Source organism: Schistocerca cancellata, chromosome 6, assembly GCF_023864275.1.
Source record: "Schistocerca cancellata isolate TAMUIC-IGC-003103 chromosome 6, iqSchCanc2.1, whole genome shotgun sequence".
In the NCBI taxonomy this organism is placed as follows: Eukaryota; Metazoa; Arthropoda; class Insecta; order Orthoptera; family Acrididae; genus Schistocerca; species Schistocerca cancellata.
This window is the reverse complement of record NC_064631.1, coordinates 212728630-212872808: the sequence shown is the minus strand read 5'-3', so window position 1 is coordinate 212872808 and position 144179 is coordinate 212728630.

Here is a 144179-nt window from a genome sequence, read left to right as displayed (position 1 = left end):
GTCGTTTGCTCTACCCGGTTCTATTTACGTCTGCCATTGGTTCCTCGCACTTAAGTAACAATCGACACCGTCTGTGCGAATACGTTGCTACCGATGTCTGTCACAGCTTACGAGTCTAAGCCTTCCATTTGCAGCGTGTACAACTCACCATGTAATTGTACAACTTCATATTTGAGCACATTGTTTTCTGAGGTATTTGTGCGACACGGCTGACTGCAGCTGACTAATTAATGAGAGTGGCCCTCGAAACACTTCCTATTCTGTCTTACCATATTCTCATGAACTTTACACAAGATGTACGCTGGAAACAGCAAAAATGTTTACACTGTTTTTTTTTCGAATATTGGTTCCCTCATTTTCGCGAAAACTATGTCCTCTCTCCCAGGGATTTCCCTTTACACTACATGACAAGGAAGGTGAAGCACGTAGAAGGGGTGAGCGGTATGAGACGATACTTCAGTAGTTACAAAATCGAGTCAAATTTACAAGGAACCTGGCAGTAAGAGCCCACCTATCAGTATGACGTTGCACCCTTTCTTGCCTGGATACATGAACTGATTCGGTTGAGAATGGTGTCACAAACCCGTTGTATCCTGTCCTGAGGCGAGCTGACCCAATTTGGTCCTTCATATCCTGAATTCTGGGACCGGGTCGAAGTTGGCGACCGATCTGGTCTATCAGGGACAGTTCTGGGAATTTTGTGGCCACAGGAGTACCTCAGTATCATGGAGACTTTTAATAGAGACACGTGCCGTGTGTGGACGAGCATTTTGCTGTCGCGTGCGAGGTAAATGTGACGTTACTGGTTCCGGGAGCCATAGCAGTTACGGCTGTGGCGATATATCGATACATCGATGTTTGTTTTCAAAAATATTGGTGTATCTCAGCGATGTTTCTTTCCCCGGTATATAGATATCGAAATGGCAATATCGAGTCCCGATATTTGAAATTGTTCTTTCGAAATTGCAGTAGAACTTAATGTTCTTACTACTTTTTAGGGTTTCATCAAGTCTCATCTTTCACTTTGACTGTGTGAAGCAAGTACGTGACACGAAAGAAGAAGAAGTCCGATGCACTGGGGGGTGGTGGTGGAGGGGGGGAGAGGGGAGAGTGTGAACGGAATAGCAAAAATTCCGATGTGAAGAAATAGCACACCAGTTGCGTTAAAAAACAAATTTTAACGCAACTAGTGCTACATCGGCATTCTTCAAAATCAGTTGCTGAAAATGATAAACAAAAATCTAAATGACAAGACTGTTCTTTGCGGTGGACAGAGACGTGTGTGGGAAACTGCTGACGCAATCGGCGCTTGGCAGTACTAACAGTATTTGCGACGTTTAACTTCACTATGCAATTTTGACACTGCAATCCTAGTTCGCTAGCGTTTGCAGAAATGAAAAAACTGGGAAGTCGACATGAAGTATCCCGGACAAGTACGATATGTGATGAAAACTGACGACGGGACAATCGGACACCTTTTATTGTAACAATTACATGCTGTTACCATTTTTAACAAAGTGGTTTTCGCCAAGCATAAACATGCATCGATCTCCTTTCAGTTGTTGCTTTCTTATGTTACATCAATATTTCTTCCTGTGATATATCAACATATTTTCGGTTTAGTTAATTAAACTTCACTGGTATAACTGAAGCTCAATTCGAATTTTCAGTTAGTAGCGTTTAGTGAGCGTTAGTCCAGTCAGGGCCGGCTTTAGGGTGGGGGTGAACAGTGCCACCGCACAGGGCTGCCAATTTTAAGGGGCGGCAAAATCTTAAACTTTAATATGGTTCCAAAATGACAAATGGAAGAAGACAGTGAAAGTTTTGTGTAAGTGGAGAAGTGTAAGAATAAATTGGAAACAGAAATTATTCGTGAAATCTAATGCCTCACTTGAAACAGTCTACGGTACTGTGGTAACAGAGGGAGCTGTAGAGGGCAAAAATTGTAGAGGAAGACAAGGGATTGGAATACATTCAGCAAATGACTGAGGACGTAGGGCGCAAGTGCTACTGTGAGATGAAGAGGTTGGCATAGTTGAGGAATTCGTGGCGGGCCGCATCAAACCAGTCAGAAGACTGGTGACATCCTTCCTTCACCACTCCCTCTCCCTTGGATCTGCCATTAATACTACTCACTTTGCTCTCCTTCTTGTCACTTCTCTTTTTTTTCACAGTGTTGAAGACGCAGTCAATAGATATTATTATTTAATATATTACGGAAAGACCTCTCAAACTTTATTTTACAGCCGAAGCAACTAAAAAGCATTGCACGAACTGTTTATCGAGTTCCGTGGTATTTCACATTGTATGCGTTCCAACAAGTTTATTTAGCATGTAGCTTTTACTTATTTTACAAAAAATGAACATCTTTGAGAACTGCTCGTTTTGAGCCATAAATCATGGTCATGGGCTGACAGGATGCACGCCTGCTCTACATTCGACCTTAACCGGACAGACTAAATAGGCACTGGTGATTTATGCACCACTCTTCAACAAATAAAGCTTTTAAATTTAAGTCACTCGCTGTCCACTGACCTTTCACTTTGCACTGCAGAAGCGACATCGGTACCGTCGACAAGTTAGTAGGTCGTGCGGTAGCGTTCTCGCTTCCCGCGCTTGGGTTGCCGGGTTCGATTCTCGGCGGGGTCAGGGATTTTCTCTGCCTCGTGATGACTGGGTGTTGTGTGATGTCCTTAGGTTAGTTAGGTTTAAATAGTTCTAAGTTCTAGGGGACTGATGACCATAGGTGTTAAGTCCCATAGTGCTCAGGGCCATTTGAACCATTTTTGAACAAGTTAGTACTCAGCCCTGCTGGTTGCTGCAAGTCTCGCACCGCAGGCTCCCCTCTACTCAGAGAACGAGAAAAACTGAACATACCTTTGTTATTTAGGGTGGTCAGTAACAGACTGAAAAGCTTGTAAGGGTGTTGCAGAAAAATATTTCGGAAGTGTTAAATTTTAGGCAAGCAAAAGCTATGTGTGTTAGGTTTGAGGGAACCTAACAAAGAGCACGGTTGGCGACACTGTCGCTGGCAGGCTGCTTGAATTTGCGCGCTCGACGATGTGATTGGCCATCTTCAATGTTAAATAATTAGGAAGTGGCACAACGTACTGATTTTTTTTTCTTAACAATTATGTCCTAGCACAAGCACCCCTGCAGCACGTTTACAAGATTTTCAGACTATTTCTGACCACCCTGTACACTCTGCGAGTGATCTAACTTAATTTTGTTCGCATAATTAATTTTGGAGTTGTAGCTCAAAATGTATTACGAGGTTAACGTTTGACTTCAGTTTCACTGTGCTGGTGCCGTACACCGTATTCAGATAAAAAAAAGTATGAGTAAGTGTTATGATGACGACGAACGAATCGTCGCCAATGTGAATGACTGGTGGCCAATGCTAACTAGATACATACAAATCTCTTCTTTGTATATACAGCAGGTTTGTAAGTGAAGTCGATAAGGAGTTGGCTGCATGGTCTGGGTCTACAAGACTAAAATAATTAGAAGTCGTTGGTAAAAAATAATATTTTGTACTTAACTAGTAGTACAGGAGTCTTTATAGTCAGGTGGACTATAATTACAAACAGAGAGCTACAGAGGCATCACATTGGCCATACTTTAACTAAGCGCCTTGTTAGTGGTTGCTTTCTACCAGCTGAAGGCTATACTACTTTCCTACTTGACGTCCCGAGCAAGAGTGGCCGAGGCACTCTAGAGACTTGTTGCAGCCGGCCGGTGTGGCCGTGTGGTTCTAGGCGCTTCAGTCTCGAACCGCGAGACTGCTACGGTCGCAGGTTCGAATCCTGCGTCGGGCATGGATGTGTGTAATGTCCTTAGGTTAGTTAGGTTTAAGTAGTTCTAAGTTCTAGGGGACTGATGACCTCAGATGTTAAGTCCCATAGTGCTCAGAGCCATTTTGAAGACTTGTTGCAAGCCGCGGAGAGGCGCTAGTCTCGACTCGCGGATCCAGCGATACTAGTACGGACCGCGGTCGATAACTGCAACCCCTAACAACTGCGGTGTCGAACGTTGATACCACAGTAAGCATGAAGTAGGATGCGTGAAAATATGACGTCATGGATGAATGACATTGTGAAAAAGGCAGACTATGTATGAAAATGCACGGAGTGTTGCTCGAGATGGGCGGCGGGGAGGGAGGGAGAATGCTTGAAAATTCCACTCGGTGTGGCAAAATCCGTGGAGCAACACTGAGCCCACGTGCTATAATTTTCATAACAGCCTCACATCAAGAGAGCCGGGCGCTACGACCTACGTGCTACTTCTGCGCTGGGGCACCAGTAGAAGATACCAGGTTGGTGGACAATTAGAACTTTCGCGTTGTATAGTGATGTGACAGAGCACAGCTACGCCCCCTCTCCCCCCTCCACCCCCACCCACATGCTTTGCATTCGCAGTACAACCGTGAACAGGAGTATAGAGTCTGTAGTTATACTGAGGGGGTAATATACAGGACGCTAGGACGTTAGCTGCATAGAACAATGATTGCTTAGAACAATGATTCATCTTTCCATCCTGTTGGAAAGGTTAATTAGTTCTCAAACAATTAGCACTTCCAATAGAATCCCGTCCCCCTTACCCCGCATCCCCCTGCCGTATTGTTTCCGCCGTACATAGCATCCCTTGTGTGGGAATATATAATTTGTGGTGTCACCGCCAGACACCACACTTGCTAGGTGGTAGCTTAAATCGGCCGCGGTCCATTAGTACATGTCGGACCCGCGTGTCGCCGCCATCAGTACTTGCAGACCTAGCGCCACCACATGGCAGGTCTAGAAAGACGGACTAGCACTCGCCCCAGTTGTACGGACGACATTGCTAGCGTCTAGACGTACGAGGCCTTCCTCTCATTTGCCGAGAGACAGTTAGAATAGCCTTCAGCTAAGCACATGACTACGACCTAGCAAGGCGCCATTAGCCTTACCTACTTTGAGAGTTATAGTATAAATGTCTCAAGAAGAACGCTGTATTCATCAGAGAATAAAAGTTAAGTATAAAGCAACTACGTACTTTTCTTGCTACCATTCAATAGTTATCCTGTTTCAGACTTCACGCCCGTCTGCATTAGTTAGCGTGCCTTTCGGCTACCTCCGAGTGGTGTGGCTGTCTTGCTACGCCACAACATAATTAACACTTCTATCAATAGGCGAGTCTCAAGTAAGTAGTGAGGACAATGCACTGCATGAAATTTTAACTGTGTACGACTGCTTTTAAATGGCATTTCAATTGCGCAACAAGCGATTGTTTATTTCGTCATCACGAGTGTTAGCTGTGAGGCAAACGGCTCACGTAAGAATAGACCAGGGTTTCCCAAACTTTACCTCTGACGGGACACTCTGAGAATCCTGGTACCTTGTCGGACTTCTTGTTTACTTTGAAGATTGATAAATGTTTTAAAAACGAGAAAAACTTATTTACTCTATGATTACTTCGATTTTAAATCATAAGTACACAGGAATCATAACAAAATTTAAAAAATAATTAGTATCGTCGAAATTTCGAGAGAAAAAACGCCTTCTTAGTAACAGTTTCTTGCGGAGCACTTTTTCACTTCCCCCGGAAGACCAGTGTTCGGTGGAAAACAGTTTGCGTAACCATGGATTAGACGCTACAACCGTTATAAATTAACATACATGTGCGCGGTCGCTGGATTGCATAATTGGTACAATTATGAAGATTTCGTAGCGTAACGCATCTACTCATCCGCAGAATGCAACAAGGGCGACCAAGCTGCAGCGAACAAGGCGCATTGTCGGGCCTACAAGGTGCGTATGCAATCACAGCAACGCTACCTGACGTGACACCAGCCCAGATGCCACGAGACCTTCACGACAGCAGCACGCAGAAAACTTCAAATTAAGGTGATTGTTATGCTTTTGCGAGCTAACATCCCAAAGATATTCGGGCTCACATGCGGTTCCTCTTACGTCGAAATGTCTTGGTTCAAACTCGTCTAGGTGCTGAATTGCACATATTGCATTGCACGCCCTAAATTAGACACTTGTAACCCTTTGGTTAAATTGCCTGGCTGATGGCAGGTTTACGAAATTGTATGAAACATATAAAGTTAATATAACATATAATAACAGTAATAATAATATCGGGAGCTAAATTAACGACTCATAAATGTTGTAGGCCACACAGTTGCGATTTTGTTAGAATAATGTTTATTCAGAAATCAAACTAATAGCGAAAGTGGTCGTATTTAGAGTAACTGTTACACTGGAGCGCATGTCCATTTGACATAGTTTGATCATTCACAATCTCAGTGCGAAATCAGTACTCCACCTCCATATATACGCGAAAAGTTAGCGTTCACACCAGTCGTGTGGCTGCTCACCGCTCAGATGCTAAGTCCTGCGATAGCACACAACCCGAAATTTTCTGAGTCGTTTCACTTCCTAGCTACCTAAGACTGACTGCCCGCTTTCGCGTCTCAATCCCAACAGTGCCCTTAGGTGTCTAGACCAGTACTGTCCACTTTGGTGTCTCCAGCCGAACTGTCCCTCTGCTTGCCCCCGGCCGCGTCCGCCACGGGCAAAACATCCTCGCTCAATTGACTAGTGCAGTTCCCTTCCCTGAAGCCATCCATCTGATTGTCTACAGCTTATTCTACATTATTTTACATTTTAACATATTTAAATAATCAAAGCTTGACCACTTTCATGTTCTAAATAAAGTAACAATAATATCTATTACATAATAAACGCTAAATTCTTTGACATAAAACCAATACAATTTCCTTCTTAACTTTGAATGTCACGGCCAGTAGCCTTGGACCAATGTGCTTTCTGATAAATAAATAAAGAATAAAAGTAACTATTATGTACTAAACTTTGCAACAAATATTCTATTACCTAATGTTTCAATAAGGTATCATGCTGTCATCGTTCAACGAGTTTTGTGTGGAGGAAATGATGATCTAATGCTTAACTGAAAATACTGATATTTAAATTTACTATATCTTTTAAACTAATGAAGTTACAGAGTTGATATTTACAACGTTTGTCATTTTAATGATGCGCTTTAACATGAAATGTTGGTCGTTAAGATCGACCAGAGCGTTCAGATTTTAGCATTCAGGTCTTTGTTACAAAACTTTTTTATTTCACTTTAACAGTAAATCCTAAACTATTATAGATATGGCCAATATTCGAGTTTTATTGGGATCACCATGAAAAATTTAAGAAAGATGGCAGATTAAAATTACTGTAGCTTCATTTCCAGAATTACTACAGAATTAAATAGTTTTCATAAACGTTTCTCTTTAGGGCCGATTTTAGGTCCGCCATATTTCACACTGATACGCCTCCCTGGGCACAAACAGCTCCTACGCGGTTTCCCTATGACGTAGGTTCTCGCCTGTGCCACTCGTACACTACAGCCCTTACGCCTGATCAGCCTGGCCTCATTCAGCACAATATACGCCTGTGAATTTCCCCATTTCATAGCGAATGTGCGCTCTTTGTGGCACACGGTCCTGGACGACAGGATTCGTTTCACAATTCGTGGAAGGCTGTCTCTTTCGGCCTTATACTTAAATAACAGCGAAATTCTCATTAAGCCAAACTTTGAGTGGTGTAGCTTGATGCAAGCAGCAGCTAGAGAAAGAAACTAAGTGCACTGAGAGTTGCAATAGCGTATGGTGCAGCACCATCTGTGATTAGAAGCCGTTGTATAAATTTTATAAATAATTTTCAGAGGGCTAAAAATGGCTGTCGAAGGGGAAAGAAGGTATATTCTTAAAAGAGGGAAACAGTACAGGCTAACTGTGGTATCAACGATCCTTCATATCAGCTGCAACCTACAAACAATTAAATTATATAGAATGAGAATGAAAATGTAACTTCGGTTATAAATTAATGCACTGACAACGAAGAGGATCTCGTGCCTTGTCACAGAATCCAAATGAGCCAACAGAAGAATTACGGAGGTTAAGCCATGGCACTGAATCAGTGGGCGTTTTGCCAAATGAGAATACTGTGAGAAAAATCATATTGTAGTAAAACAAAACCGAAATTTGGCAGTGAATGAAATGTTTAATATAGTGATGCTAAAAATACATGCAACTACCAAAAAACTAGAAGTCGGTCAAAGTAGATTAGAAACAGAACAAAAAGACACTTATCAAAGGCTAAAAGAAAAGGAATATGAATAAAAAAAATGATTTCAGGGCATATGAGACTGAAGCTGATTGAATTGTCAAGGGGTTACATGAACAAATGAAAAAATTTATTAAAATATAAGTGAACACAAAGATAAAATAAAGGAAGAAAACTGCGGCATATGATGAAATCAGCAATTATCAGGAGAGAGAAAACTGGCGTTCTCCGGATCGGAGCGTGGAACATCAGATCCCTTAATCGGGCAGGTAGGTTAGAAAATTTAAAAAGGGAAATGGATAAATTAAAGTTAGATATAGTGGGAATTAGTGAAGTTCGGTGGCAGGAGGAACAAGACTTTTGGTCAGGTGAATACAGGGTTATAAATACAAAGTCAAATAGGTGTAGGCAGGAGTTGGTTTAATAATGAATAAAAAAATAGGAGTGCAGGTAAGCTACTACATACAGCATAGTGAACGCATTGTTGTGGCTAAGGTAGACACGAAGCCCACGCCTACGACAGTAGTACAAGTTTATATGCCAACTAGCTCTGCAGACGATGAAGAAATTGATGAAATGTATGATGAGATAAAAGAAATTATTCAGGAAGTGAAGGGAGACGACAATTTAATAGTCATGGGTGACTGGAATTCGAAAGTAGGAAAAGGAAGAGAGGGAAGCATAGTAGGTGAATATGGATTGGGGCTACGAAATGCAAGAGGAAGCCGCCTGGTAGAATTTTGCACAGAGCATAACTTAATCATAGCTAACACTTGGTTCAAGAATCATGAACGAAGGTTGTACACATGGAAGAAGCCTGGAGATAGTAGAGGGTTTCAGATAGATTATATAATGGTAAGACAGAGATTTAGGAACCAGATTTTAAATTGTAACACATTTCCAGGGGCAGATGTGGACTCTGACCACAATCTATTGGTTATGAACTGTAGATTAAAACTGAAGAAACTGCAAAAAGGCAGGAACTTCAGGAGATGGGATCTGGATAAACTGACTAAACCAGAGGTTGTACAGAGTTTCAGGGAGAGCATAAGGGAACAATTGACAGGAATGGGGGAAAGAAATACAGTAGAAGAAGAATGGGTAGCTTTGAGGGACGAAGTAGTGAAGGCAGCAGAGGATCAAGTAGGTAAAAAGAAGAGGGCTAGTAGAAATCCTTGGGTAACAGAGGAGATACTGAATTTAATTGATGAAAGGAGAAAGTACAAAAATGCAGTAAGTGAAGCAGGCAAAAAGGAATACAAACGTCTCAAAAATGAGATCGACAGGAAGTGCAAAATGGCTAAGCAGGGATGGCTAGCGGACAAATGTAAGGATGTAGAGGCTTATCTCACGAGGGGTAAGATAGATACTACCTACAGGAAAATTAAAGAGACCTTTGGGGAAAAGAGAACCAATTGCATGAATATCAAGAGATCAGATGGAAACCCAGTTCTAAGCAAAGAAGGGAAAGCAGAGAGGTGGAAGGAGTATATAGAGGGTCTATAAGGGGGCGATGTTCTTGAGGACAATATTATGGAAATGGAAGAGGATGTAGATGAAGATGAAATGGGAGATACGATAGTGCGTGAAGAGTTTGACAGAGCACTTAAAGACCTGAGTCGAAACAAGGCCCCGGGAGTAGACAACATTCCATTAGAACTACTGACGGCCTTGGGAGAGCCAGTCCTGACAAAACTCTACCATCTGGTGAGGAAGATGTATGAGACAGGCCAAACTCCCTCAGACTTCAAGAAGAATATAATAATTCCAATCCCAAAGAAAGCAGGTGTTGACAGATGTGAAAATTACCGAACTATCAGTTTAATAAGTCACAGCTGCAAAATACTAACACGAATTCCTTACAGACGAATGGAAAAACTGGTAGAAGCCGTCCTCGGGGAAGCTCAGTTTGGATTCCGTAGAAATGTTGGAACACGTGAGGCAATACTGACGATACGACTTATCTTAGAAGATACACTCCTGGAAATGGAAAAAAGAACACATTGACACCGGTGTGTCAGACCCACCATACTTGCTCCGGACTCTGCGAGAGGGCTGTACAAGCAATGATCACACGCACGGCACAGCGGACACACCAGGAACCGCGGTGTTGGCCGTCGAATGGCGCTAGCTGCGCAGCATTTGTGCACCGCCGCCGTCAGTGTCAGCCAGTTTGCCGTGGCATACGGAGCTCCATCACAGTCTTTAACACTGGTAGCATGCCGCGACAGCGTGGACGTGAACCGTATGTGCAGTTGATGGACTTTGAGCGAGGGCGTATAGTGGGCATGCGGGAGGCCGGGTGGACGTACCGCCGAATTGCTCAACACGTGGGGCATGAGGTCTCCACAGTACATCGATGTTGTCGCCAGTGGTCGGCGGAAGGTGCACGTGCCCGCCGACCTGGGACCGGACCGCAGCGACACACGGATGCACGCCAAGACTGTAGGATCCTACGCAGTGCCGTAGGGGACCGCACCGCCACTTCCCAGCAAATTAGGGACACTGTTGCTCCTGGGGTATCGGCGAGGACCATTCGCAACCGTCTCCATGAAGCTGGGCTACGGTCCCGCACACCGTTAGGCCGTCTTCTGCTCACGCCCCAACATCGTGCAGCCCGCCTCCAGTGGTGTCGCGACAGGCGTGAATGGAGGGACGAATGGAGACGTGTCGTCTTCAGCGATGAGAGTCGCTTCTGCCTTGGTGCCAATCATGGTCGTATGCGTGTTTGGCGCCGTGCAGGTGAGCGCCACAATCAGGACTGCATACGACCGAGGCACACAGGGCCAACACCCGGCATCATGGTGTGGGGAGCGATCTCCTACACTGGCCGTACACCACTGGTGATCGTCGAGGGGACACTGAATAGTGCACGGTACATCCAAACCGTCATCGAACCCATCGTTCTACCATTCCTAGACCGGCAAGGGAACTTGCTGTTCCAACAGGACAATGCACGTCCGCATGTATCCCGTGCCACCCAACGCGCTCTAGAAGGTGTAAGTCAACTACCCTGGCCAGCAAGATCTCCGGATCTGTCCCCCATTGAGCATGTTTGGGACTGGATGAAGCGTCGTCTCACGCGGTCTGCACGTCCAGCACGAACGCTGGTCCAACTGAGGCGCCAGGTGGAAATGGCATGGCAAGCCGTTCCACAGGACTACATCCAGCATCTCTACGATCGTCTCCATGGGAGAATAGCAGCCTGCATTGCTGCGAAAGGTGGATATACACTGTACTAGTGCCGACATTGTGCATGCTCTGTTGCCTGTGTCTATGTGCCTGTGGTTCTGTCAGTGTGATCATGTGATGTATCTGACCCCTGGAATGTGTCAATGAAGTTTCCCCTTCCTGGGACAATGAATTCACGGTGTTCTTATTTCAATTTCCAGGAGTGTAGATTAAGGAAAGGCAAACCTACCTTTCTAGCATTCGTAGACTTAGAGAAAGCTTTTGACATTGTTGACTGGAATATTCTCTTTCAAATTCTGAAGGTGGAAGGGCTAAAGTGCAGGGAGCGAAAGGCTATTTTCAATTTGTACAGAAAGCAGATGGCAGTTATAAGAGTCGAGGGACATGAAAGGGAAGCAGTGGTTGGGAAGGTAGTGAGACAGGGTTGTAGCCTCTCCCCGATGCTATTCAATCTGTATATTGAGCAAGCAGTAAAGGAAACAAAAGAAAAATTCATATTAGGAATTAAAATCCATGGAGAATAAATAAAAACTTTGAGGTTCGCCGATGACATTGTAATTCTGTCAGAGACAGCAAAGGACCTGCAAGAGCAGTTGAACAGAATGGACAGTGTCTTGCAAGGAGGATATAAGATGAACGTCAACAAATGCAAATCGAGGATAATGGAATATAGTCGAATTAAACTGGGTGATGCTGAGGGAATTAAATTAGGAAATGAGACCCTTAAAGTAGTAAAGGAGTTTTGCAATTTGGGGAGCAACATAACTGATGACGGTCGAAGTAGAGAGGATATAAAATGTAGACTGGCAATTTCAAGGAAAGTTTTTCTGAAGAAAAGAGATTTGTTAGCATCTAGTATAGATTTAAGTGTCAGGAAGTCGTTTCTGAAAGTATTTGTATGGAGTGTAGCATTGTATGGAAGTGAAACATGGACGATAAATAGTTTGAACAAGAAAAGAATAGAAGCTTTCGAAATGTGGTGCTACAGAAGAAAGCTGAAGATTAGATGGCTAGATCACATAACTAATGAGGAAGTATTGAATAGAATTGGGCAGGAGTTTGTGGCACAATTTGACTAGAAGAAGTGATCGGTTGGTAGGACATGTTCTGACGCATCAAGGGATCACCAATTTAGCACTGGAGGGCAGCGTGGAGGGTAAAAATTGTAGAGGGAGACCAAGAGATGAATACACTAAGCAGATTCAGAGGGATGTAGGCTGCAGTAGGCACTGGGAGATGAAGGAGCTTGCATAGGATAGAGTAGCATGGAGAGCTTGTAATGTTGTTGCTTTAATTTGCTATGTAAGCGGTGCTGATATTCAAGACAATAAAAATGGGTTAAAAGCTGTGAGCTGTCTGGGGCAGTTAACCTTGCATTACTGCACAACTGTTTCACCAGGTATCCAGTCTAGCTTACCAAATTCCCAACCAGACTAACATTAATTATAATCTTTTAATAGTCATACAACAACTGCTGATATATATATATATATATATATATATATATATATATATATGATAATTTAAATAAAAAGAAATAAATCAGTTTATACAGAATGAGATTTTCACTCTGCAGCGGAGTGTGCACTGATATGAAACTTCCTGGCAGATTAAAACTGTGTGCCTGACCGAGACTCGAACTCGGGACCTTTGCCTTTCGTGGGCAAGTGCTCTAGCATCTGAGCTACCGAAGCACGACTCACGACCGGTACTCACAGCCTTACTTCTGCCAGTACCTCGTCTCCTACCTTCCAAACTTTACAGAAGCTCTCCTGCGAACCTTGCAGAACTAGCACTCCTGAAAGATAGGATATTGCGGAGACATGGCTTAGCCACAGCCTGGGGGATGTTTCCAGAATGAGATTTTCACTCTGCAGCGGAGTGCGCTGATATGAAACTTCCTGGCAGAGTAAAACTGTGTGCCCGACCGAGACTCGAACTCGGGACCTTTGCCATTCGCAGGGAAGTGCTCTAACATCTGAGCTAACGAGTGCTTCTTTCAGGAGTGCTAGTTCTACAAGGTTCCCAAGAGAGCTTCTGTAAAGTTTGGAAGGTAGGAGACGAGGTACTGGCAGAAGTAAAGTTGTGAGTACCGGTCGTGAGTCGTGCTTCGGTAGCTCAGACCTGCAAAATACAAGAGTCAGTCTAATAAACACCAATAAATCGAACCCCTGCAAAACACACGAGTCAAAGTTTCTGTGACAGAAACACACATATATGCATTGAACTAAGAACCGTATAATCACTGTTCACTGACACACTCAGTAGTTCCACTGTTGCGAGGCACAATATAAGGGGAGGGGGGGGGTTCGTCGCCGCAGCTGTCAGTAGGGATTTTTGTCCATCTGTTGCGTGCAGTCCCGTTGTCTCTGCCCTCTCATGAAGTTTCACTTGGTGGCCCGTGTCACGTTCATCTCGATTTGGTTCCATGTTTGTGTTGTCAAATTCGTGCGGTATCCTCATTTGACACGCCAGGTTGATATTCCTGGGCAAGGATGACACTTAATGGCTCTTCTTTGTGCCACCCTTAGCTACCAGAGAACATCGAACTATGATTTACTGTCGCTTTACAGTGGGCATCCGTCAGGAAATGTTGATAGGCGTCGTTGAAGTCTGCCAGTTTCTCTGGACAGTATGTGTCAAAAGGCTCCAAGCCCCTTGTGTTGTTACATTCTTGAGTTATCCTCAATTGGCTCGCCGGTTTGATATTCCTGGGTAAGGATGACACTTAATGGCTCATCTTTGTGCCACCCTTAGCGACCAGATAACATCGAACCATGATTTACTGTCGCTTCACAGTGGGCATCCGTCAGGAAATGTTGATAGGCGTCGTTGAAGTCTGCCAATTTCTCTGGACAGTACGTGTCAAAAGGCTCCACGCCCCTTCATCCCCTGTCTTTGGTCGTTTCACCGCAGTCGTCTCGTCACGGTCCCGTGCGTGTGGTGCGTTGCCAGCAGATGGATTTCCGCGCGGTGGACCGCTCGGCCTTCTCAGGTCATCGCCTCCACGAAGGGTAGCACTGGTGCGGCCGGCCATTAGCTCCAGGTGCAAGGGAAAGTGTTTGTCCCGTACCCGTCTTTTGTTGTCGACCGCGCTCCCGAAGTGGCCCGGTTAACAGTGTGTCCTGCTGGGAAACCCGCCTGTTTACAACTTGACCTCCTCCTCGCTGCTCCCACTGTAAGAGTTTAGCCGGTTCGCTTTCACGTTCTCAAACTGCATTCACAGAAATTGTTCATCATAGTTATGTGATTACAAAATGTCATACATAATCCCGCTTAGTGTTGTCTTTCATAATTTTTTAAGAACAAAAGTGAGACTTATTCTTTTTTTTAAATAAATAAGTTACATGATTCGACAATATAAAAAATAAAAGTTAAATGACTTGACAATATAAAAAAAATAAAAGTGAAATGGCTTGACAGTATAAAAATTAAATTTAAATGAACTGACAATATAATATCTAAATCCACATCAATAATGTGGTTCACTTGCATTTTAAAAAATCAGATGCTACGTATTAATTCACTAAAATGAATAGGATTATGCCTTGTGGAAGTATAGGTCAGGACAGCATAGGGTTTACATGATATTTACACACACACACATGCACACCTGTTGTCTATACTACAAACTAACTACCCATAAACATGTATTACTCAAAATTCTACTTCTATCCACTACTAGTTAATCCAACAAGCTACTTCAATGCTATTTCAACAAAGTGTTTACACCACTACAACCTTGTTCTAATTCGTGCTCTTCCTGACGCTCGCCGCATATGTCTTGTCGCATGATAAATATGGAGAAACTTTCTTTAAACATAAACAGTAAAAAGAACAATCGTTATTTACACGCCAAAACATTTATACCAGTTGACACACCTGATAAGAGACTCGCAATTATACATTTATCGTACTCATATGTTTATACATAAAACAGTAAGACAATTTCATCTAAAATTACGTTACCACAAGAATAAATCACACAGATGACTCTGAGAAGGGTAAATTTTTTTTCCTACAGGTTATTTTACATTTTCTTACCCATTTTGCTCCAATTTCGTTCCTTCTTTAAGTTACCTTTTGCTTCTAAATCAGTTATTTCGCCTGTGGTGGTTATTCTGGATTCATTTCTCATGAATGGCAAAATTGTGGTCTCCTCTATTCTGTAAAACAGTTTCATCTTAACATATTGAACTTACAACAGACACAAAAGATCCGAATCCTCCTGTAGTTTAAATGACAAATGTTTAGCTTCATCCTTATTACCTTAAACCAAGCTTTCCTTCGGTCCCATAATCAAAATTATTTAATCTTCCTCTACCTTCAAGAGGGAAATTTCCTCAGTACAAATCATATAGGCTGCAGTGCATCCCACCGAAAACAGTAAGTTGTAATGCTCACAGCATCAGCAAAACACATAAACGTCGCTTTTCTAGGACAAGTATTAGCGTAGAATAATTTTTCAGGCTTTGGCTCAACATCAATCAAGACTACAGAAAGGATCCATATTTCTGTTCCATTCTCCATTTGCTGTAAAACTGCTCGTCATTTGACTACCACAATAATATTTCAGGGCGACGTTAATTACACAAACCACAATTCTTCTTTCACCTTGAAGGGAATCAATATACATACGAAATCCACAGACAGCACTTTACGTACTCAGCTATAAAGAACAAAAAAGACATATATAATCAATATTAACATATCATTGCATATTGGGAAGCCAATGGTTAAACAATCGTATTATCGCAACCTGTTTTCAAGATTCTAAACTTACTCATTCCTTTCTCAGAGTTCCCCTGTCTTAAAATATTCATGCAGCACGCATACTATAGTAAGAGATACTCATTTATACTGACAGATATAGAATAGTAATAGATAGATAGTAGCACTGAAAGCAGAAAATCGGAAACATGGCTACTAACTGCTGGGGACCTGGGTTTGCCAGTCCCATAATACCCACAGATCGGATATTCCTCTGAGTTTTGCATTAATTCAACACAGATCTTGCTTCCCTCTGGAGCGACTCGTTTCAACTTACACAAAAAAAAAACATAAACAGCATTTCACTCATCACAAAGAAACCTTTTATGTTCACATTTGAACCAACCTAAATCCTAATTGCATAAGGAAAGAAAAAAAAACTGCAAACATCACTTCAATCAATCACACAGAAACATCTTTATCATTATTTTTACCGACATATTATTCAAAACGCATATGTCACAAATTTAAACTAATCAATTCTTTCTCCTCACCGTCCTCTCTACTCCTCACTGTCCTCTCTATATACGCTATGTACTCATTTGCCATGTCGCTCAATTGTTCCGATTGGGCGCCTTCTGCGCCGATCGTTTGTCATTGCCGGTTTTGTTCATTTCCATTTGCTGGATTATGTCTAGGGTTAGCCGGCCGGATTTCAACATCATGAGGTGCTCCGCCTACAGTCCTATTCCCACCGTATTCATCGTAGTATCGATTCTGGTTGCCGTACCTGTAGCGTTCACGATCTTGTCCACGTCCTCGATAATTTCCGTTGTTCCACCTGTGTTCGCGACTGTTACCCCAGTTTCTATACGACCGGTCCCGATTATTGTTCCGTTCGCGTCGCGACGACCAGTCACGCCGTTGATTAGTACTACGGCCACGACTGCGATCGCACTACTGTGCCCCGTAATAACTTTGTGCCTGATTAGGCGGGCATTCTGCTGTATTATATTCCAACTCTTGGAGAAGTGTCTTAAACGTTTCCACGTCCTCTTTGCATCGTCCCGCAAGAATGACGTGGCGCAAGTGCATCGGCAATTTGGTGATGGATATCCTAATTAGTTCCGCAGGCCCGTATGGATCGTATAAAAATTGATTTGCCTTCAGCATGTGGTCGAATAGGCACGCTGGGCTGCCGAAATCAGATTGGTTCAAATTTGGCAGCATAATTATGCCATGCTTGACCCTATCTTGTGCCGCTTCCGACCAGTAGGCGGACAGAAAGGCTTGTCGAAACTCCCGAGTGGAGTTGCAGTGACGCGCTGCTGACCTCATGCGAATCGCCGGTTCGCCTTCCAAATAGCCACACATATATTCTATCTTATGTGAACTTGCCCAGTCGGGGGAAGACAGAACTCAAATTGCTCGAGCCATGCTCGTGGATGTATTCCTTTTTGCGAATTTCGAAATATCTAAAACTTTCTCACCGTAAGGAAATGTTTGAAATCAAATCCCCGCATTTCCTCCTGGCGAGGCCCTTGAATGTTTCTATTTTTCTCATGTCTGCCCCTCAAAATACATTCTTCCCTGTCGTCAAAACCTCCCTCGTGGCCGGAATCCCTCTCTGCACTGTTTGTACGGCTATTTTTAGTGCTATTGGCGAGTTCGGAATCACACGCCATGTGGTTTTCCCGATGCGCCATGCATTCTTGTAACTCGCCTGTTACAGCTTTGTGCCGCCTGTGCACTTCGAACTGTCCCTTCTGAAATCTAAGAAGCGAACGCACTTCTTCGGTCTCTGCGACCGCTACCGGTGTAGTATTGTTCTCGCTTTCCGTCACCTTCATCGTGCCTACGATGTCCGCTAATGCCGCAATCTTATCATGTATTTGTCTGTTGTCCTCCGCCCCAGTCTGCTTCAATTGTTCTACTTGCTGTTCGAGTGCATGAATCGCTTGACTGTTGTCCGCTACTGTGTTGCTAACGGACGTGGGACAATGCGTCTCCGCCTCCTGGACCCTTAAGAGTACCTGCTGGTGTTCCCTTTGGCATTCTTCTCTCAGCGCTTGGAAATTACTAAGTAGCTGTTCTTCGCGCTCTTTCGATTCCTCATCGCGACTCCGTTTGCCCTGTTCTAAGGCTTGCAGACGATCATCGATTTGTTCAAATCTACGGCCTAATTCTTTCATAATATCACTTTTTATTTCACTTGCCAGATTGTTTATTCTTTGTGAGATATCATCAGACACTCTCTGCATCAACTTGTCGACTTTATTTGTCTGCTGGATTAGTTTTTCGTCTATTTGTTCGCCTAGCTCGCGGATCGATTTTTCAGATTTCTCTGCGTTTTCTTTATTTTGTTGCAATAAGGCTTTCATGAGTTCTGCCAAATCAATTTGGTTAGTTGGAGGCAAATTAATTTCTGGCTCTGATGTGAGCCCGTTCGTCCTGTTTTGCATTTCCTCTGAAGTATTCCCCAATGCATTTTCGGAACCGTCTGACGCATTAATATTCGAAATGAAATTACCCCCTTGGTCCATCTTGCTTAAGTTGTTGGACCGCCTACTTTTAGCTTGGTTACGTATTTGCGTTAGTTCAATTTATACCCGGTACACAACACACTAATCAGAATAAACGCATCCCCCCAAAAATTACGACAGTCACACGAAAGGTACCCAACCTAGTACGCACTTTTTCACACTCAAAACAAATTTATATCTTTGATCGAAGTAAGTGCAATTTACAAGCGAGATAAAAAACACATACATATAAAACAAACAAATATAGAAAACAAAACAAGAGAAACAACACAACGCCGCTCAACAACGCCGTGAATCTTTTGAAAGTCTGCTCAGAAACAACGCAGAAGTTGTTTGAGTGCTGTAGGGAAAAAAATTAAGATTATACAACGCTCGCAACCTAACGTGTCAGAGATTCCAGAGTCTAGCGGAATCACAGAACAGGGTCGCCATGTGTAATGTTGTTGCTTTAATTTGTTCTGTTAGCGGTGCTGATATTCAAGACCATAAAAGTGGGTTAAAAGCTGTGAGCTGTCTGGGGAAGTTAACCTTGCATTACTGCGCAACTGTTTCACCAGGTATCCAGTCTAGCTTACCAAATTTCCAACCAGACTAACATTAATTATAATCTTTTAATAGTCATACGACAACCGGTGATATATATATATATATATATATATATATAAATAAAAGAGAATTTAAATAAAAAGAAATAAATCCGTTTATATTTGGAAATTTATTTTAACATTGATCATTGAAATTTCAGCATAATAAACGTGAGTCATAACTAAGCTGGTGCCTTATTTGGGACTGCGAAAATGTGAGTTTGTAATCTTATGGAACACATCAAATATGGAGCCAAGATTGGGAGACTGCATACAACACTGCATTCATAAAATAACACACGAAGAACGTTGAAACATATGCAAGAGGAAATTAACCACAACCAACCGATTCAATTTTCACCCAAAGAAGTTACGTTCTTAGCGCAATCCTATCCGTCATGTAATTACCACACATTGGTATACAAAATTCATACTAACTCTCTGTAAAATCTTCCCGAAAAGAATAGCTGAGGGCTACTTTGATGATTACACCACATGCTTCACGTGGTCAACTTGGTTGACACAAAGAGTGTAACTCCACAATAATTTCGATAATTAAAATAAATTAGATCGAAAAGCAATTTACAAAAGAAAAACCTCGAACTGGTTACTAACGTCTTACTATTAACCTGATGGCTCAAACAATTGTATAAGCACGTGGTACTGGTCTCACAAAGTACACCCCACGTGGGTTGAACATAAAGAAAAGTTGCTATATTGAAAAATATTGTCAAGACGAGACGTAATAATCTCACGCACATTCACACTGAAGATTTATGATGCTAGTTAGAGTTACTGATCAACACGTGGTTCCACTTTACTCACAAAGTAGTGACAAAGCAACTACCGGAATATATTCTGAACTTCACACTCGAATTACACTGTGTTGCAATTTAAGATAACATTAGATATTTTAGAGCTAAACCTGAAATAAAGGTGATTAAATTTTCAGTTAGGCTGAACTTAAGAAATCCATTGTCCTATGGACTTAGCAGACACGCACTTAGCTGGAGATCTTACCACTTCAGACGCTCGCCATGGACAGACTGACCTGGTCCCTTCCTGAGGGTGGCTCACAAATACAAACGGAAGTGGCCAGAGGGGCAGCTTCCTATACCAACATGACAAGGGATGGACAGGACCATACTAAGGATAGAAACCGCTCTGCTTTTAGAAAGCGTAGCTACCTGTTCCGACGTTGGTCCTACTGTTCTCTAGCAGACAGGCTTGTCTGCTGCCCTCAAGCATGCAACTAGAAATACATTTGCTCATTCATCCTCTCACACAGAAGGGAAGGGGGATAACAGCATCTTATCATATACAGTATATAAAAGAAAGCAGATGTAGGTTCCGTATGAGACTGTGTGATATGAATTACATATAAACTGTGTTTTAAAGTGAAGTAGTGTGACAGATCGTTCTTGTTTATGTGTAAAAGTAACTCGTTTCACTGCTCAGTCTCCTCTCAGATAGTCAGAAACACCACAGTAAATTTAGAAGAGGAATTTATGCCGTAAATGACAACAGATTTAAGAAATTAACATGAAAGGAATCCAACAGAGACCTTTCAAGCTGCATCAAACCAGTCTCAGAACTGAAGACCACAACAACAACAATGAACAACTAGAAGCTTATGCAGGCTGCAGTAATCAGTTAAATCCTGAAGTCATTGAAGCTGCTGAATACAAAGTGATTTTAGTGACACTAATAGTATAGATTTCCAACCAGTTGTCTTCGAACCCTTATAATCGGACGTTAGTGATGCTGTTAATTAATAATGTCATGTCAGTGAATCTGGCAACACAGATTATGCACTGCAGGACAAGCAAATTGATTTAATGTCTGATTGACAATGTGAATTTAATACTAGCACTGTAAACGTACAATAAATTAGCTTCGGTGAAAAAATGAAGTGCAAACTGTCATTAAGCCATTAGACTATAAGGGGCAGCAGATTATGCAAATTTATTCAGTGTATGTTGAACAACACACATTTACACTCAGCAGTGAGATCGTTGATGTAGAATCATTTGGTAACCACAAAACGGATGTAATTGAAATTGTGATTGAAATCTTTGACACGAAAGTCATTTAAGTTAACACTCAATGTGATCTTACAGTAATATTGTAAAACCAATTCTAATATGATTCAAGTTAGTTTGAGATAAGTTGTGGAAGAAGTGGAGAAATCTGTCGAAGTACTGATGGAAACTGTGAACATTACTGTCATAAAACTTACAGAGAAAGTTAGACATAAAATGCAAACTTTTGTGATCGGGAAGAAAGACAAAATAGAACTACCGTAAATGCTGCAGCACATAGCGTTGCTGCACCAGAATTTCGTTCTGTGACAACAGAGAGCAACTTGCTGTCTCTGACCTTCCTGTGTCAGCTAGAGATCAACATTCCAGTTACGTGGACACCACAAAAACCATTCGAGTGGGCTGGGTGCATGTTCAATGCAGCTCAAATGAGAATGATGGTTAGCAAAAGCATACACAATGTCACAATATTATTTCTTTACATATGAGAGGGAAAGATAACTAGAGTGTTTATGAAGTAATTGTATTGTTGCAGATAATTATAGAGTGATAACTTCAGCGGACGCATTCTTTGTTATGCCAAGTACCAGGTACCCCAGCTACCTCATGATACTGCTTCGTTTTCTTTTGGTGTTGTGCAATTCTTCCCTACTGCTTCATTCAGAACTTCTACTCCCTTATTTACATTAGTGTGCAAAGTGATTAGGACAAGATAGTTAAATTTTAAACTGTGCACATTTATTACTACATGTACAATGAAGTTAGTAGCTTACCGAATGTTAGTATGTAATGTGTGCTCCTTTTTCTTTAATGAGCTTCTGAACAAATTGTGGTATAGATTCGACCAGGTTTAACCCAATGTTTCGCATTTCGTTGTCATGAAACCACAGTTCTACTACATTTACTAAGAAGCATGCTTTTCTTAAACAGTCCATTTTACAAAGACGCCTTTTCACGATAGTCCACAAATTCTTGATGGGATTTAAGATTGGAGAACTACCATGCCTCTGAAAAACATTAGTGTTCTTTTCTTCCAAGAACGACTTGACTACTTTAGAAGTGTGACAGAGCAGATCATGCTGAAATGTTCCTTCACCATCAGCAAAGGTCTGTAGGAATGGGACAATCCTGCAGCTAAGAATTTCCATGTATTAGGTTGAATTCATAATGCCACCAACTTGAAGTAGTTCCCAGGTCACTTCCAATGAAAATCTCAAATCCTTTTTGGGGAGGGTATTTTACCGACACTCAGCTCTCACTGTCTCTTGGATGCTTCACCTGGCAACAGTTGCTCTGTAACCGTGAACAATAAAGTGTGACTCATAAATGAAAATTATATGTTTCTAGTTACTGGAGATCCCAGATTTATATACATACATCAAAAAAAGTTTTGCATCACATCGGTTCCGAGCGTTACGGAACCTGTACAGGAAATTGGAATAGAGATCAACATTCACATCATTTCCTCAATTTTTATTTCTCATGAAAACCACAAATTGCATGTTGTACCACAACACAGCCAGACCTTCAGAGGTAGTGGTCCAGATTGCTGTACACACCGGTACCTCTATTACCTAGTAGCATGTCCTCTTGCGTTGGTGCCTCCCTGTAGTAGTCATGGCATACTATCCACAAGTTCATCAAGGCACTGTTGGTCCAGACTGTCCCACTCCTCAACGGCGGTTCGGCGTAGATCCCTCAGAGTGGTTGGTGGGTCAAGTCGTCCATAAACAGCCCTTTTCAATCTATCCCAGGCATCTTCGACAGGGTTCATATCTGGAGAACATGCTGGCCACTCTAGTCGAGCGGTTATCCTGGAGAAACTCATTCACAAGATGTGCGCGATGGGGGCGCGAATTGTCGTCCATGAAGACGAATGCCTCGACAATATGCTGCGATATGGTTGCACTATCGGTCGGAGGATGGCATTCACGTATCGTACAGCTGTTATGGCGCCTTCCATGGCCACCAGCAACGTACGTGGGCCCCACATAATTGTACCCCAAAGCAGCAGGGAACCTCCACCTTGCTGCACTTATTGGACATTGTGTCTAAGGCGTTCAGTCTGACCGGGCTGCCCCCAAACACGTCTCTGACGATTGTCTGGTTGAAGGCACATGCGACACTCATCGGTGAAAAGAACGTGATGCCAATCCTGAGCGGTCCATTCGGCATGTTGTTGAGCCCATCTGTACGGGCTGTATGGTGTCGTGGTTGCAAAGGTGGACGTCGCCATGGACGTCGGGAGTGAAGTTGCAGCCTATTGCGCACAATTTTAGTCGTAACACGACGTCCTGTGGCTGCACGAAAAGCATTATTCAACATTGTGGTGTTGCTGTCAGGGTTCCTCCGAGCCACATAATCCGCAGGTAGCGACCATCCACTACAGTAGTAGCCCTTGGGCGACCTGAGCGAGGCATGTCATCAGCAGTTCCTATCTATCTCCTCCTTGCTCATCGCTTTGGTTCACTCCGAGACACCTGGACACTTCCCTTGTTGATAGCCCTTCCTGGCACAAAGTAACAATGCCGACATGATGAAACTGCGATATTGACCGTCTAGGCATGGTTGAACTACAGACAACTCGTGCCGTGTACCTTCTTCCTGGTGGAATGACTAGAACTGATCGGCTGTCAGACCCCTCTCCGTCTAATAGGCGCTGCTCATGCATGATTGTTTACGTCTTTGGGCGGGTTTAGTGACATATCTGAACAGTCAAAGGGACTATGTTTGTGGTACAATATCCACAGTCAACGTCTAACCTCAGGAGTTCTGCGAACTGGTGTGATGCAAAACTTTTTTTGATGTGTATATTTTGGTCCGTGCCAATCCTTTCTTCTGTTCATGGCAGGTGTTAATAAATTATTCTTTATTCGCTTTCGTTCCTTTCGGTCACAATCAAGAAGCTACGTCGTTCCGCTGAAAATGCAGTTTCAACCCCAATAGCCAATAAATTTATCTTGAGGTCCTTGTATTTTGAAGATGAATTCTGCTACTTGTAAGTAGAGTTTTGTCAGGTCAAGGGATGGGTTTACTTTTTCGTCCAGTTTCTCTTCGGAGACAATGCGGCAATATCACTATACGCCGTGATAAGTCTTGAAACACTAAATTTTTTGCACACCAACCACCAGAACAATGTCTCGTAGAGTGATAGATGTATGTTCATGAAGACCAACTATTTTTGACTGCTTCTTAGGTGAAACGTCAATTTAACATAAAGGTTTTTCTGTCGAGAACACAGAAATAACACACGCTGTTGCCGCACATTCAAGCACTCAGCTGAGCTGGAGGTGACCTGCAATCGTTGTTCATTGTCAAAAGAAAAATAGTCCGCAAAAGCCCAACAGTCGGCCGGATATAATTGGTTACAACTAACCAACTTCAATTCCCTGTAAAATATAACCTTGTGCCAATTAATTTTCTCACCAGTGTGAGCAAGCGATACATGGATGTGTTTTACAGAAAGTTCCATTATATATTATTGTTGCCCATTTGAGTTAAGACTTGTTACATTTCCATCGGGGCGAAACATTGTTCACTTCTGGCACCAGCGACTTTCTGAATTCATTATTTGGATTAATGAGGGCCAATGTTTTAATTTGCTCTCGCGCTCGCATGTTGTAATTTAGTGATTAACAAAGAAAGAATTCACTGTAAACCCACGTTGGCATCACAATCACCAAATCACACTCCACCCAAAACCTGCACCACAGCATAATTAACAATGGACAGACCATCACAGCCGTGAGTGACTCACCGACAACGTCACGAGCCAACTTAACGCTGTCCTCTCACGGGACAGGAAAACGCTTGTGGGCGAGGAGCTGGCGACGTCGCAGCGTGGAATTCGGAGCCAATGAGATCTACGGGCCCTGCAACGAATTGGGACATCACACTAGGACGCTTATCCGTCACACATCGGAAACTCTCGGCTCCGTCAGCGACACACGGCAAATCAATATTAAATTGAAAAGGTACTGACTAATGGTCTTACCTTTGTCGCGCGCTATCGAGAACTTCCATGCATTTAAACGCGCGGTCAGGAATTATTAAACTCGTCTGAAACAGTTACTCGCTCCGCGACGGAGGCGGCTGCTGGCACTCGTGTAAGGCCTGCAGTGTCACTTGCTGTGACGTACGCACTACGGCCTGTTTTTCTCGAGGGTCTCGGTGGAATTCCATTTTCCTCTACACCAGTTGCTTCCAACCGTTCTTAGACCATTGCCACTGCGTGCAATCAGACATAAGCTAATACTTTTGACCTCCCCTCCTCGTTCCGTCTGTTGCCCCCTCCCCTATCCCACATTAACAATTTTAGCATTTAACTAAACTGTAGAATGAAAGACTTTCCTTGGAACACTTTTATTTTTAAAATGATGAGAGATTTGAAAGATAAATGACATTTAGTGTGTGTGTGCGTGTGTGCGCGCGCTCGAGCGCGCGTTTCTGTGTGTGTGTGTGTGTGTGTGTGTGTGTGTGTGTGTTAGAATGAATGATGAAGCTATTTGCGGTGCATAGCAAGTGCTACCCACAACAGCTTCTCAGATAAGAAAGCTAATTATCCACTGCGAGGGTAGACGTGAAGAAAGACACACGCTACAAAACAAACTTTCTCTGCGTTACTCATCTCCATTGCAGCTTTTATTCACCTACGGACAGAAATACCATTGAAAATTAGACAAGTTCAGACGTGTTAACTATATTTACTGTTTGTGAATCACTTGGTCGGCCAGGATGGTTCAAATGGCTCTGAGCACTATGGGACTTAACTTCTAAGGTCATCAGTCCCGTAGAACTTAGAACTACTTAAACCTAACTAACCTAAGGACATCACACACATCCATGCCCGAGGCAGGATTCGAACCTGCGACCGTAGCGGCCGCGCGGTTCCAGACTGTAGCGCCTTTAACCGCTTGGCCACCACGGCCGGCTCCAGGCCAGGGTGGGCGAGCGGTTCTAGGCGCTACAGTCTGGAACCGCGCGACCGTTACGGTAGCAGGTTCTAATCCTGCCTCGGACATGGATGTGTGTGATGTCCTTAGGTTAGTTAGGTTTAAGTAGTTCTAAGTTTTAGGGGACTGATGACCTCAGAAGTTAAGTCCCATAGTGCTCAGAGCCATTTGAACCATCTGAATCACGTGATTGCTGGACTCTTACTTTTGAAGTGGCAAAAATTGGACGACTTCAGGCTGTTAATGTTTTGTGTCTAACCAGTCTAATAATAATAATAATGCGTACAGCATTATGTAGTTATTGATGGGTCGTGCTGTCAATTGGTTCATTTATCCGTTTCGAAAAGAGTAATGAAGCAATCGCTGTAAGACTGCAGATACTATCTACAACTTGAAGAACACATTTTCTTGAGATATTTAGCATTTTTTACATACACGAGAGTGTCTTACTTTTGTCATCAGCAATAGCATAACATATGTGTGCAGCAGGTGGACTATGTGAGGAACCTGTAACCTCCAGTGCATTAATGCTACTAATGGAGAAAAAGTAATTATTGATAACGTATATAATCTTACAAAACTGTGATAACAGTAATGATCTTTTGAGAATAATTTCTTTTCGTGACTGAAACACAATCTCATCGTTTGGTTTTTACCCCTCATAAAATTTCGTTTTATGCCTTAGGGGTAACTACCCCCAGGTTGGGAACCGCTGCTCTACACTGCACAGCGTCAAATAACGAATCTGGCATCTTAGATCCTTGCGAAGAACGACGTTATGAGCAGAATGTATCATTCCCACATGGCAGGCTGTTAAACGTCATGTTTGGTGGGTTTTGTTTCTCCTAGAGCACGTGGTACGAACATAAGCTGTTTCAGATCATCAGCGAATTGAGGATATCTCGAAAACACATCATTTTAGACACGATTTTTTATAATAAGATGACAGGAAACTGCATATATCATTCGCCGATCGAGATGTCATCGCCTACAAGACATGGCATTGTGGTATCGACCCGAAGACGCAAAGTAGATCTAGTTACGTTTATAGTAATATGCCATTTACATTGTATACACGCTCTTGTAGGAAAGTTATTAATGATGAAAAAATGCATGTATGGATGAAAGGACTTGGTGTACTGGCATAAAATGTAACTGTAACTGTAGATATTACTTTGCATTATAATTATTAATAAAGTGTGTTGCCGCGCGGGCTTAGTCGAGCGGTCTGGGGCGCTGCAGTCACGGAGCTTGCGGCTGGTCCCGGCGGAGGTTCGAATCCTCCCTCGGGCATGGGTGTGTGTGTTTGTCCTTAGGATAATTTAGGTTAAGTAGTGTGTAAGCTTAGGGACTGATGACCTTAGCAGTTAAGTCCCATACGACTTCACACACATTTGAACATTTGAATAAAGTGTGTTCCTTGACTTCTGTAACCGCTTCCAGAAGTTAACGTTTTTAGTGTTGTAACTTCTGTGCTACGGAAGTATACCGTTTCAGTGCTACGGCACAAGGATGATCTATCAAAACCGCGTGTTTCTGGTACAGACTGCATATTAAATTTCGCATATTGACCTTAGTATTACAGTCTTGAGGCAGATTATATCATATTCTGCGGCCCTATAGCCGTGTCGAAATTGTACCGCAGTTGATATGTCGTGAATTGTGAACTAAGACGAAAAAGGTAGCAGGTTTGCGTTCCTTCTGTCTCCATTTTTTTCACCATTTGCTTTCTAAAATATTCAGGGTCTTTCTTATTCATTTAATAGCAGTATTATATTAAACGTTGATGCTTTTTATTATAAATAATGTATTTGTTGCAGTTTGTGTGGCAAAGAGCAACGACTGGAATGTATTCTCAGTGACTAGAAATCTCAACGTGACTGCCAGTCTATATCAGAAAATAAACACAACTTACGGGGTGGAAGATTTTGCCATTGTGAAACCTTCTGAAAATATATATATACATCTGGGTTAATGGACTGGCTTATGTCTGTATCTTCCCCGTAAATATATTTTTCATTGAGGGCGAGCAGCTTCCATAAAAGTCTCTTCTTCCATTCGAATGAAATTACGAAACGAATCTCAATCTTGAAATACATGTGACGAAGTACGCTATTTCGGAGTGTTGGTAACGATCGCAACGTCGAGAATAAGGATATTAAGCACTAGCAAACTGACATTGGACACTACACCGTGACAACAGTCAATTTAAAACCGAAAATGGGATGAGAACTCAAATGAGTTATCGAATAACTTCTGTTAGTATGTATCACAGATCGTTGTACAGCGTTATGTAGCGTTCCTCTACCAGCAATTCGCTGTTCAAGCCCTCGACGAGTCCAGAATCTTCTTCGTGATTTTCTCCGCACTTCTTCGACGAACGCTAACAGGATTAACGCAGCCATTTTACGCGCGTCAATTTCCGTAAAGAAAAAAAAAGTTGTCAGCCAAATGAAGCCTAGAACAGCCACTGGAGAGCGTTAAGAGCGCAAATAGCGTTAAGCAGTTCATACCGTGTGCCGACGGCGCTGGCTGTAGTGAGGTCAGATGTTCCGTCCGCGTGTACGTCAACGTTAGCTGCCTCGTCCCGTGTGAGGATGGCTTAACGCAGGGCCAGGGAACGAAGTGCCTGACGACGCTACGCCAGGCAGCGTGATCAGCGGGCTCGCACCGCACCACACGTCAGCGCCTCCTGCTTGCCGCCTCCTGCCTCCCGCCCCCCGGCCCCCTCTCCTAGGCCGTGCCACCGACGCCCACCGCCCCCCGACGGCAGCCAATAAAGGGCAGGAGGTGGCCGCGGGCGCCACAATATTATTCAATTTGGCGGCTGTTAGCGGCAGCCACGGCCACGGCGCCCTGGGGGCCGATTATCGCGTTTTATTGGACGCTGCCGGGTCGGGCTTTTAATTAGTTTGCGGGGACAGCGGCGACGTCCGGCGTCGCCCGAGGAAGTCGCAACCGCGGCTCGGCCACGGCCGGCTCTTATTGGGTCCCTCCTCCCTAACCAGAAATAACACGGCGCTGCCGCCGCTGAGCTCCTTAATAGACTCTCCAAACAGAAAACTGTAGGCCTCTAGAGGCACTGATCTCTCCTCTACAAGTGACTGCTGCAGACTCCAGTCGTTGACACGATCCTAAACAGGTTTCAGTGCCTCGCGTTTCCTTGGCTGTGCCAATAAATCGAGGACTGTTAAAAATGAATTAGTCCAAGGCACTCGGAAGCTGTTACTTCCATCTCCGTATCCGCATGCGTGTGCGGTGAAACTGATCTTAGAGGTAACATTAACTTAAAGGGTGTCTCAAATGTTTTGGACCAAGCTGAATTAGGTGATAGTGGGTCAAAAAAAAAAAAACGGTTCAAATGGCTCTGAGCACTATGGGACTTAACTTCTGAGGTCATTAGTCCCCTAGAACTTAGAACTACTTAAACCTAACTAAGCTAAGGACATCGCACGCATTCATGCCCGAGGCAGGGTTCGAACCTGCGACCGTAGCGGTCGCGATAGTGGGTCCACAACCGGTTATATTGACATAGGGAACCAGTTTCGGAAATGCGTACTGATTGCGTTATGGACACGCGCGGCATAGACCGCACACCAACAACGTAGCTCTTAGTAATTGTTCAAAGTGACGACCGCCAGACTCAATACATGCGTGGCAGCGAAGCACGAAGTTCTGCCACATTATCTCAAATATCCCTGATGTCTGTTGCACCAGGAAGCAGGTATCTTGGATCCCAGCAACCAGGTCTTCATCCGTTTCTATGGAATTTCATACACCAACGTCTTGGTGTAACCCCAGAGGAAAAAGTCTGGCGGTGTGAGATCTGGCGACTGCGCTGGCCAAGGAACAGAACATTCCATTCCAATCCAACGCTGTTTAGGTGCTTCCGAACATTACCACTGAAGTGGGCTGGTGCACTGTCGTACTGAAACCACGAGCCTTTCGCAGAGAGCAGGGGGTAAAGTGTCTAAGAACTGTAGCAGCGCACTTAGCAGGAACACTGGATAACGTGAAGGCAGCAAATAGCACCCTGTTAGGTGATCTTGGGTAATGTCTGTCCATATGTTAATAAAGAATCGTTGCTGCTGGCCACCGATGTGGGTGTCACGTGGTGATCGTTGCGGCTGTTGAACAATACAAACTGTATGAATTTTGGAACTGCAGCACTTCAGTGGATAAAACATTGGCAGTAATGAACGCGGGGCTCAAGATCCGTTGGTCACAGTGCTTGCAAGCGTTCTTTTTGATAGGGCTGTAATATGTATTCCAGCAGTACTCTCCACATTGTGTCCTTCTATGTGTGCACTTCACGGACAAGTTGATGGATCCTTATTGCTGGGTGGTCAGCCACACGACCTCCTCAAAGGCTGTTTTTCAAAGTTGTCTGGTGGGTTCGTTGGCTGGCTTTCTGTGGCCTGGGTGACTCGTGTTTCATAAGTTGGAATCCGCAGATATAAAAGTCTTCCATTAGGATGACGCCTGTTGGGAAATAATTCTCTGTACCTCCTGCCACAACATACATTTAACGTGTGTCTCGCAAATCTCGCGGGGAGGAACGTTCCATCTTTGACTACATGTCATGCATTGTACACAGTAACGCACCTCACTAGGAACACATCACAAGCTGTACGTTTCGGTGGACAGCTGACGTCAGGGACAGTGGTGCGATGCGATTCAGGCAGCTGTGAACAGCAGGCCCTATGTCTGGTCGGTGATCAGGGTTGTATTCTGTTTACTACATGATACTTGTTTCAGTGTACAACAAACAGCTGGGATCTTTGTGTGAGTGCGGCAGAACGGCATGCAGCGTTGCAGGCTTCGTGACGACAACGAGTATCATCCTTCTCTCTTCACTAAGCAACACTGACGTCTCACCGAACTCGGGGAAGGCCAGATAGTATCCAACAGCGGACTGTATCGTGCTGTTTATCACAACGCTAACGGCAGGACCTATTGCGCCACTGCATTGTGAACTCTGGAGGAAAATGACTACTCATGCGATTTTGAATCAAAACAACACTAGGTTTCGGAGTGCCACGGGTTATCTGTTTCTAGCGAGTTTTTCGTTCCACGAACTTAATTTTGAAGCATTGTGTATTGCCTGTAGTTAAGTAATATTGACTTTTTATTATACAAAAATAAATGAAACTGATATTGTCTATATTGTACGCTGTAGCAACGTCTAGCCCAAGTAATAACATTGGGAATATTAATTTAGTTTTATCCATATTTCGCAGCTTCAAACGTGATTGTATTCAATAAACAGGAAGTATAAATTAAGAAACGCCTTCAGTCACAACTTTTCGTGTTTTACTAAGTACACGTTGCATTTCGGACCCTTTGGGTCCATCATCAGGTGTAATTTGTCTTAATAGATGCTTTACTTTTTTGTATTAAGACAAATTACACCTGATGATGCAATTTGCATCGTGTACTCAATAAAAAACGATAAGTGTGACTGAAGGCGTTTTTTAGTTCATACTTCCAATGTTTGGAATATTAAACCATCATAGCTGTACCTTCGAGTTTTATCGGCCACAGCAATTTTGGGTTGTACAGGTTAAAACAAGTAGCACAACAACATAACTCTTTACGATTTTACCGAGCGGGGTGGCGCAGTGGTTAGACACTGGACTCGCATTCGGGAGGACGACGGTTCAATCCCGCGTCCGCTCATCCTGATTTAGGTTTTCCGTGATTTCCCTAAATCACTCCAGGCAAATGCCGGAATGGTTCCTCCGAAAGGGCACGGCCGACTTCCTTCCCAATCCTTCCCTGATCCGATGAGACCGATGACCGCGCTGTCTGGTCTCCTTCACCAAACCAACCAACCAATCTTTACGATTTTATTTCTTTAACGGGCAGAGTTTTTGAAATAACAGATAATCGAGTGAGAAATGTTCAGTTCCAAGAAATACGTTAGTTGATAAAGCTTTACGGGATACAAAGAGGGCGGCCAACCTGTTCGTCGGAGAACAGTTGGTAATGAGCAGGAAACAGTATTTCACGATCATGTTAACAGCGTAAATAGCTAGGAAAACAAAGCATTAGTTCATTCAGACGAAAATGAAAGCAGATAAAGCTTTTACGAATGACTTGAATCAGAGGACAGCCAAACCCACGAGTTTGCAGCGAGGAGCAGGTTTCAGCGAGCAACAAGTTGACAGATTCTTTGACAAATTAAGTGAACTAATGGACAAGTTCAAGTTTATAATCTTTTACGATCCAGTTAAAACATTTTGTAAAAAAAAAAAGTCATTTCCACACATTACAATTCCATGACCGATACAACCCTCAAAAACAAATGCAAAGGATAGAAAAATATTTCAAAAATCAAAGAACTTATGTCTTGTGCGACAGAGTTTTGTCTTTATATTAAGTAACTTATCAAGGCATTGTTTAGTGTGTAGAATGTTACAATGCGATTTTCAGAAGATACTGTAATTTTGAAAAAACTTACGCGTCTGATACTAACCAATTTTCCACCTGTACACACATCTATATCAGTCACGTAAACTCAAAAGGAACACAAACCTCCCATACACATCCAGGAAAGCGGACATTGTGAGTGTATAAGCAACACCAGTCCAATTAGCTGGCTAAGTCTGTTCCCAAGAATCTTCTAGAAACAACTCTTTTTTTCCTTCTATTTGACTCTCTCTCTCTCTCTCTCTCTCTCTCTCTCTCTCACTCTATCTCTATCTATTTCTCTCTCTCTCTGGTAAATGTACCATGGCGTATAAAATACCCACATCAAAAAAAGTTTTGCATCACCTCGGTTCCGAGAGTTCCGGAACCTGTACAGAGAAATGGAATAGAGATCAATATAAACACCATTTCCGCCATTTTTATTGTTCATGAAAACCACACATTGCATGCTGTACCACCATACAGCGAGACCTTCATAGTTGGTGGTCCAGACTGCTGTACACACCGGTACCTCTAATACCCAGTAGCCTCTAATACCCAGTAGCACGTCATCTTGCATTGATGTATGCCTGTATTCGTCGTGGAATACTATCCACAAGTTCATCATGGCACTGTTGGTCCAGATTGTCCCACTCCTCAACGGCGATTCGGCGTAATTCCCATGAGTGGTTGGTGGGTCACGACTTCCATAAACATCCCTATTCTACCCATCCCAGGCATGTTCGATAGGGTTATGTCTGGAGAACATGCTGGCCACTCTAGTCGAGCGATTTCGCTATCGTGACGGAAGTCATTCACAAGATGTGCACGATGGGGAGCAAATTTTCGTCCATGAAGTCGAATGCCTCGCCAGTATACTGCCGATAGGGCTGCACTGTTGGTCAGAGGGTGGAATCCACGTAACGTACAGCCATTACGGCGCCTTCCATGACCACCAGCGGCGTACGTCGGCCCCACAAAATGCCACCCCAAAACAACAGGGAACCTAAACCTTGCTGCTCTCGCTGCCCAGTGTGTCTAAGGCGTTCAGCCTGACCGGGTGCCTCCAAACACGTCTCCGACGATTGTCTGGTTGAAAGCATATGCGACACTCATCGGTGAAGAGAACATGACGCCAATCCTGAGCGGTCCATTCGGCATGTTGGTGGACCCATCTGTACCACGCTGCATGGTGTCGTGGTTGCAAAGATGGACCTCGCCATTGACGTCGTGAGTGAAGTTGAGCGTAGTTTAAGTCGTAACACGACGTCCTGCGGCTGCACGAAAAGGTGGCGTGGCTGTCAGGGTTCCTCCGAGCCATAACCCGTAGGTAGCGGTCATCCACTGTAGTAGTAGCCCTTGGGCGGCCTGAGCGAGGCATGTAATCGACAGTTCCTGTCTCTCTCTGTATCTCCTTCATGTCCGAACAATTCGCTTTGGTTCACTCCGAGACGCCTGGACACTTCCCTTGTTTAGAGCCCTTCCTGGTACAAAGAAACAATGCGGACGCTATCGAACCTCGGTATTGAACGTCCAGGCATGGTTGAACTACAGACAACACGAGCCTTACACCTCCTTCCTGATAGAATGACTGGAACTGATCGGCTGTCGTACACCCTCCGTCTAATAGACGCTGCTCATGCATGGTTATTAACATCTTTGGGCGGGTTTAGTGACATCTCTGAATAGCCAAAGGGAATGTGTTCAAAAATGGTTCAAATGGATATGAACACTATGGGACTTAACATCTGACGTCATCAGTCCCCTAGAACTTAGAACTACTTAAACCTAACTAATCTAAGGACATCACACACATCCTTGCCCGTGGCAGGATTCAAACCTGCGACCGTAGCGGCCGCGAGGTTCCAGACTGAAGCGCCTAGAACCGCTCGGCTGGCAAAATGAATGTGTCTCTCATACAATATCCACAGTCAACGTCTATCTTCAGGAGTACTGTGAACCGGGATGATCCAAACTTTTTTGTCGTGTGTAGTAGCGCACAGACCGCTTTAGCTCGATAGTTGGTTAGTACTGGGAAAGCTAGTGGAACCATCGGTTCTTTAACACTGGACCCATACATAATTTTTGGTGTCTTCTTGTGTCTGGTAAGCCTGTACGAATTCGTAATAATTACTGCGACTTCCCGCTACTCGAACGGGAAGTGATCAGATTTATAATGTTCTTCATTAGTTTCAGTGTTGACACAACTGATGAATCTCACAGGTTCAAGAATTGCATCTACTCGTTAATGGTAAACAATTAACTGTCTTCGTAATCGTTTTCGTAGTAGAGTATTGTACGTCCGCAGGTCGAATATTTGTAAATTTACTGGTTGTTTTTGAAGACAACTCACCAATTCCAAGGAACACATGAATGCTTTTGAGCATCTGTCTTCCCTATTACAGCCGCCTTTTCTTTCTCCTAATTCCCTGTACCAAAAGATGATTCTTTTTCTTGGGGTATATGTCTGAACATAGACTGCCAGAGTTCCCTTGACACCACGGAGTCTTCCAGGATATTTATTCATTTATTTATGCATTTGTTTCAACTGCTAACGTTACGACCTTCAGGCAGTCTCTTACATCTAACCAGATATTGATAGACGGGCAAGAATGGCAAAGGACACTTTACATGTGCTGCACTCAATAATAACGGCGAATAATTGGTGTTACAGGAATTTCAGTCTTATTAAAAGTATGGTAAGGACTCGTAATTTTGTCACAACGTTATGATTTTATGGTATGAGTGTAATGGACTCTTGGGAGAGATGATTGGTGGCAGTGAGAAGGAATAGAACCATATCTAGAGAAAAAATTGGTAGTTCTAAGGAAGAGCGTGAAATAATAGGTTAAAGATAGCAGATAAGTTAGACAAAAAGAGAAACAGAGATAAGGGGAGTTAGGAGAATGTTGAAAATGAGATGTAAACGCTGGTGCACTGTTGGTCAGAAGGAAGACAACTTGTATATGTCGAGAGTGAAGATATGCCAATTTTAGCCGTTATAGGCAATACCTAGTGTTGAATACAGCGTGGTTTTGGAGTTTAGGTCTGTTAGTCAGAGCATGGGGTGATTTAATGGCCCAATGGAAAAGTTCCCAGACAGGCAAACATGCCAGTTCTCGGCTCTAAATGGGAGTCTCCCAGTCGGACAAAAGGAAACCTTAATCTAGTAGAACGCAACTAGTTCATGGTTCTGGGATAATACGCTGATAATGGCCCTGCTAATGGAGGCGGACGGAACTATCTACGTGGTTTATGCGAGAAGTAAGTTGTTATGTTTTTCTATGCAACAGTTTAAGCCTGAAGATAATTCGCAGGAAAGGTTGTCGGTCTAATGCAAGACGGGGGTCGGACCCTGGATCTGGAGGTGATCTGGCAACCTTGAGCAGGGAGGCGCTCAACCACAATGACAAAACAAGAGGAACAAATACTTGTATGTGTAGCGAAGTCCGATTGGACATGATGCAGGAAAACAAGACAGTGCCCAGGAGCGATTTGTGGTTTTTAGTGTTACACGTTTCAAACGAAAGTTGAATAGCAGTTGTGTAGCCACGACCGAACGAGCCCTACCTGCAATACAAGATACACCATCGTCTCTTGTCGCCTCTTGGTCGGCAGAACGTAAAATTATAATCTTCGTTTCCTTGGTTCCCCTCGGTCCAGTGTCTTCTCTCAGATGGGCTAAGACTCTGCTCTGGTCTACATTTATAAAGGGCAGTCAAACGAAAACGCCAAAAATGGAACAAAGGTAAGTAAACTGTTTATTGTTGTTGTTGAGGTCTTCAGTCCAGGGACTGGTTTGATGTAGTTGTCCATGCTACCCTAGAATGTACAAGATTCCTCGTCTCAAAGTACCTACTGCAACCTACAGCCTTCTGAATTTCCTTAGTGTATTCATTTCTTGGTCTCCCTCTATGATTTTTACCCTCCACGTTACCCTCCAATGCTAAAGTGGTGACCCCTTGATGTCTCAGAACAAGTCCTATCAACCGATCCCTTCTTCTAATCAAGTTGTGCCAAAAATTCCTCTTCTCCCCAATTCTATTCAGGACCTCCTCATTAGTTACGTTATCTACCAATCTAATCTTCAGTCTTCTTCTGTAGCACCACATTTCGAAAGCTTCTATCCTCTTCTTGTCTAAACTATTCATCGTCCATATTTCACTTCCATACAGGGCTACACTCCTTACAAATACTTTCAGAAAAGACTTCCTAACACTTAAATCTATACTCAGTGTTAACAAATTGCTCTTCTTCAGAAACGTTTTTCTTGCCATTGCCAGTCTACATTTTATATTCTCTCTACTTCGACCATCATCAGTTATTTCGCTCCCCAGATAGCAAGACTCATTTGCTACTTTAAGTGTCCCATTTCCTAATCTAATTCCCACACCATCACCTGATTTAATTAGACTACATTCCATTATCCTCGTTCTGCTTTTTTTGATGTTCATCTTATATCCTTCTTTCGAGACACTGTCCATTCCGTTCAATTGCTCTTCCAGGTCCTTTGCTGTCTCTGACAGACTTAACAGTGTCATCGGCAAGCCTCAAACTTTTTTTTATATCTTCTCCATGGATTTTAATTCGTACTCCAAATTTTTCTTTTGTTTCCTTTACTGCTTGCTCAGCATACAGATTGAATAACATTGGGGATAGTCTACAACCCTGTCTCACTCCCTTCCCAACCACTGCTTCTTTTTCGTGCCCCACGACTCGTATAAATTCCATCTGGTTTCTGTACAAATTGTACATAGCCTTTTGCTTCCTGTATTTGACCCCTGCCACCTTCAGAATATGAAAGAGAGTTTTCCAATCAACATTGCCAAAAGATTTCTCTAAGTCTACAAATGCTAGAAAATTAGGTTTGCCTTTCCTTAATCTATCTTCTAAGATAAGTCGTATCGTTAGTATTGCCTCACGTGTTCCAACATTTCTACGGAATCCAAACTGATCTTCCCCGAGGTCGGCATCTACCAGTTTTTCCATTCGTCTGTAAAGAATTTGTGTTAGTATTTTGCAGCCGTGACTTATTAAACTGATAGTTCGGTAATTTTCATACCTTTCAACACCCGCTTTCCCTCGGATTGGAATTATTGTATTCTTGATGACATCTGAAGATAATTCGCCTGTCTGATACATCTTGCTCAGCAGATGGATGAGTTTTGTCATGGGTGGCTCTCCCAATGCTACCAGTAGCGTTAACGGAATGTTGTCTACTCCAGGGCCTTGATTCGACTTGGGCCTTTCAGCGCTTTGTCAAACTCTTCACGCAGTATCATGTCTAAGATTTCATCTTCATCTACGTTCTCTTCCATTTCCATAAAATTGCTCACTAGTACATCGCCCATGTATAAACCCTCTGTATACTCCTTCCACCTTTCTGCTTTCCCTTCTTTGCTTAGAACTGGGTTTTCATCTGAGCTCCTGATATTGACACAGATAGTTCTCTTTTCTCCAAAGGTCCCTTTAATTTTCCTGTAGGCAGTATCTATATTACCGCAAGTGATATATGCCTCTACATCCTTACATTTGTTCTCTGCGACCGCTACGGTCGCAGGTTCGAATCCTGCCTCGGGCATGGATGTGTGTGATGTCCTTAGGTTAGTTAGGTTTAAGTAGTTCTAAGTTCTAGGGGACTGATGACCTCAGCAGTTAAGTCCCATAGTGCTCAGAGCCATTTGAACCAGCCATTTGTCCTCTAGCCATCCCTGCTTAGCCATTTTGCACTTACGTGTTGATCTCAATTTTGAGACGTTTGTACTCCTTTTTTCCTGTTTCATTTACTGCACTTTTATATTTTCTCCTTTCATCAATTAAATTCAATATCTCTTCTGTTACTGATGGATTTCTACTAGGCCTCGTTTTTTTACCTACTTGATCCTCTGCTGCCTTCACTATTCCATGTCTTTTTAGCAATTCTACATCTGCTGTATTTCTTTCCCCCATTCTTGTCAATCGTTCCCTAATGCTCTCCCTAAAACTCTCCACAACCTCTGGTTCTGTCACTTTATACGGGTCCCACCTCCTTAAATTCCCACTTTATTGCAGTTTCTTCAGTTTTAATCTACATTTCGTAACCAATAGATAGTGGTCAGAGTCCACATCTGGCCCTGGAAATGTCATACAAAAACCTGGTTCCTAAATCTCTGTCTGACCATTACGTATCTATCTGAAACCTTCCAGTGCCTCCAGGCCTCCTACACATACATAACCTTCTTTCATGATTTTTAAAACAAGTTGTACTCTGTGCAAAATTCTACTAGGCGTCGTCGTCTTTTATTCCTTATCCCCATTCCATATTCATCCACTACTTTTCCTTCTCTTCCTTTTCCTACTATCGAATTCCAGTTCCCCCCCCCCCCCATGACTATTAAATTTTCGTGTCCCTTCAGTATCTGAATAATTTCTGATCGTACATTACTTCATCTGCAGAGCTAGTTGGCATATAAACTTGTAGTACTGTGGTAGGCGTGGGCTTCGTTTCTATCTTGGCTGCAGTAATGCGTTCACTATGCTGTTCGTAGTAGCTTACCCATCTTCCTATTTTTCTTATTCGTTACTAAACCTACTCCTACATTACTCCTATGTGACTTTTTATTGATAACCCTGTATTCACCTAACCAGAAGTCTTGTTCCTCCTGCCACCGAACTTCACTAATTCCCACTATCTCTAACTTTAACCTATCAATTTCTCATTTTTAAATTTTCTAATTTACCTGCCCGATTAAGGTATCTAAAATTCCACGCTCCGATCCACTCTCCTGATAACGATGTCCTTCTGAGTAGTCCCCGCCAGGAGATCCTAATGGGGAACTATCTTTCCTCCGGAATATTTTTCCCAAGAGAACATCATCATCATTTAACCATACAGTAAAGTTGCATGCGCTTGGGAAAAATTACAGGTGTAGTTTCCCCTTGCTTTCAGCCGTTCGCAGTACCATCAAAGCAAGGCCGCTTTGGTTAGTGTTACAAGGCCAGATCAGTCAATCACCCAGATTGTAGCCCTGCAACTACTGAAAAGGCTGCTGCCCCTCTTCAGGAACCACACGTTTGTCTGACCTCTCAACAGATACCACTCCGTTGTGGTTGCACCTGCGGTACGGCTATCTGTATCGCTGAGGCACGCAAGCCTCCCCACCAACGGTATGGTCCATTGTTCATTATTATTTCAAAAGTAATCGGTGTAAGCGTTGATACGTTTACCCCATAGTGAGACAAGAAGATCAGTGCTTTCATGGAAAAGTGTTTGCAATTGCCTACGGAAGTACGGTTGTGTCCAGTCGTGCAGCTCTTCGCCTGCAGCAAATTGACGGCCACGAATGTCTGTCTTCAGGGCTCCAAAAATATGGAAATAGCATGGGGAGGGATAGGGACTGTATGGAGGATGTGTAAGGGCTTCCAAGCGGAGGTAGTGATTCGTAGGCAAAACAGGCTTGGCAACAGGTAGGTGGAATTTCTTTGGATTTTATGAGTGATCTTTCGAGAAGACCGTGCTACTCTAGTCTTTGAAGACGACACACACTGTCCTGCTAACAGTCAAATGAGATGATTCAGCATCTCTCAGTGGCCCTGTGCTTCGTTTTGCACTTCATTATGCAGAACTCACCGTTTCTTTAGAAGTTTCTTTAACGTCGCTGCATAGCATGGAGAGTTCCTCCCATTAAGTACTACCCTACTAGGTAAATATTTGCCCAGTGCATAGTAAACTACAGTTTTAAGCTTGAGTCTCAATCCTTCTACACGGTCCTACCTAGTGGTGAATGTTGTGAGGTCCTTGGTATGAGATGTATCACAACAGCCCCTTGAGGTGTTGTGACAGTAAGGTCTGTCTGAGTATCAAGAAGAGGTTATAAAACTTAGTGGTTTCATGAAGGTTAATGAGGTATGGCAAGGAACGAGTGCGAGAGATATGTCATTTGACTATCGGCGGACGTTTAGGAAGTATTGGCACGATTGGAAATTATTGTTGGCTACAAGGATTTGAGATGTTTTGCTTATCGACGTGACATGAACTTCGACAGCATTTTACACACGATATGAGATATTGTCGTTCAGTTAATTACAGAACAGTAGCAGTCACATGGTCAAGTGTGCATTCGAGACCATTTTCTGAGGAAAGAGTATATTATGTGTTAATGGTTATCGTGTATCATTGTTGGCATGTGCGATAAAAGAGAAGCCCAAAGCTGTATGTGCATCACATTACCTACCCCATTAAGAAATGTTTACTTTGCAGGGGAATAGAATCTGTACTGTGCCGATACTCTTCATCTCATTTGTAGCACATTTCTCGCCTAGCGAGATGTTTCTCTGATAACTGAAACATGCGATGAAGCAAAGTACTCCACGTTGTTTTAAAGGGCTCAGAATGCGTTCGGAAACAGTATCCCTTTTCATTCTACGTTTATAAAAAGTTTTCAATAGTGATATCAGAGACTACCAGCTGGCAGTGAAAATGAACGCTTGCAATTGATGCAATGTAGTTAGGTTTTATGTTTGTACATATTTTTACATTTGACATGCCGATGTATAGTTACCATCATGGTAGTGGACTGCACATCTGCAAAGTAAAGCGACTTGTAACACTGATGGATAAAATGTTGTAAAAATTCAAAAGCATAAGATCCAGTAGATGACTGTATAGTTCGGTTGAAACCGATCATCTAATAACATACTTATGCTTTTTTAGCGATCTTGACTTGTGAAGTTTTCTTTAGTACCATGCTAAAATTATTTGCCTGGTCATTTGTACACTTCACGAACAGCAACAGTCATGTCACACTACCTTGTGGTGCACCAGACGCTGCTTCGAGTGCTGACAATGCGTCTCCATTAAGAACGATGCACTACTTTCAGGAAGATAGGACGTGCTTCATTTAATCGCATACCTACACAGATACTTCTTCAGCAAGTCGAACGGTATGGGATGCCTTCAGGAGCCAATGAACATATTATTAACATGAAATCTTCTGTCTATATTCTTTATCTCATAAACGAACAGAGCAAAATAAAGTATGCACGATTGTTGTTTGTAGGAACCATGTTTATTACTACAAAAGGGCAGTTCGTAAATGAAAAAATATAGTCTAGTGCAAAATGAGTTTCATAGTTGTGCATCATTGAAGTAAGTCCTGTAACCCTTTTTAAAGACTAGAAGGATTGCGTCCCTCCCAGTGATGTAAGATGTACCCTTTCTTCAACAACCTACAATGGCCTATCGCTACAACATGGGACAGCCTTTTCACTTATTGTAATTAGAATCTAATGAGTACTGCATTAAGTCTAATTCCTTACCTCGACAGAGTGTATTCTCATTTCTGTATCGGTAAACTTCGTATCCATTCAGCAGTCGAAAGTCGGTACTACATTGCAATCTTATTCGATAAAACAAATTCAGAAAACAGAATTTGCGTTTCAATATCATCATAATCAACAACTAAACGCTTTGATACATTGACTGCTTTCATAGTCGGTAGATAAGCCTCTACACTGGAATTCAGTGAACGCTCCCATATTAACTACATTTGTTTTAAATTTGTGGAACTTGAAGGTGGTATGGTAGTTTTTACCATCTAACATAATTCTTATGCCAAGAAATCGATTCCACTCATCAATCCCATGAATTTGATACCCCGGAAACAATACTTTGGTTAGAATCACATTATTTGCTCAGTACAGAGGGTAATTAACTCATTGTACAGCTCACATGAACTTAGTACTAGTAAAATCCACCTAATATGCATGTTAATAGACAAGTAGCATTTTGTAGCAGTAAAATGAAGTGTAAGCGAGGCTTCCCAGCTGACCCGGGCGCAGCGACACAGCACTCAACTTAGGAAAGTCATAAACCAGTGAACACTTAGTACGGGAGATCAGTCAGGGATGCGGGGCATGAACCGCACATAGAATTTTCGGTGGAGATAACCGCACAACAATGAGTCACAATTGGGCGAGTCTTCTGACTCACACCTGTGCTGAAGCAAACGTCCTAATACAGTAGGGGATTAATTTTTGGGCGCTTTCAAGGAAGAACACAGTCCTCCTGCTTACGCAGCAAGTGTAGAAGGCGTGAGAACCGCATACGCTCTGCGAAAGCCTTTTAACTTAAGAAAACGCTCAGTAATACGACGGGAAGTCGTTTTTGGGATGCAGAAAGGAGCACAATAGTGTGAGTCACTGGAATTTTGGTAAACATTCAAATATCACGTGTTAGGGACGTGAACAACGCATGAAGTCCACGTGGACAGCTCCTGTATAGGCAGAGCTTATCAATAAATGAAAGAATGGTGGATGTTCATTGAACCGGGTGAACTAGCGTACATCCAAGTTCGTTTCTGAAACTTCACATGGTAAAGATATGACGAAAGTTGCAGCAAAAGCTCTCATTGGCCGACGCTAATTGTGTCAGGAGGCGAACCCACAATACAGTGGGGGAAGGCTGAAGCAATATATGCAATTACGAGTGAGTAGTTCGGAACACTCTATTCCTAGAAGGATCGTAGGTTGGACGAAGCGCATCCCACCCTGTCATGGTTCTTGAAGAGACATTGTGTTGTGAACATCTGTGTATGTCCACGAGGCTTTGGTATCTCATAATATCCGGTCTGGAGATTACGCGCTACGAGATGTGATAGTACCGCAGAACATTTGAAGGCAATAGTGTACACATCGCTCAGCCTTAGCGAGTGGACACAGCCAGTTGATGGTTTTTTCATCTCACGGAAACTTATAGAAGTTTCAGACTTTTTATCCAGTCAAGACCAGAGTAGAACTGTCAGGCCTACAGGTCTGCAAGGCATCGATGCATCTACCGCTGACACACGGCACAGCCAACCACGGCTGCCCTTATCGCCGCAGTCTGTACAAGGTAAATACCACGTTGCTCAGGTGCTAAGTGCGGGAGTCACTGGAGTGTTTCAAGTTCACATCTGCTTTAGATTGGAGTTGATTTGCGTTTTTCTTTTTAGATTATGCTAGTGTAAGAATTATTTTGGTAAATTTTCATGTATTTATCTTGCTCGAAGTTAGGTTCACCTTAAGGTTTCCTCGTCTTACTTTTATGAAATCTTATTAAGTACACAGGATTTACTTCATTGCCAAATACGCAACTTGAACCCACTATGTATGGTGATTATTATAATAAAAATATTTAGAACAGGAAATAGTTCGTTTATTTGATCTAAGGGTTTGGTCACTCTGTCTCATCTGAACCCACTATGATGCTGTCTTAGTGTTTGCAGAAATAACCTAATATTGTCATTGAACCATGTTGCCTGCTTCCCATTCCTGTCTTCCACAGTATACGTTATATTGTTCCACTAGTACGTAACGTATGACACGCTAAATCTATCGTCAACATTTTCTTCTCCAGAGTTGAATTCTTTTCGTTAGCTAGTAAGGTAGAACTATTCATTCGACGTTAGTTGTCAACGATGCTATAACAGTATTCCTACTCCTAATTCACTGAAACGAAATGTTTCAATACGTATCTTGCTACACACGTAATGTAACATATTCCTTTATGAATGAAGTATGTAATCAACTATTCATTACAGTTTTCGGAAAATAATGTTACAAAAAACTTTGTCCTAACTTCTATTCTTAACGCATGCGTCCCTCAATCTATAGTTGGCAGATTGAACTCTAATCACTATGGCGTTATCTGGGGCTTGCACATGATGTATTCTAAAGTTACTCTGAACCATTCCACGGCTTCGACACTTGATGCAGGTGAGCGACTGAAGCAACCGTTTACTACTTTTGATCCACGTTTGATGCCTGCCTTCACTCGGATGATATCTCTTTCTGACTCCGAAACAATCCCATTATACTTCACTGATTTCTTCGCTATAATAGATACGCCTCGGGCATTAGCATTGCTTGAATTTCTGATACGTATTCCATTCAGAATTTAAGACTTTATTGCGATTTGTATCTGCTTTCAGACAGCTCTTTGTTTCAGATTTTATTTGCACATTGCTATCATGACTAAACGAGATCCGATCCAGTACTTTGTGTTGAACGTTTCTTAAACTCATTAAGATTAGGCTTACGTTTTCTTTTCACCAGAAAGATTATGTATTACTCTCTATAACAAATGCGGTGATATAGTCAGCTACGTTGGTAGCTGCTCGCGTCAGTTCGTCGAATAATCTAAAATAACTAGTTACTGTTCGTTGAATTCAACAGGTCATTGACGTTAATTTACATTTCTTCGAGTATATCCAAATTATTACCCTTACTTTCAGTGTGCAATATCGAACAACAGTTTTCAGTGGAAACTAAAAGATGATTATATTCCCTTAAGTGGTATCCCAGGGCATTACAATTACTAGTGTATCCATGATCCCTGAAACGTATTTTGAATTCCCTTCCCGGTTGGCCGATGTAGTAACACTCACAGGACCCACATTTGATTTACCTTAATAGCGTTAAAAAATATATATATATATATATATATATATATATATATATATATATATATATATATATATATATATATATCAGTTTATGGCTGTATACATGGAAGAAGCCTGGAGATACTGACAGGTTTCAGATAGATTATATAATGGTAAGACAGAGATTTAGGAACCAGGTTTTAAATTGTAAGACATTTCCTGGGGCAGATGTAGATTCTGACCACAATCTATTGGTTATGAACTGCAGATTGAAACTGAAGAAACTGCAAAAAGGTGGGAATTTAAGGAGATGGGACCTGGATAAACTGAAAGAACCAGAGGTTGTACAGAGTTTCAGGGAGAGCATTAGGGAACAATTGACAGGAATGGGGGAAAGAAATACAGTAGAAGAAGAATGGGTAGCTCTGAGGGATGAAGTGGTGAAGGCAGCAGACGATCAAGTAGGTAAAAAGACGCGGGCTAATAGAAATCCTTGGGTAACAGAAGAAATATTGAATTTAATTGATGAAAGGAGAAAATATAAAAATGCAGTAAATGAAGCAGGCAAAAAGGAATACAAACGTCTCAAAAATGAAATCGACAGGAAGTGCAAAATGGCTAAGCAGGGATGGCTAGAGGACAAATGTAAGGATGTAGAGGCTTGTCTCACTAGGGGTAAGATAGATACTGCCTACAGGAAAATCAAAGAGAACTTTGAAGAAAAGAGAACCACTTGTATGAATATCAAGAGCTCAGATGGCAACCCAGTTCTAAGCAAAGAAGGGAAAGCAGAAAGGTGGAAGGAGTATATAGAGGGTTTATACAAGGGCGATGTACTTGAGGACAATATTATGGAAATGGAAGAGGATGTAGATGAAGATGAAATGGGAGATAAGATACTGCGTGAAGAGTTTGACAGAGCACTGAAAGACCTGAGTCAAAACAAGACCCCGGGAGTAGACAACATTCCATTAGAACTACTGATGGCCTCAGGAGAGCCAGTCATGACAAAACTCTACCATCTGGTGAGCACGATGTATGAGACAGGCGAAATACCCTCAGACTTTAAGAAGAATATAATAATTCCAATCCCAAAGAAAGCAGGTGTTGACAGATGTGAAAGTTACCGAACAATCAGTTTAATAAGTCACAGTTGCAAAATACTAACGCGAATTCTTTACAGACGAATGGAAAAACTGATAGAAGCCGACCTCGGGGAAGATCAGTTTGGATTCCGTAGAAATGTTGGAACACGTGAGGCAATACTGACCTTACGACTTATCTTGGAAGAAAGATTAAGAAAAGGCAAACTTACGTTTCTAGCATTTGTAGACTTAGAGAAAGCTTTTGACAATGTTGACTGGAATACTCTCTTTCAAATTCTGAAGGTGGCAGGGGTAAAATACAGGGAGCGGAAGGCTATTTACAATTTGTACAGAAACCAGATGGCAGTTATAAGAGTCGAGGGGCATGAAAGGGAAGCAGTGGTTGGGAAAGGAGTGAGACAGGGTTGTAGCCTCTCCCCGATATTCAATCTGTATATTGAGCAAGCAGTAAAGGAAACAAAAGAAAAATTCGGAGTAGGTATTAAAATTCATGGAGAAGAAGTAAAAACTTTGAGGTTCGCCGATGACATTGTAATTCTGTCAGAGACAGCAAAGGACTTAGAAGAGCAGTTGAACGGAATGGACAGTGTCTTGAAAGGAGGATATAAGATGAACATCAACAAAAGCAAAACGAGGATAATGGAATGTAGTCAAATTAAGTCGGGTGATGCTGAGGGAATTAGATTAGGAAATGAGACACTTAAAGTAGTAAAGGAGTTTTGCTATTTAGGGAGTAAAATAACCGATGATGGTCGAAGTAGAGAGGATATAAAATGTAGACTGGCAATGGCAAGGAAAGCGTTTCTCAAGAAGAGAAATTTGTTAACATCGAGTATAGATTTAGGTGTCAGGAAGTCGTTTCTGAAAGTATTTGTATGGAGTGTAGCCATGTATGGAAGTGAGACATGGACGATAACTAGTTTGGACAAGAAGAGAATAGAAGCTTTCGAAATGTGGTGCTACAGAAGAATGCTGAAGATAAGGTGGGTAGACCACGTAACTAATGAGGAGGTATTGAATAGGATTGGGGAGAAGAGAAGTTTATGGCACAACTTGACTAGAAGAAGGGATCGGTTGGTAGGACATGTTCTGAGGCATCGAGGGATCACAAATTTAGCATTGGAGGGCAGCGTGGAGGGTAAAAATCGTAGAGGGAGACCAAGAGATCAATACACTAAGCAGATTCAGAAGGATGTAGGTTGCAGTAGGTACTGGGAGATGAAGAAGCTTGCACAGGATAGAGTAGCAAGGAGAGCTGCATCAAACCAGTCTCAGGACTGAAGACCACAACAACAACATCAGTTTATGACATACAGTATTATAAATTTACACTTTCTGATGGACACACGTCCAGATCATCCGCTCTCAAAATTCTGCCATCTCTCTCCCCACGTCCACCACTGCTGGCGGCTCACCTCCAACTCCGCAACGCTACGCGCTGTTCACATCCAACTGCCCAACACTACAATGGCGAATATTCCAACAGTGCCAACCAGCCACAGCCTGCACACAGCACAGCCAGTGATTTTCATACAGATCGCTTACAGTATCACCAAATATTAGCGATTCAGTTCTTAAAAAGATTATTGTTGAAGTTAAAAATTGATGCGGATCTTCTAAAGTACCCAAATTTGTACAGGCCAATGTAGCCACAGCAACGTGTAACTCTTTAAGGGAAGAATGTAAAAAGCAAACCACAAATGCTACGTTAATAATGTTTCGATACTTAACTCAAAATTATCAGAATAATATCCCTACATTCAGAATGATATCACTGCAACGACAGTGAGTAAAAGCAATTTTCTTGTTTTCTTTACAGATAATGAAACCGTTGAAGTTAACAAACACACCATTTTGACATTTTCAAATGAAATTAAAGTCACTGTCAATGATAATAGATTCCAATGCTAAGAAAAAACGTTTACAAATGATGAACCACAAAATGCGCATTTCAAAATCACGAAGATTCTCAAAGAAAGTATGCCTGTCTGCCCAGTGATTAGCGCACGTCGAAACCCAAATTGTTTTGTAAATAGCTAAAGTCACTTGAAGATTAAACAATTACTAACCTTCTGAAATTCTTACAGTCCTAAGAAAAGCTACAAAATGACACAAATTATAAAATATCTTTCTCTGCTCGAAAATACTATGTTGGTTTCATTTTACATTAAAAGTTTATGCACTATTGTACCTATTGAAGAGATGCTAGATACGGTCTTGAAAAAACTAACCAATTTCTGTAAAGCTGATTTACCTTTTGTTAGTGAGCTATTGGAACTTACCAAGCTTTTATTATCGTCTAACTATTTATGCTTCAACCGAAATACGTTTTGTCAAAAGAATAGTTCAGCAGTGACATCTAGTTGATCAGGTGTCCTTTCAGAGATATGTATGAGCATTAAGAAAACAAATTTTTTCACACCGACGTTGATTTATGTAAGAAAATCCTAATGTACCGAAGGTGTACCGATGACATCTTCGTTATTTTTTTAGGCAGTGACGATGAGATAAAGGAACTTGAGGCAGCTGTAAATTATATACACGAAAAAAAAGCTTTGGTTATGGAACCTGAGGAAAATCGTACACTCAGTTTCATAGATTTGCATATCACGAGAGAAGGTTCATGTCTTAGATACAATACTTTTTGTAAACCAAGAGCTATGGACTTGATTATACTCATCGACTCATGCCACCCTGACTCTCATAAAAAAATCTTTCTTTAAATCTATGTTCCACAGGCTAGCTAGGTTTGAGATGGACACTGAACCAACAAGCAAGAAAACAGAAGTAATTGTTCAAGTAGGTTTACCAAATGGTTTCGATAAAAGACGTCTAATGAATATAGATAAAAAATTATTTATGAAAATAGAAGACAACAAACAACAAATGGGTAATACATTAGATGTACTCCCTTGTCTTTTCAGATAAAATTGCGAATACGTTTAAAAAATTCTATATACGTTTCAGTTTCTGAACCAATAACAAACTAGGGTGGATTCTACGACATAGTTTGGTAGCCTCACAAAATTAGCCGGCCGCTGTGGCCAAGCGGTTCTAGGCGCTTCAGTCTGGAACAGCGCGACCGCTACGGTCGCTGGTTCGAATCCTGCCTCGGGCATGGATTTGTATGATGTCCTTAGGTTAGTTAGGTTTAAATAGTTCTAAGTTCTAGGGACTGATGACCTCAGATGTTAAGTCCCATAGTGCTCAGAGCCATTTGAACCATTTTGAACCTGAAAAAATTAGTTTCGCAATGCCAGTGTCTACAAGATCAAATGTGGGTCCTGTGAATGTTACTACATCGGCCAAAGGCAAAGGAAATTTAACATACGTTTCAGGGAGCATGAATACAGTAGTAATGGTAGTGCCCTGGGGTACCACTTAAGGGAACAGAATCATCATTTAGTTTCCACTGAAATATATTTATCAATACTGCGCACTGAAAATAAGGGCAATAGTTTGAATGCATTCTAAGAAATGGAAATTAACATATTTAATAACCGGTCGAACATAACCCTTTTGATTTACGAGCAGACAACGAGGAACCTAGCTATTTTTTTAGCTTTTTCGACGAACTGTTCGTCCATGAATATAAAATAAAATAATATAGTATCCCGTTACTGCTCATCCCATTATCTGAGCTACTGCTTTACTTTTATTTTTAAAATTTGAAGTTCATCTACTATTACACCTATTTTGTACTAGGTCAGATGAGTGACGGCCTATGAGTCTTTCTCCAGTTGTGAAACTGAAATTGTAAATTCATTAGTGAAGTTTTAACTTTATCTAATATTGTAAGTATTTGCACTTGGTCGGACGAGCAACGACCCAAGAAGTTTTACTTTGTAGTCAAAATGAAAATGTATTTTTATACTAAGCTGCACAACCATTATGCACTGCAGCAGATCTCAGTTTATCGTATCTTGATGATTTTACAAATGTATACAAACAAAAAGCCTTGTAAAAAATTTATGCGCTGGCTTTAAATAACATGTCACTCGAAGTCTTGTAAGATAATGATTTTTTTGCCTGTGTGTGGGCTAGCAATTTTTTAAATGTTTTATATATTGACACGCACTTTCGCGAGTGTACCTTAAAAATTTAAATGTAACTCTTACATTGGCCAAGACGCTGGTTGGCGCTTTTTAAACGTGCATCGACACGGTTACGCCACGTAACGTTACCGGGTCTTCCTTCCAGCACGTAAGATGGCGTTGGCCAGGGCTTGTATGTTATTTCAACAGCGCAACTAATGCTGCTACCTGTTATTCTACATATTAGTAATGTCAGTAGTTAACGTCTACCTAAAAGTTTCACGTGTTTACATGTAAAATCATAAGTATTTCTGTATCGAAAAGGGTTTTTTTCTGGAATAGTGTTCGTTTAGAGTTGAGTTTTGTAGGAGATCTGCGATTGTTTAAAATTTATAATACAACATTGTTACTTTTGTCTGTTTAGAAATGCGTTATGACAGTTAATAAACAAATTAAGGAAAAATCAGCGATTTTTAAATTCAATAGTTATATTCATATTGGTTGCATCAGCACACATGAGCCATCGACCTTGCCGTTCTTGGGGAGGTTTGCTTGCCTCAGCGATGCAGATAGACCTACCGTAGTTGCAACCACAACGGAGGGCTGTATGTTGAGAGGCCTAACAAACGTGTCGTTCCTGAAGATGTTCAGCAGCCTTTACAGTAACTGCGAGGTTACAGTCTGATTGATTGACTCATCTGGCTTAGTAATATCAACCAAAACGGCCTTGCGCTGGCACTGTGAGCGGCTGAAAGCTAGGGAAAACTATAGCCGCAATTTTACCCGAGGGCATACAGCTCTACTGTTTGGTTAAATGATGATGGATCCTCATGGATAAAATAATCTGGAAGTAAAATAGTCCCCTATTCAGATCTCGGGACAGGGATTACCCAGGAAGATACAGCCATCAGGAGAAACAAAACTGGCGTTCTATGGATTGGAGCGTGGAATGTTAGATCCCCTAATCGGGCAGGTAGGCTTGAAAATTTAAAAAGGGAAATGGGTAATTTGAAGTTAGATACAATGGGATTGAATGAAGTTCGGTGCCCTGAGGAATGGCAGTTCTGGTCAGGTGACTACACGGTTATAAATAAAAGGTCAAATAGGGGTAGGTAGGAGTGGGTTTAAAACTGATTGAGAAAATAGGAATGCGGGTAATATAATATGAACAGCACAGTGAAAGCATTTTTGTAGCCGAGATAGACACGAATCTCACACCTATCACAGTAGTACAAATTTATATGCCAACTAGCTCCGCAAGTGATGAAGTTGAAGAAATGTATGATGAGATAAAAGAAATTATTCAAACAATTGAGGGAGACGAAAATTCAACTATGGCGAGGGGCTAGAATTCGATGGTAGGAAAAGGTAGAGAAGGAACAACAGCACGTGCACATGAACTAGGGAAAAAGAACGAAAGAGGAAGCCGCCTGGTAGAATTTTGCTTAATTAAATCTTCGCTGACACTTGGTTTAAGAACCATGAAAGAAGGTTATATACTTGGAAGAGACATGGAGACACCGGAAGGTTTCAGATTGACAATAAAAGATAAGACCGAGATTTAGGAAACAGATTTTAAATAGTAAGAGATTTCCAGGGGTATATGTGGACCCTGGAAACAATTTATTGGTTATGAACTGCTATTAAAACTGAAGAAAATACAAAAAGGTCGGAAATTAAGAACATGGGATCTCGATAAGACGAACGAACCAGAGGTTGTTGAGTTTCAGAGGGACCATTAGGCAACGGATGATTAGAGCAGGGGACAGGAACAGAGTAGAAGACGAATAGAAGAGATAAATAGTGAAGGCAGCAGAGTATCACATTACATAAGAAGACAAAGCCTAGTAGAAATCCTTCTATAACACAGGAGATATTTAATTTAATAGAAGGAGAAAAAGAAGCAGGCGATAGGAAATAAAAACATGTAAAAAAGAAGTTCACAGAAAGTGCAAAATGGCCAAGTGGTAGTGGCTCGAGGACAAATGTACGAATTTAGAGGCTTATTTCACTAGGGAAAAGAGAGGTAACCCCTACGGGAAAATTAAAGAGGCTCTTGGAGGAAAGAGAATCGTCAGTATGAATATCAAACTCTGAGAGGGGAAACCAGTCCTGAGCAAAGAAGACAAAGCCGAAAGGTGGAAGGAGTATACAGAGGATCTTTACAAGGGAGATGAATTTGAAGGAAATATTATAGAAATGCAAGAGGACATAGATGAATATGAGATGGAAGGTATGATTCTGTGTGAAGAATTTGACTGAGCACTGAAAGACCTAAGTCGAAACAAGAATCTGGAAGTAGACGAGATTCCGTCAGAGCTGCTGATAGCCTTGATAAAAGTAGCCACGACAAAACACTTCCATCTTATGTGCAAGATGTATGAGACAGTTGAAATACCTCATAGTTCAAGAACAATATTATAATTCCATTTCCAAAGAAAGCAGCTACAGGTGTGAAAATTACCGTACTGCCTGTTTAACGAGACGCAGTTGCAAAATCTAACACGAATTATCTACGGAAGAAATAAAAAACTGATAGAACCTGACGTGGGGGTAGAGCAGTTTGGACTCCGGAGAAATGTAGAAACACGCTAGGTAACACTGATCCTACGACATACCTTAGAAGAGAGGTAAAGAAAAGGCAAACCTCTGTTCATAGCATTTGTGGACTTTTACAGTGTTGACTGGAATACTCTTTTGGAAATTCTGAATATAGCGGGAGTAAATAAAGGGAGCAAAAGGCTATTCACAACTTGTACAGACTCGAGACAGCAGTCGAGGGGCATGAAAGTGAAGCAGCGATGAGGAGCGGCAGGGAGACAGAACTGTAGCCTGTCCCCGATGTTATCCAATCTGGGCATTCAGCACGCATTACAGGAAACCAAAGAAATGTTTGGAGTAGTAATCAAAGTTCAGAAAGAAGAAATAAAAACTTTGAGATTTGTCGATGACATTGTAATTGTGCCAGAGACGGAAAAGGACTTGGGTGAATAGTTGAACGGAATGGACTGCATCTTTAAAGGAGGATACAAAGTGAACATCAATTAAAGTAAAACAAAGGTAATGGAATGCAGTCGAATAAAATCAGGTGATAATGAGGGAATTAAATTATGAAACGAGGCACTTAAGGTAGTAGAAGAGCTTTGCTATTTGGGCAGTAAAATAAGTGATGATGGTCGCAGAGTGTACTTATGAAATGTAGACTGGCAATGGCAAGGAAAGCATTTCTGAAGAAGAGAACTTTGTTGACATCGAATATTGACTGAAGCGTTAGGAAGTCTTTTCTGAAGATATCTGTCTGCTGAGTAACCATGTATGAAATTGAAACAAGGACGACAACTAGTTTAGACAAGAAGAGTATAGAATAATTTGATATGTGGTGCTACATCAGATTTCTGAAGAAAGGATTTGTAGATCATGTAACTAATGAGGAGGCACTGAATATAGCTGGGTTCAAATGGCACTGAGCACTATGGGACTTAACATTTGAGGTCATCAGTCCCCTAAAACTTAGAACTACTTAAACCTAACTAACCTAAGGACATCACACACATCCATGCCCGACGCAGGATTCGAACCTGCGATCGTAGCGGTCGCGCGGTTCCAGACTGAAGCGCCTAGAACCGCTCGTCCACACCGGCCGGCATATAGCTGGGGAGGCAAGTTATTTCTGGTGAAGGGATTGGTTGACAGGACACGTTCTGAGACATCAACGGATCGCCAACTTAGTACTGGAGGGAAGTGTGTGGGGAGGGGGGGGGGGGAGGGTGGTACAAATCGGAAAGGAAGACCAAGAGATGACTACAGTAAGCAGATTCAAGAGAATGTAGGTTGCAGTAACTATTCGGAAATGAAGAGGCTTGCACCGGGTAGAATAGCATGGGAATGTGCATCAAACCAGTCTTCGGACTGAAGACAACAACAACAACAACAACAATGGTTGCATACCTCTACAAGGACTTTCAGTTTGATTTAGGCTAAGTAACTGTTGTTCACTGCTGCACCATACTTCAAAGGGATACAGATACGTATTTCAGCATAGTCATAAATTCTCTGTAGACAAGGTCGGAAATTCATCAGCGATATAAATCCGCCCCTTGGTCACTGAGCTATTCTAGACAGCTGCATGAACGTCGTCATCGTTGCAAAATCTTTCGCCTCCGGTGTTCTTCCTCGATTGCCTACAAATTGCCGTCTGTGATCGATGTAGAAGCCCTTCCTTCCCGATCAGCATCACCTACGTTTGTGAGGCCTTGCACAAATTGTTCGCACCATTTCCCTACGGCAGGAGGTGACATTATATTTGGTCCACATACAATTAGAATTTTTCGGTGAATATGTGTGCAGTTCAGATGGTTTGCTCGCAAGAATCGTTCTGTCCTGCGTATTTCAACTCTGAAGTACATTTCCAGCAGCCACGCCATTTCACTCGGAAACTGCGATGAAGTTGTTAACCGTACAGAAGGAGAACCGTGTCTGCAGGGAACCCGGAATGTGTACTAACTTCTAAAAACGTGCCACTCCTGTTGTGCAATGGTCTTAGCGAGGGATGACATGTGTATTTTACTTTCTGAAGTCCCTACGTATTTATTCCGACCTTGTTCTCTCTCCGAGGATGGGCGGTAGATATTTGGCCGCATTACCAATAGAAGGGTTAGAATCTGCACCGCTGAATCCCGGAAACTTAAAGTATAATTGATCCCTCAGTGCTTCGAGGACCGCGGCTTTCATTCTGATAGGCACTGTAGCCTACGCCACTGTTTATTGCATCAGTATGACAGTATTCTGTGGAAAATATGTTACTATAGAATCTGTCTTATCTCACCTTCGCTCACAGAGCTATCTAAACCGTGGAAAGTTCTACATGCCTCGTCCTACAAAATTTAATAAAAATCCTAGTTTTTGAGTTGTTAATGCAGTCAAGCGCCGGAAAAAAAGGTGGGCACGTGGTTGCCCTCTCTTCACTCGGAACTCTCTCTAACACAAAAGCTGCAACGCTGAATTGCAGAGGAAAGTTTTGCCGCGCACCACTGTCTGCTCGGCTGCCGGTTGGCTGTCCTTAGAGGTGGCTCTGTTCACGAAAGTTGGTTAATTACCGGCATTCCATCGACACTGTCGTATGTGTGTTCGCCTATGAAGCACGTTGGATGTTCAGAGATGTATTGTGCCACTAAATATGTAGCGTCCGGTACGTTTAGGAAATAACCTGAGTTCGGAATAAGCCCTGCACATATAATTATTATCCAGTTTGTGATGCAACACGTTTGACAACGAGTCGATGGTACTTGCGGTAGTTTACCTTGTTCCTATAGCAGATATTTTTATATAAAAATATGCTTCAAATCTCTCCCATTCATTCTGAATCAAAATGTTTCCATTTTGCAACAAAACTGTTTCCGATGATTTGTAATGAGTTTTATGGGAACATTGTGTAAGATGACTATTTTGTGATGATGTAAATGGAAATGCCTTGCAGTGTTTCGAGTTGACGCCACTTCGGCGACTTGCGTGTCGATGGGGATGAAATGATGATGGTAAGGACAACACAACACCCAGTCCCTGAGCGGAGAAAATCTCCGACCCAGCCGGGAATTTAACCCGGACCGTTAGCTGACTACTCAGCTACCAGGGGCGGACTTTGTGATGATGTTATTGGATGTGTTAATATTTGTAAAGGGAAACGATATAATTGAAGAATTTTGTCCAGAAAACAGTTGTTAGGCAACAGTATCTGTCGGCGATGACAGCATAGTGGACTCGTAGAATCTTTCACAGTCAGTAGTGGAAAGCTGCGGTGTGCAGCAGGCGGGTTTCGTTGAGTGTACACTGTAATGCGTGGACGCGCTTTTGGAACTATGAGTTGCAGATTTATTACGGGGAGGAATGATGACTTAGAACAATGGTTGGATAGCATACGGACATAAAGAAGGTTTCGAAATGAAGAACAAGGTATTATTTGATGAGGCAAAAATTTCTTTTTGTTTTTGTAGAATTGTATTTTTGGTCCACTCCAACTTCGTCACAGTCGAGTTTTTGATAATTATTCTGTTGATTGAGCTTCTGAGGTAATTTACTGTACCATGAAAGTTATTGAATTAAATGAATTTTCATATTACATTATATAGTTGTTTTCTTTGATAAGTTCCTTCCTACTGGAATTTCAGCACTTAAAGGTTGAGTCATGTATTTCATGGGCATTCTCTGTCAAGATTATGAATCCAATTTCCCTGGACCAATTGTAGTTAGTTTTAAACAGTATTTTTTTTAGCTGTGGCGGAGTGTTGCTGTGTTGATGTTCCTGCCAATACTTCATTTTTCAGGTGAGTGTTATAACATATGATTGTTTCGTTTCCTTTGCGCAATGTATGTTGTGTTTCTTTGTATGTTGTGTTTCTTTATTTTACCAGGAAGATATGTCAGTGCAGAAATTTTCGTATGTTTCAGGTTACATTCTTTTATCCGTCGACATTACAGTTTGGTTTGGTTTTTTTGTGCAGTTACGTTTTTTTCAAACAGTTCGCAATGACCAAGTTTACTGAACGTGAAATTATTGGTTTGCTTATTTCTTTGCTTATGAATGAGACCTGTTTTCACACACACATTATTCTTTTCAGTTTCATCTAAGTGAAGTGGTCTTGAGCTCAGTAGCACACTTAGGTTATCAGTTCACGTTCCCAGTATTTACGATCACACACACACACACACACACACACACACACATACACATACACATACAAGTATACGGTACTCACTTACAATTGTCAGTCCGTTGGAAGGAACAGCTGTTTGACGATATTCTATTTGTATCATCGAAATATTTCTGCCACTGCACTTCATGCATATGGTATTATTCACTTTCAAAAGTTTTCTTACGTCAAAAATGTTAAATTATTTTTAATTTGCAAATTTAAAAATTTTCTTCTGGAGGAAATAACTAATGAGTTTCTTTCGATATTTATTTCCAGACTGTACAATGGATGGATCGATATATAGAAGAAACAACTCTAAAGAAATACGAAATTGCATCACCAGAATAAATCATATGTTAGCACTCGTACGACGATAATACTTTCAAATTCATCTACGTTGATACTTCAGTACGAAGAGTGATCATTACGTATAACAATAGGGGACGGTGTTGTACCAGAAAGAAAGTGAACCTAAGAGTTCATCATGTTTCCTGGTTCCTGTTCCAATCTAATATTTGATTTCAGAAACGCGTGAAGGAATGCGCACTGGAAACTGCCATAAGTAATCTCCAACGTTTTCAGCTGTTTTGATGTTGTGAGACATGAGGCTGTGTTTTGTGCAGCCTTCGTAAGCATTACGAGTTCTCCATATTTACATACTGTATGACATATTAAAGTTATTTGGAGAATATTGTTAATTCTTGAGTTACAGAGTTTAACTGTCAGTAAAATTCTGTATATTTCTAAATCAAGCAACGGGAAATCCAGGATGGAATGTAACAATATTACGAGATGAAAGTTGCTACTCACCATATAGCGGAGATGCCGAGTCTCAGGTAGGCACAACAGAAAGACTTTCACAATCTCCGCTATATGGAGAGTAGCAACTTTCCTTCTCATGATATTGTATATTTTTAAAACTACTTACATAACACACCCACACTCACCCACACAAACGCACACACATATATATAGGTTGTAAATTTTAAGTTGACAAATCAGAATAACTCGAAAAATAAGCTTCACACGAAGAAATGCGTAGAATCCAAAGTTGATTATTTTCGAGGGAGACATCTGATCGTGCTAAAATTAGCCCGCCACCCCAGCTCCCTAGGGATGGGGAGGGAGGCAACTTTAAAATCTCAAATGGGAACCCTCATTTTTTATTGCAGAATCAGATTCTACATAAACAAACTACGTACATTTTGTCTTAAACATTTGTTTTGATTCTTGGTAGTAGGCGCTGTAATTGAAGAAAATCCATGTTCTCATTTTTGCATGGAAAATGGTTACCGATAAATAAAAAATACTTATTTTCTTCGTAAATTTTGATTAGCTAGTTAGCTAGTCAGATGATTTGTTAGATAATTAAGAGTTGTGTGGCCTCATGGCCACGAAACAAACAAAACTTATCCGAATCTGCGGAAAGAAAATCAATATTTGGGTCAACATTTGTAAACTCTACTTCCATTCTCTCAAACCCTACCCTATGGGGAGAGAGGGAGAGTTTTAGTTTTAGCGAAACAAAATTTAGGAAGTAAATAAGTATTTTTTATTTATCCGTAACCATTTCACGCGAAAAATGAGAACATTGATTTTCTTCAATTACAGCGCCAACTATCAAGAATCAAAACAAATGTTTACGACAAAATGTACGTGTTTTTTATGTAGAATCTGATCATTCAATAAAAAATGGGGGCTCCCATTTGAAATTTTAAAGTTGCCTCCGGCCCCACCCCCTTGGGCTGGGGTGGCGGGCTAAATTTCAGCACCAAAAGATATCCCCCTCGAAAATAATCAGCTTTGGATTCTACACATTTTTTCGTGTGAACTTTTCGAGTTATTCTGGTTCGTCAACTTAAAATTTGCACCCTGTATATGCGTGTGTATATATAGGGTGAAGAAAAATTCGTGAACTCGGACTTTCCTCACACATTGCCAATGCAAAAATGTCTGTCACAAAACTTCGTTTTTACGCCTATTTTGGGCAATAAATTGACGTTAAAGATTGGCACTCTGGCAACACTGTAATGACGTGTATGGTAACTACCTCTGTTAGTATGGAGCAGTTGCGAGGTGCCGGGGCTAGCAGTGAATTTAACACTAAATTCTTCTAGAATCTACATATGTAAATGATGCTCTAAGCCCCCCCTATTCTAACTCCGACTTTTGCTGTTGCACATGGATTAAAAAGATACACGAACTGACTGTAATCAACCCTGCAAGTGGAGTAGAAAAGAGTTTGGCACCTGCAATAATTTAATTTGATAAATAAGTTAAATAAAGGAAGGTTTCATTAACGTAGTGAGAAATGATAGGGTTGCTCTACCGATTAACAGAATGAAAGTTCTGTCCAAAATAACAATATGATTTATTAAGACTAAACACAAAATAATAAACAAAAACACATGAAACATTTACAATACATCAAATTGGCTCAAATTGGATACTCAAATAAACGCTGTGAAGGTGAAATTGTCCCTAAACTAGATTGTGACGTTTATGACGAAGTGGTATGTGGAGCCAATTCCTTGCAACTCAAATCTTAAGAGAGACACACAGCTAACCCAACATTAATTGCTGCTACGTTAGTGAGAACTCAGGCAATGAACACCCAAGATAGAACAAAGTTAGAAAAGACGAACAGGCGCGCTCTGCTGATTATCGCCTAGCAAAAATGCCTGCTTTGTCGGTGCTGTGGACGTACATTACCAAGCTGTCTTCTTAGCTGCAAGGACACGATCTGGCGTACTGGAAGCGATGGCTGGTTGCTTCGACGTCCCGTCGTGGTGATGATAATGTCGCGAGTATAGCCCGAAACAAATTGTCCTGGTCTGGTTGTTCCAGACTAAAGACTTCCTATCAATACAAATGCGCCTCTGAGGGAGACGAAGAAGGCTCGCCACACAATCACTGATGGTACAGTGATTGATTTTCACAAGCGAAGTCACACAGTAACTCCGATACAGTCAACTTTAGCCAAAACTGCCCAAGACAGACAACATAGGCCGCTTGTACGCAGAACGCTCAATTTCCAACTGTACTCAGAAAGTTAACGTTGAAGTCGAAACTTCAGCAACTTCGTTAAACAGTTACAATCAAATAAAAGTATATTAGGCAGCCAACGGAAGGCAGGCTGTCCAGAGCAGCGAGAGCTCAGTGTTGTAACCTACCCTGACTGAAAGGCGAGAGCCGACTACTCCACAAGAGCACCCGTACAAACCGAACACAGAAGATTCCCGCCCCCACGACAGTGGCCGTGGTTAACCATTCCAATCAGCAACTCGAAAGCCGGCGGAGAAATTCCACTCTATTGCCAGAGCACTACCATTCCACCAATGGAAATTCTTGGTGCCAGGTTCTGCACTGATTTTGCTACGTCATGGAGCTATGCCCTGAGCAAGCCAATCACAGTTACGATTTTGCAGAAAACGCGGGAATTTTCCCGCCACAACTGCCTGGGTACACAAGTCATTCCCACACCTCGCTGGTAGCCCGCCAGAAAGTGTTTTCGCTAAGTTTCTGCAAAGTAACAGAATCTCTAGCCCAGCCGCTCCTTCAGGCCCCTGTGGGCGTGTCTTTTGACAATGTCGGCGTCTGGAAAGCATTCACTCGACTCCCTCACACCTGTCGGCTTAACCTTTCAAGATCAGCAGAGCCCGCTGGTCACCGGACCACCCGGGAGACGAGAGACGCTGCGTGGGAAGTCCGCGTGTGAAGGAATAGCAACTTTTCACCGCATGCAATTAGAGAGGAAAATCGTAAGATAGAAATATGAGAGTGGGCTCATGCCACCTCTCACAGTAGTGCTTTGTAGTTGGTACAGAGGATAGTGTTTTGGGTCAGGATGCAGGAGGTCGAGGGTTTGATTCTGGGTGGAGGCTTATTTTTTTATTTGCTGAAAGTAGTCTACGTGGTACGGTATCTGGCTTCCTAATCGTCATAGAGCAATTACAGTGAGTCTTCAACAAAATATATGAGCGACGACGGCTCCGTACTTTCCCTGTGGTTGCAGCATTTCTTACGAGCTCCTGCGGTGCTTCGCTAATGCTCCGATCAGTGAGGCTAATAGATGGGGCACTACTCGCTTCGGGCTTGTGGGAGGGCAGGGGAGGGCTGTGTCTGGATAGCCGAGCCAGCAATTAAGGACACCCTTCTATAAAAGCAGAACATCCAGCTTCGAGTCCCGGTTCGACAAAATTTTTAACCTTCACCATTAATTTATTTGAATGTCGGTAGGCGGTTTAAATCCTGATTCCTCTTAAAATCATATTCAGTTACATTTATACATGTGGATGGATGAGCCACACCTCGTCGGTTATGCAACATGCTATACCTTGAAATGGTACATGAAAACGTAACAATAGCAAATGAATTGAGCTTTTTTCATGTCTTAACTATTTTCCCTGTCTCCAAACTCGAAATTAGTGTTTTTTGCCAATAGTTTCGGTTTTAAATTTTTTAACTTCTAACTGGTTTTTGATAACACTTCTTCATAGTTTGACTTAACTTACTGGTTAGTGGAGCATGTAGAGTAATAACGTAACACAAAGATTATTAGATATAAGATTGACGAGGTTTTCTCGATTGCGACACTTATCGGTATGAATGTAATACTTGTTCCTTGGTAAATGACAATGCTGTACTTACGAATAGTTTTTCATATTTGAAAAGAAACCTTGCTTTTCCGGAGTAATTTTTGTTCAAAAGTTCAAACGCGTGTGAAATCTTATGGGACTTAACTGCTAACGTTTTCAGTCCCCAAGCTTACACACTACTTAATTTAAATTATCCCAAGGACAAACACACACACACCCATGCCCGAGGGAGGACTCGAACCTCCGCCAGGACCAGCCGCACAGTCCATGACTGCAGCGCCCTAGACCACTTGGCTAATCCCGCGCGGCTAGTAATTTTTGTAATTTCAGAAAAAGACTGCAGTACACAAAGCGACCGATATCATTTTAAAGTAGAATAAGAAAAAATATTAAATTTCTATTACGGGGCTGGCAAGAAGCGAAAGATTGAAAATTTTTCCAACTTCCAGCACTCTACCGTACATTATTGAACTCTGCGAGACTTTCAGTGGTCAAGGTGAGCTTCCTTTCTACGGAACTGAGATCTGCTCATCCCACACCTTGTGCTACAGTCCTTCCAGAAGAACATCTTTAACCAGCTATAACCCACAGATGCGAATTGATACGTCGATAATGATTTGATATATGATAGCTCAGCAACGATGTTATTAGCGTAAGTTTAAAAGCGTTATGATATTAATAAGGTATAAAGATTCAAAAAATTTCCTTATAACGTTAGATATTTGTTGGAGTCACTTTATATCAGGTCAGCTGCATTTATTCATACGTTCGAATGCAACAGCATAAAATTGAAGAAACATGTATACTTCATAATAGTAAAACGTGAATACGGAGATTGAAGTATCGATTTTTAATATTGATTATACAACGATACCAATGAAAGTTATATAATTCGAGAGGTACTTTGCCATAGATGTGCACAAAGAAAAAAACATGTATGTGCGTAGTCTCTAAGAGTGGTAATAGGTATTCGGAACTCTAATGATACCTTTTCTGTCACTCATTAATATCTCCAATATGTAAACATCGAAAATTGAAGTGGTATCAATTTCTGTCCCGCATATCGATCAGGTACTGCGGTAGAAATAACACACGTAAGTAACAACGTTTCATGAAATCGCATTCTTCGGTCGTTCTTGTCTACGTGGTTCATTTGCAGTGACCAACACATACCAGGCAGCTACAACGTGAAAACTGCTAGGTCAATGATATTGTCAGCAGTGGAAATCAAAATACTGTAGTAACGACGTCTGGAAATAAAATTGCGTATTGGCGTCGTTATCTTGATTACTTTCTGTAACAGTAGCTTTGTGGTCACTTACCGTTACCAGAAAATTTTACGTGAGTTTTTAATTCTTAACTTCTCAAATCATACGTAAACTATATGTATTTTAGACTATGCCATGAAGAAGAACATTAACGGGTCAGACAGAAAGACTAAGAGCTAGAGAGACACCGAGAAAATCATTGGATGGGGCAACCACTCGAAGCACAAACTATAGACTCCTTCCAAATACACTCCTGGAAATGGAAAAAAGAACACATTGACACCGGTGTGTCAGACCCACCATACTTGCTCCGGACACTGCGAGAGGGCTGTACAAGCAATGATCACACGCACGGCACAGCGGACACACCAGGAACCGCGGTGTTGGCCGTCGAATGGCGCTAGCTGCGCAGCATTTGTGCACCGCCGCCGTCAGTGTCAGCCAGTTTGCCGTGGCATACGGAGCTCCATCGCAGTCTTTAACACTGGTAGCATGCCGCGACAGCGTGGACGTGAACCGTATGTGCAGTTGACGGACTTTGAGCGAGGGCGTATAGTGGGCATGCGGGAGGCCGGGTGGACGTACCGCCGAATTGCTCAACACGTGGGGCGTGAGGTCTCCACAGTACATCGATGTTGTCGCCAGTGGTCGGCGGAAGGTGCACGTGCCCGTCGACCTGGGACCGGACCGCAGCGACGCACGGATGCACGCCAAGACCGTAGGATCCTACGCAGTGCCGTAGGGGACCGCACCGCCGCTTCCCAGCAAATTAGGGACACTGTTGCTCCTGGGGTATCGGCGAGGACCATTCGCAACCGTCTCCATGAAGCTGATCTACGGTCCCGCACACCGTTAGGCCGTCTTCCGCTCACGCCCCAACATCGTGCAGCCCGCCTCCAGTGGTGTCGCGACAGGCGTGAATGGAGGGACGAATGGAGACGTATCGTCTTCTGCCTTGGTGCCAATGATGGTCGTATGCGTGTTTGGCGCCGTGCAGGTGAGCGCCACAATCAGGACTGCATACGACCGAGGCACACAGGGCCAACACCAGGCATCATGGTGTGGGGAGCGATCTCCTACAGTGGCCGTACACCACTGGTGATCGTCGAGGGGACACTGAATAGTGCACGGTACATCCAAACCGTCATCGAACCCATCGTTCTACCATTCCTAGACCGGCAAGGGAACTTGCTGTTCCAACAGGACAATGCACGTCCGCATGTATCCCGTGCCACCCAACGTGCTCTAGAAGGTGTAAGTCAACTACCCTGGCCAGCAAGATCTCCGGATCTGTCCCCCATTGAGCATGTTTGGGACTGGATGAAGCGTCGTCTCACGCGGTCAGCACGTCCAGCACGAACGCTGGTCCAACTGAGGCGCCAGGTGGAAATGGCATGGCAAGCCGTTCCACAGGACTACATCCAGCATCTCTACGATCGTCTCCATGGGAGAATAGCAGCCTGCATTGCTGCGAAAGGTGGATATACACTGTACTAGTGCCGACATTGTGCATGCTCTGTTGCCTGTGTCTATGCGCCTGTGGTTCTGTCAGTGTGATCATGTGATGTATCTGACCCCAGGAATGTGTCAATAAAGTTTCCCCTTCCTGGGACAATGAATTCACGGTGTTCTTATTTCAATCTCCAGGAGTGTATTTGGAGGATATTGTCGTATCAAATCGTACAGCTGAAGAACACATTGCAAATTTGAGTGCTTTGTTTCGTGTGTTATCTGACGCAATACTAAATTGTAGACTGGACAAGTGTGATTTTTTAAAACCTAAGTTGCAGTATCTTGGTCATGTCATAAATAGGCAAGGTGTACATCCTCTTCAGTCACATATGTTAGCTCTCCATGACCTGCCAGTTCCTCCCTTAGTCTTAGGGAAAATGAACTATTATATTCGGTTCATAGCTAATGCTGCACAAATCGCAGCTCCATTGCATCGCTCGCGTCGCAAGAATGGCCACTTTGTTTGGACAGATGAGTGCCAAGAAGCTTTTCAAAAACTTAAAGATGCATTGCTTAGTAATCGATGCTTGGTTCACTTTGATACTGACAAACTGGTTGTGTTGCAAGTTCACGCTTCCTCTTACGGAAGCACTGCAGTTCTTTCACACAGATCTGTTGATAAAGACAGACCTATTGCATTCGCATCAAAAGCGTTGTCCAAAGCTCAGTGTTCCTATTCAAAAATAGAGAAAGAGGCATCGGCTATTGTGTATGGTGTCACGAAATTCCACCACTATTTGCATCGCAAAAAATTCTGCTTGGTAACGGATCACAAGCCATTGCAACCCTTGTTTCATCCGATGAAGTCGGTTCCTGTACGGACTGCCCAAAAGTTGCAGCGATGAGCTTTGTTGTTGACTCAACACCGTAACGAGATTGTGTACCGTCCGACAGCTCAACATGGTAATGCGGACGCACTTTCACGTCTTCCGATTGGCCCTGACTCAAACTTTGACGCTTCTACTGCATTTTGTTGTCACATTGATGCTCAGGATTCCGAATTGCTTCAATCTTTTCCTCTTAATTATAGGAAAATTGCTAAAACACATTCGCACATCTTGGCCTCGCTCATTGCATAGCATAAAGAACTCTGTGGTGTTCCGATACTTTACACGTCGGCATATCCTCGCTATACAGCAGGGTGTGATTCTTGTCCAAAATGGCGGTGGACAGTCACGTTTGTTGGTCCCTAAAACTTTGCATAAAGAAGTGTTGCAGTTACTTCACCGAGGACACTGGGGGATTGTTGATACGAAACAGTTGGCGCGTTGAGTCTGTACTTGGCAAGGTATGGACACCGAAATAGAACATATGACGTCAAAGTGTCACGCATGTGCGGAAAATCAGTCCGTTTCGCTGCAAAAATTCTCTCCTTGGCCTAAGCCGCGATCACCATGGAAAAATGTGCACATAGGGGAAATAAAGTTAATTGCGTAGTGTTATTACCGGCCACCAGGTTCCACCGTGACAGTTCTAGAATCATTCAAAGGGAGTCTACATTCTGTATCGCAGAAATACCCGGATCATGCTATTTTAGTCGGAGGCGACTTCAACCTACCTAGTATAGACTGGGACGTCTATGGATTTATTACAGGTGGTACAGACAAGCCGTCGTGTGAATTACTTTTGAACACATTATCCGAAAACTGTCTTGAGCAGCCAACGCGTAATGGAAATATTTTAGATCTGGTAGCCACGAACAGACCAGACCTCATCGACGGTGTCAGTGTTGAGACAGGCGTTAGTGATCATGATGATGTCATTACGACTATGATTACGAAAGTTAAAAAGTCGGTCAAGATGGCTAGGAGGGTATTCTTACTAGAAAGAGCAGATAAGCAGTTGTTAGCATCCCACTTAGTAAATGAATCGACTTCATTTACTTCCGGTACGATGGACGTGAAAGAATTATGGGGAAATTTTAAACACATTCTAAATCACGCATTGGACAAGTATGTGCAGAAAAAGTGGGTTACGGACGGAAAAGACCCACCGTGGTTTAACAGCGCAATTCGGAGAATGCTCAGGAAGCAAAGGCAGTTGCACTCTCGGTACAAGAAAGATCGGGAGAATGAGGACAGGCAAAAGTTAGTAGAGATTCGTGCTGCTGTAAAAAGAGCGATGCGAGAAGCATTCAACCACTACCACCGTCATACCTTAGCAAAAGATCTTGCTGAAAACCCAAGGAAATTCTGGTCTTAAGTAAAATCGGTAAGCGGGTCGAAGGCTTCCATCCAGTCACTCACTGATCAGTCTGGCCTGGCAACGGAAGACAGCAAAACGAAAGCTGAAATTTTAAATTTAGCATTTGAGAAATCCTTCACGCAGGAGGATCGTACAAACATACCGCCGTTTAGTCTCTTACAGATTCCCGTATAGAGGACATTCTGATAGACATCCCTGAGATTGTGAAGCAGCTGAATGGTTTGAAAATAAATAAATCGCCAGGTCCTCATGGGATTCCAATTCGGTTTTACAGAGAGTACTCTACTGCATTGGCTCCTTACTTAGCTTGCATTTATCGCGAATCTCATGCCCAACGTAAAGTACCGAGCGACTGGAAAAAAGCGCGGGTGACGCCTGTATATAAGAAGGGTAGAAGGACGGATCCTCAAAATTACAGACCAATATCCTTAACATCGGTTTGTTGCAGGATTCTCGAACATATTCTCAGTTCGAATATAATGAATTTCCTTGAGACAGAGAAGTTACTGTCCATGCATCAGCACGGCTTTAGAAAGCATCGCTCCTGCGAGACGCAACACTCCCTTTTTTCAAATGATATCTTGCGAACCATGGATGAAAGGTATCAGACGGATGCCATATTCCTTGACTTCCGGAACGCGTTTGACTCGGTGCCCCACTGCAGACTCCTAACTAAGGTACGAGCATGTGGTATTGGTTCCCAAGTATGGCTCGAAGACTTCTTAAGTAATAGAACCCAGTACGTTGTCCTCGATGGTGAGTGTTCATCGGAGGTGAGGGTATCATCTGGAGTGCCCCAGGGAAGTGTGGTAGGTCCGCTGTTGTTTTCTATCTACATAAATGATCTTTTGGATAGGGTGGATAGCAATGTGCGACTGTTTGCTGATAATGCTCTGGTGTACGGGAAGGTGTCGTCGTTGAGTGGCTGTAGGAGGATACAAGATGACTTGGACAGGATTTGTGATTGGTGTAAAGAATGGCAGCTAACTCTAAATATAGATAAATGTAAATTAATGCAGATGAATATGAATAAGAATCCTGTAATGTTTGAATACTCTATTAGTAGCGTAGCGCTTGACATAGTCACGTCGATTAAATACATGGGCGTAACATTGCAGAGCGATGTGAAGTGGGACAAGCATATAATGGCAGTTGTGGGGAAGACGGATAGTCGTCTTCGGCTCATTTTGGGAAGACGTGGTTCATCTGTAAAGGAGACCGCTTACAAAACACTAATACGACGTATTCTTGAGTACTGCTCGAGCGTTTGGGATCCCTATCAGGTCAGATTGAGGGAGGACATAGAAGCAATTCAGAGGCGGGCTGCTATATTTGTTACTGGTAAGTTTGATCATCACGCGAGTGTTACGGAAATGCTTCAGGAACTCGGGTGGGAGTCTCTAGAGGAAAGGAGGCGTTCTTTTTGTGAATCGCTACTGAGGAAATTTAGAGAACCAGCATTTGAGGCTGACTGCAGTACAATTTTACTGCCGCCAACTTACATTTCGCAGAAAGACCACAAAGATAAGATAAGAGAGATTAGGGCTCGTACAGAGGCATATAGGCCGTACTTTTTCCCTCGTTCTATTTGGGAGTGGAACAGGGAGAAAAGATGCTAGTTGTGGTACGAGGTACCCTCCGCCACGCACCGTATGGTGGATTGCGGAGTATGTATGTAGATGTAGATGTAGACATTGCTGGACCTTTATGGAACAGTCGTTGGTTGAGTGTTGTAGACTCTTACAGCAAGTGTCCTTTTGCTGTGCCAATGAACTCGACAACGTCACGTCGCACAATTCAGGCGTTGTCCTCTATTTTTTGCTCGAAGGTTTGCCTGCAGCCAGAGTGTCGGACAATTGCTCTCAGTTCACGTCACATGAATTTGAAGCATTTTGTGTACGAAATGGCGTACAGCTTCTAATTTGTGCACAGTTTCACCCACAGTCAAACGGCGAAGCCGAACGTATAGTCAGGACCTTTCGAGCAGCAGATGGCCAAACATCGCATCGCACACAGCAGGGATCAAGCACTGCAACTGTTTCTCGCCTCCTATCGTTCGCATCCACGAGATGGACCTTCACTGGCCGAATTGCTTCACGGCCGCCGCCATCGGAGACTGCTCCACCTGCTCCACCTTCCTCAGCATCCTGCGCCGAAGGAAGGCCGCAAGTATCGCTTCGCGCCGCATGATATTGTGTTTTTCAGGGTTTTTAGCGGGAGCAGACTGTGGACGCGAGGCGAGATTCTTGTCGACTTGGCGCATGCATGTGTCTCATTTCAGGCACAGACACAGTGTAGCACCGACGTCACAATCAATTTCGCCACTGTCACGTGCACGTTGATCGTTCTGTAACTCTTCCTCCAGATTCACGGATCCCGAGGGCAGCGCAGTGACAGCGGACACCAGAGGGTGTCAGCATGACACCGCGAGACGACCCCATGGAATCGGAGCCTTCGCCTTCTGCGCCTCCTCTCCCCCTTCCGATGGAGGTGGACCCGCCAAGGCCGCAGCAGCCGACGCCTTCTACATCTTTTTATAGGTCTCAGGAGGTAGTCGCGTACCCTTCTGGGAGTGTTCCAGCAAAGGCCGGATGGCGAGATACCACAGGAAGTCTGACTCACAACTTCGAGTCCCTCAGAGCGTCCACGCTCCTACCTGCCCCACCGTTGTCGTGCTTCCTATACGACGACGGTCCGTCGCTTTGGGGTGGAGGGTGGGGGGGGGGCGGGGGGAAGGACTGTTACGGCGTAAAGTCAAGCGCCAGCACGCCAGCTGGGAACGATAGAGAAGAGGTGGCTGTGAGAAGACGTCAGCCAATCGCACGCCGACCGACCCATCTCCACGACAACAACATGACAGCAGAGGCCCCTATGCGAACATGAGCGCCACACTCGACTTGTTGTGGCCCAATTGTAGCTTCAAGATTGGCGAGTTGTACAGCAGCCTCAAGACTAGAAACTTGGATAGAAGCGTCAATTCTAATCACTTGCTTGCACTGTCTATGTAACACGAATTTGGGAATTGTTATACCGAAGAGATTTCTTATTTTGTCTGTCGCCCTTTGCTTGCAACTCGTCTGTGTAACAAAGTTATATATTGTAATTTTTCCTTTTGTAATAAAACTTTTTAATACGATTTGTTTATATGTTTCCTAGACACCCTGTATTTGACGACTAGGCTGGCATTAACAAAAATATTGTCGAACAGATATCAAATTAGTCTAACTGGGAATATTGGAGAAACATAAAGTTAGTCAGCTCGAATGAAAGCAGGTGTGTTTGGCCGACGGGAGAACGTCACTGAAATACTGAGAAACCTTAAGTCAGAGCTGCTTGACGGTAGAGCGACATCCTACTCTCCCACAAAAGTCAATATAAAAATTTCAGTGATCAGTATTAAGTGAGAAAGCTAGGAATGTGCTACTTCCTCATACGCAAAAATGGAAAGCGAAAACATTATTAGTACTTGCTTAGTAACTTGCCGATCCTCATTGGGAACCCAATACAGCAGCTGTTCTGTGTGGCATGGATTCAACATATGTGGCAGCAAATGCATACCCGCCCTGAATCCAACTCCACTCCCAATGTCATCCTCTCCTCACCTAACCTCCTCGGCCGCTTAGCGGTGATGTCCTGGACCCCATTGGTAGTGACCATCTCCCTGTCCTCCTCACTGTTTCAGACAGTCGTCGCCCCTGTCACAATCCTCATAACGACCCTCCCCCGAAATACGTCCATGATTATTCCCGTGCCATCTGGAATGCCTGCCAGGATACCTTCTCTACCCAGGTCGATAGCCACCCCTTCACCTACCACCACCCTGATGATGTTACCCATGCTGCCTCCTTTCTCCAGCAGACCTTGTCTGAGGCCGTGGAGGCCCACGTCCCTTCTGTAGCCATCCACCCCCACCGTCCTACTTTACCCCCACAGGCCGTCCTCCTTCTCTGTGAATCCCGCCATCTCTACTGTGTCTTCCTTCACATGCATGACCCGGACACACTACAACGCCACCGGCAACTACAAAGACACATCAGAAACCTGCTCGCGGCTAAGAAGTTCCGGGACTGACGACAGACATGCACCCGTCTTAATGCTACGGTTCCTATCAACTCATCCAAGTACTGGTCAGCCTTCCGCCACCTCACCGGATCTAAACCTCCCCCTACTACCCTCTCCTTCATGATAACCAACCCTTCCCTGACAACCTTAGAAAGGCCAATCACTTTGCCTCCTACCTATCCGATGTCTTTACCATCCCAAACGATCCCCAGTTCGATTACTCCCTCTTCCCGGATATCTGCGATCGAACTGACACCTCTGTCCCTCCCCTCACTCCTGGTTTCCAGTACTTTGACAACACTACTCAGGATATCATCGCTACACTCCGCGCGAAACGCAACTCCACTCCCGGTCACAATCGTGTCACCTATCACCACCTTCGTGAAGCTCCTGCCTCCTTCTCCACCGTGGCCTGGCTCTATAATGCGGTCCTGTCCACTGGCTACGACCCTAAGCTGTGGAAAACCTCCCGTATCCTGCTGTTCCTTAAACCCGACAAACCGCCGTCCACTACCTCCTCCTACCGTCCCATCAGCCTTACCTTGGTCTTCAGCAATGTCCTGCAATCCATCCTTACCCGACGCATCCACCAGCATCTCCGCAGCTTCGCCTCCTTCCCGTTACCCACCTACCTACGTCACCATCCATAACACGGATTCCTACACCTTTTCCCCCCTCTGCTGGTGTGCCCCAAGATTCCGTCCTCTCCCCTCTTCTGTACCTTTTGTATACGGCGGACATGCTGCCGCCTTCGCTCCCCATCCACCTTCTCCAGTACGCCGATGACACCACCTTCCTTGCCCTCGCCCCCAGCCTGCAGCGCTCCCAACACCTTCTCCAATCCCATCTTGAACGGTTCACTGCTTGGTGCAACCAGTGGTTGCTCAAGGTCAATCCTTCCAAGACCCAAGCGGTCATTGTAGGCAAAACCACTCCTTCCTTACATCTCCTCGACTTCTATGTCACCATCCATGGCTGTTGTTGTGTACATAGTTCCGCATAGTCAGTGCGTACACAACTTTCCCAATAGAGCACGCCCCGCTAAGCACAACAGCGCAGGCGCTCTTCCGTCTCCGCACTACGAGATGGCGTTGTCTTAGAGACGGACCAAATTCTGCTTCCACCGATCCGCGTATTAATATGTAACACAGGCAATGAAATTGCTGCTAACATAGAACCTTTTCTCCTCGCCGATCACACTCGTGCAGTGATACCTGAATGCGCGAGGTATTATCACGAGTGTACAGACCTCCGATTAGTCAGTCTGCATTAGTCTGCATTAGTCTATAGTCAAGTTTCAGTCTGCGCCTAATAAGATAATCGTATTCCTGTACATAGCCATGAAGATAAATGAATAGACACTTTGTCAAGTATCAGAGATATCTGAGAATTAGATTAACGTACAAAGAAGTAACAAATGAAGGTATGCTATGATGTGTGCTCCAAGAGAAGAACTATTAAGTAGCGTAATAATGAATTGCCAAATGGCTAGTAGGTTAAATGTGGTCTCTGAATCTTGTAGGTAAGCCAACAGCTACTCTGTAATGGAAACTTGTTCTGTAAAGGACTCAGTAATCTATATTGTAGATCAGCCTTAAAGGGCCCAGGTGTCCAGGTCCTCACGTATAAGAGGGTGCTGTAGCCCAACTACTGTTTTGTGGGCAAAAATGTGGGAGTATAGTGGTAAAGCACTGCAGCAGACGCTGGCAGGTTGTAAGTGTTTGGCTGTGCAAAACCAGCCAGTAGAGTGGTATAACACAGTTTTTGCAGTACAGACAAGGGGATTTCTTCACTAACAGCTGCAGTGGTGTTATCAAGAATGTGATGTTTTGGCGTAACAGCTGCTCTGCTATCCTGTATAAATAGCTGACGTTTTGGTTTTAGATTAATTTGTTTCCCAGCAGTACCACCAGGACATTTGAGTTACTCCTGACAAGTGGTCTGCATTGAGCCACCAACAGCAGTCACAGGTTGTGGTCTGCAACACCATTCCTGCCTCCTGTGCTAAGTTCACTATCCAGCCTTGATGTGGCAGCACAGTAAGGCTATCCCAGTGCATCACATACTGTCCATAGGGACAGCAGATCGAATCCCAGGCACTGCAGCCGCCTTCCACCATCGCCAGTGTAGGTGCCAACACAACTCTCGCCTTCGCTCACACGGACATAGCCATTCACCGTGGAGTTGGCTACTCCTGTAAGAATATGGATCATTTTCAAGCGCCACTGACGCAGTGTGCTTGCGATGCCACTCATGTGATGGGGTCATGTGCCACACACTCTGTACTGACGTCAGCAATCCTGTGTTCATACGTCTTACCCAGCTACCTATTCACTAGCTGTCACCTAACTGGCCAAACAGCCCTCACGACATGCCAAGAGGGGGTGACACTATACCACATCAGAAGACTGTAAATATGTAAGTAAAACAAAGTGTTTATTTAGATATTCAAATTTCCCTGGGCGGCACTGGGCTGCAATACCACCACAAAATCGCAATCATCAGCCATCTGCATCGAAGCCACCCCACCACTCCCATGGCTGGCTTCAAATTCTTCGATGGCAAAAAGCAACTCCTTGGTCAAGGAGCCATTCGACAACTGCTTTGTGAATGTCCTCGTTATTGGAAATAATCTGTGATACTGCATGTCAGCTTCTCAGTTGCCTGGTCATTGTCATCTGTGTTAGATGTTTATGGCCTTCCTTCTAGATTAGTATCACCCACATCTGAGTTACTTTGGTCGAAGTGTTGGCACCGTTTTACTGTGGTTGAACGAGATGTTGCATTTGGTCCATATAGTGCTAAGGAATTTGGACGTTTTGCCCAAAGGAATTGCACTGTTCCAAGTACCTCTGTTGTGTATATAGTTCCGCGTAGTCAGCACGTACACAACTTTCCCGCTAGAGCGCGCCCCACCAAGCATAACAGAGCAGGTGCAGCACTTGTCTGTCTCCCCACTACGAGATGGCGCTGCCTTAGAGACGGACCAAATTCTGCTTCCGCCGATGCCCGTATTAATATGTAACGCAGCCAATGAGATTGCTGCTAACGTAGAAACTTTTCTCCTTGCGGATCACACACGCGCAATGATACCTGAACATGCGAGATATTATAACGCATGCACAGACCTCCGATTAGTCAGTCTGCACCAGTCTGTACCAGTCTGCATTTGTCTGCACCAGTCTGCATTAGTCTGTACCAGTCTGCATTAGTCTGTACCAGTCTATATTCATGTTTCAGTCTGCGCCTAATAAGATTACCATATTCCTGTACATAGCCATGAAGATAAATGAATAGGCACTTTGTCAAGTATCAGAGATATGTGAGAATAAGATTAACGTACTAAGACCAAAGGAACTTCAGATTGTCAATTGTAAACAGCATCCAGAACCAAGTTACGTAATGTCTATGCTTTTTATTATTTTAATAAATGTGTGAGAAAATTAATCAAGTTCTGTTTAAAGTTGGTCACCGTCAATCTGCTACTCTAAGCGTGCAAGTGGCATTTCTATCGTCTGACCTAACGGCAGAAGATAAACACGCCACAATAAGACCACGAGACATATTGCAGACATTCGCCTACTTTGTTAGAGCGACAAGTCAAATAATCTGATGGTGTGTGTACCGAAGGTCTTACAGTACGCACACCACAGCCGTCCTATCGCCCTCACCCCCACCCTTAAGTACCTTGGCGTCACGCTTAACCGTCGCCTCTCCTGGACCCCCCATCTCCGGACAATCCAAGCCAAGTCACGCTGCCAACTCCGTCTCCTCAAGCTCCTTTCAGGCCGCACATTGGGTCTGGACCCCTCCACCATCCTCCACACCTATAAATCCCTCATCTGCCCTATCCTCTGCTACGCCCACCCTGCCTGGATCTCCGCCCTTCTACCTTTTACAAATCCCTTCAAATCCTCGAACGCCATGCTCTCTGCCTCGCCTATCGCATCCATCTCCCTTCCCCCACGCAGATCCTGTACTACTTTATTCCATTCCCACACCTCCTCCTTCTCCTCAAATGGATACGGATCCTCTACACCTCCCTTAAACTAGATCCCCCGCACCCACTTGTCTCTCCCATCCTCTCCCACCCCGTCCGCTGCCGTGCCTGTATTCGCACATCCCACCTGCTCTCCATCTCTCCACTCTCCTTACCCTCTTCCAAGGTGGCTTCCACCAGCTCCCCCTGCCTGATGATGCCCTCATCCCCTCCATCTACTCCTCCTGTGAACTTTGAGTCTCCTCTTCCACTTCCTGTGTTTTTTTCCTCAGGGCACCCTCTCTCCCTTCTCTCCCTCCTCCCTTCCTCCCCCCTCCTCACCGGGCTTCCCCTACCCCCATGCCTTCTTTCCTCCCCCATCTCCTCTGCCACTGGCATCTCCGTTCTCCTCTCTCCCTCCTCCCCCACCTGTTACCCCTTTTGGCAGGTTCCCGGACTCGCACACGTTAAGTGTACATTAGCGCGCCAGAGATCATCGCCATCGGTTTTGTGTGCGTGCCGTCGATTTTGTGCTTCAGTGTTTTCGCCGCCCACGCTCGATCGTTCACGTGTGTTATCTCCATCATCAGTGTTCGTGTACAGTGCTTACAGTATATTGTTTTTCTTCGCGTGTGAACGGCTTCGTGTTTTTTAATTACTGTTCAAATGGTTCAAATGGCTCTCAGCACTATGGGACTTAACATCTGTGGTCATCAGTCCCCTAGAACTTAGAACTACTTAAACCTAACTAACCTAAGGACATCACACACATCCATGCCTGAGGCAGGATTCGAACCTGCGACCGTAGCAGTCGCGCGGTTCCGGACTGAGCGCCTATAACCGCTAGACCACCGCGGCCGGCTTTTTTAATTACTGTGTCTACTGTTTTTGTCCACCGATATGTTCTGTTAATTCTGTCTCTTAATTGTTTTCTCCTTGTACTACCTGTGGCTGAAGAGCGGCGTAATGTTGCCACTGCCAGCCCACCTTGTGTAAGGTGTAAAATTACAATAAAGAAAAAAAAAGCAGCCTCGGCAGTGAGTGAACTCCTGACGACGATGGCGGAGATGGTCATCGAAAGCTCGAGGAATGTATTCGAATTGACGCGGCTTGAAAACCGAGAACGTTTTATTCAGATATACACTCCTGGAAATGGAAAAAAGAACACATTGACACCGGTGTGTCAGACCCACCATACTTGCTCCGGACACTGCGAGAGGGCTGTACAAGCAATGATCACACGCACGGCACAGCGGACACACCAGGAACCGCGGTGTTGGCCGTCGAATGGCGCTAGCTGCGCAGCATTTGTGCACCGCCGCCGTCAGTGTCAGCCAGTTTGCCGTGGCATACAGAGCTCCATCGCAGTCTTTAACACTGGTAGCATGCCGCGACAGCGTGGACGTGAACCGTATGTGCAGTTGACGGACTTTGAGCGAGGGCGTATAGTGGGCATGCGGGAGGCCGGGTGGACGTACCGCCGAACTGCTCAACACGTGGGGCGTGAGGTCTCCACAGTACATCGATGTTGTCGCCAGTGGTCGGCGGAAGGTGCACGTGCCCGTCGACCTGGGACCGGACCGCAGCGACGCACGGATGCACGCCAAGACTGTAGAATCCTACGCAGTGCCGTAGGGGACCGCACCGCCACTTCCCAGCAAAATAGGGACACTGTTGCTCCTGGGGTATCGGCGAGGACCATTCGCAACCGTCTCCATGAAGCTGGGCTACGGTCCCGCACACCGTTAGGCCGTCTTCCGCTCACGCCCCAACATCGTGCAGCCCGCCTCCAGTGGTGTCGCGACAGGCGTGAATGGAGGGACGAATGGAGACGTGTCGTCTTCAGCGATGAGAGTCGCTTCTGCCTTGGTGCCAATGATGGTCGTATGCGTGTTTGGCGCCGTGCAGGTGAGCGCCACAATCAGGACTGCATACGACCGAGGCACACAGGGCCAACACCCGGCATCATGGTGTGGGGAGCGATCTCCTACACTGGCCGTACACCACTGGTGATCGTCGAGGGGACACTGAATAGTGCACGGTACATCCAAACCGTCATCGAACCCATCGTTCTACCATTCCTAGACCGGCAAGGGAACTTGCTGTTCCAACAGGACAATGCACGTCCGCATGTATCCCGTGCCACCCAACGTGCTCTAGAAGGTGTAAGTCAACTACCCTGGCCAGCAAGATCTCCGGATCTGTCCCCCATTGAGCATGTTTGGGACTGGATGAAGCGTCGTCTCACGCGGTCTGCACGTCCAGCACGAACGCTGGTCCAACTGAGGCGCCAGGTGGAAATGGAATGGCAAGCCGTTCCACAGGACTACATCCAGCATCTCTACGATCGTCTCCATGGGAGAATAGCAGCCTGCATTGCTGCGAAAGGTGGATATACACTGTACTAGTGCCGACATTGTGCATGCTCTGTTGCCTGTGTCTATGTGCCTGTGGTTCTGTCCGTATGATCATGTGATGTATCTGACCCCAGGAATGCGTCAATAAAGTTTCCCCTTCCTGGGACAATGAATTCACGGTGTTCTTATTTCAATTTCCAGGAGTGTACTATCATCCTGTCTCTTCTCCTCATCAGTGTTTTCTACATTTTCCCTCTCCGATTTTGCACAGAACATCCTCATTCCCTACCTTATCAGTCCAAATAATTTTCAACATTCGTCTGTTGCACCAGATCTCAAATGCATCGCTTCTCTTCTGCTCCGGTTTACCCCATGTCCATGTTTCACTACCATGCAATGCTGTACTCCAAGCGTACATTCTCACAAATTGCTTCCTCAAATTAAATCCTATGTTGGATAGTAGTAGACTTCTCTTGGCCAGGAATGCCCTTTTTGCCATTGTTAGACTGCTTTTGATGTCCTCCTTGCTCCGTCCGCCATTAGTTATTTTACTGCCCAGAGAGCAGGATTCCTTAACTTCATCTACTTTGCGACCATCAATCCTCGTGTTAACTTTCTCGCTGTTCTTATTTCTGCTACTTCTCGTCTTTGTTAGATTTACTTCCAATCCATGTTGTGTGCTCGTTGGACTATTCGTTCCGTTCAGCATTACATGTAATTCTTCTTCGCTTTCGCTCAGGATAGCAATCAGCGAATCGTATCATTGATATCCTTTCACCCTGAGTTATAATCCCACTCCTGAAGCTTTCTTTTATTTCCATCATTGTTTCTTCGATGCTCAGATCGAACAGTAGGGGTGAAAGACTACATCCCAGTCTTACACCCTTTTCAATCTGAGCACTTCCATCTTGGTAGTCCACTCTTATTAATCCCACTTGGCTCTTGTAGATTTTGTATATTACCCGCCTCTCCTCAGAATTTCGAACATCTTGCACCATTTTTCATTGTCGAACGCTTTTTACAGGTCAACAAATCCTATGAACATGTCTGGATTTTTCTTTAGTCTTTCTTCGGTTATCAACCGCAACGTCAGAATTGCCTCTCTCGTGCCTTCACCTTTTCTAAAGCCAAAGTGATCGTCATTTAGCACATCCTAAATTTTCTTTTCCAGTCTTCTGTATAATAATCTCGTCAGCAACTTGGATGCATTAGCTGTTAAGCTGACCGTGCGGTAATTCTCACTCTTGTCAGCTCTTGCAGTCTTCGGAATTGTGTGGATGATATTTTTCGGAACGTCAGTTGGTATGTCGCCAGACACGTACATTCTGCCCACCGACGTGAATAGTCGTTTTGTTGCCACTTCCCCCAACGATTTTAGAAATTCTGCTGGATTGTTAGCTATCCCTTCTGCCTTACTTGATCTTAAGTCCTCCGAAGCTCTTTTAAATATTGATTCTAATATTGGATCTCCTATCTCTTCTAAATCGACTCCTGTTTCTTCTTCTATCACATCTGACAGATCTTCCCCTCACAGAGGCTTTAAGGGAGTCTTTCCACCTACCCGCTCTCTCCTTCACATTTAACAGTGGAATTCCCGCTGCAGTTTTAATGTTGCCACTCTTGCTTTTGAGGTCACCGAAGGTTGCTTAGACTTTCCAGTATGCTGAGACTGTCCTTTCTTCACATTTTTCATGCAGCCACTTCGTCTTGGCTTGCCTACACTTCCTGTTTATTTTATTCCTCAGCGCCTTGTATTTCTGTATTCCTGAGTTTTCCGGAATATTTTGTACTTCCTCCTTTCATCGATAACTGACGTATTTCTTATGCTACCCATGGTTTCTTCGCAGCTACCTTTTTTGTATCTACTTTTTTCTTTCCAACATCTGTCATAGCCCATTTTAAAGATGCGCATTCCTCTTCAACTGTACTGCCTTACTGGGCTGTTCCATATTGCTGTATCTGTATCCTTAGAGAACTTCACGAGTATCTCGTCATTCCTTAGTACTTCCGTATGCCATTTCTTTCCATATTGATTCTTCCTGACTAATGTCTTGGATTTGAGCATTCTATAACTTCCCTGAACGTTTTTATACTTCCTTTTTTTATCTGTCAACTGAAGTATTTCTTCTGTTACCACGGTTTCTTCGTGATTACCTTCTTTGTACCTATATTTTTCTTTTCAACTTCTGTTATTGCCCTTTTTAGATATGTCCATTCCTCTGGACCTGAGTTGCTTGCTGAGCTATTCTTTATCGAAGTATTTAATAGCATTAGAGAACTTTAAGCGTATCTCTTCGTTCCTTAGTAGTTCCGTGTCCCACTTAATTCCGTATCTCGTAAATTCAACCCATTCTTCATCACAACTATATTGTGGTCTGAGTCTGTATACGGTCCTGGGTACGCCTTACAATCCAGTATGTGATTTTGGAATCTGTCTGGCCACGATGTAATCTAACTGAAGTCTTCCAATATCATCCGGCCTTTTCCAAGTATACTTCCTCCTCTCGTTTTTCTTGAACAGAATATTTGCTATTACTAGCTGAAACTTGTTACAGAACTCAATTAGTCTTTCTCCTCTCTCATCCTTTATCCCAATCCCACTGTCTACTGTAACCTTTACTCCTACTCCTTCTCCTACAACTATATTCCAGTGACCCATGACTAATAGTCACCTCCCTTTATGTACTGTATTATCCTTTCAGTATCCTCATATGCTTTCTCAATCTCTTCATCTTCAGCTTGCGACGGCGGCATGTGTACCTGAACTATCGTTGTCGGTGATGGTTTGCTGTCGATTGTGATAAGAATAACTCTATCACTGAACTGTTCACAGTATCACACTCCATGACCTACCTTCCTATTCAATACGACTCCTATTCCCCTGATACAAGTTTTTGCTGCTGTTGATATTACCCTGTACTCATCTGACCAGAAATCCTTGTCTTCTTTTCATTTCACTTCGCTGATCCCTACTATATCTATATTGAACTTTGCATTTCCATTTTCAGATTTCTTAGTTTCCCTATCACGTTCAAGCTTTTGACGTTCCACGCTCCGACTCATAGAATGTTATCGTTTCGTTGATTATTGAATCTTTTGCTCATGGTCACCTCCTTCTGGGCAGTCCCCTCCCGGAGATCCGAATGGTGGACAATTCCTGAATCTTTTGTCAATGGAGAGATCATCATGACACTTTTTCAATTACAGGTCACATTCCCTGCGCATACACGTTACGTATCTTTAATGTAGTGGTTTCCATCGCCTTCTGCATCCTCATACAGTTGATGATTGCTGATTCTTCCGCCTTTATGGGCAATTTCTCACCCCAAGGGCAAGAGAGTGCCCTGACTCTCTCTCCACTCCTCCACCCCCTTTGACAAGGCCTTTGGCAGAATGAGGGTGACTTCTTATGCCGGAAGACTTCGGCCGCCAATGCTGATTATTAATCTAATTAATATTAGAAAAGTTCTAACAAATTCCGTGCGAAAATTTCCTAAGAGCATGTCCCGAAAGAACGACCATGAGACATCAAGTCAGCGCGCTCCAAGATACGAAAACTAAGAGCAGCGCCATAGTACCCGCATATGGCTCGAATCCAGCCATCGCTTTGCCAACGAACAAATTTATCATTTGATTGTACTTCTATCCGACTTTTCAAAATTAGTGTCATTTATTGTAGTATGTACCGTCCCCAGTGAAATATTACAAATAACTTGCAAATGTCACTGAAAATAAAACAACATTTTAATATTAGATTATAAGTGAACACTAACCGCTCAGGCGAGATACAATCTTATCTCATGCGTATTATTATTATTATTACATAAAGTTCTGTGAGTTAGTTTTGAGTGCAGAAAACACAAAGATGCACTATAAACAGTAAAGGACCAGATAGCTGAAAAAGGAGAAAGTATTTGTTTTATTTTAGCCGTTATCACTTCTTCTCTGGCCTCCGTTGCGAGTAGACGAATATCTTGCCGAGTGCAGTTTAATGTAAGCAATTCTGTATCTTTAATCAGATAATATATTAATTTTATGTTATTATTCACTTTTAATTTGTAAGAGGTGAGCCCTATCTCGTTTCCTTGAAATAACCTGCATTTTAAGAAATTTACACCGTAACAGTTGCGGCGGCCGTTGCAGCCAACGACGCCATTACGTACCAATCTAAACATATAAAATTAGCGGAAGTGAAAAACTCCGTTAGACGTTGCAGCAGAGTTTCTATTTTCAGCTCAATAGCCGAAATCCAGAGCCACGACTAGACTACAAGGCAACTCTAAAAATGGTAAGAAATAATTCCCTAGCGCGCGTGTGGGCAAAAATGCAAATAATAATTAAAGATCTCATGCTTGATTAAAAAATCTAATTAGCCGAGGCAATAATCAGAAAAAGGTTATTTCATTTTTCGACGTATATGTCCATGTTCTAAGATCAGTGTGTCTCACTAAAGTAGCAAATAATTTTGCTGAAGATTAACTCTGATGAAATGGACCATTTCCACAAAAGGAATTTAAGTTAACTCAAAATCAAAATCAAATTATCAATTATTCTGAGTAAAGCCCACCACGAATGACAATACTCCAGCATTATCAATGCATAATTTGTGTAAAAAGAAATATTAAATCTCGTTGTCACGCGAAAAGTAAGAAACTACTGTTGTCCCCAACAAGTTTCTGAGTGCTGTTATACTAAGGGCTTTAGCCGGCCGGTGTGGCCGAGCGGTTGTAGGCGCTACAGTCTGGAGCTGTGTGACCGCTACTGTCGCAGGTTCGAATCCTGTCTCGGGCTTGGATGTGTGTGATGTCCTTAGGTTAGTTAGGTTTAAGTAGTTCTAAGTTCTAGGGGACTGATGACCTCAGAAGTTAAGTCCCATAGTGCTCAGACCATTTGAACCATTTTGAACGTAGGGCTTTATGTTTGGCTTGCATTTCATTCTTGTTATTGATATACAGGGAGAACCAAAAGACCGTTACATTTGAAAATTCAATACTTCACGTAATAATCTAGTTGGAGATGTAACGCATTGTTACACATGCTTCAAATGACATGGGGTTGCACTGACACAATAAAGGTGTACGTAATGACCAACAGATTGTGCTTCATATGATACAAAAGCAATAATTAGCATCACAATCGATTTTTAGGAAGACGATGTTGTTTATAACAAATGCTGAACATGTCGTCCATCATTCATCAACAGTACGTCTAGTAGAGGGACAATGCTGCCAACGGCATTGCACTGCATATCAATAGATATGATAAAAAGGTAAAAAATGTTGTCTTTAGCATCGCGGTAGACTTGTGACTGCAGGTAACGCTACAACCAACAATAACATGGACTGGGAACTAAGTCCGTCTCTCCCTACAGCTCATTTTTACAGACAGTTCTTATGCGGCGTCGCTATCGTGTTGCTGCCCACCGTTGTCTGTTGGCCGGTATTTGCACTGGTTTTGGTTTCAGTAAAATTCCATGTCATTTCAGGAATGTGTGTGAAGTTTTACCTCTCTGCCTACATTATTCCGTGAACTAATGCCTTTGCAAATGTTAACGACTTTTGGGGTAATATGTAGTTGGTGGAGCTCAAAGCCCTCTGACTAACGCCTGCCGCTCTGGCAACCAACACTACAGAACTGTCCAGAAGGAGTCGCACTTTGGGGGCAGCCTGCATGCTAACGCTGTTTGGGGATATCCTTACGTACAGTAGCATGCAGTGGGAGCTAAAAATAGGCTACAAGGACGGATATCAAATATAACAGTATTACCGTGGGACATTTTTCAATGAAAATAAACAAAGATACCTAGTTAATTTCCGGATAAATTACAGTGCGTGAGTCCGTACTTGGAACAAAGTAGAGGGGTTGTGTTTTAACATCTGCATCTAGACTGTGGATCGGCAGTGAAAGCCGTGGAAGATAATACTTCGTTTGTGTTCTATGTATTAGGGTCTCGCTTCGTTCCTTTCATTGTTGGAGCGAGGGATGAATGGTTGCTCAAACGTCTCTGTTCGCACTGCTCGTCTAATTTGTCATTGTGTTTTCTACACGGGCGTTACACAGGAGGTTGTTGTATATTCCTAGGGTCCTCACTCAACACTGGTAGGCATTCACTGGATATCTGGCGAATATCTTCAAGCGTTTGCCACTTCAGGTTTTTCTGCATCTCCGTGGCGTTCTCTCAGTTGACAAACGAATCTGTGACCATTCGTGCAGCTGTTCTTTGTAACGTTCAATAACTCTCGTTAGTCGTATTTGGTATGTGTCTCACACACTTGAATAATATTATAAGAAGGGCCACAGAAATGTTTTCTAATTAGTCTCCTTTATAGACGGCATTTTCTTGACATCCTACCAATGATCGTGGTCTATCTGCTTTACCTACGACTGAGCCAGTTTGGTCATTCTGGGCCATATCCCTACATATTGTTTCAACCAGATCTTTGTATGAGGTTACTGATTCCAGTTGCTAGTCATTGACATTGTAGACATAGGATATTACTTTTTTTGTGAAGCACACTATTTCACGTTTCTGGGCATTTCCAGCAAGTTTCCAAACTTTGCACCACTTTGAAACCTTATCACGAACTGTATAGATGTACAGCTCCTTTCAGCCTGCACTTCACCATAAATAACAATATCATCCTCCGATGTCTGACGCGATTGATAATATTTCCTGGCAGGTCTTTAATATCAAATAACAACAACAGAAAATGTCCCAACACACTTTCCTGGTACTATCTCCAAGGTAGCGTGTTATTTCATCCCTGCCAATAAACACTCAATCCAGTCATAAATTTCGTCTTATATTCCATATGACTGTACTTTTTCTTAGCAAGCTTTGGTGCGATACTGGATTATATGCTTTTCGGAAGTGAAAACATATTGCTATTACCTGATTGTCTAGATCCATGGCTTTCAGGCTGTCATGTGAGAAAAATAGTATTAGGGTTTCGCGTGACCGAATTTTCCGGAATCCATGTTGGCTGACATGGTGCACCATTATGTTCTAGGTATCTCATTACATTTTAACTCAAAACAGATGGATGTCAGTTATACTGGTCGTTAGTTTCTTTCTGTCGCCTCTGCTACCCTTATTGTAGACACCTGTGACTTGTACTTCCTTCCTTCTACTGGACGAACTTTCTTGTTTTCAGGATCTAAGGTATAGTATAGTAAAAGAGGGGCTAGCTGAGACCCACATTCTACGTTTGGTCTGTTAGGAATTTTATCTCGTCATGGAATTCGTTCATTTCTGTCAGTTTCAGATGTTTCTCAATGCTACTAACATTAATATCTGCATCATTCGTCTTAGCAAAGGTACGAAAATTATGACTGGGGTGCTGCTCCTGGATTTTATTTGTAAGGAAAAATGGAAAACGTGGTTCAGCATATCTGTTTTTAGTTTGCTATCGTTAATTTCAGTTTCTGTGTCATCCATCAGTGTTTGGTAACTAACATCTCTAACATCTCTTAATAAGATTCTGCTACGGTAGTTACTGACATATTCACGCATCACCGTTATGACATTCAAACTCGTTTCCTTTAGCATCCCTATTTTCATACCCTTTATTTTATATCTGTTATGTAGCAATTGCTGTTTCTTTAGAAACTACTTGACAGAGATTGTGTTCCATGGATGATTCGTCACATCACGAACTGTTCTACGAGGTATATCGAGTATCTATCTGTTCAGTGATTAGTCATTCTACTGAATTTGAACAACAGTTATTATATCTGTTCCTGCTCAAAGTTAAACGATTCATGTTCCACCTTGAGCTGGAACACTACTGCCGTTTTATCTAACTTACTGAACATTTAAATCCTTCTACTTTTTTGTACGATTACAATAAGAAAGACCAGGTAATGTAGTACATTTTATACGAAATATCTAATCGCAAAAACAGTAAGTAGTATAGTTACGCAATAACACAATATCGGAGACTGAGACTGGAAGCAAACCCACTGTTAGGAAAGTTAGTGCTAAAGCTGTTATCCACAGAGAAGTGAGAATGTGCCTGAACTATGCCTAATTGTCTGTTTTAGCAGACGACAAGACGGATGGAAATGCTCTCTATGACAGTGATATATGTTCTTCTTTCACGTGACAATATTGAGGGAAAAAAAGACATTTCAGCTTAGAACAGGGTATGCTAAAGGTTGTAGAATGACAGTACTGAACGAATAAGAAGAAAGACTCTTTCAGTTCTGAAAATCAATTCCTTATCGGAAGACATGTTTAAAAAACTTCGTCCTGGTGCTGTTGTTCCGTCCGGTGAGTGCGCCTACCTAGAATTTGGAGAAGTGTTTGCCGTCTGTTCTTAGCCCTCACATCACAGGACATGAACACCATATTTCCAGTTTCATGGTATTATTCGAAGTTTAAAGTCATTAGTTCTTTGTCCTTCGGATTTCCTTGTGAACTTTAATGTGGTGACTCTTTTTCGTCTTGAAGAGTCCTTGAGATTAATTTCTGGAAACGACGAAACTCTCCGTCATGTGCTGCCATCGGCGTATCTTCTGTTCACTGACAGATGTTTTGACAAACTGATAGAGTGAATAAGAAGAGGCCACTATTGCACAAAGTCGCCAATTTATTGAAAGTTCTTGCCTCTTTGTTATTGAAACCAATTTGTTGTAACACAAGCTAATGCAGTGATCATTATTGTCACAAAATAACAATTACAACAAAGTCGTGCTGATGCAAGACGAGCGAGTGTAGTGCTCATTGCTTACGCAAAATAATGAGGTTTTTAGTTGGCTACTGTGCACAAGGGCAACGCCGACGTACTTAATTGAACCAGTTGGGTATACAACAAGTTATACTTACTTTAATGGGTCGCCTAACCAGAGCAAATTAGAGGACAAGTTGAAATATCTTGAAAACTAAACCAAGACTGAGATTGCACTTATCTATTTTCTCGAATTGTTGACATAATTCATAATGAGAAAACCTCTGTACAGTCTTACTGAATGACACTTACACTATGGGGGAATATCAAAAGGTGGGAAGACTACATGGAGTAAGCGCAACGAGATCTGCTTATGTGGGCAGCTCGCGAAATCAGAGTTAACTTTACAACAAGAAGCCATAAATTATAACCAAATCAAGCAATACAAGTTGCATGGAAAAGTAAGGAAGTAACGAGCTGTGCAGAGTATGGATTGCGCTAATGCAGTTGCCACTCTTACATTGCACTAAACAGATAGTGTGTGCTGATGAGGACTAGATGACAGTTAGAGGTGACTACCTCTCTCTCTCACAGCCCGGAGCAGAAACTCCAAATCTGACACCCCTTAACTCTACTTTCAGAAAACTGTACGTGGAGAGGATGACTTCATGCTGTTGCCAATCTGAGGACGAGAATTGTCGACAAATTCATGAAAAAGCAGTGGAAAGTACTCATACGTTCACTTATTTTGCGTACAAGACACACATTTTTAACCGGGAATCTGGTACTGCATTGAATGAGTGCCTTCATAATTGGTTAACACTGTCCAGAGCTAAGCAATGTCATTGGCCGAACCAAGTCTTTAGAGCGAACGCAACTGACCCTCTCATGCTGGCTGGGTGGTGGCGCGGCATCCGCCTCTTTGAAGTACGCGCATAAAGGCAAAAAGTCACGCTCAATTATTCTCTAGCGGCAGTGCTGCAGCCACGGCCGTCACTGACCACAGGGGTTCCAATCACCAGCACGGCATTGCTTCCCAACGTCCGCGATACTGCCCGTGTCTCCAGAAAAGACCTTATTGACCTAATGAGGTTCACATATTGCCTTCTACCGGCAGAGGAAATCGTGCGGGCAGCATCAGACCTGTCAGAAGAAAGATGACTCAAAAAATAAAATCTGGCAAAAGGCCATTGAGACGTTCCCGGCGTCACCCAGAGTGGCGTGCACACACTGATCCAGCATACTCACTACAATAACTACCAAGTAATCGTGTGGAAGTAGCGTGTTTGATTAGTAACCAACACGTCCTTTGTCCCGGATGCGAACCATCCACCTTTTGAATACGGATCATCAACTCTGGCGGCCGGAGGCTTCCGGCATGAGAAGTTACCCTCATTCTGGGAACGGCCTTGTCAAAGAGGGCGGAGGAGCGGAGAGTGATTCAGGCAACTATCTTGACCTTGGGGTGGGAAACTGGCCCTAAAGGAGGAAGAATTAACAATGATCAACGAAGTGAGGTTGAAGAAGGCAACTGAAACCACTGCAATCCACAGAACAGGAAGCCTGTAATTGAAAGAGTGTCATGGTGAACCCTCCATACGCAGAAGATTCCGGCATAGTCCCCATTCGGATCCCCGAGACAGGACTGCAAGGGGGAGTTGACCAACAGAAAAGGATTGAATAGCCAACGAACGGGTAATATTCTACGAGTCGGGAAGTGGAATGTCAGAAGTTTGAATGTGGTAGGGAAGCTAGAGAATCTGAAAAGAGAAATGATAAGTTACGGATTAGACATTGTGGGAGTCAGTGAAGTGAAATGGAAAGAAGACAAGGGGTTCTGGTCAGATGAGTGTAGGGTAATATTAACAGACGCAGAAACCTGGTGTATCGGGAGTAGGATTCGTTGTGAATAGGAAGCTAGGGAAGTGAGTGAGTTACTGTGAAAAGTTCAGTGATAGGGTTGTTCTCATCAGAATCGACAGCAAACCAACACCGACAACGATAGTTCATGTATAACTGCCGACGTCGCAAGCTGAAGATGAAGCGATAAAGAAAGTATATAAGGATACGAAACGGATAATTCATTACGCAAGGGAGATGAAAATCTAATGGCCAAGGACGACTGGAATGCGGTTGTAGGGGAAGGATCAGAGGAAGGGGTTACGGGAGAATATAGATTTGGTACTAGGAATGAGACAGAAGATAGAATAATTGAGTTCTGTAATAAATTTGAGCTATTAATTGCGAATACTCTGTCCAAGAATCACAAGAGGAGCAGGTATACTTGGAAAAGGCGGGGAGATACCGGAAAATTTCAGTTAGCTTACATGATGGTCAGGCAGAGATTCCGAAATCAGATACGCGTTTGTAAACCGAACTCAGGAGGATATGTAGACTTAGATCACAATTTTGTAGTGATGAAGAGCAGGGTGAAGTTTAAGAGACCAATCAGGAAGAATCAATATGAAAACGAGTTGAACAGGGAACTGCTAAGGAACAAAGGGATACGCTTAAAATTCACTAAGGCTATTAAATTCTTTGATAAAGAATAGCTCAGCAAGCAGCTTAGTTGCAGAGAAATTGACATCTCTAAAAAGGGTAACACAGAAGTTGGAAAGAAAAGTATGGGTACAAAGAGGGTAGTTGCGAATAAACCATGGGTAGCAGAGGAAACACTTCAGTTGATTGATATAGAAAGGAAATACAAAAATGTTCAGGGAAATTACAGAATGAAGAAATACAAGTCGCTTAGGAATGAAATTAAAAGGAAGTGCAGGGAAACTAAGGCGAAATGGCTGCATGAAAAATGTGAAGAACTCGAGAAAAGAAATATTGTCGAAAGGTCTGGTAGTATAAAAAAGGATATAAGACAGGTATGTAGTCTTTCACCCCTACTCTTCACTGTATACATCGAAGAAGCAATGATGGAAATAAAAGAAAGGTTCACGAGTGGAATTAAAATTCAAGGCGAAAGGATATCGACGACAAGCTCTGCTGTTGACATTCGGTGAAAATAAAAGCGAGGGTGGTAACAGGAAGAGCATAATTTGAATTTCACTGTTGAATGCAGAGTAGAGAGCGGGTAGGTGTGAAGAGTGTATTTAAGGCTACTATGAAGCGGAACACTTCTCTGATGGCGTGACAGAAGAAGAAACAGAAGTCAATACAGAACAGATAGGGGATACAGTAATAGAACATGAATTTAAAAGAGTTATGGAAGACAGAAGACCAAATAAGGCAGAAGGGATAACCACCATTCCACCAGAATTTATAAAATCATGGGGGTAAGTGGCAATAAAACAACTATTGACTTTGGTGTATAGAATGCATGAGTCTGGCGCTATATCAACGGAAAAAATGTCCGCCACACAATTCCAAAGATTGCAAGAGCTAAGAAGCGTGAGAATTATCGCAGAATCAGCTTAACAGCTCATGTAACCAAGTTGTTGACAAAAATAATGAACAGAAGAAAACTTAGAATGGGGTAGATGACGATCAGTTGGGCTTTATGAAAGATAAATTCCCCAGAGAGGCAGTTATTATGTTGCAGTTGATAAAGGAAGCAATACTAAGGAAAAATCAAGATTAAGACTTGTCGACCTGGAAGAAACATTCAACATTGTATAATGGTGCAATACAGGAACCTCTTGTGAAAACAGGGGTAAGTTATAGGGAGAGAGGGATAATATATGACATGTGCAAGAGACAAGAGGAAATAAGAATGGTCGACTAAGAACGAAGTGCTTGGATAAAAAAGGATATAAGACAGGAATGTAGTCTTTCACCCGTACTCTTCACTGTATACATCGAAGAAGCAATGATGGAAATAAAAGAAAACTTCAAGAGTGGAATGGTGAAAGGTATCGACGACATTGCTATCCTGAGTAAAAGTGAAGAATTACAGGATCTGCTGAGTGGAATGAACAGACCGATCAGTACAGAATATGGACAGAGATTGAATCGAAAGAAAACGAAAGTAGTGAGATGTAGCAGAAATGAGAACAGCGAGAAACTTAACATCAGGATTGATTAATGCACGAAGTAGATGAAGGAATTCTGCTACCTAGGTAGTAAAGTAATCAATGGCGGACGGAGCAAGGAGGACATCAAAAGTAGACTAGCACTGGCAGAAGGGCATTCCTGGCCAAGAGAGGTGTGTTAGTATGAAACATTTGCCGTAATTTGAGGAAGATATTTCTGAGACCATATGTTTGGAGCACAGAATTGTGTGGCAGTGAAACATGGACTGTGGGAAAACCGGAACAGAAGAGAATCGAAGCATTTAAGGTGTGATGCTAGAGACGAATATTAAAAATTAGGTGAACTGATAAGGTAAGGAAAGAAGAGGTTCTGCGCAGAATCGGAGAGGAAATAAATATGTGGAAAACACTGACAATAAGAAGGGACAGCCTGACAGGATGTCTGTTATCACGGAATAACTTCTATAGTACTAGGCGGAGCTGCAGAGGGCAAAACTGCAGAGGAAGAAAGAAATTTGAATACTTCCAGCTAATAATAGAGGACGTAGGTTGCAAGTGCTACTCCGAGATGAAGAGTTTGCCACAGGAGAGAAATTCGTGGTGGGCCGCATCAAACCTGTCAGAAGACTGATGACTCAAAAATGAAAAAAAAAGCCACTGAGCTTTATGCATCAGTAACGTCACATCAAGTCAGTGACATCACATCAGCCCTTCATCCCTCTCAATAAATGTGCAAAAAGAATCCCAAGTACGCAAAGCGTCTAGAAACGTAATCGACTCAAATGTCCAACAAATCAGATAAGACGCCTCACAATCTTCAATGAAAAGAATGGCAAAGTGTAATATTGCCTGACTGATTCTTAATTAAAAACATAACGTAAGCATGAATATGTTACTGAAAATTCATGTACACTGATCAATCGGAACGTTATGACCACCGATCTGTTACCCATATAAACCCCTCCAGGCGTTAGCAGCGTCATCTGGCGAGGAATGACTGTTAGACACAATCACGCCGCATGTAGTATCAGTGAGCGTGCTTCCGGGTGTAGACTGGGAAAGGCGTGCGATCTATCGGAGTTTGACTGAAGGCTGATTGTGATGGCCCAGAGGCTCGGCACGAGCAGTTTGGAAACTATCCGACTTGTCGGTATTCGAGGAATGCTGTGGTGAGTGCACTGAACACATGGTGAAATCAATGTTAAACCACGCCTCGACGTATTGGGGTTGGGCGGCCACCCCTCATTACAAATGTCAGACGTTGTAATCACTGGTAAAACAGGACAGACAGCGAACTGTGGCGGAATTAACATCAGACTTTAATAATGGGAAGAGTACAAGAGCGTCTGAACACACAGTGCACCGAACACTCCCAACGATCGGTCTCCGCAGCCGTCGACTCGTGCATGTGCCAGTGTTAACACCACGACATCGCCGACAACGACTGAAATTGGCATGTGACGGTCGGTAATGGACGATGGCGCATTGGCAGTGGGTTGCATGGTCTGATGAAATCCTTATACCTTCTTTACCATGCCGATGGAAGAACGCAAATTCGTCGTCTTGCAAAACAAGAGCTCCTTGACAACTGCACCGCGGGATGGAGACAAGCTGGCGGAGGGGAACACTCACATGGGCATCCGTGGGTCGAGTGGAGCCCGTCCAAGACACCATGATGGCCAAGGCGTATCGTACACTGGTTGCAGACCACGTAAACCCCTCCATGACGATCAAGTTCCCTGACGGCAGCGGCATTTTTCCACAACATAATGCGCCTTGTCACAAGACCAGAAGCTTAATTGAGTGGTTTGAGGAACACAGTGCCGAGTTTCAATTGACGTTATGGCCTCCCAACTCGCCAGATCTGAACCTGATCGAACGCATCTGGGATGTTATTGAAAAGCGTCAGAGCTCATCACCCCCCGGAATTTACGGGAATCAGGTGACCTATGTGTACAGCTGCGGTGCCGACTCCGTCCAGCGACCTGCTGAGGCCTCATTGCTGCCACCCCACGACGCGTCGCCGCTGTTATCCCTGCCAAGGTGGACATATCGGCTATTGGGTAGACGGTCATAATGTTGTGGCTGATCGGTATATACATTTCCTTGGCAAAAGACGAATAAAAGAAACAGTGGTAGATGCTTTTGTTCCATATGAATGTTAACAAAATGCAGGCTTACTGCCGGCCGGTGGGGCTGTGCGGTTCTAAGCGCGTCAGTTTGGAACCGTATGCCCGCTACGGTCGCAGGTTCGAATCCTGCCTCGGGCATGGATGTGTGTGATGTCCTTAGGTTAGTTAGGTTTAAGTAGTTCTAAGTTCTAGGGGACTGATGACCTCAGTCATTAAGTCCCATAGTGCTCAGAGCCATTTGAACCATTTTTTGCAGGCTTACTATAATCAAAATCGCCGAGACAGGCATAAAATTTAAAAAAAATCTTGTGTAAAACAAAATTTGTCTTTACAACATGAAAAACATTCGGAGGCTTTGACTTAATATCTGCTTCTCTTTATCAGAAAGAAACAATGCTTTCCCGTAGTAGGATAATCCGACCATAACAGCAATTGTTTCAAAAGCTAGCAAATGTCTGGCATATTTATTTGATTGAGAAAAGACATAAAGTATATGAGTTGTCAATGGAGAATAGAACAGGAATCGATGGCGAAATCCGTCGTTTTATTACAGCTGATTCAGATTTCAACTATTATTATTAACATGTTAGACTCCTGTATACTCTACATCAGCCAATATTGTTTACTACGTGACACTTTGAACTGATGTCACCTGATGTTATACGCACTGACAATGACTATTTTATAGTTGAAATCTAGATCTGCTGTATAAAACGACGGATTTCTTGATTGATTGCTGTTCTTTTCTCCACTGTCTGTATTCAGCGATCGCTGCCCACATTGGGATCATACGGATTCCAGTCTGATTAAATGAATTGCTCTAAATGAATCTGGCGACTATGAATTGGTGAGTGAAAGATTACAGTATTAAACAGTGGCGATTGCCATATTTTTGTATTTAAAAGTCTGTGTAAAATATTATTTGCATTCCTTGTTATATAATATACTTCTACTATACATATAGAATTAAGCACAAACCACTTGTCTCTGGATACGAACAAAAATGGTTCAAATGGCTCTGATCACTATGGGACTTAACATCTGAGGGCATCAGTCCCCTAGAACTTAGAACTACTTAAACCTAACTAACCTAAGGACATCACTCACATCCATGCCCGAAGCAGGATTCGAACCTGCGACCGTAGCAGCAGCGTGGTTCCGAACTGAAGCGCCTAGAACCGCTCGGCCACCGCGCCCGGCTCTGGATACGAAGGTCGCCTCTGCAGTGGCTACGGATTCACTGACCTTGATGCTGCCGATATGTCCAGCAAGCCGAGCTGCACGCCAAGCAAGAAGGTGTGATTCGGTCCCCTTTGCGCCCCAGCGTGTGCTGTCCCCTGGGTCGGGCAGTCCCTTGCAAGGACGATGGACCCCGGCTGTTCCTGCCAGCTGATCCACTTGTTGTGCCTCCTCATGGCTCATCTGCTTCTTGAAACAGTCGTAACTGCAGTGACACAAAGGGCATTGTGCTGCGCTCCTTCCGCACATCAGCCTAATCAATGCCTAATGAATGTGCGGAAGACCCGTACTAGGAATTACACAGACCCGTAAATATATCCAGTCCCACTAAAAAATAATAATGGAGGATTTTAATGCAAACTTCGGATAGAAACTAGTGAACAATTTTCCACTGGGACACTTTACGTATGATATCAGAGACAAAGGAGGCACTGCAGCAACGGTTGCCAAGTCGGGTAATCAGCCACTGTTATTTAATTGCTTTCTTTGCTTTTGATTAATTATTATAGGATTTGTCGTCAACTTTTATGTATGTAATTCTTGTATCTATTTCTCTATCTATTTTTCTTGTTGCCTACGCCGTTCGCTGTAGCATACTCACGTAAGTACATGATTAGTTATGAATGACTGTAGTGCTGTATGCGATGGGTAGAGCTTACATTACATATTCTCGAGTAATGCCGCCTCTTTCAGCAGCTGACGTTTGTCCTGTTACTGCTCCGTCCACCGCCACCATCATGGGTGTAACGTCGTACATCTTTATTACTGTAGCTTTTATTTTAGATGTTTTTTCAGCCATATTACCATCTCTCTGTACAGAAATCCCTCTGAATATCTGTAGCGATCGAGACTCTTTTACTTAATTTTAACATTTTAGACTTTAAGTTGATAACACTCCATTAAGAGAATGTTTTTTGATATTTTAAAAACAAAAGGATTTCATTGTGTTTCGGACACGAAACTAAAAATCTTTTTTAAAAGATCACTATTTTATAAGACTACACTACTGATTACGTAAGTTACCAATAAATACATTTTTTTCTTATTTCAAATACTAGTTTAAAACGCGAGACAATATAGCATAGATTACAGCTTGTGGAACAAATCTATGAGCATCTCTCTCATATAGTGCACCCACTAAAAACATGTTTCGCAGTTTGTACCTTGCATCTAATTAAGAAGCAAACATCACATACGCTTAAATAGCTCATAAAAGTGCGTTCTCCGAGTTGCAGATAATTTGAACAATAGACCACACATTGCTACGTTCTTCACTTCGCAACGACAAACGAATTAACCCCCAACACGACAGTAACTATGTTAAGGCTGCTCGCTGCTTTAGTGGTTGGTACACAGGAGAGGAAATCGTGGCGGGCCGCATCAAACCAGTGAGAAGACTGACGACAAAAAGTTATGTACAATTTTTGAGTCATCAGCCTTCTGAGTGGTTTGATGCGGCCACCACAAACCTCTCCTGTGCTAACCTCTTCTTCTCAGAGTAGCTCTTGCATACTACATCTTCAATTATTTGCTGGATGTATTCCAATCTCTGTCTTCCTCTATATTGTTTGCCCTCTAAAGCTGCCTCTAGTACCTCGGAAGTCATTCCCTGGTGTCTTAATAGATGTCCTATCATCCTGTCCCTTCTCCTTGTCACTGTTTTCCACATTCTTCTCTCCGATTCTGCGCACAACCTCCTCATTCCTTACCTTATCAGTCCATCTAATTTTCAACATTCGTCTGTAACATCACATCTCAAATGCTTCGATTCTCTTCTGTTCCGTTTTTCCCACAGTCCATGTTCCACTGCCACACAATGCTGTGCTCCAAACGTACATTCTCAGAAATATGTTTCTCAAATTAAGGCCTATGCTTGAAACTAGTAAACTTCTCTTCTAGTAGTAGACTTCTCTCGGCCAGGCATGCCCTTCTGCCAGTGCTAGTCTGCTTGTGATGTCCTCCTTGCCGTCCATCATTGATTATTTTGCTGCTTAGGTAGCTGAATTCCTTAAAGCCATCTACTTCGTGAACATCAATGTTGATGTTAAGTTTCTCGCTGTGCTCATTTCTGTTACTTCTCATTACTTTCGTCTTTCTTCGATTTACAAAACTGTTAAGGCTTTCGTGGCCACTTGTTGACAAACTGCCTATTGGCTTTTGTCTCGGGCTCTTCGGCCGACGTTCGTCTGATGATTTTACTGACGTTTCGCCAGCACGAGCGGCTGGCATTGTCAAAACTTCAGTCTCCATTGCCGGTGGTGAACTGGAGCCGAGCTCGCGGCCGCAGACTATACCTGGCGCGCCAACGTCCGAGGGCTTCTCCGCTGTCATTTCCAGAATGGTTCTCCTCTTGGTACCTGCGACGGTCGTTCGCTGCAGTACGGGAAGCCAGGATCAGTTTACCTTAAGGCTTTCCTCTTTCTTGCTGCAGCTATTCGCATGTTTTTGTATTTCTACAGCATCTCTGAACAAGCGCGTGTGATAGTGCTTCTCTACAGCCAGAACTTCCGTGTCGGCGAATTTTATTACGTGGTCGGTCTCACCCACTGCGTGCTCTGCCACGGCCGAATTCTCCACCTGCCCAAACTTGCAATGTCGCTTATTTTCTTTGATCCTTGTGTTGATTGATCGTCCAGTCATTCCGACATAAACTTTTCCGCATGTGCATGGTATGCGGTATATTCCCGACATTGCAATTGGGTCCCTTTTCTCCTTTGCCGATCTAAGACACTCTTTGATCTTCCTTGTCGGTTTGAAAATCGTCTTTACGCCGTGTTTGCGCAATATACTGCCGATTCTGTCCGTCACTCTGGGAATGAATGGCAGAAAGGCCGTACCCGACGTTTCTTTTTCTGATTTCTTACTTCGCCGAGTGTTTGGCTCTATTACACTTCTTCCGATTTACTTTCATATACTGTACTCATTGGATTGTTCATTCCATTCAGCAGAACATGTAATTCTTCTTGGCTTCCACTCAGAATAGCAATGTCGTCAGCGAAACGTATCATTGATATCATTTAAACCTTGATTTTAAATTCCCCTCCTGGATCTTTGTTTTTTTTCTGTTGCTTCTTAGATGTACAGAACAGTAGGGGAAAAGAGATACGTACCTGCCTTACAACTTTTTTAATGCGATTTTCTGCAAATGGGATTGCTCTAAACTTTGAAAAAACACAGTTCATCCAATTTTATGCTGCAACAAGTACAGTTCCTTCAATAAATATAACACATCAACAGAAGTCAGTAGATAGGGTAGAGCATACTAAGTTTTTGGGTGTACACATAGATGAGAATCTTAATTGGAAAATTCATATTTTGGATCTTCTAAAGTTACTAGGTTCAGCAATTTTTGCAGTCAGAATAATTGCCCATTTTGAGGATATAGAAATTAGTAAGCGATCATACTTTGCATGCTTTCACTCTCTGATACTACACGAAATAATATTTTGGGGAAACTCAACATTTAGACAAAAAGTATTCACTGCTCAAAAGGAAGTGGTTAGAATAATGTGTGGGGTTCGTAGTCGCACATCTTGTAGGCATCTTTTTAAAAGATTGGGAATTCTTACAACAGCCTCACAGTACATTTACTCACTAATGAAATTTGTTCTCAACAACATGGACCAGTTTAAAAACAACAGTGACATTCATGATTATAATACCAGAAAAAGAAAGACTTACACTATCCTTTACTCAACCTATCTTTGGCACAGAAAGGAGTAAAATATGCTACTATAAAAATTTTTGACAAATTACCAGATGAAATAAAATGTCTGACAGACAGCAGTAATAGCTTCAAAAATAAAGTGAAATCATATCTCGATGACAATTCCTTCTATACCATAGATGAATTCTTGAATAGGAATAAATAAATCTATAAGTATAGTATACGCATTTTGTGTCATTTAAGGGGATGGGGTAAATAATAAAAATATTAATCCTTAACTCTGTATATATTAAAAAATCTTGTTTAATATGTGCATTTCTTATGAGCACTTGACACGTTCCATATCATAACGGCTTCTGTACCGTGCGATTGATCAATGGAACACGCACCCTACTAACTAACTAACTATCGATTCCTGTTTCTTCTTCTATCACCTCAGACAAATCTGTCGCTCGTACGGGTCTTCAGTGTACTCTCTCCACCTGTCTGCTCTCTCCTCTGCATTTAACAATGGAATGCCCGTTGCACTCTTAATGTTATCAGCGTTGCTTTTTATTTCACCATAGGTTGTTTCCACTTTCCTACATGCTGAGTCTGTGATTGCGACTATCATTTCTTTTTCGATTTCTTCACATTTTTCACGCAGCCATTTCGTCTTAGCGTCCTGCACTTCCTAGTCATTTTATTCCTCAGCGACTTGTATATCTGTATTGATGAGTTTTCGAGAACATTTTTGTCTTCCTCCTTTCATCGATTTCTTCTTTTACCCATAGTTTCTTCACAGTTACTTTCTTTGTACCTAGATTTTTGTTTCCAACTTCTGTGATTGCTCTTTTCAGAGATGTCCATTCCTCCTCAACTGTACTGCCTAATGAGCTATTCTTTATTGCTGTATTTATAGCCTTAGAGAACTTCAAGCGTATGTCTTCATTCCTTAGTATTTCCGTATCCCACCTCTTTGCGTATTGATTCTTTCCAACTAACCTCTTACACTTCTGTCTACTCTTCATCACTACTACATTCTAATCTGAATTTATATCTGCTCCTGGACACGCCGCAGAATGCAGTATCTGACTTCTGAATCTGTGCATGACGGTGATGTAATCTAACTGAAAATTTCCCGTATCATCCGGCCTTTTCCACGTATACCTTTTCTTCTTGAGAATCTTGAACAGTGTGTTCTCTGTTACTAGCTAAAATTTATTACAGAACTCAGTTAATCTTTCTCCTTTCATTCCTAGTCCCAAGACCATATTCTCCTGTTACCTTTTCTTGTACTCCTTCCCCTACAACTGCATTCCAGTCTCCCAGGACTATGAGATTTTTATCTCCCTTTACGTACCGTATTACCAATTCAGTATCCTCACATATATTTTCTGTCTCTTCGTCTTCACCTTTTGACGACGGCATGTATATCAGAACTATCGTTGTCGGTGTTGGTTTCCTGTCGATTCTGATAAGAACAATCGTATCACTGAACTGTTCACAGTAACACACACTCTTCCCTACCTTTCTATTCATAACGAATCCTACGCACGTTGTACCAGTTTCTGCTGCTCATCTGACCAGAAATCCTTGTCTTCTTTCCATTACTTTAATGACCCCTAGTATATCAAGGTTTTTGTTTCCAACTTCTGTGATTGCTCTTTTTAGAGATGTCCATTGCTCCTCAACTATTTACCCCTTTCTGTGCCAAAGATAGGTTGAGTAAAGGATAGTGTAAGTCTTTCTTTTTCTGGTATTATAATCATGAATGTCATTGTTGTTTTTAAACTGGTCCATGTTGTTGAGAACAAATTTCATTAGTGAGTAGCAAGTTATTCTCTGTTGTCGTAACACACGTTCTAACAACTTGTCCTTTATTTCGCTTGGTGTTCTCCACATATTCTTTTCCTTTTCTATTCTGAGGAGAACCTCAGGCTTCATTTATAAATACACTTCATATTCACGATCCTTCTATAACAACACGTCTCAGATTCTTTTGTTCTTTACGGTTGTATCAGAATCTGTGATTACTTTCCACAAAGTACTTTGCTCCTACGTACATCCTCAGAAATTTCTTTCTCAAGTTAATGACGAGGAACGGTCGCTTTAATTGTGCTAGCCTACTCCTTACGTCATCCTTTCTTACTCCGTCATTCAATATTTTAAATAAGTCTGCATAGGTTCTTGATTGTTGTCACTGAAGTTTCTTATTTTTCCATCCACGTCATGCTCCGCTTCAAAATTCTTTTTCACAAAGCGACTATTTTCGACGTCTTTCCTTGGATCTTATTGAGGCTCTTGTCGTGTTCCTGATAAGCTGAACACTGAATGAACAGTGCAACCCACATTTGCGTATGTTGTTTAAGTTTCAGTGGACGCGTTATATTACCAGAGCCTCGTGTGAGTTATTTCATAGTGTGTTCTTTCACCAGCCCTGCTGACTCTAATTTATCCATGTTAATGGTTGTTGAGCTGTATGACTGTCGGCTGGCTTACTGGAAGAAAGACAATTTTTACACAGCTACATTTATGCCAAGAAACGTTTCCATCTTTCACCTATCTTCAAGTAGCGTAATATGTTCGAATCTTCATTAGTACAACGTTTTATATTGGCTGCTTTATTTTAGTTAAAAGTTACAGAAGTAAGTACATATTAAATGCATCTTGAATGTATATCTACAACTCGAGAAACGTTGTAGGTGAACGAATTGTCATTTTGCATAGTATAACTGTAGCGTTCAAAGTCCAGTCGATAATAAAGCTGCACTGACAAAGACATAAATGTAATATGATAACTTGTGATAGGTAAACCACCAAAATTCGTCTTGGCACAAATGTAGCCATATGAAAAGTAGCTCTTTGCTGTATTTCTTCAACTACCCCTGTAGACGACAATTAACTACCGGAACGCATAGTGTTGGTGGAACAGGCCACGTAGCTGTGGCCGAGCGCGATTTGGCAGATCTCAGGACCAGTCAACAGCAATCTGCACGCTGTGTGAGACCTGAGGTTCTCTCGACAATGTTCAGATAACTAACGGTACGGCAGGAGGATGGCGTCGTCAACAACCACCGATATTTCGACAGGAGATCAATGTGTTATTTTCGGAGCAAAACTGCAGCAAGTAAGCGCAATGCAGGGCCTGGACGACGGCTGACAGTACGTTAGGACATGCTGGTTATAGAAAGCCTACCCACACTACTTGGATCTATAGGCTACCAATTGACCGGCCGCCGTGGCCGAGCGGTTCTAGGCGCTTCAGTCAGGAACCGCGCTGCTGCTACGATGGCAGGTTCGAATCCTGCCTCGGGCATGGATGTGTGTGATGTCCTTAGGTTAGTTAGGTTTAAGTGGTTTTAAGTCTATGGGACTGATGACCTCAGATGTTAAGTCCCATAGTGCTTAGAGCCGTTTGAACCATTTGATTTGCTACCAGTTGTCATCATACAATTCCGCGCGACCTTTCAGAGGGTCTAATTCATTTCAGACCTTGAGAGTTTGTCAGCTGTCTTAAGTCATCTTGAGGTCAGCTTTCGTCAGAATGGATACAATGAAAGGCAGATCAGACTTGTTTTGTGCTATCGACCAACTGTGCACCTGTGGAGTGATGATAATATTGAGTTGGCACCAAGGCCTACGGCCATTCTGCATTACGTCGGACCGAGCGAGATGGCGTAGTGGTTAGCACACTGGACTCGCATTCGGGAGAACGACGGTTCAAGCACGCGTTATCCTGATTTAGGTTTTCCGTGATTTCCCTAAATCGCTTCAGGCAATGCCGAGATGGTTCCTTCGTAAGGGCACGGCAGATTTTCCTCCCTGTCTTTCCCTAATCCGAGCCTGTGTACCGTCCCTAATGACATCGTTGTCGACGGGACGTTAAACACTAATCTCTCCTCCTTTCCTTACGCAGGGAGCATTTTCAGCAATGCTGGTCGTATTTTGCGTAAATATGATGTGAAATCCGTTTTCCGCCGTTAATCTGGGATTAGGGTCCGTCAAGATTCCGTTAAGGATGATGTTTGCTATTCCTTGCAGCTGTGACCTGTCATATATTCGTCATACTATTAGGACCTTGGTGGACCCGTGAAATGAGCATCACACACAGTTACAACATCCGAGCAAATCGGCTATTACAGAACAATGTCTTGGCACCAGTCGTCCTGCGGAATACAGTAACACAGTGATTCTGGGTTGTGGTTCTAGCTATAAGGTCGGTGTTATTAAAGAAACAGTTGAAGTTAAATCATCAAATAACCTTGTAACAGATAGGGATGGAGGTTTTTGCTTAAATTCTGCCTGGAGTCCTTCTCTCTCCCTTGCAAAAAAAAAAAAAAAAAAAAAAAAAGACCAAGGGATAGAGGTTAATGCAACCTCACCCGCAATTTAGTAATCATCACTATCGATAACTCCTGGCGCGGGTCGTCTCCGATTGTGTGGTTTCAGTAGTGTGTACAGAGTGTGAGTGTGCTTGTGTAATCTTTCTGCAACTGCTTTGCAATCCAGGGTTTTGAATTTACTTGCATAGTGCTTACTTGCTGCAGTTTTGCCTTCAAAATGACAGGGTGTTCAGCTGTCGGAACATCGGCGGTAGTCGACGACGTCACCTGCCTCCATTGTCTTAAGTTATTTCAAAAGCACACTGTGCTTATATGTATAGCCATCAGATTTTTACCCAGTCGCTTACAAAGTGGAAACCGGTCATCCCGAGAGAGCGTAATACGATAAAAGAATTCCGTTACACGGCGGTCACTATGTACCCATTATGATAAGTTTACACGGCTGCAGAAATTCCATATTGCCGAAAACACTGCCCGGTAATGATAATTGCCAACACTGCCGAATATACGAACTGCAGACAATATTGCTAGCCAGCGTTTACCGGTAAGGTTTTCTACAGTACGTTCCGAGCCAGAAGTGTTTACACGGCCACACTACGGCCGCAAGATTGACGGAAGTTAAAGCGAGCTAGTAAAAGCGTAGTCGGCCGCTGTGGCCAAGCGGTTTTAGGCGCTTCAGTCCGGAACCGCGTGACTGCTACGATCGCAGGTCTGAATCCTGCCTCGGGGATGAATGCTTGTGATGTCCTTAGGTTAGTAGGTTTAGGTTCTAGGGGACTGATGTTAAGGGCTCAGAGCCTTTTGAACCGTTTGAGTAAAAGCGTGTGTGACTCCCCTGCTTACAACTTCCACAAGAAAAATAGTGTTCAAAGAAAGAGACATGGGAGGGTTAGTGAGTGCGTTCTTTTTTTAAGTAAGCGATCTGCTTCCGAAACTACTGGAAACACGCATTTTCCAGAATACTGAAACACAATTGCGAATAAGTCGTAGAAGAAATTATTTTTAAGACCAATACCAATATGAAATACCTAGTGTATACTGGTTACCAGCAGAATGGTGACCACCCTTCAGTATTTGGCTACTGGTGATTTATAAAGAGTGAAGAAAAATTGCCGTATCTGGCGGTCGGCATGCGATTCCTCATCCCAGTTCAAGACAAAAGTGTCTGTAGCAGTCCCATCAATAGGTTTCACAAAAATATGATTTAAAAAAACGATGCTCGGACAACGCTTTAACCGCGTGCAGCGTGGCCAAGAGCTGGTAGCATGACCGTGGCTCCGTGCCACAGCTGTCCCATTAGCTCAGCGAAAGCCGGCTCGTAGTCATGACACGAGCAGCAGCCCGCGGGCGTGTTGTGCCCACGTTAGCTAGAAGTGCCACGACGCTATCTTCATTCACGTTCTGACCTACAACGGCGTTATCTTACCGCCGTGCGACCATAAAGATGAGCTTTGAAGTGGAACATGCACGACCTCGAGTGCACGAAGTAGAACAGCTTGTACGTGACGAACCCCAACTTTCACCTCAAGATGTTGTAGGAATTCACTCCATCTCGTGCAGCGTTGTGTGCATCAAACTGCGGACCGAAGAAATTTGCTCTCATGTTGTACGACGTATCACCCAGGGACGTAATTTAAACACCCTGATGGCCACGTCGGAGATATTTCGGTTGGAAGGGTTCGGCATCCACATCCTGCGTGTTTTCGAAATTCCTTCTGACAAGGGAACCTCCCTTTCGCACCCCCCTCAGATTTAGTTATAAGTTGGCACAGTGGATAGGCCTTGAAAAACTGAACACAGATCAATCGAGAAAACAGGAAGAAGTTGTGTGGAACTATGAAAAAATAAGCAAAATATACAAACTGAGTAGTCTATGTACAACATATGCAACATCAAGTAATGTATAAGCTTGCGAGCGCCCGTGGTCCCATGGTTAGCGTGGGCAACTGCAATACGAGAGGTCCTTGGTTCAAGTCTTCCCTCGAGTGAAGAATTTAATTTTTTATTTTCAGACAGTTATTATCTGTCCGTCCGTCCTTCCGATGCGATCACTTTTTTGGGAGTGATTATCACATCCACAAGAAAACCTAAATCGGGCAAGGTAGAAGAATCTTTTTACCTATTCGCCAAGTGTACAAGTTAGGCGGGTCGACAACATATGCTGTCACCAGTGTCGTATAGAATATAGCAGACGTGTTTTCCTGTGGAGGAATCGGTTGACCTATGACCTTGCGATCAAACTTTTTCGGTTCCCATTGGATAGGCATGTCCTTTCGTCTACTAATCGCACTGTTTAGCGGTACGGTCGCAAAACACAGACACTAAACTTATTACATTGAACAGAGACGTCAATGAACAAACGGACAGATAATAATTGTCTGAAAATAAAAAATTAAACTTTTTACTGGAGGGAAGACTTGAACCAAGGACCTTCTGTTCAGCAGCTGCTCACGCTAACCACGGGACCACGGCGCTCTTGCTCACATATTGTCCTTGATGTTTCTTATCTTGCGCATAAACTACTCAGTTTGCATATTTTGTTTTTTTTTTTTTCATTCTTCCACACAACTTCTTCCTGTTTTCTCGACTGATCTGTGGTCAGTTTTTCAAGGCCTATCCACTGTGCCAACTTATAACTAAATCTGAGGGGGGTGCGATGGGGAGGTTCCCTTCTGAGGTACCGCTAGACGTGGTCGTATATACCTATTGACCTTACGGAAATGTCGCCAGCCAAATCGCAGAAAAGTGACAGATCTTCGAGACCTACCACTTCTAAAAATGGTGTATGTCAGATCAAACTTGAACTGACAAAGCACGTGCCATCCTGTTTAGTGACCGGCGGCGTGTGGGCGATCGTCGTGTACGACGGTCAGCCGCGAACTTGTGTGGGCTTGGCCAGGAGGGCCGTGTCCCGTCGGATTGCCTCAACAGATGAATAATTCAGTCGCCGGTAGGAGATGTCTCGCCAGCCGTGACACCTGCATTGCTCCCTGTCACCTACGCCGCTTTTGCGAAGATGTCGGATGCACCGGCGCAGATTCCATCTGCCATCGTTGCCGGACACTGATGGAGTGACGAGTGTTAAGATTCCCTCTCCATCACCTCCAGCAGAAACGACGCCCTTCGACGCCCATTAGAACCGATGAAGCGATGTTACAGTAGCGATGGGCATGGAGTCGGGTACTGTACCGACCTTTGTTTTTCTCGTTTAGGGCGGTGTTACATGACGGCCGATCCCACTCCGATTGAGAACAACGTGATGGAAAGCAGAAGTCACCGAGAAAGTGCAAGAAACATAATCGTACGATTGTCTGCTCAAGATGGTCGCACTCGATGCCGAACCGGAATCAGACGACACAGCGATCTCGGAAAGCGTGCTGCTTAAAGTGCCTCCTTCCCGATCTACCTCAGTGGTTTGTCCGCCGCAGCCTCCGACACCTACCCCTCCGTCGCCTGCGCTTTCTATTAACATGCCTTCTCTGGAAGACGACGGCTTACAGTGGCGACCCGATGGTTCTTCCTCTGGGCAACATGTGGTGTCACCGCCAGACACCACACTTGCTAGGTGGTAGCTTAAATCGGCCGCGGTCCATTAGTACATGTTGGACCCGCGTGTCGCCACTGTCAGTACTTGCAGACCTAGCGCCACCACATGGCAGGTCTAGAAAGACGGACTAGCACTCGCCCCAGTTGTACGACGACTTTGCTAGCGACTAGACCTACGAAGCCTTCCTCTCATTTCCCGAGAGACAGTTAGAATAGCCTTCAGCTAAGTCCATGACTACGACCTAGCAAGGCGCCATTAGCCTTACAGTGATTGTAATTAACCGTATCTGGAGATAGTCTCATTTGTATCGTCAAGAGCGATGTACCACAAGGATGAATTAAAGTTAAGTATTCAAGGAGCTGCATACTTTTCTTATAGCATTAATTAAGTATTCTGTTCCAGAACTCACGCCAGCCGGCGTGTGTGTACGCGTGCCTTTCGGCTACCTCATAGTGGCGTGGCTGTTTTGCTACGCCACAACACAACACACTGGTGCTGATCCTGTTTCTTGGGTGGACGATGTAGAGGAGGGATCGGAACAATCTATAAATACATTGGGCGGGCGCGTATAGTACGCGCAAAATGCCATAGTCACTGGATGCGCAGTCAGCTGCAGAAGTGTGGGGAGAGCGGCAGGCGTGGGGGGTCGCTAAGAGGGCTGTAAGGGAAACTCCAAGCTCTGGAGGGAAAGTGGCGTTCTAAACCGAAACCTACACTCACTTTTTTTGTAAATAGTAAGTGGGGCCCCTCTACGCCCACACTTGCATGGTGACGAGTGTAAAAGATCTATTTTTACCTCCGTTTAGTTAGTATCTAACAAGAATTCCGCCGAAAATGCAGTGATTTATTTTCGCCTGGCTTGTTAACTATTTGTAGCTTTCAGAGAAGCGTCATAAGTGGCGAATTTTGAGTAAAACCTACACATTCTCTAGTTGACATGCTAAAATTTTCGTCTTTTGTCAAAACAGAGTGGAGTTTACACTGTCTCACCTTACTAACATGTGCAGTCAAAATTGCGAGAGAATTCTGAAACAGTGATTTATTAAGTGACGAACTGAAGAAAAGTAAAGTCAGTAGCCTATGGAAAAGCACATCCTTAGTACAAAAGAACGTATAATGTCTTTATGCTCATTGTTCCAAAATCCACAGCATTTTTCGTATCACCAGCTACCGATGGCCCTTAAAAATTGCATTCCTTCACTGAGAAAGCCTGTAGTTATTGAAATAGCACGGTAGATAATGAATTTTTACATAATAACGATGTGGTAAAATACTCCCCTCTTTGTGTGCTGTCATTTGCTAAAATCTCATTTCGATATCCGAAATTGTTTGTGAAATATGAGGAATGTTGTGAATATTTCACTTTGGCTTTATCGCTGGAGCGGCGGGATTGCAAATGAGTGTGCTACATCAGATCAGATTCTCGAGATTGGTGATAGATAGGTATCTCTACCCAAGTCCAAACAAAAACTCAATATGTTAGCTAAGTTCCATACGCAACAACATGTTATGCAATGTGCGTTAAACGCGAAATGGTAGCGACCTCTATTTTTCACTGCAAACTTTTCCGAATTTTGCGCAGTGTCATACACTCACGTAAATACCACAACAACTACGACCATTTACGAAATGATGGGCACATCATGAACTTGACAAATAAAGCTGTAAGTTTTTTTACCGAATAGTTTCTGTAAAATCGTTTGAGAAAGTCTGTGGTGCGCGCGCTTCGATTTGGTCATCGTTGACCGACAGAAAGGTGGAAAACATTTACCAGACTCCCGAACAAACGAATGAACTCGCCCAGCGCTTTGCACGAAAACTGGTCACTGCCGTTGGCCACCGTATTGTGCGTGAGCTATACCACCGGTTGTGCCCCCCGCTACTTCATCAACTGAACGCCGGGGCTTCGATGGTCTTTTCCGATCTGTCCTGGCCTGATGCCAGTAGTGGACCGTTGTCTCGACAGTAGGAGTATCAGAACAGATGTATCTCCTAGCTACGATTAACGTCGACATTATCCGTGTGTAATGATCAGTGGTACGTTTTACACGGAGGGCTTAGACGTGGCCCTCCTACAAGAAGTCCATGTTGATTGTTTTCTTAATCCATTTGGGTACATACCTTTCGTCCCCCACGTATCAGATACCAGTGGCAGTGTGTCGATCCTCATCCGTAAAGGGTTACCTGACGATGACGTCAGATGTCTTTTGGATGCAAGGGGTATTCACAGTCTTCGACGTCCGAATTATTAACCTCTCTTCAGGATCAAAGTAGACTTTGCGGAGGCTATCTTAGTTCTTTTCGTGTTGTGGAAGATGCGTTTCGTGGGGCGGTAATATGCGTTACTGCTGGATGATGATTTTAATTCCACCCTCCACCCCAAAGATAAGCTGCTACATCATTTGCCTTGCGCAGAGCTTGCCATGATTGTCAACTGCCTCCAACTTGTGGACACAGGGAACACATTCTTCCAGTCTCTTACGGGAATCGCCAAAGTGTGCGCGAGTAATGGGCAAATGTCTATAAGGTACATTACATATGTAGAATTGTGGGCAGTCGGGTATGTGAGTCTCACGGGAAGCGTGCAAGGGATATGTCCCTGCAGTCGCGCTATTCATCTGTGTCCTCGGTGGCTCAGATGGATAGAGCGTCTGCCATGTAAGCAGGAGATCCCGGGTTCGAGTCCCAGTCGGGGCACACATTTTCAGCTGTCCACATCGAGGTATATCAACACCTGTCGGCAGCTGAGGGCTTCAGTTAGTCATCATTTATTACAAAAAAATATACTCAACTCTTGCTTTGTTGAGGTGGCGTGGCTCTGATCTAAAAGTGCTGAACTTGATTTAATTTAAAGCAGTACATGATGAGTAACCAATGTATTTGAAGTTCAGTTCGGAGTGCAGTTACAGATATTATAAATTCAGTCTCTCAATAGGTAAATACTTTGACTAACTTCAATACTCACAACGAATCCCTTGAGTGCGATGTTGCAAGTATATTTTTAGAAGCCTCGTTTGAAAGTGTTGTGTTAACAGTGACGACAGGAAAAATATTAGCTACTGATGACTCACCATGTGCATCAGGAAACCGACAGAAAATGAATGTCTGAGAGGTGCAGAGATTAACTTTCTATGGCACGTCTGTATTACACTTCACAAAATGGACATCGTCGACATTCAATAAATTTTCAAAACAAACTATTCACTTGCACAATGAACACCGAATGAAAAATGGCGCGTCACAATGATCACAAAGGTTCACACCATCAAGATGAAGGTGAACTCCTTGGGAGTTACAGACTGTGCAGGATGTTCAGCCAGGTATCTACTCTTAAGGAATGCATACTGAATCACATTGACGTAACAGTGTTGTGAGAAGTGATGGAATGTGATGGTACGAAACAGTCTGTCGTGGAGCTTATCGCGAAACTGGCTGTCTCTTAAGCCTTAGCTGCAGATAGTGTGATACTCTTTTTTATAGACAAGAAAAAAAAGCAGACATCCAAAGGCTGAATTAGTCCAGTGGTTCTAGGTACTATGAATTGCAATATCGCACACTTTTCAGGCAGAATAATTTGCTCGAAAGGAGTACAATTTTTACAAGCAGACGTGGAATCAAGCAAAAGCGAGTTATTTTGACCAGCTATTGGCATAGTCGTAGTTCTTTTAGGTCCATTTTCCCACTCTTGCTTACCGTGACGTACACGACTGGCCATTAAAATTGCTACACCACGAAGATGACGTGCTACAGACGCGAAATTTAGCCGACGGGAAGAAGATGCTGTGATATGCAAATGATTAGCTTTTCAGAGCATTCACAAAAGGTTGGTGCCGGTGGCGACGCCCACAACGTGCTGACATGAGGAAAGCTTCCAACGGATTTCTCATACACAAACAGCAGTTGACCGGCGTTGCCTGGTGAAACGTTGTTGTGATGCCTCGTGTAAGGAGGAGAAATGCGTACCATCACGTTTCCGACTTTAATAAAGGTCGGATTGTAGCCTATCGCGATTGCGGTTCATCGTATCGCGACATTGCTGCTTGCGTTGGTCGAGATCCAATGACTGTTAGCAGCATATCGAATCGGTGGGTTCAGGAGGGTAATACGGAAAGCCGTGCTGGGTCCCAACGGCCTCGTGTCACTAGCAGTCAAGATGACAGGCATCTTATCCGCATGGCTGTAACGGATCGTGCAGCCACGTCTCGATGCCTGAGTCAACAGATGGGGACGTTTGCAAGACAACAACCGTCTGCAGCAACAGTTAGATGACGTTTGCAGCAGCATGGACTATCAGCTCGGAGACCATGGCTGTGGTTACCCTTGACGCTGCCATCACAGACAGGAGCACCTACGATTGTGTCCTCAACGACGAACCTGGGTACACGAATGGCAAAACGTCATTTTTTCGGATGAATCCAGGTTCTGTTTACAACATTATGATGGTCACATCCATGTTTGGCGTCATCGCGGACATTGGAAGCGTGTATTCGTCATCGCCATACTGGCTTATAACCCGGCGCGATGGTATGGGGTGCCATTGGTTACACGTCTCTGCCACCTCTTGTGCGCATTGATGGCACTTTGAACAGTGGACGTTACATTTCAGATGTGTTATGACCCGTGGGTCTACCCTTTATCGATCCCTGCGAAATCCTACATTTCAGCAGGGTAATGCGCAGCCGCATGTTGCAGGTCCTGCACGGGCCTTTCTGGATACAGAAAATGTTCGACTGCTGCCCTGGCCAGCACATTGTCTAGATCTCTCACAAAGTGAAAACGTCTGGTCAATGGTGGCCGAGCAACTGGCTCGTCACAATACGCAAGTCACTACTCTTGATGATCTGTGGTATCGTGTTGAAGCTGCATGGGCAGCTGTACCTGTACACGCCATCCAAGCTCTGTTTGACTCAATGCCCAGGCGTATCAAGGCCGTTATTACGGCCAGAGGTGGTTGTTCTGGGTACTGATTTCTCAGGATCTGTGTACTCAAATTGCATGAAAACATGTCAGTTCTAGTATAATATATTTGTCCAATGAATACCCGTTTATCATCTGCATTTCTTCTCGGTGTAGCAATATTAATGGCCAGTAGTGTAAATATTGTCTACTGCCCTTGCAGGATCACGCACACGAGAAAGAATCGTAGGGAGCAGAGCACCTCCAACTTCTCAGAGCACAATAAATAACGTTCAAAACTCCTCGCAGCACAATAAATAACGTCCCAGACAATTTACTATCGAGCTTAACAGTCAGCGTAATTGTATGCGAATGTGTTAAGAGATTGATGATAGTTCATCTTGATACAATTCTCCTGGTACCTCTAATTTCCAGGGTTCTTTCATGAGAATTTCCTCTTCTAATTCCGAATGGTCTGGGTTGAAAACAATCTTGGTATTCAGCGATAGTATGTTTGTCTCGCCTAAAACATTTCTGGCAGATTCTGCAGTTTTCTGTGCATCGCCATATCGACGCTTTGATTGAAATTTCGTTTTCTTACATCTTCCAATACTGTAGCACTGTTTCTTTTGAAAACACTGTAATCTATGGCACTCGCATTTGACGTGCATAAAGTAGTAACTCATTATCAAGTTCATTCTATAAATTGTATCGACTATCCTTGAAAGGCGTGAACACCAGTTTTTCCTTATGCACTGCACGGTCATATTGTTGTGGACTTATTCGAAATCTGTTGTAAAACTTTTTTTCTTTTTTTAACCTATGCTGTGACGAACCCAAGTCCAGTGGTAGCGTCCTTGGTTAGTAATCAAAACATCCTTGGTCCCGAGTTCGAAACCCGCCACCGCTTCCACTTTGATTAATAATCAGCATTGGCAGTCGAAGAGTTCCGGCATAAGAAGTCACTCTCATTCTGCCAACGGCCTTGTCAAAGAGCGCGGAGGATCTGAAAGAGATTTACGGCACTCTCTGGTCCTTGGGATGGGAAACTCGCGCTAAAGGAGGATGAAGCAGCAAAGATCAACGACATGAGGATGCAGAAGGCAATGGAAAAACCACTGCGTCAAAGACACACAATTTGTACCCACAGGACATGTGCCCTATTATTAAAAAATGTCATGATGATCTTTGGCAAAAGATTCCGAAATAGTCCCCCATTAAGATCTTCGGGAGGGGACTGCCAAGGGAGAGGTGACCATGAAAAAAGATTGAATCACCAACGAAAGGATAAATTTCTACGAGCCGCGGCGTGGACTGTCAGAAGCTTGAACGTTGTAGGGAAGCGAGAAAATCTGAGAAAAAAGTGCAAGGGCTCAGTCTAGGAGTCAATGAAGTGAAATGGAAAGAGGACAAGGATTTCTAGTCAGATGAGCATAGGTTAATATCAGCAGAAAATGGTATAACAGGATTCGGTGTGAATAGAAAGGTAGGGCAGAGAGTTTACTACTGTGCATAGTTTAGTGATATGGTTGTTCCTATAAGAATCGACAGCAAACCAACACCGACAACGGTAGTTCAGGTACACATGCCACCGTCGCAAGCTGACGATGAGGAGATAGAGAAAGCTTATGAGGATACTGAAAGGATAATACAGTACGTAAAGGTAGATGAAATTCTAATAGTCATGGACTGGGATTGGAATGCAGTTGTAGGGGAAGAAGAAGAAGAAGAAAAGCTTACAGGAGAATGTGAGCTTGGGACAAGAAGAGACAGAGCAGAAAGACTATTAATAGTGAATACTCTGTTCATGTATCAAAAGACTAGAAGTTAAACTTGGAAAGAATTTCAGTTAGATTATATCAGGCCGCGCGGAGTGGCCGCGTGGTTAGAGGCGCCATGTCACGGACTGCGGGGCCCCTCCCGCTGGAGGTTCAAGCCCTCCCTCGGGCATGGATGTGTGTGTTGTTCTTAGCATAGGTTAGTTAAAGTAGGGTGTAAGTCTAGGGAATGATGACCTAAGCATTTTGGTCCCTTAAGAACTGACAAATATTTGAACGATTTTTTTTTATTACTTCAGGGTCAGACAAAAATTCAGAAATCAGATAGTGGAATTTAAGGTGTATCCAGGAACACATATAGACTCAGATCACAATGTAGTAGTGATGAAGAGTAGGCTGAAGTTTAAGACATTAGTTAGGAAGAATCAATACGGAAAAAAGTGAGGTACGGCATGATGAGATACGCTTGAAGTTCTCTAAGGTTATAGATACGGCAACAACGAATAGCTCAGTAGGCAGTACGGTTGAAGAGGAATGTACATCTCTAAATAGGGCACTCACAGACATTGGAAAGAAAAAAATGGGTAAAAAGAAGGTAACTGTGAAGAAACTATGGGTAAAAGAAGAAATACTTCAGTTAATTGATGAAAGAACGAAACACGAAAAAGCTCAGGGAAATTCAGCGATACAGAAATACAAGTCGCTGAGGAAGAAACCCGGCCGGGGTGCCCGAGCGGTTCTAGGCGCTACAGTCTGAAACCGCGCGACCGCTACGGTCGCAGGTTCGAATCCTGCCTCGGGTATGGATGTGTGTAATGTCCTTAGGTTAGTTAGGTTTAATTAGTTCTAAGTTCTAGGGGACTGTTGACCTCAGAATTTAAGTCCCATAATGCTCAGAGCCATTTGAATTTTGAGCAAGAAAATAAATAGGAAGTGCAGGGAAGCTAAGACGAAATAGCTGCGCGAAAAATTTGAAAAAATCGAAAAAGAAGTGATTGTCGTAAGGGCTGACTCAGTAAAAACGATACTCAAAACAGATTTTGGTGAAATTAAAAACAAGGATGGCAACATTAAGAGAGCAACGTCAATTCCATTGTTAAATGCAGAGGAGGAAGCAAATAGGTGGAAAGAGTACACTGAAGGTCTCTATGAGGGAGCAGATTTGTCTGAAGTGGTAGAAGGAGAAACAGGAGACGATTTAGAACGGATAGCGGATCCAGTATTAAAGTAAGAATTGAAGAGAGCTTTGAAGATCAAGTAAGGCAGAAGGGATACATAACATTCCATCAGAATTTCTAAAATCATTGGGGGAAGTGGCAACAAAACGACTATTCACGTTGGTGTGTAGAATGCATGAGCCTGGCGACATACCATCTGAATTTTGGAAAAATGTCATCCACACAGTTCCGAAGACTGCAAGAGTTGAAAAGTGTGAGAATTATCGTGCAATCAGCTTAGCAGCTCATCTTTCAAAGTTACTTACGAGATTAATATACAGAAGGATGAAAAGAAAATCGTGGATGAGTTTGGCTTAGGAAAATTAACGGCACCAGAGGGGAAATTCTGACCTTGCAGCTGATAATGGAAGCTGGGCTAAAGAAAAATCAAGACACGCTCATAGGATTTACCGACCTGGAAAATGTAAAATGTGTAAGATGTTCGAAATTCTGAGGAAAAAAGGGTAAGCTATAGGGAGAGACGGGTAATATACAATATGTACAAGAGCCAGGGGGAAATAATACGAATGAGAGGTCAAGAACGAAGTGATAGGATTAAAAAAGTTGTACACAGGGATGTATCTTTTGCCCTTGCTGCTCAATCTGTATATTGAAGAAGCAGTGATGGAAATAAAACAAAGGTTCAGGAGTGGGATTAAAATTCAAAGTGAAAGGATAACAGTGATACGATTTCCTGATGACATTCCTATACTGAGTGAAAATGAAGAAGAATTTCAAGATCTACTAAATGGAATGGTTCTGAGCACTATCGGACTTAACATCTATGGTCATCAGTCCCCTAGAACTTAGAACTACTTAAACCTAACTAACCTAAGGACATCACACAACACCCAATCATCACGAGTCAGAGAAAATTCCTGAACCCGCCGGGAATCGAACCCGAGAACCCGGGCGTGGGAAGCGAGAACGCTACCGTACGACCACAAGCTGCGGACCTACTTAATGGAATGAACAGCCTAATGTGTACAGAATATGAATTGAGAGTACATCGGAGAAAGACGAAAGTAACGAGAAGTATGAGAAATGAGAACAGCGAATAACTTAACATCGGGATTGACGGTCACGAAGTACACTCCTGGAAATTGAAATAAGAACACCGTGAATTCATTGTCCCAGGAAGGGGAAACTTTATTGACACATTCCTGGGGTCAGATACATCACATGATCACACTGACAGAACCACAGGCACATAGACACAGGCAACAGAGCATGCACAATGTCGGCACTAGTACAGTGTATATCCACCTTTCGCAGCAATGCAGGCTGCTATTCTCCCATGGAGACGATCGTAGAGATGCTGGATGTAGTCCTGTGGAACGGCTTGCCATGCCATTTCCACCTGGCGCCTCAGTTGGACCAGCGTTCGTGCTGGACGTGCAGACCGCGTGAGACGACGCTTCATCCAGTCCCAAACATGCTCAATGGGGGACAGATCCGGAGATCTTGCTGGCCAGGGTAGTTGACTTACACCTTCTAGAGCACGTTGGGTGGCACGGGATACATGCGGACGTGCATTGTCCTGTTGGAACAGCAAGTTCCCTTGCCGGTCTAGGAGTGGTAGAACGATGGGTTCGATGACGGTTTGGATGTACCGTGCACTATTCAGTGTCCCCTCGACGATCACCAGTGGTGTACGGCCAGTGTAGGAGATCGCTCCCCACACCATGATGCCGGGTGTTGGCCCTGTGTGCCTCGGTCGTATGCAGTCCTGATTGTGGCGCTCACCTGCATGGCGCCAAACACGCATACGACCATCATTGGCACCAAGGCAGAAGCGACTCTCATCGCTGAAGACGACACGTCTCCATTTGTCCCTCCATTCACGCCTGTCGCGACACCACTGGAGGCGGGCTGCACGATGTTGGGGCGTGAGCGGAAGACGGCCTAACGGTGTGCGGGACCGTAGCCCAGCTTCATGGAGACGGTTGCGAATGGTCCTCGCCGATACCCCAGGAGCAACAGTGTCCCTAATTTGCTGGGAAGTGGCGGTGCGGTCCCCTACGGCACTGCGTAGGATCCTACGGTCTTGGCGTGCATCCGTGCGTCGGTGCGGTCCGGTCCCAGGTCGACGGGCACGTGCACCTTCCGCCGACCACTGGCGACAACATCGATGTACTGTGGAGACCTCACGCCCCACGTGTTGAGCAATTCGGCGGTACGTCCACCCAGCCTCCCGCATGCCCACTATACGCCCTCGCTCAAAGTCCGTCAACTGCACATACAGTTCACGTCCACGCTGTCGCGGCATGCTACCAGTGTTAAAGACTGCGATGGAGCTCCGTATGCCACGGCAAACTGGCTGACACTGACGGCGGCGGTGCACAAATGCTGCGCAGCTAGCGCCATTCGACGGCCAACACCGCGGTTCCTGGTGTGTCCGCTGTGCCGTGCGTGTGATCATTGCTTGTACAGCCCTCTCGCAGTGTCCGGAGTAAGTATGGTGGGTCTGACACACCGGTGTCAATGTGTTCTTTTTTCCATTTCCAGGAGTGTACTTGAAGTTAAGGAATTCTACTACCTAGGTAGCAAAATAACAAATGACGGACGGAGCAAGGAGGGACGGATCAAGGAGGACATCAAAAGCACTGGCGAAAAGGGCATTCATGGCCAAGAGATGTCTACTCGTATCAAAAATAAGCCTTAATTTGAGGAAGAAATTCCTGTGAATGTACGTTTGGAGCACAGCATTGTATCGTAGTGAAAAATGGACTGTGGGAAAACCGGAACAGAAGAGAATCGAAGCATTTGTGATATGACGCTACAGACGAATGTTGAAAATTAGATGGACTGATAAAGTAAGGAATGAGAAGGTTCTGCGCAGAACCGGAGAAGAAAGAAATATGTGGGATACACTGACAAGGAGGAGGGACAGAATGATGGGTCATCTGTTAAGGGCCGGCCGGTCTGGCCGTGCGGTTAAAGGCGCTTCAGTCTGGAACCGCGTGACCGCTACGGTCGCAGGTTCGAATCCTGCCTCGGGCATGGGTGTGTGTGATGTCCTTAGGTTAGTTAGGTTTAAGTAGTTCGAAGTTCTAGGCGACTGATGATCTCAGAAGTTAAGTCGCATAGTACTCAGAGCCATTTTGAATCTGTTAAGGCAGCAGGGGATCAATTCCGTGCTACTAGACGGAGCTGTAGAGGGCAGAAGCTGTAGAGGAAGACAGATTGGAATACATCCAGTAAGCAATTAAGGACATAGTTTGCAAGTGCTACTCTGAGATGAAGAGGCTGGTTCCGCATCAAACCAGTCGGACGACTAGTGACTCACAAAGAAAAAAAACTATGATGCGGATGATCTTCCATGTACGTAATTATGTTTAGTACCTGGTTCATGGACAACGATTGTCATGACTACGTTTCATTGGGGACGGGGTTTGTGTCTCCTTGGCCGACAAGGATAATGAACAACACTACTGGCCATTAAAACTGCTACACCAAGAAGAAATGATGATGATAAAGGGGTATTCATTGGACAAATATATTATACTAGAACTGACATGTGATTTCAATATGGGTTCATAGAACCTGAGAAATCAGTACCCAGAACAACCACCTCTGGCCGTAATAACGGCCTTGATACGCCTGGGTATTGAGTCAAACAGAGCTTGGATGGCGTGTACAGGTACAGTTGCCCATGCAGCTTCAACACGATACCACAGTTCATCAAGAGTAGTGACTGGCGTATTGTCACGAGCCAAGTTGCTCGCCCACCATTGACCAGACGTTTTCAATTGGTGAGAGATCTGGAGAATCTGCTGGCCAGGGCAGCAGTCGAACATTTTCTGTATCCAGAAAGGCCCGTACAGGACCTGCAACATGCGGTCGTGCATTATCCTGCTGAAATGTAGGGTTTCGCAGGGCTCGAATGAAGGGTAGAGCCACGGGTCGTAACACATCTGAAATGTAACGTCCACTGTTCAAAGTGCCGTCAATGCGAACAAGAGGTGACCGAGACGTGTAACCAATGGCACCCCATACCATCAGGCCGGTTGATACTCCAGTATGGCGATGACGAATACACGCTTCCAATGTGCGTTCACCGCGATGTCGTCAAACACGGATGCGACCATCATGATGCTGTAAACAGAACTTGGATTCATCCGAAAAAATGACGTTTTGCCATTCGTGCATCCAGGTTCGTCGTTGAGTATACCATCGCAGGCACTCCTGCCTGTGATGCAGCGTCAAGGATAACCACAGCCATGGTCTCCGAGCTGATAGTCCACGCTGCTGCAAACGTCATCGAACTGTTCGTGAGATGGTTGTTGTCTTGCAAACGTTCCGATCTCAGGGATCGAGACATGGCTGCACGATCCGTTACAGCCATGTGGATAAGGTGCCTGTCATCTCGACTGCTAGTGATACGAGGCCGTTGGGATCCCGCACGGCGTTCCGTATTACCCTCCTGAACCCACCGATTCCATATTCTGCTAACAGTGAGCAGCAATGTCGCGATACGATAAACCGCAATCGCGACAGGCTACAATCCGACCTTTATCAATGTCAGAAACGTGATGGTACGCATTTCTCCTCCTTACACGAGGCATCACAACAACGTTTCACCAGACAACGCCGGTTTCGTGCTGTTTGTGTAAGAGAAATCGTTTGGAAACTTTCCTCATGTCAGCACGTTGTAGGTGTCGCCACCGGCGCCAACCTTTTGTGAATGCTCTGAAAAGCTAAGCATTTGCATATCACAGCATCTTCTTCCTGTCGGTTGAATTTCGCGTCTGCAGCACGTCATCTTCGTGGTGTAGCAGTTTTAATGGCCAGTAGTGTAGATGGTTCGACTCCTGTTCGAATATAACTTTCACTTGTTAAGCGCGTATCGTCGTCTTTGTACGCTTCATGTACATTGTCCGCATATTCGATCGTATACGGCACCACACATTCCAGTGACTCATCCCGCAGAAGTGCGCCTGCTTGCTGGATCGTAGCCTGCTTGCCTCCCATCCAGTGGGTCCGGGTTTGTTTCCCCGCCGGGTTGGAGATTTTCTCCGCTCGTGGACTGGGCGTTTCCCTCATCATTTTATCCTCATCACTGGCACGTGAGTCGCCCAATATTTCGTCGACTGCAATAAGAACGGCAATCGGCGAGCGAACTTACCCGGTTGAAGCTTCCAGGCCAGCAACGCCATACTACCATTTCATTTCATCTTGCATAAACGCTAATAGCTCATCTGCCCCTCCTTTCTCACTCTACGAAATTCCATGGGTTCCTTTCTGACAAAATGTCAGCTTCGGCAGCTGTTGTGTGTATAAAGAAATGTTTGCTTTGTTTATCGTTGCCATTGCTCTGCTTTGTATCACCACCACTAGTAGCACTGTTGTCCGCAGCTCGTGGTCGTGCGGTAGCGTTCTCGCTTCCCGCGCCCGGGTTCACGGGTTCGATTCCCGGCGGGGTCAGGGATTTTCTCTGCCTCGTGATGACTGGGTGTTGTGTGATGTCCTTAGGTTAGTTAGGTTTAAGTAATTCTAAGTTCTAGGGGACTGATGACCATAGATGTTAAGTCCCATAGTGCTCAGAGACATTTGAACCATTTTGAAGTAGCACTGTTGTGTTACTCGTCGACTAAGCAGTCAGCTATGCTCCGTAGCCTCACGCCGTGTTCACCACTGGATACCACCAGTCCCGACCCCTGTTACCATTAGTAGCCAATATTGTGGTTGTATTTACATGTGCGGCGACCAATGTCGTAAATATCTTTGGTCATCTGCGGCCTCGCATTCAAGAGTTTCCTTGTCACTGTCAGCTGTCCGACGACGAACTAGTCAGGAACTGCATATAACTTGTAGGCAACTGCTGGGCAAAAAGTGCTGACAACTATTGGCAGCTGGAGACAACTGGTCAAGTGCCGGCATTCGGTCGCTTAAACCTTGCGGTCGGTGAACGAATGTGTAGCTGCGTTCTGTTAGCGGGTGCATAAAAGAATTCAGTGGCGGCAGACGTCCCTATTGGCGGACATATGGTCTATTACATGTCTTGCAGCGGAAGCATACAGTGGTTCCTAGTAGGTACGCCACTTTGAAGGAGCTAATGAATTTACAACCATAGGTTTGTTCTTCGTGTAAAGCTAAAATTCATGCATTTCATGTATCAAATGCTCAAGCAGTGTATAATCTGTGTAACACCAGGTGTGCATGCGTTTAAGATATCATAAAAAATACACCACGACTGCCAACATCTAGACAAACATACAGCTCTGAGTTACATGTACAGTAATGTCTTGACGTTATCACCCCAAGTAATATATCAACGCACGCATACACAACAAGCCAGAAACCTACAGAAACACGTTGTATTTCAGATGAAAGTAGCTCGAGTTTCTACCGTAACCTCCTCGACTGAAATACGTAGAAATAGGCTATTATCAACCAACAAGCTAGTTAGACTACATCACACATCTAAGTGTAGGCTATTACTTCCCTCTACATACTACAACTTACTTTTACCACACTTATTGTATTACATTTTTTAACGTTTGCATTACGTAAATTATAAATTATATTCTTCTCAACTAGGCAGAAACCAGTTAGAAAGGAGCACCTTAACAATCACTAAACATTAAGTTCTCTATTTTTATATATTGTGTTCTTTATGTTATTTAAAATAGCATTAACAATTGCATACCAGCAAGACTGTAACAATAAGAAGTAAGCGCTGTTTATTATTAGTTATTTGTTCGTGATGTAATGGAAGTTCACAGGTCTAGTGGCTGTTTTTTTGCGCAAGAAGATGCAGTCTAGCGACTAGTCGTAGAAATTCTTTAAAAATGAATTGGAAACACGGAGAAGAAGAATGAGAAATATCAGCATCTATTATGTAGTCACACAATCAGTGGGTGCAACAAATTAGTGTGAAACAGCACTATAACGCCATGTAGAAAGAATTTGAAGATTAATTTGAGGATGAAAGAGCTGAAAATTATAACGATAGACAGACGATTTGTAAGGAATTCGTTGTTCTGTACATCAAGAAGCAGTTTCCGCTATCTATGCAGACACGTAACAAACGCATAATAGAACTTTCTGAAGGTGCGACAGTTTTCAGTTGAACTGAACGATTAGTTTGGAGACGACATATATTACCACAAAGTACGTTGGTTAACTCAAAGGACATACCTCGAATGAGTTTTCGATTTAAGTCCTGAATTGAATTTATGGACGAAAAAGGAAAACAAGAACGAAAATTAGAAGATCCGGAAGGGATTGTGAACCTTGCATTTTAAATGTAGACTGCAGACTACCCTCAGTAAGACACTGCAAGGTGAGAAGGGACTTCTTTCCGATCTCATAGCAAGGTGGATGTATTTTTAAAAAAAATGCACTATGGAAGGGACAGGGAACCTCATAAATTTCTCTAAGCTCATTAGCGTTAAAGAAAATGAGCATTTTGAACAATCCATTGTAGCATTGAAAGAATTACAGGAATAGCTTTCTAAACGTTCGAGAACACTGCCACTCTTACGTCTGTTTTTGAGCTGTTTCCGAGACCGTCTGCCATTTTAGTTGAAAGTGGCCTTGTACGTCTGCTGATTAAACTGTTCGATTTTCAACGTAATTTTCATTTAAAAAAACCGATTATGTCCAGTAGGTCCTGGTTGTTTTGCTTGGGAAGAGTTTCCACATCTCCATACATCTACATGGATACACTTAAGTGCGAGGCAGAGGGTTCAGAGGTGAGCCGCCAGCAGTGGTGGATGTGGGGAGAGAGATGGCAGAATTTTGAGAGCGGACGATCTGGACGTGTGTCCATCAGAAAGAGTAAATTTGTAAGACTGGATGTCATAAACTGATATTTTATGACTTTTGAACACTATTAAGGTAAATACATTGTTTGTTCTCTATCAAAATCTTTCACTTGTTAACTATGTCTATCAGTAGTTAATGCCTTCAGTAGTTAGAATCTTTTATTTAGCTGGCAGTATTGGCGTTCGCTGTATTGCAGTAGTTCGAGTAACGAAGGTTTTTGTGAGGTAAGTGATTCATGAAAGGGATAGGTTATTGTTAGTCTGGTCCATTCTTTTGTAGAGATTATTGAAAGTCAGATTGCGTTGCACTAAAAATATTGTGTGTCAGTTTAGTGTTGATCAGAATAGGTACAGAGCGTAATGTCTAAGTACGTTCAGTTCTGCTCAGCTGTTTGCAAATCAAATAATGTAAGAGGTTTATCAGCACAGTAATTCATACATTTTTCTAAGGGGATGTTTTCATTCTCTGTCCTTTTCAAACTGTCCAGTTCTTCTTGCCGTCGTGTAGAAGCTCTCACTTATAAACTTTCTGTTCCCAACGTTAGTCGAGCTGTGCTCTGTACTTCCTCTTCTACTGACTTATTCGTTGCAAATAAATTGAGACCAAGTGCCTCTGCTAAATTTACTTTCTCACGTTCTCCCACCAATTTGGAAATAGCGAACGATTATGAGTAGCCTGGAACGATCGGCTGTTTACTTTGTGAATTCCGGAGCAAGCGGCGCTCGGGAGGAGAGAGGGATAAATCGTTTGTTCTGCGTAGGACGAGGTGGCGCCGGACTGCTCAAACAGGGACGGAAACGCCGCCGGCGACCGGCGTTAACACTCGGTGGGCGCGCGTTTAAGCAGAGCCTTATGAAATGAAACGCGGTCTCAGAGTCGGGCCGGCCCAGCTCTTTGTCGCGAGCGCCGCCTGCACCTCTGCTGACCCTAAATTAATTTCCTCGGTTAGGAGCGCGCGAGTGCTGCGGACTTTAATGAGGTTGTACGGTCCACACACGCGCCCCTCTGTGCCCAGCCCGGCGTCCGCTGTGTGCACGGCGAGGAAATGGGCGGGAGATGGCCGCTGTCGTGTGGGAGTATGCATGTGTGTGTGTGTGCTTTGAGGGCGGCTCGCAAGGCGAAAGGAGCGGCGGCTGATGGCCAGCCGAGGGCGCTGGGAAGGGGGAGGGGGTGGGTCGCGAGGGGCTGGAGGTGACTCCGGACGCTGCGCCAGGGCATCTGAAAGACGCGCACGCCCGCCGGGATTACTGCTCTGCGGGGATCAACAACCAGCGACAACAGCCGGCGCGGCGCAAGTTATAAGTGGAAAAAAAAAGGGGGAGCGGACTCCTTTCGTAATCCGCCGGGCTACTGGTGTTAAAGCTGCTAATGAGCCAGAACCGGTACTTTTCCTGAATCTGCTAAAATGCTAAGAGTCCCGTTTAAGGTAATCTGCAGCGCAACGACGATGAAAGGGGTGAAAAAAAAATTGTGAAACGATTTAATCCGCTGGCAGCACTGCTAATTAAGTACGCAAGACTTTTAAAACAGAAAGATGAGCCGTAAGTGGACGTGCCGATTATTTTTCTACCTTCTCATTTTAACGTACTCGTGAGCGGAAATTGAAAATGCTTACCTACTCGTTTTAAAATGTGTAAGTCGGTAATATATTCGGTTTAATGTGAATGGTTCATAGGTGCGTCTCCCTTCGGCTTAAACAAGGAACAACATGATATTTGGTCAAAGCCAGCATCATCGTTATCAGCCGTTTGACCTGCACCACTGGCTAAACTTCGGTTCACCCTGCACTTCGCGGAATGGAACGTCAAAAGATTCTGCAGTGTATGTCAGACGACGGTGGTCGCACAGATCGGCAACGTAACTGAGCGAAACGTGACAGGAAGGCCGTGAACGTCAAAGATTCTCGGAGAGAAAGTTTAGACGTTGATGTAGGGGGAGCGGACTGACAAAACCCGGTGTGGAATGGATTTCGACAGATTGACCTGCGCGGGGGCAACGATGCAGACTGACAACGCAACGGAACAGGACATCGTTAAGGATACTCGGGAAGAAAGTTTTGGCGACGGTATACGTGGCGGGATTCACGCGGACTGGCAAAGGGGTGTAATGTCAAGGGGTGTAATGGCCCAGAGCGGAACGTCAGTGTCAAGGATTTTCTGGAAGAGAGTTTTGTTATTGATATACGTCGGGGTATTCACAAAGATGGGCAACCGAACGGAATGGGGTGGAGAAGAATTCTGTGAAGGTAGTTTTGACTTTGACGTTTGTGGGAGATTCATACACACAGCAGCAACGGAATGGAGAAGAATTCAGCAATTACATCAACGTCAAGGACTCACAGGAAGAAAGGTTTGAAGTTGATACAGGTGATGGATTCATACAGATAAGCAACGGAATGGGGAATGGAGTGGGTTCAAATGGCTCTAAGCACTATGGTACTTAACATCTGAGGTCACCAGTCCCCTAGACTTGGAACTATTTAAACCTAACTAACCTAAATACATAACACACATCCATGCCTGAGGCAGGACTCGATCCTGTGACTGTAACAGAACTCAAGCGCCGAGAACCGCTCGGCCACAACGGGCGGCAATGGAGTGGGACGGAGCAGTAATCAACATCAAGGATTTTTAGGAAGAAGGTTTTGATGTTGAGGATTCTGGGGATAATAAAGCTCTGCTGACAATGGAAGTTAACCGGCCGCTGTGGTTGAGCGGTTCTAGGAGCTTCAGTCCGAAACCGCGTGCTGCTACGGTCGCAGGTTCGAATCCTGCCTCGGGCATGGATGTGTGTGATGTCCTTAGGTTAGTTAGGTTTGAGTAGTTCTAAGTCTGGGGGATTGATGACCTCAGATGTTAAATCCCGTAGTGTTTAGAGCCATTTGAACCATTTGAACAATGGAAGTTAACCTACTCTCGCTACGCTCAGTCGTGTTGTGATAGTGGATTCAGTAATTTCGTGCCTATTTATTCTTTATCTTATAGTTTTCTTTGTTTCCTGCACTACGTCGATATCCACATCTACGCACATACTTTGCAATCCAGTGTAATATTCACAGCAGAGGAAACTTAGTATGGTACCATATGTTTGGTGTAATATAATACATCGTACCTCTGTGTATCATTCAGTAGTCCGACTGCCTCTATGGTGTAGCATTTAATTTAGTGTTAGTTAAGTAATTTAAAATTAGAATAGTACAAAATGCTTTTATACATTTCTCTTGCTACATGAGTGATAGAGCAAGTGAACGAGAGCTGACGGCACTTTTCCGTGCTGCACGAAGAAGTTTTTCGTCGCCGGATGAGTTTTCCCTAGATCGATGGCAGTGCATTGTGAGAGAATGCCTGAAACTGCATTCGTTTACGGTGTTAATTGTCTCAACAGTGTAAAAAAAGGCCAGTTGCGAGTAGGACTCGCGGACTGGCGTCTCCGTACAAACTTAATTATGTATGCAGACAGTTCATCTATTCTGGGAATCGAGCATCTCAAGCATGTTTACCTGTTATCGATATTGATTCTGGTAAGGTATCGGTACCAGGGATTTTAATTTCAATAATATAAAAGTGACATAGCGTCATGATGGAGGCAGGCGAACATTACTGTAATAATCAGTAGTTCTCCATTCAGGTTGACGGTGTCGCAGTGGTAAAAGTCAGACATCACACAAGGAATAACTTTATTGCTCACGTGACGCGTTTATCCATCACCGGATATCCATTAGCGATTACTCCACGTAGGTTTGGCGTTTCAATTTGTATGTGAAACAGACATTCACTGACTACCGGTTCTTGAAATTTTGCAAGTGAACATGGATTAAATTGTGTCTGTTTAAGAGTCCTCCTATTAAATTTTTCAAACTATTCGTGGCGCTATACCGCGAGTCAATCTCTAGTACCTTTCGTGTCCCCCTTTCGTCTGAGTATTTAGTACCCCTTGTTAGTCATCTCTGGTATGGGTCTCACTTACTTGAGCAGTATTCTAAGTTGGGACTCACATGTTATCTACAAGCAGTCTCCTTCGTAGACGACCTGCATTTTCACTAGTTGTTGTTGTTGTGGTCTTCAGTCCTGAGACTGGTTTGATGCAGCTCTCCATTGTAATCTATCCTGTGCAAGCTCCTTCATCTCCCAGTACCTACTGCAACCTACATCCTTCTGAATCTGCGTAGTGTATTCATCTCTTGGTCTCCCTCTACGATTTTTACCCTCCACACTGTACTCCAGTGCTAAATTGGTGATCCCTTGATGCCTCAAAACATGTCCTACCAACCGATCCCTTCTTCTAGTCAAGTTGTGCCACAAACTTCTCTTCTCCCCTATCCTATTCAATACCTCAAAGGTGATATACCCACCTAATCTTCAACATTCTTCTTTAGCACCACATTTCAAAAGCTTCTGTTCTCTTCTTGTCCAAACTATTTATTGTCCATGTTCCACTTCCATACATGGCTACACTCCATACAAATACTTTCAGAAACGACTTCCTGACACTTAAATCTATACTCGATGTTAACAAATTTCTCTTCTTGAGAAACGCTTTCCTTGCCATTGCCAGTCTACATTTTATATCCTCTCTACTTCGACCATCATCAGTTATTTTGCTCCCCAAATAGCAAAACTCCTTTACTACTTTAAGTGTCTCATTTCCTAATCTAATTCCCTAAGCATCACCCGACTTAATTCGACTACATTCCACTATCCTCGTTTTGCTTTTGTTGATGTTCATCTTATACTCTCCTTTCAAGACACTGTCCATTCCGTTCCACTGCTCTTCCAAGTCCTTTGCTGTCTCTGACAGAATTACATTGTCATCGGCGAACCTCAAGGTTTTTATTTCTTCTCCCTGGATTTTAATACCTACTCCAAACTTTTCTTTTGTTTCCTTTACTGCTTGCTCAATATACAGATTGAATAACATTGGGGAGAGGCTACAACCCTGTCTCACTCCCTTCCCAACCACTCCTTCCCTTTCATGCCCCTCGACTCTTATAACTGCCATCTGGTTTCTGTACAAATTGTAAATAGCCTTTCGCTCCCTGTATTTTACCCCTGCCACCTTTAGAATTTGAAAGAGAGTATTCCAGTCAACATTGTCAAAAGCTTTCTCTAAGTCTACAAATGCTAGAAACGTAGGTTTGCCTTTCCTTAATCTTCCTTCTAAGATAAGTCGTAAGGTCAGTATTGCCTCACGTGTTCCAACATTTCTACGGAATCCAAACTGATCTTCCCCGAGGTCGGCTTCTACCAGTTTTTCCATTCGTCTGTAAATAATTCGCGTTAGTATTTTGCAGCTGTGACTTATTAAACTGATAGTTCGGTAATTTTCACATCTGTCAACACCTGCTTTCTTTGGGATTGGAATTATTATATTCTTCTTGAAGTCTGAGGGTATTTCGCCTGTCTCGTACATCTTGCTCACCATATGGTAGAGTTTTGTCAGGACTGGCTCTCCCAAGGCCGTCAGTAGTTCTAATGGAATGTTGTCTACTCCCAGGGCCTTGTTTCGACACAGGTCTTTCAGTGCTCTGTCAAACTCTTCACGCAGTATCATATCTCCAATTTCATCTTCATCTATATCCTCTTCCATTTCCATAATATTGTCCTCAAGTACATCGCACTTGTATAGACCCTCTATATACTCCTTCCACCTTTCTGCATTCCCCTCTTTGCTTAGAACTGGGTTTCCATCTGAGCTCTTGATAATCATACAGGTGGCTCTCTTATCTCCAAAGGTCTCTTTAATTTTCCTGTAGGCAGTATCTATCTTACCCCTAGTGAGATAAGCCTCTACATCCTTACATTTGTCCTCTAGCCATCCCTGCTTAGCCATTTTGCACTTCCTGTCGATATCATTTTTGAGACGTTTGTATTCCTTTTTGCCTGCTTGATTTACTGCATTTTTATATTTTCTCCTTTCATCAATTAAATTCAATATTTCTTCTGTTACCCAAGTATTTCTACTAGCCATCGTCTTTTTACCAACTAGATCCTCTGCAGCCTTCACTACTTCATCCCTCACAGCTACCCATTCGTCTTCTACTGTATTTCTTTCCCCCATTCCTGTCAATTGTTCCCTTATGCTCTCCCTGAAACTCTGTACAACGTCTGGTTTAGTCAGTTTATCCAGGTCCCATCTCCTTAAATTCCCACCTTTTTGCAATTTCTTCAGTGTTAATCTACAGTTCATAACCTATAGATTGTGATCAGAGTCCACATCTGCCCCTGGAAATGTCCTACAATTTAAAACCTGGTTCCTGAAACTCTGTCTTACCGTTATGTAATCTATCTGAAACCTGTCAGTATCTCCAGGCTTCTTCCATGTATACAATCTTTTTTTATGATTCTTGAACCAAGTGTTAGCTATGATTAAGTTGTGTTCTGTGCAAAATTCTATTAGGCGGCTTCCTCTTTCATTTCTTAGCCCCATTACATATTCACCTACTACTTTTCCTTCTCTCCCTTTTCCTACTACCGAATTCCAGTCACCCATGACTATTAAATTTTCGTCTCCCTTCACTGTCTGAATAATTTCTTTTATTTCATCATACATTTCTCAATTTCTTCGTCATCTGCAGAGCTAGTTGGCATATAAACTTGTGCTACTGTAGTAGGCATGGGCTTCGTGTCTATCTTGGCCACTATAGTACGTTCACAATGCTGTTTGTAGTGGCTTACCAGGCACTCTTATTTTTTTATTCATTATTAAACCTACTCCTGAATTACCCCTATTTGATTTTGTATTTATGATCCTGTATTGGCCTGACCAAAAATCTTGTTCCTCCTGCCACCGAGCTTCACTAATCTAACTTTAACCTATGCCATTGCAGCATCCCTGAATATGGAAGTTAATAGGAATATAAAAAAAAGGGAGGAAGGTTTATCTGTTTAGCAAGAGTAATAGAAGGCAGATTTCAGACTACCTAACAGATCAAAACGAAAATTTCTGTTCCGACACTGACAATGTTGAGTGTTTATGGAAAAAGTTCAAGGCAATCGTAAAATGCGTTTTAGACAGGTACGTGCCGAGTAAAACTGTGAGGGACGGGAAAAACCCACCGTGGTACAACAACAAAGTTAGGAAACTACTGCGAAAGCAAAGAGAGCTTCACTCCAAGTTTAAACGCAGCCAGAACCTCTCAGAGAAACAGAAGCTAAACGATGTCAAAGTTAGCGTAAGGAGGGCTATGCGTGAAGCGTTCAGTGAATTCGAAAGTAAAATTCTATGTACCGACTTGACATAAAATCCTAGGAAGTTCTGGTCTTACGTTAAATCAGTAAGTGGCTTGAAACAGCATATCCAGACACTCCGGGATGATGAAGGCATTGAAACAGAGGATGACACGCGTAAAGCTGAAATACTAAACACCGTTTTCCAAAGCTGTTTCACAGAGGAAGACCGCATTGCAGTTCCTTCTCTAAATCCTCGCACAAACGAAAAAATGGCTGACATCGAAATAAGTGTCCAAGGAATAGAAAAGCAACTGGAATCACTCAACAGAGGAAAGTCCACTGGACCTGACGGGATACCAATTCGATTCTACACAGAGTACGCGAAAGAACTTGCCCCCCTTCTAACAGCCGTGTACCGCAAGTCTCTAGAGGAGCTGAAGGTTCCAAATGATTGGAAAAGAGCACAGGTAGTCCCAGTCTTCAAGAAGGGTCGTCGAGCGGATGCGCAAAACTATAGACCTATATCTCTGACGTCGATCTGTTGTAGAATTTTAGAACATGTTTTTTGCTCGAGTATCATGTCGCTTTTGGAAACCCAGAATCTACTATGTAGGAATCAACATGGATTCCGGAAACAGCGATCGTGTGAGACCCAACTCGCTTTATTTGTTCATGAGACCCAGAAAATATTAGATACAGGCTCCCAGGTAGATGCTATTTTTTTTTACTTCCGGAAGGCGTTCGATACAGTTCCGCACTGTCGCCTGATAAACAAAGTAAGAGCCTACGGAATATCAGACCAGCTGTGTGGCTGGATTGAAGAGTTTTTAGCAAACAGAACACAGCATGTTGTTATCAATGGAGAGACGTCTACAGACGTTAAAGTAACCTCTGGCGTGCCAAAGGGGAGTGTTATGGGACCATTGCTTTTCACAATATATATAAATGACCTAGTAGATAGTGTCGTAAGTTCCATGCGGCTTTTCGCGGATGATGCTGTAGTATACATAGAAGTTGGAGCATTAGAAAATTGTAGCGAAATGCAGGGAGATCTGCAGCGGATAGGCACTTAGTGCAGGGAGTGGCAACTGACCCTTAACATAGACAAATGTAATGTACCGCGAATACATAGAAAGAAGGGTCCTTTATTGTATGATTATATGATAGCGGAACAAACACTGGTAGCAGTTACTTCTGTAAAATATCTGGGAGTATGCGTGCGGAATGATTTGAAGTGGAATGATCATATAAAATTAACTGTTGGTAAGGCAGGTACCAGGTTGAGATTCATTGGAAGAGTCCTTAGAAAATGTAGTCCATCAATAAAGGAGGTGGCTTACAAAACACTCGTTCGACCTATACTTGAGTATTGCTCATCAGTGTGGGATCCGTACCAGATCGGGTTGACGGAGGAGATAGAGAAGATCCAAAGAAGAGCGGCGCGTTTCGTCACAGGGTTATTTGGTAACCGTGATAGCGTTACGGAGATGTTTAACAAACTCAAGTGGCAGACTCTGCAAGAGAGGCGCTCTGCATCGCGCTGTAGCTTGCTCGCCAAGTTTCGAGAGGGTGCGTTTCTGGATGAGCTATCGAATATATTGCTTCCCCCTACTTATACCTCCCGAGGAGATCACGAATGTAAAATTAGAGAGATTAGAGCGCGCACGGAGGCTTTCAGACAGTCGTTCTTCCCGCGAACCATACGCGACTGGAACAGGAAAGGGAGGTAATGACAGTGGCACGTAAAGTGCCCTCCACCACACACCGTTGGGTGGCTTGCGGAGTATAAATGTAGATGTAGATGTAGACATTTCCCTTTTTAAATTTTCTAACCTACCTGCCCGATTAAGGGATCTGACGTTCCACGCTCCGATCCGTAGAATGCCAGTTTTCTTTCTCCTGATAACGACGTCCTCCTGATTAGTCCCCACCCGGAGATCCGAATGAGGGACTATTTTACCTCCTGAATAGTTTGCCCAAGAGGACGCCATCATCATCTAACCATACAGTAAAGCTGCATGCCCTCGGGAAAAATTACGGCTGTAGTTTCCCCTTGCTTTCAGCCGTTCGCAGTACCACAACAGCAAGGCCGTTTTGGTTAGTGTTATAAGGCAGATCAGGCCATCATCCAGACTGTTGCCCCTGCAGCTACTGAAAAGGCTGCTGCCCCTCTTCAGGAACCACGCGTTTCTCAACGGATACCCCTCCGTTGTGGTCGCACTTACGGTACGGCTATCTGTATCGCTGAGGCACGCAAGCCTCCCCATCAACGGCAAGGTCCATGGTTCATGGGGGGGATTTTCTCTAGTATTCTACCAAAAAACAGAATTCTTTTTTATCTGTACATTTAATATTTTTATTGATGCAACCGCAAAAACTTTTCTGCTGTTAACTAGTTTCGGCCATCATTGTCTATCATCAGAACAATTGAAGCATTACTTGCAGCCCATCCTGACACTGCCTCCGTTGTTTTGGTGATTGCCAATGGTGGCCAATACCCGTTAACAGTATAGAAGTTTTGTGTGACTGTGATAATGAAAACATTAAATGTACAAACAGCAGTGTGACTCACTGTCTCCTGACAGGATGCAATTACTTTTTTTTCACTTACCTACGATCGAGTGTATTTCATACTTCCATTTTTTATCCCTAGAAATAGCACACCCAAGTATGAGATAATGAGTGTAATTATAAATCATTGATATTGTATTTATAGAATACAAGACTTCTGTGTAGCACATGTTGCGTTTCTCTACATTTACAGCACTTTGCCAATCTTTGCACAGCTTCGAAAAATTATCAAGATCTGAATGAATATCTCTGAAGTTTTTCAGACAATACTTCATTATAGGTAACTGCTTTATCTTCGTAAGCAAAAAAAGACTCAGCTTTTACGCTACTCGGACAAAGAAAAGGCCTTCAGTGTACACGAATAAAACTACAGTAGAGAAGCAGTTCGAGGACGGTGATTGTATGTATAAGCATTACAGATCACCCTGCTGTAAAGCAGCATCTGTCATATGGACTGGCGGATGATAACATTCATGAAATGGACTGGTCTGCCCGGAGTTCCTATCTGAAGCCAATGAAAAACACCTGTGGTATGAGTTGGAACGTCGACTTCTCTCCAGATACCACAGTCTGATATCAGCACTTTCCCTGGTTTTGGCTCTTGAGGAAGAGTTCGGGCACATCTAATGTTTCCCCAGCACCGAGCGAGGTGGCGCAGTGGTTAGCACACTGGACTCGCATTCGGGAGGACGACGGTTCAATCCCGTCTCCGGCCATCCTGATTTAGGTTTTCCGTGATTTCCCTAAATCGCTTCAGGCAAATGCCGGGATGGTTCCTTTGAAAGGGCACGGCCGATTTCCTTCCCCAACCTTCCCTCACCCGAGCTTGCGCTCCGTCTCTAATGACCTCGTTGTCGACGGGACGTTAAACACTAATCTCCTCCTCCTCCTGTTTCCCCAGCAGAGTTCGAGGGGTCATAATGGTGCAAGTTGGAGACGATGTGTATTTAAGTCCACTACAAAGTGTTCGGATAGTTTTCACCACATAGTGCACCTGGGAAAACACTAGAATGGAAAACGTAATTAGGTTGTAGACTTAATGAGAATGAAATTAATCTATGTGGAACATGTAACCAAACAAGTAGATAGTGGATGGATGCTCAAGGAAGATCTTTGCTGTTTAGCAAGAGATAAGCGAAAACTGAGACGAAGATCTAATTCATGGTGGATAGATGACATTAGAAAACACGTTAGAGAAACATGGATGCCTATAGCTTAAGCCATAACGTATCGGAAAGCCTAGAGGCTAGCATTAATGCCAATCCACAATGGACGTAAAGTGAAAGCAGCGAAAAGGGAGGTAACGTCACAGTTGAATGGCGTGTGCGCACATTAGTTACAACGTTGACACAACATCGCATCGCTTAGCCCGATACCTATCGGTGAAAGTGAGCTTGTGTCAACGTTGTAACTAATGTGAGCACACGCCATTCGAATGTGACGTTACATCCCTTTTCGCTGACTTCAGTTTACGTCCATTGTGAACTGGCATTAATGCTCGCCTCTAGACTTTCTGATACATTATGGCCTAAGCTATAAGCATCAATGTTTCTCTAACGTGTTTTCTAGTGCCATCTATCCACCATGTATTAGATCTTCGTCTCAGTTTTCGCTTATCTCTTGCTAAACAGCAAAGATCTTCCTTGACCATCCATCCACTATCCACTTGGTTTGGTTACATGTTCCGCCCAGATCCATTTCATTCTCATTAAGTCTACAACCTAATTATGTTTTTCATTCTAGTGTTTTCCCAGGTGCACTATGTGGTGAAAACTATCCGGACACTTTGTAGTGGACTTAAATACACATCGTCTCCAACTTGCACCATTATGACCCCTCGAACTCTGCTGGGGAAACGTTAGATGTGCCCGAACTCTTCATCAAGAGCCAAAACCAGGGAAAGTGCTGATATTAGACTGTGGTACCTGGAGAGAAGTCGACGTTCTAACTCATCCCACAGGTGTTTCATTGGCTTCAGATAGGAACTCCGGGCAGACCAGTCCATTTCATGAATGTTATCATCCACCAGTCCATCTGAGAGATGCTGCTTTATGGCAGAGTGCGTTGTAACGCTCATACATACTATCACCCTCCCCGAACTGCTCCTCTACTGTACGCACTACGCAGAGGTCTACAATCCAGATCCTTCCAGATTTAGAGTTTTCTTATTGCATAATGAGCACATTCCAACCCAGAAAAACTCCCCCACGTCGTAACACGACCTCCTCTATGCGCAGGTAATGGTCTCCAGGCACTGCCAAACTCAAACCCGTCCTTCGGGTTGCCGTAGCATGTAGGGTGTTTCATCACTCCAAATAACTCTTTCCCGTCATCCACTGTCCAGCGGCATTTTGCAATGCAGAGACATTATGCGTCGTCCAGGGTGTGTACCCAACAGACATCACTGTACGTTTCAGACCTGCAGGAAGCTGGTTAAAGAGGGACGACAGGACAAAGTACAGGTGATTACAGGCCAACAAATAAGTGACAAGAAACAACTTCATGAATGGCAAAATGACACCTGGCAGACCGAATGGGACACAAAAGACAATGGACGCAGAGTACACATATTCTTGCCGAACATCCAATAACGAATGAGCACGAAATGTACAGATCCGACACATGGCCCCCACTTTTTTGCAAGACATGGACCGTACCCACAACATCTCCATCGTGTTAGACAAAGTGACACAGACATATGCAGATGTGGAGAAAGCGATACGGCGGAGCACATCACATTACATAATGACATGTTTAGATACATACGACTACAACAGCATGACAATGACATACGACAAAGGTGAGACAGCCAGATGCCTGGTTATAACTGAACATCATCACAGACAAAATTTCACAAGCACTTCACGCAGTACAGACAGGAACGATAATACATGAGACGGAGAATAGGAAATCACCCTACAAGACAGTACATGGAACGATTCCCACAACAGAGCCAGTGACTGGGGTGCCTCAACACACTCAGAACAAGACAATAAGCGTACGTAAAACGATGTAAAAATAAATAATAGAACAACGAAAAAAATAAAAGTAATGTAGACCATAGCCAACGATAGAAAATGTATTAGAATTGTACGTATAGATAAGAAACACGTAAACAGTTGCTAAATTTAGTTTCATAACGGCTAACATTACAAATATACACTGAGCTGTAACGTCCTGGGCAGGCGAAGCTCGACGAACTTCCGAAGCTCCCCTCCCACAGTAATTATTCAAGAATGTCATACTAGTGTCAAATATCAACTCAGAGGAAAATTTCCCATAATAGATTATACTCCGTAATGCAAAAAAATGGTTCAAATGGCTCTGAGCACTATGGGACTTAACTTCTGAGGTCATCAGTCCCCTATAACTTAGAACTACCTAAGCCTAACTAACCTAAGGACATCACACACATCAATGCCCGAGGCAGAATTCGAACCTGCGACCGTAGCGGTAGCGCGGTTCCAGACTGTAGCGCCTAGAACCGCTCGGACACTCTGGCCGGCACTCCGTAATGCATTAGTATATTGTATTATAACATTCAAGTTAATATGAGAAACGTATACTAATTTATTATATATAATGAAAAATTGTAAAAAATGCAATTCAATACAATTTGTACTTAGATCCATGCAAGTTACTATTCCATCTGGGACTAGCTCGAAGTTTTTCTGATGCCGTCCCTCCTGGAACATCCAGTTACTGGGACATCTTCTATTAAAAACCTCTCCTATCATGTATTAGCTATTCCTTAAATAAATAAATTTTTTCTGTTTTCTTTTCCTCAAATTATGTTCATTTTATTCCAGTATTAACTCATTATTGTTACCCTTGTTTTATCGCTTGAAACAAATTTTATTGGAAATATGAAACTGTAAAATTTACGACCTGATTTTTTAAATAGGCAGCAAGTTTTGAGATAAGCAATAAATGAAATGAAATGTCCAGTGGCGTCACACCACCTCAGCCGCCTCTCGGGACGGTAACCTTTGGCTTAGAAGCTGCTCGACTATTTTATCCCATTCTTCTTAACTCGCTGGCAACGACCTTGCCGCAGTGGATACACCGGTTCCCGTGAGATCACCGAAGTTAAGCGCTGTTGGGCATGGCCGGCACTTGGATGGGTAACCATCCAGCCGCCACGCGCTGTTGCCGTTTTTCGGGGCGCACCCAGCCTCGTGATGCCAATTGAGGAGCTACTCGACCGAATAGTAGCGGCTTCGGTCAAGAATACCATCATAACGACCGGGAGAGCTGTGTGCTGACCCCACGCCCCTCCTATCCGCATCATCCACTGAGGATGACACGGCGGATGGTTCCGGTCGGCCGCTCGTGGCGTGAAGACGGAGTGAGTACTTCTTAACTCATTACGCACACCCGTTGTGCTAGCTGGACAGCAAGTAGAACCTTAGAGCTCACGACTGATTCCTTCCCCTGAGTTCTTTAAAGTTTTTACGTCCTTCCGCAGTCTGTGTCTGTCAGTAGATGAGGTCTCCCCGGTCTTGGTTTAGCTATGGTCCTTCCTTCTCGTTTCCACTTAACAGTTTCATCGCAAATAGCCGACTTGGCCGCTTCAGAAGGGTTGAAATGTCCCTAATGGATACTTAACTGACGTTCCATGCCGGCAGCGGTGGCCGAGCGGTTCTAGGCGCTAGAGTCCGGAGCCGCGCGACTGCTACGGTCGCAGGTTCGAATCCTGCCTCGGGCTTGGATGTGTGTGATGTCCTTAGGTTAGTTAGGTTTAAGTAGTTCTAAGTTCTAGGGGACTGATGACCAAAGAAGTTAAGTCCCATAGTGCTCAGAGCCATTTGAATCATTACCTTGCACAATTTAAATACAATAAAACAGATAAATTTAACAACCTCACAGGAGTACAATAAATTTTTTTCTTGAACACCTGTTAAAATCCGCATAACAAATTCATAAAACATAAACAAAATTTCTGTTGGTGTAAATACTTAATAAAATCAAAACTTGCTAAAGTGTGAACCCGCAAGACTGTCCTGTACAGTTGTAACGCGCGCGAGGGGCACACGATACTCTTTAAAGCCTGTACTATGGTAAGTGAGTGGGGTTTACCTTACGAGACAGGATTTTTGTATAGATATTGACCGCGTGTACCTGAATGGAGGCAAATCAGACTTACACCCACTCTGTAATAACAAGTAAATCCGAAATGCAACTACACGTCAGGACGGACAAGAAACAACACAGAAGATGCTACCAATTTAATAATAATACGGTCGCCAGCCTAATTAGGCATTAACTGAGTTTCTTCCCTGTAAAAGTTGGTGTATATTCATGCAAAACAACACGCAGTAACACTGCATAATATAGTAAAATTTTTGAACCAAAATATCTGTTGAACTGATAGTTTCACTTTCTGTATTGATATGGAAAAACCATAAATACATAACACCACACTATAATGTATACTACCAAACTTCGTACAGTCTATTGATCTGATTAAAATCGGGCATAGGTTACCCTAGAAATAGTAATTTCGAGCCACAAACAAAATGTCAATTTTAATAAAGATAAAACACTGATAAATGTTGGCTTTTATATTGACTAACTTTTGCTGGTCAAATCAATTTAAAACACTTCAGAATTCAAATGAATAAAAAAAAGGGAGGGACCCTAAAACTGTTATGATCACTGTCTAAAAAAATTGATTACTGAAATCATTATGCGCTCAAGATTTTCAATATATGAGTTACTACTCTTTTTATCTTATTTCCTGCTTATTTAAATACCTTTATATCTGTCTCAAAATAATTAAACTTCATTTCTAAATCAATATTAAAGCTATCTTCCAACTTTGTCAGACCTTCGTTATTCATTTACTGGTTCATTAACAAAACAATTCTTTAAACACCATTCTAACATAGTTAGGTCTGCAGGTATTTATTATTAACACAAACTTTAATTTTTCATCTCGGGACACTCTGATTGCACAACATTTGGAAAGGACCTTATCTAGGTTAGTTGTGAGGATAATTAAATGATAGGAAAGTTCTGGTAAAATTTAAGTTGTTATTGAACGGTATGGAACAAAATTAACACTGGTCCATACGAATACAGTACTAAAAGTTTCAACCTGTTTGTATCGATGCGACGGTTGGCAAGCGGCGAGATGGCGAGGCACAGAGCAGACATACAACCACAGCTATGGCTCTTGACGTATCGGCACTTTAATTCTTCTTAGCGTCGCCATACTTTTCCGTTTAGTGCCTATGGAATTTTGCCATGCTGTATGGGCGTTGGAACGGCATACCCGAGGCTCAATGAAACTACGTCTTCCAGGAGAGCCTCCTTGCTCCAGAACGTGTTGCTCAGACCAATGCCAAACTCCAACTACTACTGCTGCTGAGCCCGTTATGCCGTGCCGCGCCCGTGTGCATTTTCCCGCGCTCGCCTGCCATCCACCTTTTACCGCTCCCTTACAGACAGGGTATTCACCCGATGTTTTGCATTCTACATATCCTAATACATTGCCTACGTATGGACCAGACGCACAGTTACAATTTTAAACATGTTACAACAATTTCAACATTTGTTACATTTCAATTCTATTACAATATTGCTTGACATTTGACATAAACATTAATATTCACATTGAAACTTGTTTACAGTTTTCTTAACACAATAACATGAATCAAAAAAGAAATGAAATCAGAACATCGATTACACTAATTTATCGAACAATTAGATGGAAAAAAAATTACTTGTATGTGCAATAGTACAGCGTTGTTGTTGTTACACAGTGACTTCTCTTTTGCAATATATATTCATACCTAGGTATAACATTGATGTATAATATATGGCATACAAGTAATAATATAATAATAAAGGCAACTTCTAAAACTTCAGTGCTCGGCAATGAAGACACAGGGTACACGAACTTCTGACTAAGGAATAATCCAGTTTATGCCAGTACAGTGAGGCACTAATTAAAATAACAAACAGTTAACAAATAAAAGCGCCTGAGCATCTAAACATTTCCCGAGAACGTACGCACATGAAACCCTCCTTTACAAAAATAAAACTTCACAACTAGCTCACAAGGTATAAATATAAAAAACAAATGGCTGATAAGGGAATACAGAATAAGGCGGAGCCTCCAGCTTCTGGTCGGGCGCTAATTAAAGAGCGAAACCCAGGTTTAAATTCGTATTTCGAGCGAAAGGTGCATGCGCCAAAGCGGCGGAGGGACGAGCTACAAATCTTTCTACTCTGACAGAGCTACGAACAAAAGAACAGCAAAACTCAATTCAAGCACGAGATCGACACAGATGCCCAGCAACATGGAGCCCGGTCTAACGAATCACAGTCCCACTGGCAGCGGCCGAGTCGTCAAGTCCCGGTGCCACGCCCCGTCGTACCGGACGAAATACACTGCGCTCCGCGAAACTGAAACGTAAATCAACTACAACAGCACACTTGTAATTGCCCATTCATATTACATAAAGAAATAAAACATAACATAAAAACAGGAATGCCCGCAATTTTTTTTTTCGACTCAACACTTAAGAATTCATTTAAACACTACAATACACGCGTCGATAAGATTGTTGCTTGAAACGTGACAGTAACTGCTGAGTATTATTTTAAATGGGGAAGAGCCCAGTAGAACTACATTTTCAAGGGATTTGATGTAGTTTCTACGAGACAGCATAGTACTTCATTACTCCTAAACTAAGGTACTTAATCACCAAGATTACAACAACTTTAGATATACAATCACTCAATAACTAGCAGCTCACCGGGATTACTTCGTATAGCTGCAGATCCTTCATCAAGTCGCAGGAAACTAAGATGGAATGCCCAAGCCCCATTATCATGCCACGTTTGACGTAACATTGACATATCAGACTTGTCACCAAATTCACAAGTAAGACAACATTAGTTATGCATTAACAAATATAGAAAGCACACAACTGCACCTGTTTAAATCAAACACACAGGCGAACGGTTTAATGCCAGGCGACGCTCCGGCAAGCTCTTCTTCTCAACATACACTGCGTGGCGAGAAAAGCCAAACACCACGCCTCGTGTTGGAACCTAAACCTTTCCGCCGTCTCCGACCGCACCACTCCAGTAATACCCACGCAATGAGCATGCGCACCAAGTAATGGCCAAGCTCCCTGCCCCGTTGTAACCGAAACCGACAGAACACACAGTCCCTAGCTGTCTCGACACTCCAGACGTAAATAGCCGGACCTGCAATGAACAACTGATTTGCGGCCGCCCAAAGGAAAATCGAAAGCAAAGATGACACTAGCAGGACAGAAGTACTGGCGACAGCCACGCGACGTATCACTAACTTCTTACGAATACTATCGATTCAAAAAATCAGAGTAGAATGATTTGTAAAGCAGGAATGATTTCAATTTGTTTCAGATATTTCTCAAATACGCTTATTGCGTCATACTTTGCTTCTCTGTGTGCAAAAGAGGGGCTACGAAGTGGTTAGTGGAAGCTGGCGCTATGCTTATGAATGCCACTGCCATTTTCAAATGGTAGCTGCTTCTTCGCAACACATTTTATAGGAGAGTAAGTGAATTGTGAGGCTGTTATTAGTGCGCCTAATTTTTATATAGTTCCTCACATGAAGTTGACGAAGGACACCCGACATTATCCGTGCAGCACATTTCTTTCCACTGAATATTCCCTGTATGTGTCATATTGCCCTAGAAAACTATTCCATGTGACAGAAACAAGCAAAAGTATGCAACGTAACCAAATTTCCTAATGCTTTCCTCAGAAAATTCAGTAATTACCTGTAAAACTCAAGCGTTTGGAAGGCTCTACAATATGTGATTTCCAATTAAAGTTCCAATTAAAGTTCCTATCAGTATGCAAACCCAAGAATTTTGAACAAACATAAATTTTCTGTCCCCCGCACTGTTACTTATTGATAGTTGTTATTTTCCTTTTACTTGTCCACAGTCCTGCTACATGTTCCATTCGGACTGTCATTAAATGTGTTTACTCACAATCACGATTTCGGACAATCTTGTGTGACAGCTCTTCTACCTCATAATAAACGCATCAATGTATAATAGTTCCTTTCGGGAACTGTTCTCGTGTCAACCAGTTTTACGTATGTCAGGCACACAATAAGACACGAGTTTTCGGCGCTTATACAAACGGGAGTTGCTCTTGATTGACTAATTCCATTCTAATTCGTGTCCTACCACACTCTTTAACTACCAGTGTGTATCCAAGAGGACTGACATTTGAAAACGTACGATTTCTAGCTTAGTCACTCTCAGATTGAAAGTGCGTATCTCCTTGCTTTAAGTCAAAACTAGTAACATACCCTGATTATAAACTTTCTTTTTAAGACGCGTCGGAAGCTTCATTTTCAAAACGTTGTAATGTTTATAAAAATACTTCAGACAGTTATGACTTCTCTGCTCATTTATTTTGATGTTAGCTGCAGTCTTCAACTACAGTGAATAAACAGTCTCATTAGCTGCTTATGTGACTTCGTTGGCAATTAGACAGTTTTCTTTTTGATGTGTCGATTATACATTAATTCAGTATTCTCGTAAACGATTTTCGGGTCTACTTTCAGACTCACTCTGTTGCCTTTTTTATTGCAATTATTGCAATTTTTTGTAAATATCTTGTGAGTAGCGAGGTTGTGGACCACGCACTTTTTTATCGTCTTTATCACAACATTGTTCCGTTTTGGATAACACAGACATTATTTAAAAGCCAACGGGATGTACCCTACAGCTTTTTGTGAGTTAATCAGCGAGTGTCAAAATATGTAACATAAATGGCCACATCTTTTGATTGCATTGATTTAGAAGCTTCAACGCTTGGCATCGCCGAGGGATCGTAGACCTTAGTGTACGGTATAAATTTCTACCTGATTCCGTTGACGTGGAATTATGGAACTTGGCAAGAAGCAAGGTTACACAGTACAAATAAAGGAAAAGATCCTAATATTGTTAATTTGTAATTATGTCACTCAGAAAAATATTATTTTTTGTCATCTGTTATCTGACTGTCTATTGCTACGTTTGTTGAGGCCCCTTTTAGTTGGTAATCAGTAGACGCATCAGTTTCAAATTTATGTCTGATTCTAACTTCTACAGTACTGAATAGAATTGGGGAGAAGAGAAATTTGTGGCACAACTTGACTAGAAGGAGGGATGGGTTGGTAGGACATGTTCCGAGGCATCAAGGGATCACGAATGTAGGGCAGCGTGGAAGGTTAAAATAGTAGAGGGAGACCAAGAATGAATACACTAAGCAGATTCAGAAGGATGTAGGTTGCAGTAGGTACTGGGAGATGAAGAAGCTTGCACAGGATAGAGTAGTATGGAGAGTTGCATCAAACCAGTCTCTGAACTGAAGACTACAACATGTAAATAGAATCAAAAGATACTACGATTTACGTTAGACATTTTGATACTCGCCATCTCACTCATCGAAATATGGAGGGTACTTGCCGTTGGCCTAGAATCATGAAATTTGACAAGAAACAAATTTCCATAGTAAAAGCAAAGGAAAAATTTCAAAAATTGTTAGTTTGTAATTATATTACATCAAAAAAGCTTTTTTTGTTATTTGTTATCCGCCTGTCATCTTTTGACCTGTTTATTGGTATGAGGTGCTACAAAAGAGTGCCGAAGATTAAATAGGTAGATCGGATAACTAATGAATAGATGCTGAATTGAATTGGGGAGAAAAGAAATCTATAGCACAACTTAACTGAAAGAAGGGGTGCTTACGTTGGTAATCAAAAGCTGTTTATGCAGGGGATAGAGGTAAAAATTTTAAAGGATAACAGAGCTTGAATGAAGTAAGCGGGGGCGGTAAGCTGCAGTCGTTGTGCCGAGATGAAGAGGCTTGCTCAGGATGGACTATCCTAGAAAGCTGCACCAGCTACCTTGATATTTACGAGGGCGCGCTCAAAAGCAACGATTCAGAATTTTGTGTTCTGTCCTCAATATCAGTTGAGGTATACATGTCATACACATTATTCTGTCCACCTTCTCGCTTCGCTGACGCGGCTGCTACCCACTGTCGCTAGAGGGTTCAGAATTGTATCGTGTAACGTGGCAGTGTGTAACGCAACTACGTCGGTGCGTGTGAAACGGGGTACTGTAATCGAGTTACTAACAGTCCACGCATGGACCACCCTCTCTTTCAGCAAAGCAGTGCCAGACCCCACAAGACTGCAAGAATCCGATGCTTTGGATTCACTGGTATCGATCATCTTGCATACGGCCCCAAACTTGGCCCCAACCGATTTTCATCTGTTTCCAAAATTTGAAAAACACCTTCGGGGACTTCACTTTGATAGTGATGAAGTGGTGCAAGCAGAGGTGAGGTTGTGGCTTCGTTAAGAAAGTCATACATTCTACAGTGGTTTCACGTTGGGATTAATGTGTTCGTCGCCAGGGTGACATTGCTGAGAAATATGTAGACATGAAGAATAAGGACGTGAAATGTCAATAAAGTTTGTTTTTAAAAAAATTTAAGAGTTCTCATGTAAGAAATTCGGAGGCATTATTTCTCAATACGCCGTCGTACTTTGCTTTCAGTCTGAAGAGCCTACTACCACTTTAGAATCGTTATGCCTAGTACACCGTGGTCTGTGGCTCTAAGAGCATAGTGTCTAGGGATAGCGTCTTTACTACTAACGCAAAGGGTTCAATACCAGCCACTGTTTACATTTTGAGCAAAAATCATGAACAATAGCGGCCTCAGAGGTTTGGTCAAATAGTCACTGTTGTCCAGGTAAGGACTTTGTCAGAGAGGACGAAGAAGAGAGAAGTACAAGACACTTTTTCCCTGAGGTTCTTCAGGCTGTAATGCATCGAAATTAGAAGAAGGAAGATGCTACCAATAACCGTGCTTCTGCGATGGATCTCGTTTTTCTTTCCATAGGACGGGTGGACATTTGTGTGTGAATTTTAAGGAGAATAAGACAGCGAATTTGTAAGGTTCTCATAACATTCAAGGACTATTAATCAATATAAGAGGCATTACAGCACCAATGCGAACCCTTTCTAGAAGATGTCATTCTCTCTCTCTCACACACATATATATTCTTCGCTGAAACTTGCTGGCAGATGAAGTGTATACCGTATTGGTATTTGAACCCGACTCCTTTCCCCATCGGGCAACGTTTTTACGAATTCGTTTATCTAGGTATTCTTCTTCCCCTACTCATTGCTTCAGTGTCAAATTACGTCTCTCCTTTTCTCAATGGAAGCTGATATTGTCTTTCGAGAACAATGCACCCTGATACGTACCTTACAAGTGTACTCAATATTATCCGAGAAATGGGCAAAGATCTCACATTTTTCCCCAAAGGTACCAGCGATGACCTCCGTACTACCACTGTTAAAATGATTACGTGGGGCACTGCAGAAATTGTTGTTTGTAGTGTGTCGATCAAATGATTGCATTCTCCCCCACGGGAACTCGGTTGCTCGGCCTCTGAATGTTAGTTATTTGTTTAGGAAAAGTAAAGTGACAAGTGTTTTTCATCCAACCTACGCAGCCCCGTATGGCCACATGTAACGTTTATTAGTCACTACAATTAAGAGAGACCTAAACGGATGCATGATCATTACATAAAGAAATGAACAAAAATTACCGAATACGTGATGTAGTGTTAAGCACAGGATTTTAAGAAAAAATTGTCCAAGACCTTTTACTATATCTACTAACGGTGAACGTGTGTCATCTTGTAGTCAAGTGGAACAGGGAATGATGAAAGTAGAAGTCTTGCGAAACTGTTTAAAAAAAATCCTTACAAGAGAGAGTAGGACTCGCGCACCGAGGGTTCCACACAAACCTAATTAAGTATATAGGTAGCTCATCCACCCTGGGAATCGAGAATTTCGACGAATTTTGCCTGTTATCGATATCGATACTAGCAAGCTTACAAAATATTTGATATAAATGGCTGCATCTTTTGATTGTATTGACAGAGAAGCTCAAATTTTTTACAGCGCTAATCTACCGTTGACGTTCGTATCTGACATAAATTTAAATCTGATACGTCTACCAGTTACTGAGAAAAAGTGGTCTCAAAAGAAGGATCGACAGACAGTCTGATATTGCCGGCATCTCGTGGTCGTGCGGTAGCGTTCTCGCTTCCCACGCCCGGGTTCCCGGGTTCGATTCCCGGCGGGGTTAGGGATTTTCTCCGCCTCGTGATGGCTGGGTGTTGTGTGCTGTCCTTAGGTTAGTTAGGTTTAAGCAGTTCTAAGTTCTAGGGGACTGATGACCATAGATGTTAAGTCCCATAGTGCTCAGAGCCATTTGAACCATTTTTGAGACAGTCTGATAACAAACGACAAAAGAAAATTTTCTTGTGCTATGTAATTACAAAGAAAGTATTTACGTATTTTTTCCTTTAGTTTTACTGTGTAACCTAGGTTCTTGCCAAGTTCTACGATTCTAGGTCAACAGGAAATACCCTATATGTTTTGATGCGTGCATTTGCGCGAATCAAAATATGTTACACGAATGGCCGCATCTTTTCGTTGTATCAACGTAGAAGCTTTACACCTCCAACGTAGAAGTTTTACACTTCCAAGGGACTGTAGACCTTAATATGTAGAATAAGTTTCAACTTAATATGTCCACACGTTCCTGAGAAACGGAGCTTTTAACAGTCGGACAGTCAGACAGATAGACAGACGAACAACAAACGAATCCTGTAAGGGTTCCGGTTTCACCGATTGAGGATCTGAACCCTAAAAAAGAATAAGAAAAATCTCATTATAACAAAGTAATCTAAATTAAGGCAGAGTATTCGAACTTTTGTGCCTCTATGGACATTTGTGACACCAAAATCTGCTACTGAATACCATGATGCTGTCTCAGTGAATTTTAACACCCGCGGCTCCTTCTTGGAACTCTTCCGACAAAGTTGTCAAAATGTTATTGCTCAAGCCTGGTCCACTGTCCAACCGCATCCCATCTGAGGTCAATCTGTGTATGAAAAAAGTCCCCTCGACGACTCTCTGTATGTTTCCACAGACCCCGAGCATGTCCACTAGGATTCTTGTCATTGGATACCACAGCCCATTCCATTCGGTTAATTCCTGCTTCCTGGAGGATGGTTTTCACGAGATGGGTGCAGTATGCCTGTGCATTATCGTTCGCAAACACCCCAACCTTCATGAAAATATTTAGTGTAGGGAGCATCCTGCACATATAATGAACAGCCCTGAAATTGTCTTGGACAGCGGTGATAGGCGTAGACATTGACACAAAACGTGACTGACTCACCTCCCTGCAGGGACTAAACAATGAGGTCGTCAGTTCCTCGATACAGAGGTAGTTCAGCCGGAATTTGCTATGTCCGCCAACTATGTGTCCTGCTGATGAAAGTGCTGAGGAGCAGTGAATCGGAGGGATTGAAATCAATACCAATGTCAGAGCCCAGAAGTAAATTACAAAGAG